The 117,902-nt window shown below is 38.6% G+C and overlaps 2 protein-coding genes and 1 pseudogene across 4 annotated transcripts; 1 reads left to right on the top strand and 2 right to left on the bottom strand.

Annotated features, from left to right (window-relative positions):
• Window positions 1–14,122: 14,122 nt before the first annotated feature.
• On the bottom strand, window positions 14,123–99,978 carry TAF1B (TATA-box binding protein associated factor, RNA polymerase I subunit B). 3 transcript variants are annotated; one of them, XM_063078444.1, is made up of 15 exons: window positions 99,905–99,978; window positions 98,487–98,585; window positions 94,741–94,828; window positions 91,807–91,904; window positions 89,824–89,919; window positions 85,270–85,423; window positions 79,772–79,928; window positions 67,211–67,310; window positions 40,734–40,881; window positions 32,482–32,659; window positions 31,838–31,884; window positions 28,029–28,119; window positions 22,744–22,814; window positions 22,026–22,248; window positions 14,123–14,489 (listed from the first exon to the last, which is right to left on the bottom strand). In XM_063078444.1, the coding sequence occupies exons 1-15, from the start codon at window positions 99,920–99,922 to the stop codon at window positions 14,285–14,287; spliced, it is 1,773 nt and encodes a 590-aa protein (XP_062934514.1). In that variant the 5' UTR covers window positions 99,923–99,978; the 3' UTR covers window positions 14,123–14,284. The 3 variants fall into 3 exon arrangements, with proteins under 3 accessions (XP_062934514.1, XP_062934513.1, XP_062934515.1); XM_063078443.1 differs by having other exon boundaries at window positions 99,873–99,972; XM_063078445.1 differs by lacking the exons at window positions 79,772–79,928; window positions 85,270–85,423; window positions 89,824–89,919; ... (2 more) ...; window positions 98,487–98,585; window positions 99,905–99,978 and adding an exon at window positions 74,510–74,733.
• LOC134363190 (translationally-controlled tumor protein-like) lies at window positions 50,997–51,525 on the bottom strand (annotated as a pseudogene).
• An 8,065-nt stretch (window positions 99,979–108,043) lies between the features above and the next one.
• LOC134363331 (ubiquitin-like protein 5) lies at window positions 108,044–108,425 on the top strand. The gene has a single exon (XM_063078930.1). It carries the CDS (start codon window positions 108,092–108,094, stop codon window positions 108,311–108,313), a length of 222 nt encoding a protein of 73 aa, XP_062935000.1. The 5' UTR covers window positions 108,044–108,091; the 3' UTR covers window positions 108,314–108,425.
• Window positions 108,426–117,902: the final 9,477 nt, after the last annotated feature.

Genomic DNA, 117,902 nt, shown 5'->3' with positions numbered 1-117,902 from the left:
TCAGTAAAAGGAAACAGTTGGACAGGTCATCTGGTTTCTTCCAGCTCCAATCTCCCATGGCTCTAAGAATGGCTGCTATGACCAGAACTCTCATAGCTACCTGCAGTTTACAGGCTGAAGTCCAAGCTCCTTAGACTGGCATTCAAGTTCCTTCTTGATCTGGCCCCAACATGCATTTCCAAATTGATGTTCCGGTTAAAAGCCCCCCGTGCCCTATGCCCCGTCACAGTGTTCCCTGAACACGTCCTGCACTTCAGGCCCCTGGCATTGGCTGAGCTGTTCCTCTCTCTGCCTCACCGCCCTAGTCTACATCTTCTTTAAAGGCCAGCCTCCAACCATCTCTCCCAGGAACCCTTCCCAAGCCCAGCTAGGAACCCTCTCCCAGAACCTCAGCTCTCCCTTTATTAAACCGCTCATCACAAGTTGCTCTGCCTTTTACTTAATTCAGTTCTGCTTGATCCTGAGAGAAGAACTTTAAGTCAAGCAGATCTGGATTCAAATTCCAGACATGCCTCTTCTTTTTACCTTAAGCAGTCTTCTTCACTGCCAGTCCTGGGTTCTCTCTCAGTCCTATGATTTCTTGAGGGAGCTAATACCAGGTATTGCGGAGCTAACTAAGATCATGTTCTTAAAGAGTTTCACACAGTGCCCGGCACGCAGACACTGACAGCGCTCATGTTCTTTAATGACTAGGAGGGCAGGAGCCCTGTCTATTTCCTCCCTGTGCCTGCCTGTTGGGCATGAGACCACATGACAGCCATCTGTAGGGCTCATCACATGCAGGAACTTCAGCCCCGATGAAGAGACATTTCAAGTGGTTGGAAGCCAATGGCAGGGCCTCCATGCCTTGACACCCAAGAGTGTGTCCTACCCAGTTCACCAGAGCTATGTGACTCATGCTTTTGCCTGCATGACATGAAAGTCCTTCCACTCTGGAGAAACGGGGTGTGGAAGGGAAGGAGTGTGGAATTTCCACCCTTACCTCCAGCTCTGTGACTTAGGAAAGTCACTTACCTTCTGAGCCTCACTTTCCTCAACTGGGGAATATGGGATTATAATTCCTATCAGTAAGAGTTTTGTTAGTTTGTTCATTTTTTGTGTGTTTGTTTTTTTTTTTTTGTTTGGCAGCTGGGCAGTACAGTGATTGAACCCTAGACCTCGGTGTTATCAGCACCACGCTCTGACCACTGAGATAACTGGCCAGCCCCCTGTTTGTTTTTAAGAAAAGTTTCTCAGACAATGCCAGGCACATAACAGGAACTCAATAAATATTAAACTTTCTACTTCCCCATTTTCCTCACTATATAATAAGCTGCTTAAGGGACAAAAAGTATATCTCATATAAAAAAATCCCTCATCTGGCATAGAGACAAGCATCTTATAGAGGATCAACAATTATTGTGGTTATTCAAGATAGTAATGACATGACTTCTTTTGGTAGTGTTCAGCACATGATCACATATGTTTGATTCTTAAAACAACCCTTCAAGGTCCACAGAGTTATGAGCATCTTGTAGGTGGAGAAATGAGGTCCAGAGAGATTAAATGATGTATTCGAAGTCTCGTAGTAAGTCTGAAACTTGAACCCAGGCATCTTGTTTCCAAATCCCACACTTTCTCTTCTGGTGTTGGTTGGTACTGCTGATAGATAGGTGAGTATTTCTGCATGAGATTCTGGGTTTGGCCTGTGGCCTCTATTATATAGCAGTCTGGACACATTAAATGTGACAGAGCCATGGCTGAGCTTCCTAGTGATAGTATCTGACTTGGGAGTTGGCATTTGATTGTTTTCTAAGTTGACTTTCAAACTGAGAGAACATGTTGACTTTAGGATTATCTCTCCATTTTTTGGTATCTGTATGCTGTTTTCAAATGTCTCTAGTGACATTGTTATGAACGTGCTTGCTTACAAAGGTTGTAGTCTCAGGTGAGTCTTGTCAAATACCTGGGACCTAATCCAGATTCGGTCACCAGGAAGCCAGCACCTCTTCCTGTTTCTGAATGGAGGCAGAAGCAGCTATGTAAAGCTGGTTGTCACCCACTCGCTGGCAACTGGAAGAACCTAGATATCTCACATTCTTTTCTTCTGGCCTCACTGTAGATCAGTCATTCCAGTGAAGGCTTGACAGTTGCAACACAGCTACCAGAAAGCCCTGGGCTTAGAAGCACTGGTCTTAACCTCCAGTGAACCCCTTCTTGCCTGTGATTAACACCAAGTGGGGCGTAGCTATCAGGCTTACTGCCATTTCAAGAAAACACCCCAGACAGGGGAGCTGAGAGGCCTTGGTGAGACTTGCTGGCTCATATTTGCATATTTTACTCTTTGAAAAAAGGGTTACTAGTGGCCAAACATCATTATTATAAGATAATGTCCATTTAAAATTGTTGGAGCATCTCACCGTCTTTTAGTACAATAGCAATATTATCCTTGCTTTATAGGTGGGAACAAGCAAAGAGGAATTAAGTCATTGCCCATAGTTGACATTTCATTAACTTGGTTTTTACAGAAATCCCTCACCAGCTCACCAGTTTCCTTTATTTTTATTTTTATTTTTTTTATTTTTTATTTTTTTCGTGACCGGCACTCAGCCAGTGAGTGTACCGGCCATTCCTATATAGGATCCGAACCTGCGGCCGCTGGGAGCGTCACCGCGCTCCCAGCGCAGCACCCTCCCGAGTGCGCCACAGGCTCGGCCCACCAGTTTCCTTTAAATTCAAGGATTTTTGGATTCATTTTTGTATGTCTTTTCTAAACCATGAGACTATCAATTCCAATATCTGGAGTTCTGAGTTACTGCTGTTGGTGGTGATTAGAAAAAAGAACTAGAGGTTGAAAAGAAGAAGGAAAAAATCAGGAAAATTTTGAGATAAGCATCAAGTGAGGAAGAAACAGTAGAAGCAGCTCTTGGAATTTCTGGATTGTTCTTCATGAGATGGAGGAACTGGTATGTGTTTGTTCTGAAATGATCATCGGCATAACTCTGGCTCCATTGCTTTGGAATTGGGGAGCTCATCGAGCATTACTTATTTAGAAATCCTTTAATCCTTTTAATAAACGTTCCTAAAGCATCATAAAACTCCAAGTTACTCTGCTCTGGGGCCACATCAGCAGATGGTAGGCACTAACTCTGAGACATGAAACCAGAGGGCTTTTAACATGTAGATGGAGGAGTAGACAAAGCACAAAAAACGGTTCCTAGTATGCGTATGACTCTCACTGAAGCTAAACCGATTTATATGCATCTCACTGAAAATGCACAGAAGAGGCTGGTGCAAAGTTTCTGACGAGCTACGGGCGGTAAGTGGAGATTAACAGTGTCAAACTCATTATTACAAATTAGATGTATAAAATGTCCTAGATATGCTTCTTTGGCACGTTGCCTATATTATCCTTGTGAACTCTATTTTTCACATAAGGTCTAAAGTCTCTTAACCTCAAAATCTGCCAAGCCCTCGGGGTTGGGGAGGGAGCCACTCTGCCAGCACTGGGCATATACACGAAGGTACTTCCAAAAATTCATGGGAAGATTCTTACTATCTTTTAATTCTACTTTTCTATGAACTTTTCAAAGTACCCTTGAGTATACACAGCCCAGCACCCAGGTTGCTCCCTCTGGAGACCTGGGCACGTTGGCACAAATGTTATACATGCCCTAATGGAGATGTGTGCTCTATGCCTGGGAACGACAGCACAGAGCCTGGAGGAGTTGAGGGGGGAAGGTTGATTGAGGAGATGGCATTTCGGCAGGGTCATAAAGGAAGAATAAGCGTTCTTTTGAAAAGAGGAAGGACATTTCTGATAGAGAAAACAGCATGGGCAAAGGCCCCGGGGTGTGAGGTGCCTTGGCTTGCCTGATATTGAGGGAGCACAGAAGGGCAGGGGACAGGAAAAGTGTAGGAGCCACAGTCGGATGGACCTCCCAGGCCAAGCCATCAGGCTGTGGGCAGCAAGGAGCCATCAAAGGATTTTGTGCCTCAGAGTGCTGTTAGATCTATTTTTGTGAAATAATTGGCAGAGAAATGATAAATGCTTGGAGAGGAGAGAGGTTTTGCAACCAACCAGGGGAGAGATGAGGGTCTGAGCTGGGCAGTGACTACGTCGATGGAGAGAGACTAGCCAGAGAGGCGCTTGACAGTGGACAGTCAGGTCTGAGTGACTGATGAGATGGTGGGGTGACAGGCAGGGAGGGGCTGGAGATTTATAGCCCGGTGATTAGGTGAATGTGCTGCAATTAAGACTGGGAATGAAGAGGAAGAACAGGTTTGGGGTGGAGGTTTGAAGGAGGGGGTTGGTGAGGATATACTCTAGTCATAAATGCTAGTGTTTTCTTCTTTGGAGCAGCGTTTGGGGTCCTTAGGTTCCAAACTGACATCACCTGGGGTTGGGGTTTTGAGAGGCAGAGCTGTGAGCTGGGGGAGCCCACAGACTCTGGAGCCAGGGGCCTGGGATCAGATCTAGGCTCCAACGCTTATGGTGTCACCCTAGGCAAGTAATTGAACTTTTCCATGTCTCAGTGTCCTCCTTTGCAAACTAATCCGGTACCACGTCATAGGCTGGAGAGGACTGGAAGAGCCCACGTCTGTGGAGTGGGTGAGACGGTGCCTGGCATGCCCTGAGCACCGCGTGGGTACTGGATATGGCCACGGGAATGGGCAAAAGTCATGCGCATTTTCTCCCCATCTGTCCTAAGAGTAATTCGATTTGACTCAAAACCAGCATTTGGAAGGCAGACACCGTCCGTGTCCATTCATTCAATAGTGAAAACGATCTTGCAGTAGCTGATAAGTAGGGAGCTTTTTTCCTTTTCGTCATCCTTACTGTCATCAAAGGCATTTATTGAGCATTTATTGGATACAGGTTCTCCACGGAGCCATGGCAAGTGGCGCCTCCGGACACCTACATAAACTGGCTGCGCTACGTGTCAAAAATAGGACGTGCTGCAGGGGCCCAGCAGTGAGAAAGGGGGCGCTGGCCAGGCCGCGGGGCGCTGCACGGGGTGCAGCCCGCCCGGGGCTGTGGGCGGGGGGCCGGCGCCGGGACAGCCCCGAGCAGCGCCCCCAGTGGTTCTGACGCGGGTCCCGGGGCTGCGCTTTGCCGGACACCGCGGATGGAGAGTCAGGAGCAGTGAAAACAAAGCGGCAACCAGAGACGAACCGGCTCTGGGGTGCAGAGGAGCCGGCGCCTGCACGCTGCCCTGCAGGGTGCACGGTGGCCCGGCGGGGAGCAGAGACCTGGGGACCCCTCCCCGGTCTGAGGCCCCCTCAGGGTGCTGCCAGGGAGCCAAGGGGCCTGCCCGGGGAGGCTTTTATTCTACTGTGAGTTTCCAAGTAGAGCAAGGTAAAAATAAGTAAGCACGTTTTCTAATTTTTCTTATCCTCTACCATGGCAAAGAACACATTTTCCCTCCTTTTAATTTTAGGAGTTTTTAAATTCAGAGACCACCTTTTTCATTTTAGGTAATGTTTAACTTAATCACTTAATTTAAGTTAGTGTGGACAACAGTAGTGACAAAAGGTAATTACATTTAAGTGGTATTCTTAAGTTAAATATTCTTTCCAGAGTATCTGTGAGTCACCCAGCTCAATGCAAATATCCATAAAACATGTACTAATTGTTCCAGAAGGAAATAATTGTTTCAGAAGGGCAAAAGGCCAAGTGAGCTGAAATACCAGGTTCTTAATTTATAAAGTTAATAAAAATACTCCTTTGTAAGCTCTTCTGAAGTCATAGCATATTATCAGGCAAGTCTGACATTAAAGTCACTTTATACTTAAATACTTCACAAGGGCACAAGACAAGGGAACATACACTAAGAGCTTCTTGAATACATTTTGTGAGAGACCTAATACTGTGTGAATTTACTCAGCTTTCAAGAACACAGAGGCATTTTAAGTTAAAAAAAAAAAAAAGTCACCAGCTACATACTCAAGATAAAAATATACACTATCAACTATTTGCAATGTGTAATAATTCACCGAACTCTTACAGCAGCCACACTTTAGAAATTCTATTTAAGGTCTACCTGAAGATTGGTGAAATAGTGCGCCTTCTCTCCTTTTAAGCAATATGTCTTTTTGTGTAAATATAGGATTGAAATTAATACTGCTTTTTTTCCTAGGTGGCTTTGTGCCAATGGAGGAAAAAAGATAACTAAGAATTATAGACATTCTACAGGTGAACTTGCAGCCTCTGCCGCGGGGTGCCAGAGCCAGCCCTGGGGTCTGCTTCCTGCTGAGGGCTTTAGAAGGCGCTTGGCTTTTGGGTGGCAATGACAGGCAGGCCTGCTTCGTGCTCAGAGAGAAATGCTACCCTGCAGGGAGATAAGGCACCCCTGTGGGCATCAACCTGTGACCGTCATTACAGTCCCAGAATAATGTGACCTGGTGCACGAGGAGCCAGTGCTGGCAGGTAGAGATGCTCATTTTTCTTTTAAGTCTAACACAGAAATGTTGCACTGCCTAAAGCAAATGCACATTTTTGGGAGGATTAAAAACAAACACACACACAACAAAACCATGTTCAAAATGTGTGAAATACCCCTGTAGATTAATGAAATATTTGGGCCAATGTGTAGTCTCATGGGAAAAGACTCTCACGGTACGTTCACTGGTTTTAACGTTAATTTTTTTTTTTTTTTTTAATTTAGAGGTTTTATTTGAATCTGCCGTGACCAGACCTTGAATTACTATAGTTGTAGATTTATCTATATTGTTAAATGAGCAAACGTAAAATGTTCCCTACAACACAGGTGCTTAATAAATGTGCTTCCCAGCTGTGCTTTTCCATGATGTTTTAATGATCCAAATGTGATACTAAGAGAAAAACACGAAATTTAACTCAATTTCGGTACATGTATGCTATATTTGTGTGGCTATAAGCTTAGACTGATCACAGAGAGACATAAAACAATTTCAACTTTTTTGCACAGCTATCTGCTGCATTCTATTTCCATTCCCTGGAAGTATCTGATTTCACCCTTAAAACAGTCACTGGATCTGAGACCATGTGAAATCTCACTTTGTTCTATTTCCCTTTAGGGTGGTCGCCTAAATCATAAAATTATGCTCACTGTAGCGGTAAGGAATCTAATTAGAAACAAACAGAATTTGTTCATAAAAGATATTTTACCCAAATCAATAGATATAAGTCACTTCAGTAGCAAAATAATTTATTTATTACATCCCCTGAAAAGAGATAAACTTTGGTTCCTGCTCCCGGTGGGGGTAGCCTGGGGACATGGACGCCTGGTTCCAGAGGCACCCTGGACCGTGCAGTGGTGTCTCTACCCTTCCTGCCCGCTCCAGTGAACTTGGTTTGTACATCCGTGTGGCACTGACTGAGCCTACGTCTGCCTCATGTCATAAGTGCGTACCTTTGTAGTTTGGAAACAGCTGAGGCAAATATTTAGGCAGAGACTGGAGAAGACCACCCACAGGTGACCCTGTGCCAGTCGGGGTGATGGCGGCCCAGCCTGCTGAGGCCACCCTGCGGGGACAGGGGTCTGCAGGTGGCTGCCTGCTCCTAGGGAGGGTGCAGAAGGTAGCGGTGGAGCTGGGCGCTGCCACCCCACAGAGGACAGAGGGCTTTGGGGACAAGTGGGAACTAAGAGGAGCTGTCAGCAGCAGGTTCACTGCAGTGGGGCTCCGCAGTGGGGCCCTGTTGCCCTTGGTGGGCCCCAGCAGTGGCACTGGGGACTGTACTACATGGGAGCCTGGCGAGGACCTGAGGACATAGGTGAGTGGATGCCCCTCCCTTCCCACCCGCTCACCCAGAAGGGAGAAGCAGCCCTAATAGGGATTCGAACTTTCCCTTTACTAAATATTCATACCAAAGCGCCTGTTTTTACCCTGAAGAGACTAAGATATCTCTAATTGGTAAGATTAGCCATTCCTGACGGTATCTCTCGGTCTTCAGTGCCTCCACCCCAGATGGAGGCTAGGAAAGAGTTATAGATTATAAAATCAAGTTGCATTGCTTTTGTTTGTCAAGTGCAGTGAAATACATTTTGACTGCTAATATTGTAAGTTCCTTGAGGGCAAGAACTGTTTAAGTCTTTAGGGAGACCGTATGGTACAGTGGTTTATTCTGTAGACTAGCGTGTGACTTTGGGCAAGTTACTCAACCCCTCTGTGTCTCAGTTTCCCTGTCCATAAAATGGGAATAATAATAGTACCTACATCATGTGATTATTGTGAGGATTAAATTAATAGCTCATTTATTAAGTTAACACAATTGTTTATACATGTGTGTATATATATGTGTGTATGTAGGAAGCATTTAGAAAAGTGGTTGGTACGTGAGAGACACGACGTAGGCACTTATTACTATCGGGTGGTTCCGCAGGACTGGAGCAGATCTCGATGCTCAGAGCTATAAAGTGTCTAACAGAATGCCCTGGTGGGAGATGACCAACAGATGTTAGGGGGCGTTTTACCTGTAACACCATAGCACCCTATTTTGCACATATGAGATGTTAAGACTTTGAACTTGAGAGCAAAGAGAACATATAGAGACATCATTAAACCTTTCCCTGCTAACAGTACCCTCGTTTCCCTCAAATATTATACAAAGATCCTTAATCCGAGGGAAGGCGAGAATGCACCGTGATAATCTGAACCGGGTGGTAATACTGTCCCCCTTTGCTGGTTATTGGCAGTGCCTGCGATGAATGCAAAGGACACTGTACCGGGGGCTCTTAGAAAAGCTTTCCTCATCGGACAGAGAGACTCTTGAGAAAGTCTGTGGTTACAGTGCTCTTGCTACCTCGAATGTGGTTGTGAGGCATTGCGGTATCCAGCCTGTGGCCATGCAGTAACGAGCTGAACAGAAGGCCGTCCCGCAGAGTGGCGGAGCAAGCCTGCAGCATGGGTCCTTGGCAATGCTGCTGAGCCACTGAGCCAAATCTGGAGCCACTTTCCTCCAGAAGCTCTGTTATGTAAGAAAGATAAATTCCTCTGTTTTAGTAGTTAGGGTTTCTGTTCAGCCTAAAAGCATTCCTTAATTCATACACGATGTCACTGATTTTTTGACCTTTATTCATATATGATAAATCAGTGGTTCTCACACTTTAGTGGGTATCGAAATCACCCGGAAGGCTTGTTAAACACACATTGCTGGGCCCCACACTGAGCTTCCAAATTGGTAGATCAGGGTTAGGGCCAGAGAATGTGCATTTCTAACAAGTTTCAAGGTAGTTCCGATGTTGCTGGTCCAGGAACCACAACTTTAGAACCACTGTGATAGACAATCAAGACATTTTTATTGAATCCCATTTACTAAAATATCCACAAACCTTCCGCCATCCCAAGGATGCAGATGAAAGGGAGACATACAGACTGCGAAAGCAATGGAAATCTACAGTTGATGATTTTTTCAAAATGCAGTTTGGAATCTGGAGGCTGAGACCTGGGCTCAAATCTCAGCTCAGCCTTGTGTTCTCTGTGCATCCTTGGCCAGACCCTTAGTTCCTCATCTGTTCCATGAGGATAACAGTATGGCCCACAGAGAGCAGCTAAGACTAAAATTGTTCATGTATTTATTTGATTTTTTATTAGTATATTCATTGTAACAAATCATACTTATTCTTTATGCCCCTTATCCAATCTCCTCTTCCCCCTTCGCCTCCCCCTTCTAATAACCATAGATTTGTTCTCTCCATCTGATAGATTAACTGTTCCTCTGTTGGTTTGTTGCCCAGATGATCTGTCCAGTACTGAGACAGGTGTGGTCACGTCCTCCCTTATTATCATAAGTCAAATGCTGCTTCTCTTACTCAGAGGACCTCTTCTTTTTTTGTTCTTTTGTTTGTTTGGTCTCTGCTGGTGCCTCTCCTTGTGCGATGCAGTTGAGAGTCTAGCACGTCATTTGCACGGTGGCTGTGATTGCCGCTATAGAGACTAGCTGCTTTTGTGGCAGTCCTGGCAATTGCGGCTGTGGTGGGCTACCCACGTGGAAATGGTGTTTCCGGTGTGCTCTTTACCTGGTTGCAGCTGGGCTTGGCTTCCCCCGGCTCCATATCTCAGGACCCTGGCAGGGCCCTGGGGCAGTGGTGGCAGCTTGCCTAGTTGTGGCTGGGTTTGGCTTCCCCTGGCTCCAGGCCTTAGGACCTTGGTGGGGCCCAGGGGCAAGAAGACTGAATTTGGTATGGTACCATATATATGGATACAGTAGGTGTTCAATATGTTGCTATTACTGTCATAATAATTCCCTCTTCCCTTTTTGGCAGTAGATAGATAAGCTTTTTCCTATACAGTCGAATGCTGTATTCAGATGTGAAAACACTGACTCCTAGGCTTAAGTGTTCATTAGGCTTAAATGTTAATTCTTAACATTTGAAATGCATGTGAAACCTTATTTTTCACTTCCTTCTCCTCCATCGTTGATCTCATTTCATGTTTGTAGGTGGCCCCAAGCTTTTCACAGCTTGAACTCTGTCTCCGTATTTGTAAGTATATGGAACTTGTTAGCAACTCTTTTTATTCAGCTGAAGTGCCGCAGCACTTCACACCATGCTGTTGATTCCATAACGGTCATATTGAAAAAAGATTTTTCAGTTTAAATCTTTAAAAAGCAATTCTTAAAGTGATAGAAGATTTGCTTTTTATGTTCTCCCCCGAATTCTACTCCTGAGCAGGGTACTGTTGCTTATTTCCATAGTCTGTTCCTCTCCATAGCTAATTAGCATTTCGTTGCATGGATACAGCACAATTTGTTTATCCAGTTACCTTCTGCTGGCCATATGGGTTGTTTTCCTTTTCCAGCTATCCCAAATAAAGTTGCTCTAAGTAGTTGTGTACAAGGCTTTGTGTGAAAACATGCCTTTGTTTTTCTTGGGTAGATACCAAGTAGTGGAATGGCTGGATCGTATGGTAGACATCATTTTCACTTTTAAGAAACTACCAGTTTTCTAAAATGAAACCACCAAACAGTTTTCTAAAATGGATGTACCTTTCTACATTATCACGAGCAGTGGGAGAGCAGCAGTTGCTCCAAGTCCTTGCCAACACTTACTATTTCAAAATTTTAGCCATTGTAGTGGGCAAATAGTGTTATCTCATTCTGGTTTAAATTTGCATTTTCTTAATAACTAATGACATTGAGCACTTTTCATGTGCTTATTTGTATATTTTTTTTGGTGAAGTGTCCGTTCAAATCTTTTGCCCATTTTTAATTGGGTGGTTTGCTTTCTTATTGAGTTGTGAGAATTCTTTATATAAAAGTCCTTTGTTGAATATATGTTTTGCAAATATTTTTTCCCAGCCTGTGTTTTGACTTCTAATTTTTATAACAGTGTCTTTTGAAGATAAAAGCTTCCTCAAGAAGAAATAGATAAATGGAATAGTCCCATAGGTATTAAAGAAATTGAATTTGTAGCTAAAAACCTTCCCACAAGAAAGCCTTCCCAATCCAGTCCCAGATAAGACTTTATTGCTAAACATTTAGGGAATAAATAATACCAACTCTACACAAATGTTTCTAAAAGATAAAAATAAAAGAGAAGGGAATGCTTCACACTGATTCTGTGATGACAGCATTGCCCTGATACCAAAACCGGATAAAGAAATCACAAGGCAGATACAGAACATTTCTTACGAACATAGACACAAAAACTGTTAATGAAATTTCAGCAAATCAAATTCAATAACATATAAAAAGGATACTAGATCACGACCAAGTAAGGTTTATCCAAGGGAAAAAAAGAAAAACCATATCATCATTTCATAGACGCAGGAAAAGCATTTGAAAAATGGGACAACATTGATTCCAGATTTTAAAAAACAAAACAAAAAACTCTCTGCAAACTAGAAGTATAAGGGAACTTCCTCCACCTGACGAACATCTGTGAAGGCCTCTTTTCGGTCTATACGAACTCCCCAGGAGACCCCATCTAGTCTCACAGTTTGATCACTTACATTCTGATGATCCCACATTCACATCTCTCCCCCACACCTCTGAACTATGGATTCCCCCCGCATCAGCCTCAGCTGTCTACTTTTACGTCTCTCCAACGTCTAATGGGCATCACAAACTCAACATTTCCAAACAGAACTGAGTTCCCAACCCCCCACTTTTCTGTGTTCCCCTGTGGTGTGAGGCCTGAAATTAAGGCCCAATATGATGTGCTGCCTTGACATCTAGGGAAATGGGGAGGGCTTGAGTGGCCTAACTGCAAGTTTCCATCCCCGCTCTGCTCCCTTGGATAAGGCCCCCTAAATGAACAAGTCTCCTTATTAAGAGTCAGGAGTAGTTCCTGCCGGCCTGTGGAATTGCTCAAACACGCTAATCACATCCTTCTGTGGGAACCAGGAGTCACCCCACCCTCTTGATACTACAAAGCTTGCCTCTCACAATCCCAGGTTGTTCACTCTATCCCAAGGGCAACCCCCACGTGTTCCTGTGCAGTGTACTGTGTCCTCCCCCAGGGTGTGAGTCCCCCAGGGTGTGAGCACATGATTAATAAACTGCTATTGATCTCATCTGTTCAGTGTTGGGTGCTGTGTGTTCAGCCATTTCCATAACCCTAGTTCAGGAATAACTTCCCTCACCAACAGGGTGAACAGGAGGCAATGAAAACAGCCCCATCTGAATAAATGGTACCTTAACTCAATGGCTGAGGAAATAAAGTTAGGAGTTTTCTCACACCATACAACCAACACATCACCAAGTCCTTATTTATTCCATACTTGAACCGTACCTGGGATCTATCACTTCTTACCACATCCACTGCAATCACTCTAGTGCAAACCACTATCTGTTGCCTCTATGAATACAAGTCTCTAAAGTGGTCCCTCTACCTCTGCCCATGTCTCCTCCCAGTCTATTTACCAGAGCAGTCAAAGTGGTGATACTTTTATGACACAGGTTGTCGGTCATTCTTTCGCTTAAGAATTTCCAATGGCTTCCCATGACACTCTTGGGATAAAAGCTGAAGTCCTTACCATGGCCTTGAAGTCAACCTTTTATCCCATTTCCTCCCACTCTCCCCTTCAACCACAACACTTTAGCCACCCTCAACAATTTGCTGTTCCTTGACTCTCTCAAGCATGCTCCTACCTCAGAGCCTTTACACTTGTTTGCTCTGCCTGGAATGATCTTCCCCTGGATAACTGCCTGGCTTTCTCCCTCTACTGTACTTCATGAAAGTTGGTCTCTGCTTAAATATCACCTCCCTAGAGGATCCTCCTTCAACCACCCTTTATAAAATGGTCCACGCTGTCACCCCTTACCTTGCTTTTTCTTCATTGTACCTCATTCCCCCAAATATTACATATTTGTTTACTGTCTGCTCCCATTCGGGATATAAGATCTACAGACAGGTATCTTGTTTAGTGCTGTATCCCCAGTGCCTAGAAGAACATGCCTGGAAGGTGGAAGTTGCTGTGTTTGTTGCATTAATAAATGAACTCTGAACAAGAATGCCTGGTTTCCCAATATCCTCACCACGTATTGATCTTTATAATCTTTGTCAGCCTAATAACGTGGGAAACAGTATCTCTTTATTTTAATTTGTATTTCTTGAGTATGAGTGAGGTTGAGTATCCTATCATGTATTTTGGCTTGGCCTTTGCATTTCTTTTTTCAGAAAACCATCTGTTCAGATTCCTTGCTCAGGTTGTCTTTTTCTTTATTGCTTTGCAAGAGCTATTAATACATTAAAGAAATTATTACTCTGTCCACTGTCCTAGTATGCTGCAAATATATTTTCCCAGTTTGTCATCTGTCTTTGACTTTGTAGTCATATTATCAATCTTTTCCTTTTGGCTTCTGGGTTTGAGGCATGCTTACAAAGTCCCCATTTCAAGATCAGTAAAACATTCATACTTGTTTTCTTCTAATACTTCTACATATGCATATATGAAAGATTATAATATTTAGATCTTTCATCCACCTGAGATTTACTTGTGGTATAAAGAGTAGGAAAGTGATCTAGTTTAAAACACAAATTTAGCTTTAAAATACAATGAATACAAATTTCTGGATACCATTTATATAATTTATTATTGTTTTAACTTTCTCAAAGAACATTCATAATGTAAAAAATAAATTCAAAGTTCACATGCTTTACAATATATATTTTATAAGCATATCTTATGCACATATATATATATGTGTGTGTGTATATATATATATATGCAATAAAATTATATTTTCCACAATTCTCTGGAATGTTTTATTATAATTTGACATTACTGTCACTACTAAAATATTTTTCCAGGAAAGATTTTTTTTTTTTTGGCTGCTGGCCAGTACATGGATTCCAAGAAAGTTTCTATTTCATTTTTCTCAACGTCTTCTCACTTTCTTGGACCTTGAAGATTTCTTTTTTGTTTTACTATATCTTTTTTTAAAAAGTTTCTTTTCAATTAAGCTCACTTCTTCATGGAGAAAGGAGGTCTTTATTCTTAGCAGGAAGGAGAAGAGATTTAGTATAAACTGATAACTGAGAGAAAAATTGGATTCTTCATAGGTTGTCACATGTTTACAATAGCTGGAAGGGGAAGAAAAAGGAAAAAGTTATCTTTATATAGAATTTAGAAATGTATGTATCTATCCCTTGAACAAGTACTCTGAGCTGGAAGGAAACTTACAACAATGTGGTAAAACTCTGTAAATGTACAAAGGAAAAAATTTTGTACTGTCCGTGGCCACCATGCAAGGGACACAGGTGGTACTAGGAGCCGGGTCTTACTACTCCTCTCCAGTTTCTTTCACTCCAGATGAGCTACCACCCACCTTCTTACCATGGTCAAGGCAAACAGAAGCACAAAGGAAGAGAATCTGAATATATTTTTAAAACAAACAAAAGAAAATAATCCCCAACCCCCACCCAAAATAAGACACTAGACTTTATAATGTAGCTTGTAATCCTGCATGTATTGTAAAAAGAAGAGTTTACCAATTTCACTAATTTTAAAATAGTAGAACCTGAATCTGATCAAACCTCTAATTACCACCAAATGTTTAATTAATGCTAATTACCAATCTCTAACTCTATCAATCTCTAACTACTTCAAAGTATGGGCAATCCAGATATCAGAGGGAACATGTTAAATAGTATCATACAGCTGTCATCAGCAAAATTCAGATTATGGGAAACTGTATATATAGGACACATGCCCTGAATTACTCAACAAGTACATTGTAAGAGGTGAAAAAAGAGAGATAAAGAGGGGGACCACATGAACTAGAATATGTTTGGGTCACAACCCCAAAAGACACAATCCTGAATGCCATAAACACGAGTGCTGAAATCCCGGAAGATCAAAATCCCTAAAGTCTAAAATCCTGAAAATCACAATCCTGAAAGATCAAAATCCCAAATATGTAAGTGTGAAAAAATAATTTAAAAATTATTTAATTGATACTTACTTACATTTTTAAAAGGGGATTTGAGAAACATATAAAACATGACAGAACATTTCATAGGCCATTCTACACAATAAAATAGGCCATAATTACATATTTTTGCAAGCATAAACACTCAGGTTTACTAATGACACTTGCATGGTGTAAGAGTTATGTGTAGATGAAGTGTTTTCATAAAGAAACAGGTCAAAAAGCGAAGTGTGTACATGAATAGCACTATGGTTGGTAATTGTGTGCACCCAGCTTTATAACTGAACTACCATGCCGGATGACCGAAGTTTTTTGACGAAATCGATCAAAAACTGTGATGGGTCACCACCGCATATGCAGTGGCCCAAAGAACCAGGATCTCAAGAAATTTTACCTTTCACAAATGCAGATGTACAAAAAGGACATCTCTTTATTTATTGAGGAAGTTTCAATGTTTTTACGTACCCTCAAAATGCTTACAAAGTCAACGTTGTGATAATGCACTTTTTTTGTGGAGTCAAATTTGCAAAACATGCATAAAACGAATTAGAACTCTCTAAAAGTTTACACTATCTGTACCGACAGTATTGAAAATGATGCAAAGATGAAATACATAGCATAGCAAATTGTAAAAGATAATGCTGACAATTTAAAATAGTGGGAGAGAAAAACAAAACAAAAAATTCAGGATTTTAATTTTGGGGGATTGTGATTTTAGAGATTTCAGGCTTAAGGGATTTTGATCGTTCAGGATTTCAACATTTGGGATTACCGTGTTTGGGACTGTGTCTTTCCGGATTAAGATCAGCACAAGTGTGTCACGAATAAACTTCAGACCACTGTAACTTGAGTTCTTTTGTCTGGGATTTTGATGCTGGCTCCTCTATTGTTTGTCAAAGGATGTCATTTATGTTTGCTGTCAAGATGTCTATCAGCAGGGCACCTCTCAGACTCCTTTGTTTTTTTTGTGATGATTAAGAGTTTGGAAACCAGAAAACTAAGCTGGACAGAAGCACAACTCAAGGCAAAGTCAGCAGTCTCTGAGCCAGGGGCTAAGGGCTCTCTGAGCAAAGCAAGTTAAGCCTTAGCCATGGTCTTTATGACAATTTTTTTTGGTTGTCTGAAGCCTCTTTGGCTTACTCTGTGGTTCTAGACTGTGATCTGACACAGGCAAGGTTGAAAGATAATTTTGGTACATAAAGTCATGGTATTACCGAAATTTCGTCTATACACTTACTGTTTAGCCTTATAGTTTCATGCAGAGAAAAAAATCTCAGCTGTTTCATCTCTGACTATACCAAGGTCTATTTATAACTCACTGTGTTACATATTATAGTATTAAATCTAAGAACAACATCCACAAATCCACCCATGTGCCCTGTGAAAAGCACGAAGGTCTAAGGTCACCCCACAAGCCACTTAGGATGACTGTGCAGCGGAGGAGGCAGTGTGCACCCGCACGCACTGCCTTGACATAGGGCCTCGTGCAAGGGCTCCTCACCGGCCAGGACGACAAAGGCTTTCTCTCCTCTCAATGAAATCTTAAAATCTGAAAAGCCATCGCACTGACCACTGCAAAGGAATGTTATCACCTCAGATGTGGAGCTGACCCCGGGCTGGGATTCTGGACTTTCACTGTTGATGCTGTTAGACAATGCTGCTCCTTAGTCATTATAGATGCATATAAACTTTTTTTTAAAGCTTTTAAAAAAAATTTTTAATATGGACAACTTCATTTTATCTCCTCTTAATTGTATTTTCTGCATTTCATTTATCTTTGATTGATACCAACTCAGGAAGGAAAACTAATAGAAAATTAGTTTTGTTTAAAATAATGGTAATGACCATAGTTATCTTTTATTGAGTACTTACTATGTGACAGAAACCAGATATCTCATTTAATTCCCATAAGAACCTGGGGCAGGTCTTACTTTCCATTCACCTGTTCAACAAATACTTGGTAAACACTCCGTCTCGCCACTGGGATTTTTCACGAAATAAAACAGACAGAATCCCTTCATTCAAGGCGCTTATATACTAGTACGGGGAGGCAGGCAAATAAGCAAAATACATGTATAATAATACGATCGATTCAAATGATAAAAGCTTGTAGGGAAAATATAGGAAAATGGTCAGGGCTCCCTCGGATGTTCGGAATCTTGCCGAGCATTTGATGTAAATATGTAACTGTGCACGTGCGCCCCGGTATTCCTTGGTTATTGTCTAATGTAATTGCACATGTGTGCCCAGGTGTTCTTTGGTTGTCTGACTTGCACCGAGGTGTCCTGGGTTATCCGACTTGAGTATAAAGGATGAATGGCTCTGATCCACAAGCGTACCCTGCCCCACCCTGGGATGCCTCAGGGGGGCCATGGGGAAGCCACTACTGCTGCTGGAGGCTGTTGCTGCCAGGACCCTTGGGACACCCCAGGAGGCTACTAGGGCAGCTGCTGCTAGCTACCTGAGCTTGCATCTGAATAAAGCCTATTAATTTTTACCCATGGCTCCCAGGATCTTTTTCCTATCACCTAGCTCGTGGACCTGCAGGTAAGGGGTTTGTGACCCAGTCTGTACCACTGGTTTGAAGGGTCTGTGGGCCCTAGTCCTAGCCAGACAATTGGCTCTGTAGGCAGGTTTCCAACAATAGCGCCATGAAGACAAAGCTATAAAGAAAAGTAAAATAGGCCAGGGGGACAGAGAGTTATGGGGGGAGGGGGTCGGTGCTATTTTAGGCAGGATGGTAAAGATAGGCCTCCCCGAGGAAGGGAAATTTGAGCAAAAACCTGAAAGAAGCAATCCCATGTGGATAGATGGGGGAAGAAGATTCCAAACAGAAGGCAAAGCATGCAGTGTTTGGCAAGGTCAAGGAGCAGCTGGGAGGCTGCTGAGAAAAGAGGTGGGGGGAGCAGGTGAGGTCAGAACAGCAGAGGGGCAGGCCAGGCAGGGTTTGTGGGCACCACAGCATCTTGGGATCTTACTCTGAATGAGATCGGAGCCACTGGAGGTTTTGAGAAGGTCAGTATGATCTCCATTTCTACAACTGGAGAATACAACACAGCTGTGGAGATGGTGAATAACCTGAGCACAACCAGCAAGTAGCACAGCTGGTGGAGGAATAGCCTGATTCAATAGCAAGTCCTCTTAGCTACCACGAAATTTCTTCATAGACAAAGTTCTATGTCAATATGGGGATGAGACTACTCTACAAATACAAGGTCACAATGAGAAAACTTTTATACTTTTATTTTTCACACATACATTACTGAGAAGTTTAGCAAGGGACAAACATTAGACTAGTCCTGTTTTAAATATGCAGAAACAAAGTGACAAAGTGACTTCAAAGTCATATAACTAGCTTATTCAATGGCTTTTTCACTATTAGTACATAAAACTAAAAAGCTAAAACAGGAAAGGTGTAAGGAATTTTATGATGTAGCATGACTCTCTTTAGTTTTTCTCAACATTTATTATGAAAAATTTCAAATATACAGCAAAGTTGAAAGAATTTTACAGTGAACACCAGTATACCTCACAATTATCTTTGTAGTTTTTAATCTGCACATTCCTCTCTACAGCTATTGTTAAGACACTACAGAAGGAAAATGGGGAAAACATAGTCTCAGAAAAACATACCTTCTCTTCAACTGGACTTAGAAAGAAAACTTCCTGATTTATCTTTCTCCCCACCTGGGATTTAGGACAGTAACATACTTTTTTCAAGTGCTCAAAAAATACTTTTTGAGTTGATTTTCAGTGCAATTAAAGAAAAAACAAATTTTGCACTTTGGGGAGTAATAAGCTCTTCACTACCCACTACCTGATGAAATTTTCTGAGTCATATGAAAACAAATAACCAAATAACTTATACTGTATTATTCCAACATCCACCTTTTATAGGGAATATAAAACTCTTCAGAAAAAATAAAGAGAAAATAAGGAGGCAGCTTACTGCTAAGTCAGAGGTCTGAGAATGCAGTGAAGCCAGTATGCCAAAGAGCTGATAATTAATTAAGCCTGATTTAAGTCAAAAGCTTGAGTGTTTCACTTTTTTGGACATGAAAAGGTTTTTGCTATGCCCTATATAGATTACTTTCCTCCAAGCACACAGAAAGGACATTGTTGGGGGGGAGGGAGGAGAGGGAGGAGGGAGGGAGGTTTTGGTAAGGGGCAACAATAATCAACCACAATGTATATCAACAAAAGAAAATTAAAATAAATAAATAAATAAATAACAAATAGATTACTTTCCTCAATACAGTTTACTATCTTTAATCCCACTTTCTCTAAACTCAATAACCACGGATGCACGCTTTATTTTCCAGACTTCACATACCCACAATTAACAGATGAGGAAAAATCTGAACATGAAATGCAGAGACTAGAGAAAAGAAAATCAAGGCAGAAACTAAGTAATTGGGCTAAAATAAAATATCAGTACTGAATTATACACACACACATACACACAATTATACTACATACTTCACTCATGCGATTGATTCTCGGATAATTTCTCTTTTCTTGTGGACTTTGCCAATTAAAAATGATTCCTCATCTTTTGTATCACTTCCTGGTGTAACCAGGGAAATTTTCATTCATGTTTGCCAATATGCCTTAGTTCCCAGATACAGGGTGGGTACTATGTTAGAACTGGGCCTTTGAAAAAATTTTCCATTATTCTCATTTATCTGATTGCATTTATATGTGGGGAGTCAACTGTACATATTTTTAGGATGACTATTAAAACTTATTTCAGTATTTACACAAGATATCTTTACCAAACTCAAATTAAAATTTCTATTTATTTTCCTAGTAATGAGGAAGAAAAGGTAAAAAACTAACATTTAATTAAGTGCCATACACAGTGCTTGATAAAGTACTATACTGCTTGCTTTCAAATATATTATCTCATGTAATTTTCACCAAAACTCTGTAAGATGGCATGAGTATATAGATTTTTCTGATAAGAACTTGAATGAAGCCTCAGTGAAGAGAAATAAATTTTCTAAGGCCACCCAGCCAGTAGGCATTAGAACTAGAATTTGAACCAAAGTCTCCTAACATTAAATCCAACTTGTTCTGCTATATTCTGCTGATTTGCTACATAATTTATAATGGTTCCAACTGTTCCCTTGGTGATCTAAAAGAGGTTTTTGTTCAGAAGTCATTTATTTCCTTTTTGTTGACATTTTTTGCTCATGTTACCATAATAATTTATGAAAGCTGTAAGTGTCCTGTAAATTTTTAATAGGAAATTAAAACTGAGAGTATGTTACTTGGAGAATGAGGTATGTGGCATCAGAAACATACAGTATTTGTTCTGATATGATTTTAAAACACAGTGTGAAAAGGAGTTAAGGCTTTTTGGAGAAATGGCTGATTCCAGGGTAAGACAGGGAGATATTGAGCGTGGGACATCTTCTTGTACCATAAAGGAACTGCTCAAAAATAAGTAATAATCAAGTAAATAAAAAAATAAATAAATAAACCTCTCACTTGCCAAATCTGGAACAATTTGAACATCAAAATTTAAAAAAAGTAATGAATTATAATTCATGAGTAAAAATGAAACTCATGAGTCCATACTAATAATAAATAATCAGTAAGTTAAAAAAAATGGGGAAGAAGGTAGGGCTCCCTCTTATAGTAAGATGCCAACTGACACATTTGGGATTGGAGAGGGGGGTTGGAGTTAGAAAATTACTGTCTACAACCATGATCGTCAAGATTGGTTAGCGTAAGAATCATTGATGGATGCTAAATCAAGGGGGCAAAGTTTAATGAGAAACGGTATTTGCCTGGTCAAGTGTCTCTTCACAGATTTCTTATTAGTTACAAGGGAAAAAATAGTAACTATACCATGGAAAACCCACACACCACACTGACCAAGTGATCTGTATGGACATGTGAGTGGCAAATGGACATCATGTCTCCAGATGCCACACCCTGAGAAGGGACACCCTGAGGAAGACACAGCACTTGCTCTGGTCAGGGTGCAGAACCTGAGTCTAAACAGGAGGAGACATCACACACACCAAGAAGCATTCTATAAAATAACTGACAGTTTCGAAGAATACAGGCCATTGTCATGAAAGACAAAGAAAGGGTGAGGAACAACCAGATTAAAGGAGACTACAGAGAGAAAATAAACACAATACCTATTCCTGAACTTGATCCTGCTACAAAAAGGACACTGTTGTGACTACTGACAAAACTGGAATATGGACTGTAGGTTAGATAAAGGTTTCAGATCAATATTAAATTTCCTGAATTTGCTACTTGTACTATGGTTACTGAGAGAATATCCTTATTTTTAGGAAATACTAAGGAAATTTTAAGGAAGTACTAAAAGGTAAAGGGCACGATACATGTTAACTTATTCAGAGAAAGAAATAACATGTACTAAACAACGCAGTGCACTCTCCTGATCAGCATTCACTGACACTGCTGTTATTTGGCTGCTTAACGGCAGGTTAATTTAGTTGGGGGGACAGTTTGTGCTAAATGTACTACATCATCTTTCTTGATTTTTAGCAGCTTTCCTAAAACTCCTATACAGGGCTCAATGTATAATTCTGATTTTCTTGACTATAAGCTCACCATCTTCTAATTTCAACAAATAACCTATCTGGCTTTTATTATAGTCAACTCCTTTAAATTACATGTGACTTTTTCTAAAAGCGTTACGTACCTTTTACAGAATTTCTGTGTACTAAGCCAATATAATGAATTCTTGGTGATCGGTGATTGGCCTTTCTTTTTCAGGACCCCCTGGAGGCTATGTCCATGGAAACAAGTTTGATCAGTGTCTTCTGCTATCCAGTTGAACTGAAAACTTGAAGGGCTTTTTTTCCCAACAGTTGGTATTGAATCGACCAGTGTGCTAAATTGCCTTTGCAGACTCACCACCATTTCTGGAAATAGCGGAATAAAACAAAAACTAATGTTAAATCACAAATAAAGCCTGGAATTTATTTGACAGGAATATCCGAATGTTGGTTTCTTAGTTTTGGCAAACGTACCATGGTAATGTGAGAGGATAACATTGGGGGAAGCTGAAACTGGATGAGACGCATTGGAGAACTACTTAAAAATGGTTAAAGTGGTAACTTTATGTTATGTACATTTTACCACACTAAGAAAAAAAAAAAAGTACAATCTAAAGGCAATTCTACAAAGAGTTCTAAAAGTCACAGAAATATAGGATTTTAGATTTTGGCAGGAACTTAAGCTGTTTTGAATAATGGCATGTTCCTGAAATAGGTTACTATTTCTTACAGAGGATGATGTATTGGAATATTTGTTAGAGAAATTAAAAAATTAATTATGCATTGACTTTCAAGTCCAGATATTTAGCTTTTCTACAACTGTGTTGCTACTTGGCATTAATAAGAGAAAATTTAACTCACCTCTTCTTTTATAAACTACTGATCTGTCAATGGATGAGTGGTAGAGTGGCTTTTCACTTTTCCATAGGTACCTGTATGTAGTATAAGATAAAAAAACAATTGGAGCAGAAAGGAGATGAAATAGATCTAAACACATTTCAGAGAATAATTTTTCTGAAGCAATTTCTGAAATTCCTGATATTCAGTGTAACAGCTCTGGCTTAGAATGGCCTACTGGCACATGTCTATACTGTCTGGAGAGCTTCCGTCCTAGAAGGAAGCACTAAATGACAGCAGGCCAATAGAGTGCTGTGCTCCTCCCAAAAGCCTCCCAGATGCTGTTAGTTCTTGAAGAAGCTATTAATTATACAAAATAAACAAAAACAGAAATGGTTCCCCTTACCATAAAATTCTCTTGCTGCTCATAAAGTGAAAGACACCTAAGAAAACAATTGTTCCTTCTCGCCTTTGCCCCAAATGCCCTTTTGCCGAGGATTAAATTAGTGGTACTTCTGATTCTGACAACTCATACAGAATGAACAGTAAGTGCCAGTCTCTCTGGCACTTAATGCCTAGAAATCTGTCCTATTCCTGATGGGAATGAGGAGGAAAGATCTGGACTCCAGCATGACACAGTCCTAATCCCTGCACTGACTCAACCTATTCTTGCCCAGGGAACGCCAGCGGCAGAGGTTCCAATGTAAAATGAGTATCCTGGGTTGATCTGGCCCTCAGGGCAAAGACTAAGAGCCATTTGGGGTTCCTACAGATTAGAGGTGACCAGTCCTAGACTCAGGTAAAAAAAAAAGTGACATGGTCTATTTCTGGTTCTAGTGGTCATTGCTAAACCTTGCCAAGCAGACACTGCTGCTCTGGAGCAAAGATAACAATGTTCATTTTTAGTCTCATTTTCTTTACTTCTAAGTTCCCTAAAGTAGAGGATTTTCATAACTTATAATACAAAATAAATCTACCTTCTTGATCCCAGGCCATTCTTATTTGGCAAGGCACTGTGGTATCAGGAAGGAGTACTGAATCAGATGATCTGGCTCTGCCACTTTCTAGAGGTATGACCCTGAGTGACAAATTATGGAAGTTCTCAAAGGCATATACTGTCTCAGTCTTCTTTATGCCCCTAGTGTTGGCAGGGAATAGTACACAGTAGGGGCTTACTTAAATATTTGTTGAAGAATGAATGGATGAGTAAATGAACAAACAAATTTAGCATCTCTAAACTTCTTTCCTATTTTCACAAGGTTGTTGGGAGGAATATTAAGATAATATACATACAGATTCTGTAAGTCCTAAGCAATTATTAGAAGTAATTGCTATCTAGCGCTTCACAAAGTGCCTGGTTAGTGAACACCCAAGAAGTATCTATGGACTTTCTAAAAAAGAGGATGATAAAAAATAGAAAGTCAGAAATAAAACTATTCTTATTTCTATAGTATTTTATAATTGGTAATTTTTCATGATGCTTTTTTAATGCTGGGAAAGAAAATGAATATAAAAATAGACATTTTAATAATATTATGATAGCAAGTGATCATTTTAACCAAATTAAGAACTGTGTTTTTTCTCAAGGATTTAAAAAATACTTGGTCAAGTCAATAAAATCACGACTATACAAAAAATAGAGATGCTCACTTTTTACTTTGAATTCCCATGGTGATTTAAAATGTAAAGAACAGAAATGAAATTTCTCTAATTATCAGGGAGCAGCAGAAATGTAATCAATGTTATATAGGAGATGGTCTTCTGAAAACTGTGTGTAAATTTAGCAAACCATACCATATTTAAAATATATCAGAAAGCTTGTCATTTAACCCTATGGTAAATGAGTCTGTGATTCTTTAAAATATATTTTTTGTCATTTATTTTCTTAAATAATAAAAGTAGCAAAATCTCAAACAATAAAGAAGTTCCCTAAATATTCTAATCCCAATCCCTAGGTATGACCACTGTTAAACATTCCTTGTGAATATCTAAACTAGATAGATGTTTCTTATACATTTATAAGAAACACCTATACAGGTGGCAATCAAGGAGGCATTATTACTTCCTTGGGGTCATATGCCCAAAGAGTGGGAAAGGCTGTTTAGTAAAATAACACTCCAATTGTTTAGCTACCCCTTCTGAAACTAAAGCTTCTTCCAAAATGTACTGTACTTTGCCTACCTCTTCCCATTACATAAAGCTACAAAGCAGACACAGCCCATGAATAGCTTGTTTTCTGGCTAGAAGTTGTCTGTATGCTTCCCTTTAGTCTCTACATGATTTGTTTCCCCGTTTTAAAGAAGTCAGGTACAATTTACACATAGTAACAGTCACTGTTTCCAGTGTAGTTCTGCCAGCGCTGACAAACACGTACAGTTGTATATTCACCACCACGATTACCATCACTCCAAAAACTCCCCCACACTCCTTGGCAGTCCACCCCTCTCTACACCCTTGATTTCAGGCAACCATGGTTTGTTTTTCTGTCCCTATAGTGTAGCCTTTTCTGGAATGTCATATAAATAAAATCATACCTTCTTAAAACCTTTTGAGTCTTTCATTTAGTGTAAGGCATTTAAGATTGATTTCATTTTGCTAGATATATCAGAAGTTTGTTTCTGTGTATTGCTGAATGGTGTTCCATTGCACAGATATACCAGTGTGTTTATCCACTCACCAGCTGAAGGACATTTGGGTTGTTACCAGTTTTTGGCAATTATGAATGAAGCCACTATAAACATTCCTACATAGACTTCTGTATGAACTTGTTTTCATTTCACTTGGGTAAATATCTAGAAGTGAAAAGTACTTGACAGCATAAAAAAAGTACGTTTAATGAGAAACTGCCAGACTTTGCAAAATAGATGTACCATTTTGCATTCCCAAACTTGGTATGGTAAATTTTTATTTCATTTCGAGCCATTCTAATTGATGTGTAATGCTATCTTACTGTGGTCTTAATTTGCATTTCCCTACTAATTAATGATGTCAAGCATCTTTTCATGTACCATCTATACATCATTTTTGGTGAAGTGTCTGTTTAAATCTCTTGGCCATTTAAAAATTTGAGTTTTTGCTTTCTTATTGTATGATAATACTTCATATATTTTAGGTACAAATCTTTTATCAGATATGTGATTTGGATATAATTTCTCCCAGTCTGTGGCTTCTTATTCTCTTAAGTATCTTTTGAGAAACAGATGTTCTTACTTCTGATGAAGTCTCATTTATCAATTTTTTTCCTTTAAGGATTATGCCTTTTGGTGTCACATCTAAGATACTTTTGCCTAACCCAAAATGTTGCAGAGATTTTCTGCACAGGCTTTTTAATTTTCCTCCCTGTTTTCTCAACATCTTCTAATGACAACTTGAAGTCAGCAAAGCAGCCTCTTAAGCTGTTTTTAGATTTTCAACTAGTTTGTTATTGTTTTTCATAATCTCATGCATAAGGACCCATTCTGAGCTATGGAACATGTCCTAATAATTTTCATCTCACAACATAAAAGATGATGTACTGAGGAACAGAGAGAAAAATGAAACATTAATGTCAAAATGGGGTGGGGTAGGATGAAACAAGCGATCAGCATGCACAGGGGCTTTGTGACCAAGCATTTGTTAGTAGTGATTCACATATCAGTTGGCAGTGATTTACAATACATACGTATATTACCTTGTAGCACACAGTGTATGAAGTGGGATCCTGGTAAGGGATTCCCCTAGACAACCTTCTCCCTGGTGCCTGGGGCCTTCCTGGAAAATGCCATTTTATAAATAGACATAACTTTTTTTGGTAACTAAATTCTCCCCTAAAGTAACTAAAAGTCAGTAAGTTTTAGATGTACAACTGCTTATAACTCTCTAATATGAACTCGATCTTCAACAGCTAGGTTTGAAGTGTAAGCTGGTGCCTGGTTTGGGCTAAGAAATGCCTTGTCACCACTGAGAGGCCTGGGTAGCATGGCCCCTGAACACCTGGCCCCCAGGATCCGTCAGGACTAACCCCAGCCAGCACCATGAAAAGGAAGGCTGATTCTCCAAGATGACCCCCGACAAGAGAACAAATTCTTACTCTTATGTCCCTGAGGCCCACTGACTAAAGGGCCATTGCTTCTCTGAGAAGGAAGAGGAAGGACACAGTTTGCTGGGAGTCTATGGGCTGTCATAATTAACTCACCTCTACCCCTTCTCTTTTATCCCTGTGTATCACACCTGACTAGTGAGAACTTATCTCCCCCCTTTGGCAAGAATCCACTTCTCAACAGCGCTTCATCCACCCCCGAGAGTCTGTTTCTCTATTTAAAAGCTCTCTGAAATTTAGAGAAAAGATAATCTAGTTCTACCTCTGCAACTTGAAAATTGGTTCTTCATTAGAGTATATAAGTAGGCATTACTATACATATCTTAATGATGAGGAAACTGGAGCTGAACAAATTACCATTTCAACTAATTTGAAGAATCCTGATTTTTCTCAAAGAATATAAAATTACTTGATCAAATTAGTATTATTGTAAATTTACATAAAATACAGAGATGTCAGCTTTTTCTTCAAAGTCTCACAGAGACTCAAAGTTCTAAGAATAGAAATGAAACTGTTCTAATAAGAATCAACAGAAATGTACTCTATATTATATAAGACATGGTGTCTAAAAATTTATGAGTAAACTAAATTTCAGTGCACTGAGGCTGAGGTTAAGTAACTCACCATGGTCGCACAGCTAGTCTGTAATGCAGTCAGGATTCAAACCCAGCACTGTCTATCTCTAAAGCTATGCTCTTTCCACTCTTCCACAATGAACCTACACCAGAATGGCAGTTCAAAGAAAGTCAAACAGTGAGTGACTGGATTACACATACTCGTCGTCTGCTTTCCTTCGTTTTGATTTTCACAGGGATCAACATTCCAATGATGTATGTCACAAGGTGACATTTGCAATCTTTGTAATTAATATTGGGAAGCATAGATGGGAAATGACCAACTTTGAGAAAGCAGAAGAGGGAGGAGTATTAGAAATACAGGTGAGATTCACGCAAATTATAAAAAATTAATTGCTAAGTATAATGTAGTACCCTGGATTAGAACCTGGAACAGAAAGAGGGTATTAATGGAAACCCTGGTGAAATCCAACTCGAATTAGAGTATAGTTAATAGCAATGTAAAATAGAAGAGAGCTAATTAGAATTTAGGACTAATATTTCCAGAAAATATGTCACAATGCTGATAAGTCTACACTGATGAAACTTCAGCTTTCAACATAAAGTAACAGACACAGAAATAGAGCAGGTGAATCTAAAACTAGAAAATAACACACTTTGCCCTTGCTTCTTCCCATTTTTGTTTTTTCTCATCAACAGTTTTCTTCATAACTTGGTACCACTTTCTGAAATCAAACCATGGCTTATCTGAAAGAAATGAAATCCATGATTATTAACCAAACAAACCACATTATTATAACATACACTGTTCATTTGAGTCTTCATTCATAGACACAGCTAAACATTTACATAATAGCTCCTGGAAATTATGGGTGGAGTCATTGTCTCCATACTCTAACATGAGTATGACTCTTTCGAGGAACCCATCACTTCCGTCCTCCAAGTTCCCACCTATACTGTGGTCTCAACTAGATAATAATGAAATCAGTTTTACATGTCTGTTTCTCCTAGACTTGACTATTACCTCACTGAGAACAGAACACATGTATTGTTTGTCACTACTCAATCAGGCCTCTTCCTCCCCCCGAACCCAACAACCAGTACAGTGCCTGGCACATGACAGTGCTCCAATATGTCTGGCAAATAAATAAATTAAGAAACAATGTGTGAAATGGTACTATAGTAGCTGAATTCAGACTTCCAGTTTTATCAGCTCCTACTCCTGTTCTTCCTAATCCTAATTCAAAGAATCTAGAGATAAGTGGATTGCACTGGACAGTTGGTGTGAGTGTGTGTTCAAGATGCAGAGGTTAGAAAGACAACAGAACTGAATGTAGTCTTGTGAAAATGTCCATACTTCTCAATCTACAGACTGAATGCAATCCCTATCAAAATACCAAAGACATTCTTCACAGAAACAGAAAAAACAATCCTAATATTCATATGGAGCAACCAAAGACCCCAAATAGCCAAAGCAATCCTGACCAAAATAAATAAATAAATAAATAAACAAAGCTAGAGAACACTAGGACAAATGGAACAGAACAGAGAATCCAGATCAATCCACATACTTACAGCCAACTGATATTTGACAAAGGCACCAAGAACATACACTGGGGAAAGGACTGCTTATTCAAGAAATGGTGCTGGAAAAGCTGGACATCCATAATGTAGAAGAATTGAACTAGACCTGTACCTCCTACCATATACCAAAATCAACTCAAAATGGATTAAAGGCTTGAATATAAGACCTGAAAGTATAAAACTCCTAAAAGAAAACAGAGGGGAAATACTTTAGGATGTAGGACTGGGCAAAGACTTTATGAATAAGACCCCAAAAACATGAGCAACAAAAGAAAAAAATAAATAAATGGGATTATATCAAACTAAAAAGCTTCTGCACAGCAAAGGAAACAATCAACACAGTGAAAAGACAACCTACAGAATGGGAGAAAATATGTGCAAACTATGCATCTGACAAGGAATTAATATCCAGAATATACAAGTAACTCTCAAACAACTTGACAGTAAAAAAAACAAGTAGCCATTTAAAAAAATGGATGAAGGAGCTGAATAGATTGAATAGACATACAAATGGCCAACAGACACATGAAAAAATGCTCAACATCACTAAGCATCAGGGAAATGCAAGTCAAAGTCACACTGAGATATCATCTCACACCAGTTAAGCTAGCCATTATCAAAGAGAATAACAAACACTGGTGAGGATGCGGAGAAAAGGAAACCCTCCTACACTGCTGGTGGGACTATAAATTAGTGATGCCATCATGGAAAACAGTATGGAGATTCCTGAAACAACTACAGATAGAACTGCCATCAGATAGAATTGCCATACGATCCAGCAATCCCACTGCTGGGTACATACCCAAAGGAATGGAAATCATTATGTCAAAGGGATACGTGCACTCCCATGTTTACCGCAGCTCTATTTACAACAGGCAAGAGTTGGAACCAACCTAAATGTTCACTAATGGACGACTGGATAAGGATAATGTGATATACATACACAATGGAATACTACTAAGCAATAAAAATTCTGCCATTCACAGCAACATGAATGTAGAGAAAATTATGTTAAGTGAAATAAGCCAAGCACAGAAAGAAAAATACTACATGTCTTCACTTATAATTGAGAGCTAAAAAATAAACAAACAGAAAGATACAACAATCACAGTAATATGTTTTTTTTTTTTTTTTTTTAAAGATGACCGGTAAGGGGATCTTAACCCTTGACTTGGTGTTGTCAGCACCACACTCTCCCAAGTGAGCCAACCAGCCATCGCTACATAGGATCTGAACCCGTGGCCTTGGTGCCATCAGCACCACACTCTCCCAAGTGAGCCACAGGCTGGCCCTATACATTGAACTTTGAAAGGGAGAGAACAGAAGTGAGGTTACCAGAGGCGCAAAGGGGGACAGGGAGGTTAGTGAGAAATTGGTAAAGGGTCAAAAAGAATGATTACATTGTGTAATGATGAATATATTAATTATCTTGATTTGATCACCATGTATTTTACACAGGTATGGATATTCAGCTCTGTAGCCATAAATATGTATAATCAATTATACTTTAATAAAGAAATTTTTAAAAAAGAATTGACTATAGTCAAGTATAAACATTCACTCCTGCTTTTTTATTCACTCTCTATGGCGATTATTCTCCATTATTCTCTAATGAAGACAGTCTCTTTCAATGTCTGATTAAAAATCTTTTCAACAGGCCAATATAATCATCAGTTAATTCAATATGGCCCTGTAGGCCATACATCCATAGAAGAAAGAAAACTACCAAAAGAATTATAAGGACAGAGGAAAACTATAATAATTAACAGAACTCAAGATTCTTTGACCTTGAGAAAGTCTCAAGTTTTCCAAACCTCAGTCTCCTCATAAATAATGTGGAGAAGCAGGGGATGGTACACAGCAGGGGGAGCAGAGAGAATGGGGACAGCAATCTTTGCCCTGCTGACAGCACAGACTTGTTTTGAGGCCTATAAGAGAGACACGTCAAAGTTCTGTTTACTCCACATGTCTACACAGTCTATAGCACTTTAGAATTAGAAGGGACAACATGAGCAATGTACAGAAGTATTTTATTTTGTACATATTCTGGAAAGAACACAAACTGACTACTACCATTAAACTCAAGCTCCTAAAACCAATGAACACAAATCCTAATGCAAACATTAAGAAAGTGGAATTGAATTTAAGAGTTCACATATTTGCCAAACTTCACTCAGTTGCTCTTAGGCCAGTTATTATGTTAGGGACTAAAGATACATTTAAAAAAATAAATAATAAGATACAGTCCTTCCCTCCAGAAGCTCACAATCTACCTATCTGTTTATCACTTATAAAGTACTTATTATATGCCAGATATTCTTCTAAGCACTTCACAAATATTGACCTAATAGAAATAGATAAAACTTAGGCCATTCATTATAATTCAATATGCTAAACATCTAGTAGAAGTTTTGACAGTAGTGATAAGTTCTGGTTTGGAAAGAGGTGAAACAGTATAAAGTGGGTGGTTGTGAAGAACAGGTAGAATAATGGTATTTATGCTGCATCTTGAAGAATGAAGAGGGATCTGCCAGGGACTGAGGGATGGGGAGCATTTCAAATAAAGAGACCAGCTTGAGCAAAGGCTAAAGACAGGAAGCTCACAAAGCTGCCTGTAGTTCTTGGTCTAGTATGGCTAGTAAGGAGAAGGTGGGAATAAAAAGCAGGCAAGTCTTCATACGCAGTAGGAAGTCACTGAAGTGACTAGAAATATAATTAGATAATCATATGAAAAAATAATCCTGGTACAAGATAGAACTTGTATACATGTGTATGTATGTATATATGTGCACGTATATTTTTAAAAGTTTTCCCCCTAGATTTATTGGATCTTTTAACCCATCATATACAATCACATTGAATTCGATAAAAAATTAAGTACCTTCTTTGTTCTTTTCATTATGTTTTTCAGCAAGATTAGACAAAGACCTGGAGATAACAATAAACAAGTCAATATATTCAGAAACCACGTATTTGGACAGTTCAATTTTGAATTCTTCTGAGAGAAAAGTATAAAACAGTTCTTGAAACTGATGGCAAATTTTAATACAGAAACAATCACTGAAACAGGGAAGACACTATGAATACTGTCACTCTTTGTTGGCATTTGGGATGGATAACATTTAAGATTCCTTTACTTTCTAATAATCTTTGAGAGACATATGGTGCCAGGAGCCTAAAGTTACATGGAATGCTAAATGATTCTTTAGGATTTATGATGATACTTTAAAACTCAGAAATCTGTGGAGCAATGAGAAACATTGCTACCTAAAGAATAACAGGAATAAAACATGATGAAACAACTGATGACTAGCTAAGTCAAAGTATTACATAAGAAGTAATTGTAAGTAGCAGTCAATGTTCTATAAGAACTGACAGTCTCCCTTTTCTGTTGAGACAAAATATGGATTCCTTTACTCCAAATTGTCAGGTAAAAGCAATACAATTTTTTCCTTAGCTTTTTTTAAAAACTAAGATCAGCACAATAAAGTGTTGTTATCCGTCATAAAATTGATATAGACTTACCATTCTAAATGGTCATCCAATAAAAAGAGCAGTTTCAATACTACTACAATGACAGCCACAGCTTGTACGTCATATTTAACAGTTTTTGCCATTTTAGCTATAGGATCAAATGTCAGAAAATCCACTTCTCCTATTCCAGTCATTTTTACCACTTGGCAGGTTAAACTGTGCATTTCATCTATTGAAGAATAAAACAGTAAAATGTGAATTAGATTATTTGGCTAACTACACACGCTAATGAGTATACCCACAAGATAACCTTTATCTTAAAACATGATACTATGTTAGAACTCGGAGAGAGACGTTTTGTGAATAAAGTAAGCCAAAAAATAATACCTGTATAGAAAAAATGGTAGAATCTTGGCAAGGCTTATCTTTTCCTATTTTCACTTCCTGAAACATCTGCTATTTGTAGGACACATCTTAGCACCTTGTAGACAGCCACACATCAGTGTCCTGTTGTTTCATATATATCTCGTCTGTTTCTACAGCAATGTATACTTACCTGAAACTAAGTCCCCTGAAAGCTTCTCTAAGAATGTACCCGCACTGGCTGGCACCCTGGCTAGCACAATGGAAGCCCTCAACATGTGTTTCACCAGATGTACTGTTTTCCTAAAGAAATATATGCTCAGCATAGCCTGCATCTATTATGGCCAAATAATGTGGGGCTTGGAACCAGAAAACCTAGGACCTATATTTAGGCTCTCCAAAAATTAACTTTATGACTCTGGATTAGAGTCACTTACCCCCAGTTTCTTCACTTATAAAATGAGTAGCTCCAGAGGCTAGATGGTCACATTTAAAGACACTGAGGAGGAGTATTTGTTGCTCCAGAATGCTTAAAACCACTGTTAGCTTTCTGGGAACCCTAAAACCTCTCTCTGTAAAAATACCACATACCCAGCCCTCTTCTTTTGATCAATAGCACCATACAACTGATGGCACTGTAGAGAGCTGTCTTTGTAAATTTTGAAAATGGCACATCCTAGAGATCCTCTTACAATCTTTTTTTTTTCTCCTTTAGAGACACAGTCTTGCTATGTTGCCCAGGCTGGAGGGCAGTGGCTATTCATAGGTGGGATCCCAATACTCATCAGCATGGGAGTTTTGACCTGCTCAGTTCATCTGGGCCGGTTCATCTGTCCTTAGGCAACCTGGTGGTCTCTCACTCCCGGAAGATCACCATATGCGTGCCAAACACCTGATTGGCACTGCAGCCCAGAACTTCTGGGCTCAAGCAAACCTGTTGCCTCAGCCTCCAGAATAGCTGGGACTACAGGCCAGCTCCCCCATGTCCGACATCTTACAATCTTATGTATGAGTGGTTTGCAAATCAATTTCAGACATTTTAGAACCAAAATCCTAAGTGCTATTACATCTTAATTTGTAACTCTATTTTGTTAAAAAAAAAAATAGTTTATTGCTTTCTCCCTGCTAGTAAGTAATACGAACTCAACATAGGACATTTATAAGATATAGGATATTTATAAGATACATAAGGTAGAAAAAAGTAAAAAATAACATGCATTACCATAATTTATAAACAGCCACTTTAACATTTTGGTATATGTACTTCTAATATTTTTATGAATATTTTCATTTTTAGTAGCTGTGATAGTGTAATATATAGTTTTGTAATTTGGCTTAATTTTATTTATTATAACAAACATTTTCCATGCTTTTATGAACTCTTCATAAACATTATTTTAAAAGCTACATAATGTTCCACTGAATATACCCACCACTGTTTACATAACAATTACTTTTCTGTTGGATATTTGTTTGATTTTTCAGTATTATAAATAAAGAGACCAATAACATTTATGCATAAACTTATTTTTATATTTAAAATTACTTCTATTGAACAGATTATGAGAAGTGAAATTTCTCTACTCTGGTTCTTTATAATACTGCCTCCAAAAAGTCACTTAACAAATATCAAATGGCAATAATATCTCTCTGCATATTATAATGGATTTAATTCTACTCATTACTCTCAGAAAGGTTTAGACAAAAAATACTGTTAAATTATACATGTCAGCCAGTTACACATGTATCAGTTTCTCCCTAACCTCCCTTCCCCTCCCCCTTTCCCACCTCTGGTAGCCTCAGTTCTGGTTTCTGCTTTGGAAAGTTCAAGGAATTATTATGATTGCTGTTTCTTTCTATTTTTTTTTCTTTTTTTCTTTTCCAGCTCCCACTTATGAGTGAGGACATGCAGTACTTCTCTCTGTACTTGGCTTATTCCACTTAACATGATTTTCTCTAAGTTCATCCATGTTGGTGCAAATGGCAGAGTAGTATTCCATTGTGTATATATACCACATTTTATCCAGTCATCCATCGAAGGACATTTAAGTTGATTCCAACTCTTGGCTACTGTAAATAGAGCTGCAATAAACATGGGAGTGGAGGTATCTCTTCAACATGATGATTTCCATTCCTTTGGGTATACACCCAGTAGTGGGATTACTGAATCATATGGTGGTTCTATCTGATAGCAGTTCTATCTGTAGTTGTTTCAGGAATCTCCACACTGTTTTCTTATGGTCCCACCAACAGTGTAGGAGGGTTCAACTTTCTCCACATCCTCGCCAGCAATTGTTATTCTCTGTCTTTTTCAAATGGCCAGTCTAACCAGTGTGAAATGATATCTCAGTGTGGTTTTTTTAAATTTGCATTTCCCTGATGCTTAGTGATGTTGATATTTTTCATGTGTCTGTTGACCATTTGTATATCTTCCTTTGAGAAATGCCTATTCAGCTCCTTTGCCCAATTTTTAATTGGGTTCCTGGTTTCTTTTTACTGTCAAGTTGTTTAAGAGTTACTTGTATATTCTGGATATTAATCTCTTGTCAGATGCACGGTTTGCAAATATTTTTTCCCATTCTGTAGGCTGTCCTTTTGCTGTTAACTGCTTCTTTTGTTGTGTAGAAGAAACTTTTTAGTTTGATATAACCCTTTGTTTATTTTTTTCTTTTGTCGCCTGTGCTTTTGGGGTCTTATTCACAAAGTCATTGCCCATTTTTACATCCTGAAGTGTTTCTCCTATTTTTTTTTTATGAGTTTTATAGTTTTATGTCTTATATTTAAGTCTTTAATCCATTTTGAGTTGATTTTGGTATATGGCGAGAGGTACAGGTCTAGTTTAATTCTTCTACATATGGATGTCCAGTTTTCCCAGCACCACTCATTGAAGAGGCAGTCCTTTCCTCACTGAATGCTCCTGTTCCCTTTGTCGAATATCAGTTGGCTGTATGTATCTGGATTGATTTCTGGGTTCTCTATTCCGTCCCATTGGCCTGAGTGTCTGTTTTTATGCCAGTACCATGCTGTTTTGGTTACTATAGGTTCGTAATATGATTTGATGTCAGGTAGTGTAATGCTTCAGGCTTTATTTTTTTTGGTCAGGACTGCTTTGGTTATTTGGGGTCTTTTGTTGTTCCATGTGAATGTTAGGATTGTTTTTTCTATTTCTCTGAAGAATGTCCCTGGTAATTTGATGGGCTTTGCACTGAATCTGTAGATTGCTTTGGGTAGTATGGACATTTTCACAATGTTAATTCTTCCAATACAAGAGCATGAAATATCTTTCCCTCTTTGTGGGTCCTCTTTAATTTCTTTCAGCAGTAATTTGTAGTTCTCACTGTAGTGATCTTTAACTCCTTAGTTAAACTGACTCCTAGATATCTTATTTATTTGGTAACTACTGTAAATGGGCTTGCTTTCTTATTTCTATTTTCTGGTAGTTTGTTACTGGAGTATAAAAACACTACTGATTTTTGCATATGGATTTTGTATCCCTCAAGTTTACTGAAATTGTTTATCAGCTCTTTGAGTTTTTTGGTAGAGTCTTTAGGTTTTTCTATATATAGGATCATGTCATCTGCAAACAGGGACAGTTTGACTTCATCTTTTCCAATCTGGATACCTGTTATTTCTTCCTTTTGTCTGATTGCTCTGTCTAGTACTTTCAATACTACATTGAATAGGAGTGGTGACAGTGGGCACTCTTGTCCCTGTTCATTCAAGATAATATTGGCAGTGGTTTGTCATATATGGCTTTTATCATGTTGGGATACTTTCCTTCTATACCTAATTTGCTGAGAGTTTTTATCATGAAGGGATGTTGAATTTTGACAAATGTTTTCTGTATCTATTTAGATAATCATACGGTTTTTATCCTTGATTTTGTTGATGTGGTGTATCACATTTTTGATGTGTTAACGTATTCTGATTGCTATGACTTTGTTGAGGATTTTTGCACCTATGTTTATCAGAGATATTTGCCTGTAGTTTTCTTTTTTTGTAGTACATTGTCTGGTTTTGGTATCAGGGTGATGCTGGCCACATAGAATGAGTTTGGGAGAATGGGCTTCTGTTTCATTTTTTTTGGAATAGTTTGAAGAGAATTGGTATTAATTCCTCTTTAAGGTTCTGTAGAATTCAGCAGTAAAGCAATCTAATCCTGGATTTTTCTTTGTTAGGAGACTGCTGATTACTCCTTCAATCTCATTGATTGTTATTAGTCTGTTCAGGTTTTGTATTCTTCTTGGTTCAGTCTTGGTAGTTTGTATGTATCCAAAAATTTATCTATTTCCTCTAGGTTTTCAAATTAGTTGCCACAGACTTGTTTACAACAAGTCTCTAATGATTCTTTGCATTTCTGTTATATTGGTTGTAATGTCTCCTTTTTTATTTGTGATTTTTGTTATCTGGGTCTTCTCTCTTTTTTTAGTTAGCCTAGCTAATGGCCTATTTTATGTTCTCAAAAAACCAACTTTTTGTTTCATTGATCTTTTGTATTGTTTTTTGGGTCTCTATTTCATTTAGTTCTGCTCTGATCTTAATTATTTCTGTCTATTAATTTTGAGACTGGATTTTTCTTGTTCTTCTAATTCTTTGAGGTGTAGCATTAGGTTGTTTATGTGAAATCTTTCTATTCTTTTGATGTAAGCATTCATTGCAGTACACTTCTCTCTTAATACTGCTTTTGCCATATCCCACAGGCTTTGGTATGCTGTGTCTTTATTTTCATTAGTTTCATGAAATTTTTTGATTTCCTGTTTAATTTCTTCTTGGACCCATAGGTCATTCAGGAGCATGTTGTTTAATTTCCATTTATTTATATAGTTTCCAGAGTTTTGCTTGTTATTGATTTCTAGTTTTAATCTGTTGTAGAATGAAAAGACACTTCAAATAATTTCAATTTTTTAACATTTGCTGAGACTTCATTTGTGACCTAACATGTAGTCTAGCCTGGAGAATGTTCCATTTGCTGAAAAGAAGAATATATATTCTGTAATTGTTGGATGAAATGTTCTGTAGATCTCCGCCATGTCCAATTGGTCTAAAAAACGGTTTAAATCCTCTATTTCTCTGTTGATTTGTTTCCTAGATAATCTGTCCAGTGCTGAGAGAGGGGTGTGCAGATCATCTACTATTATCGTGTTGGGGTGTGTCTCTTTCTCTAGGCCTAACAGTGTTTGCTTTATTTATGTGGGTGCTCCGATGTTGGGTTCTATATACTTATGACTGTTATGTCTTCTTGCTGGATAGATTCCTTCATCATTATATAGTGGCCTTCTTTATCTCTTTATGGTTTTTGGTTTAAAGTCTATTTTATTCAATATAAGAATAACTACTCCTGCTCATTTTTGCTTTCCATTCATACAGTATATGTTTTTCTATCTCTTCACTATTAGTCTGTAGCTGAGGTGGGTCTCTTGAAAACAGTACATGGTTGGGTCCAGTTTTTTAATCCAATCAGTTTGTATATTTTGAGTGGGGAGTTCAATCCTTTTACATTTAGGGTTGCTACTGAAAGGTACTGTCTTACTCCTGGCATTTTACTGATTTTCATTCGGATGTTTTAAATATTTTTTGTTCTTTTTTTTTTTTTTTTTGTCTTTGTTGCTTTCTGTTTTTTTGCTGTAGTTAAGATTTAGTTTCTTTTTCTCATTTGCATTTTTGTTCTACAAGTGGGTTTTGTTCTTTCTTGTGTATTCAAGATAGTGGTTATTGTTTTTCAGCTTGCAGATGCAAGACTCCCTTGAGGATTTTTTGCAGGGCCGGTAGTGTGGTGGTGAATTCTTGCAGTTTTAGTTTTCTAGAAAATACACTATTTTTTTCTCATTTCTGAAGGACAGTCTTGCTGGATATAGTATTCTTGGCTGTCTGTTTTTTTCTTTAGTATTTTGAATATATCATCCCATTTTCTTCTGGCCTGTAGACTTTCTGTTGAGAAATCTGCTGTTAGTCTGATGGGGCTCCCTTATAGGTGACTTGACACTTTTCAGTTGCTGCTTTTAGGATTCTCTCTCTGTCTTTGAGCTTTGCTGGTTTGACTATACTGTGTCTTGGAGAGGATCTTTTTTGGACTGAATCTGTATAGGGATCTTTGAGTGTCCTGGATCTGAAGGTCTATGTCTTTCCCAATACCTGGAAGTTTTCCATTATTATTTTATTGAATGGGTTTTCAATGCTTTTTCTTTTCTTTCTCCTTCTCTTTTGGTACACCCGTGATTTGCATGTTTGTGTGCTTAAGGTTGTCTACTAGTTCACTTAGGTTTTCTTCAATTTTTAAATTCTCTTTTCCTTTTTTGTTCTGCCTGGGTTATTTTGAAAGGACTATCTTTGGGATTAGAATTTCTTTCTTCTGCTTGTTCTAGCCTGCTGCTTAAGCTCTCAGTTTTTTAATTTGTTTAATAATTGAACAAACTTTTCAGTTCCATGAGTTGTTCTACATTCTTTGTTAAAGTATTAATCTCTTTGTAAATTTCCTGCTTCATATCCTGGATACTTTTTCTTGTTTCATTATGTTGCCTGAGTCTTCTTGCATCTCACTGAGTTTCCTTAAGATTGTTGTTCAGAATTCATTCAGCCGTTTCAAGGTTTTCCTGCTTTATAAGGTCTGGTACTTGAGAATTACTGTATTCCTTTGATGGTGTCATCTTTTCTTGGTTTTTCCTATTTCTAGTATCTCTATGTTGATGTCTGTTCACCTGGTAGAGCAGTTACTTCTTCTGGAGTTAGCTTTGAGGAGAGAGACTTTCTCTTCTTTTTCTGGTCTCTGCTGGTGACTCTCCTTGTGTCAGGGCAGTCGAGTGGGTGGTGGGCCACTTGTATAGTGGCTACGGCTGCTACTGTGTCGGCGAGCTACCCTTGCAGTGGCAGTGGCTGTGGTGGATCACCCACGTGGAAGTGGTGTTTTCAGTGTGCTCCTTCCTTCTGCTGGGCAGTGGAGGCTGCCCATAGCTCCTGCCTAGGACCCTCGGTGTGCTCTTGCCTTCTGCTGGTGGTGGGGGTTGCCCATGTCTCCTGTCAAGTTTAAGTTATTTTATTCCTGTTTTTAAAAATATTTTTAAATTACAGACTTAATCTACACAAATGATATGTTGCTACCACATATTTATACACTTTTTTATAGTTAATAGGCTCACAATTTTGTATGTTGCTTTTTTCACATATATATTTATTTCCCTTTCTTATTAAAAATACATTCAATCACAGTTTTGATATTGCTTAAGCAATGATATAGACACACCATGTTTGTATTTTCTCTCAACTGGATAAAAATCTGGAATTTCTCATATTTCTGGTCTAGCAAGAAATTCAGGACTGGATTCCATTAGCAGATTCCATCAGGGTTACCTATGTCTTGGTATACTGTGAACGAGGTACAGTGAGGATCTTTGCACATTCTGTTTCATTGCCTTAGAAAATTCACTATGCTGACTAGACTTTTATCTCCATTTGTTTTAGGAATTGGAAATAGCATATGTTACCAAAAACCCCCCCCCCAAAACAAACAAACAAACAAACAAACAAAAAACCAGAGATCAGCTTATGGAATTTTAAAAATTAGAATCTATTATGTAATAATAATGCTTCATGCAAATAGAGAAGTGCTGCTCTTTTGGGGGGTGGGGCAGAGGAGGTCATTAATAAAACACATTGAAACATGTTACTTTACTTGCACTTAGCAAACTTACTATTAAAAACCAAATATATTCTCCCAAGCATAAATCCCTCTACCAAAAAAAGAACTCTATTTCTAAACAGTGTCCCTTTAACCATTTTAAATGGTCTGAATTATTTTAAGAAAGGATTTTAAAATTAAACTTCATGTCACTTTACACCCTTTTAGGTGGCTCAAATAGTCTGTGATCTGAAAGGATCCTATATTCTGTTTATTATAATTCTAGTAGTTGAAGCTTCCTCCCCATATATATACACCACACACTTACCAGGAAGATTGACTTCCATTAAGTACTTCATACACAAGATGTTGGGATGAAAGTAGCACTCTTTAGTTATGTCTGGAAAACGAGGCAAGTCTAAAAATGTGGCAACTTCAATCACTTTGTTATAGATATCCTCGTAGTCAGGCCACGACTGAAATAAAAGAGTCAAGTTAGCAAAGCTATTTAAAAAATAATTATGCTTTTATGCAAAAGTAGCATAAGGTATTAAAATTTTTAAAATTATTTTAAAAGTAATATGTATTCATCATTGAATAAAATTTGGAATGTGGAGAAAGTATAAAGGGGGAAAATACCCATAAATCCTTAAGATTCTAACTGAGCAATTTTCAACAATAATAAAACTAAATTAAAAAGCCACCAAAATTCTATTTGGCTCATAACACTCTTACTGGCCTTAACCATGATGATGAATATCATTACTTCTTGCCTTAGAAGAATCTGGCAGAAAGGATAAAGCCTTGACCCAACTAGAGTTACAATGTCATCATAACTGCTCTAATACACAACTTCCCTCTCACTCTTCTTCACCTGCACTCTCCCATTAATCTTCAAATTCACAGCTAACCAATGCAGCTCACTCTTACATAATATTCATATGCATCTACGTGGGAGATAACACCAAGTTTTGAGTCTAGTAGTTAAAAATCTACAATCCAACTTCACACTAAACTCTCCTACATAGAAGTATACAGATACTCTTATAAAATTCAGGCAAATCTATGAGCAAATATTAATATACACCTATTTTATTTTATTTTTGTTTAGCGGCTGGCCGGTAGCAGGGATTGAATCCTGGACCTTGGTGTTATCAACACCATGCTCTCTAGCCTACTGAACTAACTGGCCAGCTCAAAGTAAATATTAATAAATTAATTCTGTCCATCATTTTAAGATCACCTTTGCAGTTTTTTTTGTATGCTATTATATTTTTGTAATTTATGAATATTCCTAATATTAATACTACACATAATTTTTTCCTCATTCACTCATCCATTCATATAAAAACAGTAAGTTTAGAGCCTATTCTATGCAAGGTACTCTGCAAGGTACTTTGGGAAGTATAGAGATGAATAACGATCCCTCAAGGAGTTCACAATCTAGAAAGGAAGATAAGCTGTACATAAATAACTACAGTACGAAATAGAAAGTTATCTATTTTATTTATCTATTATATATTCAGGTACCACAGGTAAGATACAAGCAAAAGGCTAATGGGATTTCAGAAAAACTAATATTTCTGATATGGTAGGACCCTGTTAAAATTCAGCCTGAATACAAACATTTTGCAAATCCATTTGGTAGTGTCTATTAAAGTTGAGCACGTGCACATTCTATGACAAAGCAATTCTACTCCTAGCAACACATACCCAACAGAGATGCATATGCATGTCCACGAAAGACATGTACAAAAATGTTCATGATAACAACATTTGTAAAAGTCCCAAGCTACCCAAATGTCCATCAATAACAGGATAAGTAAATTCTGATCTACAAAAATTCATGGAAAAATTCATATTACCTTTTAATTCTATTTTTCCCTGAAAATAGAGGGTACTTTCTGAAGTACCTTTGTATCCTCATAATGAAAATTATTCAGCGACGAAATAAGTGTTCTACAATTCATTCAATAATATGAACAAAACATTCAAAACATAATGTTCAAAAAAAGCAAGCAGATGCAAAAGAGAATGATTCCATTTTTATAGAGTACAAAACTCAGCAATTCAATTCCAAACTTCTACGTCGTTAGAAGTCAGGATTGTGATTACTCTTGGGGTGAGGCAGGTCAGGACTGGAAGGGAGCGCATGGTAGAGCTTCTGGGGCGCTAGAAATGCTTCTCCACCAGGGGCTGGATACATCACTGTGTTCATCACACTGTACACATTTATGATACATGCACTTTTCCTATTTTACCTCAACTTAAAAAGGGTGGGGGGTGGAGGGCAAGAACGGAAAGATAATACCAGTTAAGCAGACTATTCTGTATAAGACAGCTGCTTCATACATCACATTTGTGGAAGAAATAATCTAAATGGCAATTACAGAGTTGGAAAAAACCTGAAGAAGTTTATGTTCCAACCCTACAAAATCCCTAGCAGAAGGATGTCTGGCTCTTTTTGTAAACCTCCAGTGATGGAAACCCAATACCTTCCCCAAGGCAGTCCATTTTTAATGTATCTAAATCATAAAAAGTTATTCTTTAGTCTTAGCAAATATCTGTCTCCCAATTTGAGTTTACAGTCAATTAAATCCCCTGAGCTGTTTTAGAAAATATTGCTCTTAAGTCATGTCTTGCCCATCTTCTAAATGTGAGACAACTGAAGGAATGAATATTTCTCTGTAAAATTTTACTCTGTTAAATTCAGCACATGTGCAATTATAAAGTATAAGGAAATGCTTTATAATGATACAGGGGTAGGTTTACAGAAAACTGTTAACTTCTAGAATTTATAACTATGCTTAATTTTACTTTGCCTGAAGCTACAATCTTTTTTGTATTATACTTATTTTGATACTAGTTCAATATCTAATCTCTTGAGTTTTATTAGGAAAAAAAGGCCATCAGTTTATGTTATATTATCAACATATGATTCTGTAGCTGAAGAATAAAAAGTAAGTTTCTGTCAATCCAAAGTAGCAATGTGGCTTTTTAACTCTTTTTTTTAATGTTGAGATAGAATAACTCTACTTATACCCTAAAATAATCTGAGACTTTAAAAGAGAAAAAAGGAAAACATAAATTCTCAATGACCTTTGGAAAGAAGATGCCTTCCTTTTTCTTTATGAGATTAACTCATGAACCTCTGCTTCATTCTGCACAGAATTTAAAGCATTTTTCCAGTTAAGATAGTTTAACATTACTGACAAGATTTATGACAACCCTAATACTTTCAAATAATGCACATAGGAGATGCAATAAATACTTTTTATCTGCAAACAAAGCACTAGAGCACTGAGTGTTCCTCTTTGAAAAATAACCATCTTAAAAAAAACGATTTAACGGGTGATAAATTCATGACAAATAAGTACAATTTGGTAGGCTAATGAGATTTAGTATATTTTCAAAAATTCCACACTAAAAGCAGGTACATCAAACTAAACATCTGGCCACCATTCTTTCATATATGAATTGAGGTGAACATTATTATTAATAATGCAAATTACATAATTATGCTATAGTTTAGAGATTCTAAATTCTTAGTCTCAATTCAGTATTGTAAATTTCACTTTCTAAAATTCCATTTACTTTTAAACAGAGCTAACTTTTCCTTTTTGAATAACACTCAAAATATTTTTTTAAAAGGAGGTTAAAGAGTTTTCAATATCATTCTATTTACTTTTTGTTAACCAGTCTTCTATAATTGTTATATATTTAGGTTGTTTCCAATTTTTATACTAGTAAAATAATGCCACAATGAACATGTTTTAGCAACATTTAAATATGATTTTAAAAATAATACATGATTATTATAGAAATTTATGAGATATAAAATACTATACTGAAGACAATAGAAATCACTCACAACTTAGAGAAAACCACTGCTAGAATCTTGGTGGACTTTTCTCTTAGCTCTTTTGGACACATCCATATTTATAACATTTGGATTTAAATTCAACAGCCTATATGACATCTCTGCTGGGATACTTCCTCAGCATGTCAAACTTATATATTCTGAACTGAATTTTTCATCTTCCACACCCCCAGATTTTATCCAACAGTGTTCCTTACCCAGTCACAAAACCCAAACATTAGGAACATCCTTGACAGGTCCCTTTCCTCACACACCACATCCATTCCATTCCACAAACTTGTTTACTCCACCTCAAATTTGGTCTTGAATGCTACTATTTCTTATTGCCTCCACGACTACTACACCTTACCCTAAGACTCCATCATCCCAGACCTGGACTACCAACCTCCTACCTGATAGCACTGTATCTGCTGCTGCCACTGACCCTTTGCAACTGGTAGTCAAAGTGTTATTTAAAAATGCATATCTGATATGTCACTCCTCTACTAAAATCCCTTACATTGTTCTTATGCTAAGCTCCTGTCTGAGTGCTTTTGTATAAACTGAATTAGGGATATGGTTTCACCTCCTGCATTTTCACCTCACATTATATTTTGTGAGAATTTTCTAATATCATGAGACAGTCTGTGAAAACCTCACTTTGAGTGACTAGAAAATATCCCTCTCAATGAATCCATCATTTCCTTATTATTAGGAATCTATGTTAGATGTAAGTTACATTATATTAAGCAGCTATCTAAAAGTGATTTTCATAGGCTGTTCCATGACTTAGGAAAATACTTATAGTACAATATTGAGTTTTTAAAAAGCAAGAGACAAATTTGCAGACAATCAAAACTACCAAATGTTAACAGCATCCATGAGAAATTGGATTGTGGATGATTTTTATCTCCTTCTTTATATTCCTCATTATTTTCCACAATCCTTTGTTTGGGGGGGGCAGCTGGCCGGTACGGGGATCCAAACCCTTGATCTTGTTGTTCTTACTGCTCCCACATTCCTGTCAATCATTCTGAATATATTACTTTTTTAATAAGAAAAAAATTAACATTCAAAAACATACTATGGTGGTTCAAAAAATTAAACATAGACTTACCATAAGATCTAGAAACTGCATTTCTGGATACATACTCAAAACAATTGAAAACAAGCACACAAACAGATATTTATATACCAATGTTCACAAGAGCATTGTTTACAGTAGGCAAAAGGTGGAAACAACCTAAATGTCCACCAATGAATGGATGAACAAAATGTGGTATATACATGCACCGGAATATTATTCAGCCTCAAAAAGAAATGAAATTCTGACATACACTACAACATGGACGATCCTTAAAGACATTATGCTAAGTGAAATAAGCCAGAAACAGAAAGACAAATATTCTATGATTCCACTTACATGAGACACCTATAGTAGTCAAACTCACAGAGACAGAAAGTAGAATAGTGGTTATCAGGGGCTAGAACAAGTGGAAAACAGGAAGTTAGTGTTTATTGGGTATGGCGTTTCAGTTTGGAAAGGTGAAAAAAGTCTGGAGATGAACGGTAATGGTTGCACAAAAATATAAATATACTTAATGCCACTGAGCTGCACACTTATAAATGGTATAAAAGTAATGACTGTCTAAAGAAAAAAAATCTCATAACACATTAGAGGCCATAATTAGAAGTTTAATAAAGGTGAAGAATTTAAAAATTCAACATATATAAAATCTACAAACATTAAAAATCTATACTACTTGCTAATATCTACCCTCATCTTATATAAAATCTCTTAGCAATGGAAATATACTTTTAGGGAGAAAAAGATGGAATTATTAAACTGCTGCTATTAAATATGTAACACAAAGATATTGGTCTGCATTTTCCAGAAGACAAAATATACTTAACAAAAGGAAAGTATAATATCTACAGAATCTCTTGCTCAGGGCCTCCCCAGAAATTATGCTTGATTACTATTTAATGATTCTAGTATAAGACTAAAAGTCTTATATGCCTCAAATGAGGTAAAAGAGTTATAACCGGGTGTCATCACTGCATACCATTTCTGTCCTAGGGGTCATCACTGAAAGCATCAGAATGTTACCTCCTGCCACCAACGCCACATCACAATCTGCTCCCGGTCCAACTGAACCAGGCAAGTTTGGAGTTCTACACTGCTAGCTCAGCAAAACATCTAACGCTTGGCAGAAGGCTGAGAGCACTGTTACTTAGCAGGGTTTTACAGAAGAGCAGGATAATGAAACATTTTTGTCTCTGTCCCATTACCCTTAGCCCAGAGAGGGGAGTCAGTCTCTAATTTTGACAAAATTCTAAAATCTGGGTAACTATCTTACAATAATTATAGTAAATATTCAGTGACTGTGCTGGGAATAGCCTTTTGACTTCTAGAAAATGCCTTCATTTATAGAACACACCCAAGGGAAAGTTCTCTTACAAGCTGCTAGGTATTTGTACCATATTTTCAGTAGGTGTGTGGAATCTCTGATGCATTAAGTAGAATAAGAGGCCTACGGAATCCTGTTTAAAACTCTGCATGTTTAGTAAGGTATAGTAGCATTTTGTTTTATACTGACTTTAGTTATCTGCTAATTAGTCTAATTCTACCTCATATCTTTTGTGGAACAAGGTGGAATAACAAAAGAAAAGAGGAAGAGAGAGAAGACTCTGCACTGCTCAACGCACCATTTCTAACAGAATCCCTTGAAAGATACTTAGAAAAAGCACATCTTCTTAGGTTCCACACCAGACTTACTGAATCAATTTGACACTGGGTCTAAGAATTTGCAGTTTAAACAAGCTGTCCAGAATATTCTTATGCATATTATGAGAGAAGCTGTAGAGATTTATGAAATTGCTGTGGATCCCTAAAAACAGAATATGCCAGTTACAGGAAACAAAAAATTAAAAATAAAATGCAGTGGCTTCCCATCCTCATTCTTTTTGCAGACTGGAGGAGACGCTCAGATGGTTTTACTCCACAAGCCTGAAAAGAGAAGTGCACACACACATTCCAGTGATGCTTAAGATGTTGGGGGAAGCCAGGAACAAAAGACAACATCAGCTGGTTTCTCCTCATGCTCTCTGGCAGGAGTGATTCTGGAAGGGAGGTGTAGGAATGAGGGAAACCGAGAACACCTGTTATAATTACACTCATCTTAATTTCCCTCAGGTAGATTTTAAACCTGTCTGATTATTATTCTAACAAAGATTGCACAAACAATCCCAAAGGCTGCATGTGGCCTACAGAGTAAGATGAACAAATCTAGAGTAAAGTTTGAAGACCAAGAGTGTATTAAAACTTGATCCAATAAGGCCTTCAATTGAAGGTGCTTAAGAAGTGACTGACAGTTCTGGAGGAGACTTTTTCTTCCTTCAACCAAAAGGGACCCAGTTTCACAAAGGGTGTAAGATTGCTCCAAGGCAAATGAATCATCATGGCAAAGTGCCACTCAGTGGGTTTGGCTGAACCAGCATTACATCTTTTCTTTTTACTCATTCAGAGAGAAGATCAGAATGTGGTCGATCAACATTCAGAATACTGGAGATGTACTTGAGAATGAATTTACAGTTTCCTCTTTATCCCTTTTTGCTGAGTCTATTGAGTTATGACGAAATGACTAATTCTTGAAAGGATTTAGAAACATTTCCAAGGACCATGGTAGAATAATATGTACGTTACATATTATTTGTTAAGAAATCAGTCTGTGGGCTTAAATTCGTAAGAATTTTAAAAATCATGGCTGAGAAGTAGCCCCACTGTCTGTAAGTCAGTGGCAGAATAAATATTATCTCACGAGACAAGTGTGTGTCTAGGCCCAATACTTTGGTTTAATCAGTAATTTGATTATGTGGTATGCTATGAAGAGATGGTACCCCTGAAAGATTTTCAATTAATTCTACCACGTGAACTGAAAGATTTTTGCTAGGAATAAATGTTACTTCAAGTCAACACCATACTCCAGAAACCTGATTCTAAAATAAAGCAGCAGAAGAGGCAGAGGCAGAAAGAGGAGGAGGAGATCATCTTCAAATTAAATAAGTAAATGAAGTGAAAAGGCTATCTACCTGCGGTTGGGAATCACAACTCAGAAAAAGGAGGTGACTGGAAATACTAAAACTTAATTTTGCACACCTGTCTCCTCTCCTGAGTTTCGCTCATAAGCCAGTGTAATAGCAGGAAGACTCAAACTCTCATGGCCTGCTTGGAAAAAGAAAACAAACCATATCATTATTCTCTGTATGCTGTATTCCATTCCCTATGTTTTAAGTCAGTTTTGTCAGATTTGTTGTTACTGGGGCAGAAGAGCCCTCTTAAATACTAACAGAACAACTTAATGGAAAGAAATAGCTCACCTAGGATAAAGGTTTGAGAAGGGTTTTTAAAGCCTTTTTTTGTGTGTGTGGTTTGTTTTTAAGGTGTGCTCAACTTTCTGGAATAACAAAAATAAAACAAAACCAAACAGAAGAAAACAGTCCTCAGCAGCCCGCACACACAAAACTCCACTGGCATTATCTTCACTGCCACCTCCTAGACAATCGCACCTTTTGTCATTTCTGGTGGAGGTACAGCTGCTGAAGAAGCCAAGACTTAGTAGAGAAAGCTAAGACTTGGAATGGGGGAAGAAAATGCTTCCTTTGTTAGTGAAAAGCCGTTTCCATTTAAAAGTTTCAACATACTATAGAATAGTGAATGCACTTTTGTGAGCAAGGGCAAAGCACACAATGAGGAAAAGCTGCCTGTCAATTAAACAAACAGTCATTTGAAGGCATCCCAAACCTTCCCCTTTTTCTTGAAAAAAGGGGGAGAGAGTGGGAGAGTGTGGACTATTACTACACTTGGCTGGAGATGTGTCTAAAAGGTATAATAAATATGACACATAGGACTTCTAGAGTGACACAGATCCATTTAATTACAATAGTAAGAAATCACAAGTTTAATATGTTTTTTTAAAAGACCACAAAGCTATAATAAATTGTTCCAGCATGCATTAAAAACAGAGTGCTTGGGAAAGCATTTTATTGAATTTCACAAATATTCCAGTGATTTTATTCTCCTTCATGAAGCAATGCTTTAAGACAGGTAAGGACAAGCTAGAGTTTCTGTTACACAACAACAGGCTCCTGTGATAAACTCGATTACAATACCCTGTCAGAGGCGAACTTCCTGCTCAGCTATTTAAAAAAAAAAGAGAGAGAGCAGTGCCTCACCCTTACTTATTCTTGTTTTGAAGCAAAGATTCAGCATAGAAAAAGCTAATGCTACATGCACCTGTTCATCCAAACTTATAATAAGACTCTATGGCCAAGGAAAATTAATAAGGAATAAAGCTATCAGAAGTAATAACAAAGCACTGTAATATTTATTTACGAAGAAAGGATAAAATGAATTCCACATGTATTATGATTTATAAAACAGTTTACCTTGCATTGTTAGACTGCTAGAATTATCTTAATGGTTGTAAATCTACCATGTAGTAAGAAAAATACTTTTTATGTTCAAAGGCTAGTTCTGGAAGTATGTGATGAACACATTACTCCATGTGAAATATAGTCTTGGTCCTGAGGATGAGATCTGTTTAGAAACATGCCATCGACTTGCACAGACAAATACAAACTTTATGAACAAATACAAAATTATGAGCTGGTGACCAATGAGGACTTGCCAACTGAACGGGAGACAGGAATTTGTTTTGGCCCCAGGATAAGAGCTGGGAAAAACCTACTGGAGTCCTCCTCCTTGAAATTTCTCTGTTCTTTAAATACTCTACTGATTGTTGCATAGCTATGTTCCAATTTCACATATCTAAAGGAGATTAAAGGATGGTATCCAGAAGGATAGATAATCCCCAAATAACTTCTATTTGATTTTGGAAGGGTTATGTGATTATCTTAGTGGCAGGTTTACCTTTGTCATCATTCGGTTTTGTTTAGGCTAGTGTAAAACCAAGTTCTCATTCTCTTTTCTTGGGAAGTAGAAGTGAGGGAAGCCCTGGACTGAGTGTGCTGGGTACTGAGGTTTACTGGCCCAGGATCAAACTAAATCACAGGGAATCCACATAAAATCACCAGTTTCACTTAGCAAATATGAGGTATGATTTTCTTAAAAGAAATATATATGTAGCCACATAGATACATTTTCTAACCTGAGTAATTAACTATTGGTTTCGGTATATTGATGAAGAATAAAAATTAACTGATAATTTACTTCACACACTGATTTTCATATGAGTGATACTGACACACCCCTAACTCTTATTTTTAGATGTCCTTGCTTATAAGTTATATCACTTATACATTTATCATTAAAATTGAATAGAATTCTTTTTAAATTTTTGTTAACCAAATGCCACTTTTAATAGCCTTCTAATACATTATGCAATAAATAAATCAGAAGCAGTCTGGACATTTCCTGCTTATGAAGGCACTTCAAAAAGTTCATGAAAAGATTCGTATTATCTTTGAATTCTATTTTTCCACAAATTTTTTTCTTTTTCCAGTTTAAATGCACTTTACTTTTAGACAGCCTAAGTGACCTGTTTTTTTTCTTAAAAACAATGCTTCCACTCCAAATAAATCACGGTCAAAATAAATGAAGAGCTCAAGATGACATCAATCCTATTTGTCCTAAGTCCTGGTGTTGTGTGGATGTCAAGCAGCAGCCAGTAGTGATGACAGGTGATAGATCCAAAGTAATTGCCAAATTTGTTACTGTTTTTCCATTTCCAAACCACCTTTAAAGAAAATCATCTATGCAGTCACACCATACTCACAGTAGTCCAGCAGAACAACCATGCCATCGGGATTCATTTTTTCACTAATAAATAACTGGTAGTTTTTGAAATTAGCAAGGATGTGCTTGATTTGTTCTGCAGCCCCTGTCATAAAAGGTTTAACTCTTTCTGGTCTGTTTTTTGAGTTTGCCTTTGATTGATTTCATGTAATCTTTGATGTACTTCTTGTAGGCTTCTTTTGTGAAGCTGGTTTCCTGCAAGCGATGGTTCATGACAATATCAATAAATGATTACTGTGCTTTCGGTACCTTCGCCCTTGGGGCCTTCCAAAGGAGGCATTTCTACCAATGAGCGAGTCATCAATGTTGCCCTCTGTCCTACTGACCATCTTCCCTTCCACCCCCGGGCACACTCCATCCGCGATTTCCCGGATCTTGTAAATGTCGGAGAACATCTCATCATGGCTGATGAGGTCCCAGTAGATAATCATGATGGCGGCTGGAGGGAGATGACAGCAGTGCTAACTTAGCAGAAGCCTGAAGCCTGAAGCCTGGAGCCTGGAGCCCAGAGCCTGGAGCAAGCATGGAGTAGTCGAAGTAGAGGGTAGAGGGGAGCAGGTAGAAAAGGTCCTCCACAAACTTTTTGAAGTAACCTCATATGTGAAAAAATTCCCCAACAGACCAGTTCGACATCTCCTGAAAATAAAGTGTTTAAGCCTGTTCTGTTTTATATCTGTTTCAAATCATTTAATCAATAAACACAGACTGAGTCCTTACCATGTATATATAAAGTCTTATGAATAATAAAATAGAAGCATTAAATATGGTCTACTCTCTAAGAGTTTACACCTTTTAATTGGGGATGGAAGACATATACAAACAAACCAATGCATGAGATGCTGTCTTTTGCTCCTCTCTTTTAGAAATTCTACTTAGACAATATCTTCTAGCTGCCTCTAAATTTTTGAAAATAGAAAAGGATATATGCAACATATTTGCAAGCTACGAAGCACGCTAATAAAATGAACATCTGTGAATCCACTATTCGAATCAAGAACCGGAATATTACAAATAGTGTTGCATGTACCAGTGTACTCCTTCCCTATCCCATCCCTCTGTCTCCCCCTCCAAAGGTACTAGATATCTAAATTTTGCTCTTGCTTTCTAAAAAAATGATATACTGTATGTAGTTTTTTGAGTCTTGCATTTTACACTCAACATAATGTTTCTTAGATTCATTCATATTGCTTGTAGCTGTGATTCATTCATTTCTATAGTTGTTTAATATGCCATTATATGAATATATCATATTTTATCCATCTTCCTGTTGACAGACATTTAGATTGTTTCTTGTTTTATTTTTTTCATTACCTAGCTGCCTTCTTTAGTCTTTTCTTCTCAAACACAAAATCCTGTCACTAGAGAACTAATTGAATAATTGTAGCACATCTATATCATGTAGCTCTGAAAAGAATAAAAAATTAACAGCAAAATTTCAGTTATGTAAGAGAATATCCCTATTTTTAGGAAATACATCCTAAAGTATTTAGGGGTCATATCCAAAGGAATTAAAATCAGTATGTTGAATTCAATCAATATATGGAATGCATTCCCATGTATATTGCATCATTATTTGCAATATCCAAGATATGGAATTGACCTAAGTGTCCACCAATGGATGAATGAATTAAAAAAAATGTGGTACATATACACAATGGAATACTATTCAACCTTTAAAAAAAAAAAAAGGAAATCCTCTCATTTGCAACAACGTGAATGAACCTGGAGGACATTATGAGGGGTCTTCAAAAAGTTCATGGAAAATGGGTGTTATGAAAGAACTATGCATGGATTACAAAATTTTGTGCCAAAATAAACTCATACTAACTTGCTATAACATGTCTGAACAGAATCTAGATTGAGGCACTGAGAAAGATAAGACATCAATTTGAAAACAGCCCCTATCAAAGCAACATGAATTTGCTAAAGTTAAAGCAAGAACAAACATCAAATTTATGGAGAAGCTTGAATTAATACAATTTGAAAAAATATGATTAAAAAAAAAGAAAATGTGGTATAAGTACACAATGGAATACAACTCAGCCTTAAAAAAGAAGGAAATTCTGTCATTTGCAACAAGATGGATTAACCTGAAGGACATTATGCTAAGTGAAATAAGTCAGGTGCAGAAAAACAAATGCCATATGATCTCACTTATACGTAGAATCTAAAAAAGTTGGACTCATAGAAGTAGAGAGCAGAATGATGGTTACCAGAGGCTGGGTAGAGGGGGGAGGAAGGGAATGGGAAATTGTTGGTCAAAGGGCACAAAATTTCAGAAAGATACAAGGAAAAAATTTTGAGATCTATTGCATAGCAGGGTGACTATAGTCAATAATAATGTAGTGTGTATTTCAAAATAATTGAGAGTAAATTTCAAATGTCTCACTTTAAAAATAATAGGTAAGCAAGGTGATGGACATGCTAATTAGCTTGATTCAATCATTCCACATGGTATACATATATCAAGACATCACACTGTATCCCATAAATGGATATAATCATGATTTGTCAATTAAAAATAATATTAATTTTGGGCCGGCCCTGTGGCTCACTTGGGAGAGTGCAGTGCCGGTAACGCTGAGGCCGCGGGTTCGGATCCTATATAGGGATGGCCGGTGAGCTCACTGGCTGAGCATGGTGCGGGCAACACCAAGCCAAGGGTTACTATGATCCCCTTACTGGTCAAAAAATAATAATAATAATAAAAATAATATTAATTTTAAAAATGAAAACAGTCAACAAAAGGAATTATTACCAGGGTAAGTATTTTGTGCATATAAAACTACTGGCCCTCCAAAAACATGGTCCATCTGGGGTAAAAAATTTAAGTAACAATATTCACAAATAAAGACTACAATTTAAAAAAAAATCTGAGAATGAACAAGCAATGAGATGCTTTTAGGCATTTGAGAAAGAATTGTTTAGGTAACACTGACCTAAAAAAGCATCTGAAAATACTGACTCTATTCTAAATCTCTAAAAATTTAGTACTTGGAACACTTCTGTTTCTGCCCATGAAGGATTAACTACTATGGGAATTGACCTCTCACCATAAACAACAGAGAACTGGAGAACTAGAAAAAAAATAAAGAACAGTTTCAGGCACTGAATGACAGGCAGCACAGAATTATAATCCTTAAGAGAAAAGAAAGAGATGGCCCCAGCTTACCACCTGGAAGCAGTAAGCTGCAGTGTGGGGAGCAGGAAGTAAAACAGACCCTGGTGGTCTCGCTGAGCTGAGGAGACAAAGACTGGTGTTCCTGAAAGGTGGTGGCTATCATTTGCAGCCAGAGTATCAGAAAGAATGGAGTTGCATAGACAGTGCTCCAGAGATCTGCAAAGCAGTCCTCTCAAGGCTTTGGCTGAGTACAGATATGTGCATGTATGAGAAAAAACCTGAGGCCCAGGGGAAAATATGGTCGGAGAGCAGTAGACCAAACAATTTCCAGAGCTCACAGAAGACAAAAGCCAGAGTGTTGAGACTTCATAATATCAGGGACACTGGGTAGAGCCTTTAGAAGGGATATTTCTTAGTAGTGTGGCTAAATTAGTCCCAGAATAAAGACCCCGAACCAGCTACAACAAAGCTTAAAAACAAGCTTTTAAAGCATCAAACTGGTCTTCAAGTTAATTATACACCAGAACAAAAATCTAGCACCCAACAACATAAAAGTCACAATGTCTCCACCAAACCGAAAATTACCAGGCATGCAAAGAAGCAAGAAAACATGACACATAACCAGAAGAAAAACCAATCAATAGAAACAGACCCAGAAATAAGAGACAATGGAATTGGTAGACAAGAGCCTTAAAATATCTATTATGAAACCGTCAATATGCTCAAGCATATAAAAGAAAACATAATGAGAAATGAAAGAAATAAGGGCCGGCCCGTGGCTCACTCGGGAGAGTGCGGTGCTGATAACACCAAGGCCACGGGTTCACATCCTATATAGGGATGGCTGGTTGGCTCACTGGCTGAGTGCGGTGCTGACAACACCAAGCCACGGGTTAAGATCCCCTTACCGGTCATCTTTTAAAAAAGAAAAAAGAAAAAAGAAAAAAAGAAATGAAAGAAATTGACTAAAATGGAAGTTCTAGAAATAAAAAATGAAGTATACGAAATTAAAAATACATGGGTGGGTTTAACAACAGATTAGATACTTAAGAAGTAAAGATCAGTGAATTTGAAGAGATGACAATAGAAATTAACAAAACAAACCAAGCAAGTTGACTAAAAAAACAAACAAAAAAAAGAGCAGAAGCCTTAGTGAGCTGTGGTTGTAGGACAATATCCAGTGGTCTAATATGTAATCGATGTCCCAGAAAAAATCAAGGGAAAACAGAAAAATATTTGAAGAAATAATAGATGGAAAATTTCCAAATCTGATGATAACTATATACTCAGATCTAAAGTCAATGAATCCCAAACAGAAGAAACATAAAGAAAACAATGAAAAGGCACATAACAATCCAATTGATGAAAACCAGTGATAAATGGAAAATCTTAAAAAGCAACTAGAGGGAAAAAAAGCCATATCAGACAGAGAATAGCACAAACAAGAATGACAGCAGATTGATTTCTCATAAGAAATCAGGCAGTCCTGAAGACAATGGAATGACATGTTTAAAGTACTGAAAGAAAAGTATGAGTCCAGAATTCTATATCTAGTGAAAGTCTTTCAAAAATTAAGTCAAAATAAAAACATTTTTGGACCAAAACAAGCCAAAAGAATTCACTGCTAGCAGATCTGTACCATAAGAAATACTGAAGGACATTTTTTAGACTGATGGAAATATGGATCTAAATGGAAAGAGTGCCAGAAATGGTAAATGCAGATGCTCCTTGACCTACAATGGGTTTATCTGGACATAACCCCATTGTAAGTTCAGAAGCATACTAAGTCTGTACTGCTTTCACACCATCATAAAATTGAAAGTGTTAAGCCAAACCTTCATAAGTCAGGGACCATCTATATATAGTTAAATATAAAATGATTTTTCTCATTTTTTACCTCTTGAAAAGATGAATGTCTGTTTAAAGCAAAAATCCAGTGCATTATGGAATTCATAACAAGGTAAAATGAAATGATTAACACTAAGGAAGGGAAGAGGAAAGTGGAAGAATCTTGCTGTAAGGGTATTCCGCTCTGCGAGGGTATTTCAAACAGTTTATCGAAAAATGGAATTAAAAGATAATGCAAATGCTTCCATGAACTTTTTGAAGTACCTCATACGTGTAGTGGGTATATTATTAGTTGAGATATACTGTGATAAATTAAAGATGAACACTGTAAACTCTACAACAACCACTAAAAGAAAGAAAACAAACAGGTATAGTTAATAAATCAATAGTGGAAATAAAATAAAATGATATAAAAAAATTCTCAATCCATAAGAAGGCAGGAAAAGAGGAACTAAGAATACATGGGACAAATATAGCAAGATGGTAGATTTAAGCCCAACAAATATTCAAACCATAGCATTCTGCCCCTGGCCACCCAAAGCACATGTCCTTCTCACATACAAATACATTTGTTCCATCCCTGTAACTCCAAAGTTATAACCTGTTCCAGCACCAAATCAAAAGTCCAAAGTCTCATCTATGAGTCTATGAAATCCAAACAAGTTATCTACTTCCAAAATACAATGGTGGAACAAGCATAGGGTACACATTCCCATTCCAAAAGAGAGCAACAGAAAAAAAAGGAATAACTGGCCAAAAACAAGTCTGAAACTACGTAGGACGGAATTTAATATTAAAGCTGGATATTAATTTCCCTTGACTCCAGGTCAGGCATTCTCTGCACATTGAGACGGGAGTTAGGCCCCAAAGCTTGGGCAGCCCCACTCCTATGGCTTTGCTGGGCCCAGTCCACCCAGCTCTCCAGGCTGGCATTGCACACTGGTAGTTCTAGAGCTCTGAGATCTCAGTGGGGATCCAGCTCCCACAGCTCTATGAGGCATGGTCCCATGGGGGCTCTCTGCTGTAACTCTGGCCTCACATTTCCACTCAGCATTGCTCTAACAGAGGTTCTCTGTGTGGCTCCACCCCTACAACAAGTCTCTGCCTGGGCCCACCGGCTTTTCCACACATCCTTTGAATTCTGGGTGGAGGCATCATGCCTCCAGTTCTTGCAATTCTGTGAGCCTTCAGACTTAACACCACATGGACACTGCTTGTATCCTCCAAAGTGGTAAGTCTCGATGAACCTGGGTCATTTTAGCCACAGGTGAGAGCACTGTGCTGGAATTCAGGGAGCAGAGTCCTGAGGCAGCCCTGGGCAGCAAGCCTGTGGAGGGTGCCTTGGGCCCTTGTTCAGAAACCCTTCTGCCTTCCTAGGCGTAGGCCTCTAGGCCTATGATGGGAGGGGCAGCCTAGGAGATCTCTGAGATGCCTTCAGGGTCTTTCTTCCCATTGTCCCGATGCACAAACACCTGGCTTCCCTTATCAGCGCTAATCTCTTTAGCAACTTGTCTGTCAGCAGCAACCTGGCATTCTCCCAAACATGTCTTTCACTCCTTACATGGGCAGGCTGCGAATTTTCTAAATTTCTATGCTCTGCTTCCCTTTTAATTATAAATTCTACCTTTAAGTTATCTCTTTGGTCTCTAATTTCACTGTAAGCAGTTCAAAGTAGCCATAAAGCAGCCTGAATGCTCTGCAGTTTATTTATTTCTTCCACCAAGTATTCTAATTCATTGCTCTTAAAGTCTGCATTCCATAAAGCCCTTGGGCATGAACATAATCCAGCCAAATTCTTTGCCATTTTATAACAAGGGTGACTTTTATTCCAATTTCCAATAAGCTCCTCCTCATTTTCATCTGAAACCTCCTCAGAATGGCCTTAACTGTCCATATTTCTATCAGCATTCTGGTCACCAACACTTAACCAATCTCTAAGAAGGTCTAAACTTTCTCTGGTCTCTTTGTCTTCCAAGCCCTCACCAGAATCTAGGCTTTTCCTAGCCTGCTCCTCCAAATTCTTCTAGCCTCTGCCTGTTACCCAGTTCCAAAGCTGCTTTCACATTTTCAGGTATTTGTTATCAACAACGCCTCACTTCTTGAGGTACCACTTGGTACCAATTTTCTGTATTAGTTAGTTTTATGTCACTTATAATAGAATACCAGAAACTGGATAATTTAAAAAGAAACAGAGTTTATTTCTTAGTTTTGGAGGCTAGGAAGTCCAGGGCTGAGGGGGTGCATGTGGTAAGGGTCTTCTTCTCAGTGGGGACTCTGTAGGATCCCAAAGTGGTTCAGAGCATCACATGGCTAGTGGGCAAGACTGTGCCCACATCCTCACTCAGGTCCCTTTCTCTTATAAAGCCACTAATGCCACTCCCATGATAACACATTAATCCATTAACCTATAAATGGATTAATCCATTCATGAGGGCACAGCCCTCATAATCCAATTACCTCTTAAAGGTCCCCACCTTTCAAATACCAGATTGGGGATTAAACTTCAGCATGAGCTTTGGAAGGCACAAACATTCAAACCACAGCACTGGCAATATTAATAATTACATCAAATGTAAATGGCTCAAACATGCTAATTAAAAGTCAGAGATGATCAGACTAAATGAAAAATCAAGACTCAACTACATAGTATCTGCCAGAAACCTACTTAAATATAAAGGCAGGTTAAAAATAAAACACTAGAAAAAATATACCATGCAAACATTAACTTTTTAAAAAAGGGTTGACTGGTTAGCTCAGTTGGTTAGAGCCTGGTGCTGATAACACCAAGGTCAAGGGTTTGGATCCCCATGCCAGCCACCTGGACAGCTGCACCCCTTCTCCCATAAAAGTTGGAGTGGCCACAGTAACAGAGCTCCAAAATACTTGAAGCGAAACCAGATACAATGTGAAAGAAAAAGTTGCAATCAGGTGGTGATTTCAACACTACTCTCTCAGTAATAGGATGAGTAAAAATCATTATTTAAAGGTATCAGAGCAAAATAAACAAGAGCAAGTAAAGACAGCTTATTTCACCTCCTAATTTACAAAACTTAAGTCTCAAATTGTTAAAATTTAGGAGGGGCAGAGGAGTCTAGATGTGATGCAATACTAAGAACATAATATTTCAGGCTGAAACACTGAATCATCACCAGAAATAAATGTGACTATAATAGCTGCAGACACTTTTTACCACACTGTCCACTGAAGGGTGGTACAAATTGTAACTAAAGACTTAAGCTAGGCTTCAGGGAAATGTGAGCCACAATGGCTGTTACAGAAATAGTCTTGATTCTGTATATTATATGTCACTCCTGTAGTCATTTAAACATTCGGTAATAATGGAATCTATTACTATTTGGAAGAACACAGAGACTAAGCTTTTAAAAATAATTACTTTTACAGAGTGAAATGTGAGTGTCTATTGAGTATACATAGAGCAAAACTAAATTTCTTAACTAAAAAGGAAATTACTGGTTAGATATCAATCCCAAGTGTATTAGTCCATTTTTGTCTTGCTATAACAGATTACTTGAGACTAGTCAATTTATAAAGAAAAGAGGTTTACTTGGCTCACAATTCTGGGATAGGTGCATCTGGCGCAGGCCGCACCCTGCTTCTACTCATGGTGGAAAACAACAGGGCAGCCAGTGGGTGCCAGATCACATGGCAAGAGGAAGCAAGAGAGAGGGGAGGTGCCAGGGTCCTTTGAACAACCAGCTCTTGTGGGAATTAATTAGGGCAAAGATTCACTCACCAACCCTCCTCCCACACAGGGAAGGCATTAATCTATTCATGAAGGATCTGCCGCCATGATCCAAACACCTCCCAATATTGACACACTGGGGATCAGATTTCAACATGGGCTTTGGGGAGACAACACATCCAAACTATAACATTCTGCCCATGGTCCCCCAAAACTCATGTTCCTCTCACATACAAAATATAATTGTTCCATCCCAATAGTCCCAAAAGTCTTAGCTTGCTCCAGCACCAAAAAAGTCGAAAGTCCGAAGTCTCATCTGAGACTGAAGGCAAAACTCCTTCCAGTTGTGAACCTGTAATAATTAGAAACAAACTTATCCACTTCCAAGATGAAATGGTGGAACAGACATTGGGTGTACATTCCCATTCCAAAAGGGAGGAATAGATCAGAAGAAAGGAGAAACAGGCTCTAAACAAGTCCAAAACCCAGCAACACAGACATTAAATCTTAAAACTGCATGATAATCTGTTTTGACTCCAAGTCCTGCATCCTGGGCACAGTGGGGGATTTGAGCCCCCAAAGCATCAGGCAGCCTGTTCTCATGGGTCTGCTGGGAGTAGCCCACTGGGATTCACTGCTGCCTGTAGCTTTCTCAGGTGGGTGCTGCACATTACCTAAGCCCCTCCAGTTCTGGGCTCCTGGTGGTGGCCCTGCTCTCTTGGCTCTACTAGACATTGCCCTGGTGTGGGATCTCTGTTGGGGCTCTGACTGCACATTTCTGCTCAGCATTACTTTAGTAGATGCCCTCCGCAGTGGCTCCACCCCTGTGGGAGGTCTCTGCTGAGACCCCAGGCCTTTCCACACATCCTTTGAAATCTGAGTGGAGGCTGCCACACCTCTACCACTCTTACATTCTGCTGGCCTGCAGATTTAACAGTATGTGGACACTGCCAAGGCTTCCAGCTTGTGTTCTCCAGGGCTGAGGCACAAACCACAGTCGGGGCTGCTTGCGGCAAGGCTGCTTCAGCCAGAGAGGCTGAGATGCAGGGAACAGAGTCCTGAGGCTGTGCAGGGCAGTGGGGCTTTGGGTCTGTCCCCCAGAACAATTCAGTCCTCCCAGGCCTCAGGGCCTGTGATGGAAGGAGTGCCACTGGAGACTTGTGAAATGCCTTCAGCGACTTTCTCCCATTGTCTTGGCTATTAGCACCAGCTAACTCATAGCCATGGTAATGTCTTTAGCAACTAGTCCTTCCCCAGGGCCCTTGGATTCTTCTCCTGAAAATGCTCTCTGCTTCTCTATGACATGGCCAGCCTTCAAATTTTCCAAATCTTTATACTCTGCTTCCCTTTTAATTATAAATTCTGGCTTTATGTCATGCCTTTACTGCCACAGCTGAGCACAGACTGTTACAAGTAGCCATGCAACTATCTGAATGCTTTGCTGTTTAGAAATTTCTTCTGCCAAATATTCTGGTTCAAAACCCTTAAGTCCTAACTTCCACAAAGTTCTAGGGCATAGACACAATGCAGCCAAGTTCCTTGCTATGGTGTAGCAAGGGTGATTTTTGTCCAATTCCCAATAAGTTCCTCATTTCTATCGGAGACCTCATCAGCATGGCCTTTACTGTCCACATTTCTATCAGAATTTTGGTCACAATCATTTAACTGTAAGATGTTCTAAACCTTCCCTTGTCTTTTTTCTTCTGAATCTTCCAAACTTCTCTAACCTTCCACTCAATTCCAAAGCTGCTTCCACATTTTCAGGTATCTGTATAGCAACACCCCACTCCTGGTACCAATTTTCTGTATTAGTCCATTTTTGTGTTACTATATCAGAATACCTGAGACTAGTTAATTCATAAAGAAAAGAGATTTATTTGGCTCATGATTCTGTGACAGCTGCAGCTGGCATGGGCCTCAGGCTGCTTCTAATCATGGCAGCCAGTGGGTGCAGGGAAATCACAGTGCGAGAGGGAAAGAGTGAGAGCATGAGGATGAGAAAGAGTGAGAAGTGAGAAAGCAAGAGAGCGAGAGAGAGCTAGAGAGAGAGAGCAAGAGGGAGAGTGAGTAACAAAGAGTGAGTGAGTTAGAGCAAGAGAGCAAGACAGAGAGAGCAACAGTGAGAGAGTGAGGAGAGTGAGAAGAGAGAGAGCGAGAGAGTGAGCAAGAGCTAGAGAAAGCAAAAGCAATGGAGAGAGTGAGAAAGAGAGAGGAGGTGCCAGGGTCCTTTAAACAACCAGCTCTCACGGGAACTGATAAGAGCAAGAATTCACTTACTAACAACCCTTGACCCAGGCATTAATCTGTTCATGAGGGATCCACTCCCATGACCCAAACACCTCCCATTACTGCCACACTGGGGATCAGATTTCAACATGGGCTTTGTGGGGACAACATATACAAACTTTATCACCAAGCATGTAAACTCAGCTTAGGAAGCAATCAACATCCTTTGCAAGAACCTGAATATATAGTAACCAAAATTATAAAATACCACAATGAGAAGCAAGATACATTATCCCTTCTCATATACACGGACTTCCTGAAACCTACTTTGAGAAAACCTAAAAATCGACACATTCAAAGGTTAATAGAATTTTTAAATAAAAACTTTATTTTCCAGAAATGATACTTTTTTTTCTTCAAGCAGCTTGATTACTCTCTTAAACCCCACCTTAGGGGAAAAGTTTTTCCATCCTAGGGCCTGGAAGGGAGCCTATTACCATTTGAATACGTACTATATGCCTGTATTTTGAATATATTATCTCAAATAATTCTCATGAAAATCCTAATGAAGGACAGGTTTATTTATTCTCAAATCATATTTCTTTTTAGGCCTATTTCCATATTGGAAAAATAAGTGGACTAAAAATAAGTGGACTAAATTCCCCTCTAGCTTTAAATTCCATGTTTATATATAAAAGATTCTGGTATCTATTCCTGAGAAGCTTACAATTTGGTTAGGGAGTTAAAGACAGCAAAATAATTATTTCAGGCACTAAGCAAAATGTACAAATACCTTAACCAAGCAAAAATTATCACCATAACTTGAGTGGTGAATGGTTCTGAGGAATCAGGTTAAAACCCAGTCAGTTAGGATGTAAGATACAGATTATGCTGGACATTAAGGGAGAGAAGGAGATAGAAAGGAGGGGGAGAGGGTGAGGGGAGGAGAAGGAGAGAGAAGGAAGAAAGAGAGACAATTTCTTATTAGCCAAGACCAAATTGCTAATTAATGCAAAAATGATAACTTAGTTCCATTTGTTCCTCTAGGAAAACTGAACAAATTGAAAGACAAAGACACACACCCAGGATTCGGGAACCAAATGTCTTTTTCTTTTAGCAGAACATATAAAGGAGGTTCACATGACTAGATTAACAGTTTTTCAGCTGCTAAATATAAAATTACTAAGTGAAACAAGTCAGGCACAGAAAGAGAAATACCACATGTTCTCACTTATTAGTGGGAGCTAAAAATTAATATATAAATTCACACACACACACACACACACACACACACACACACACACACAAAACCGGGGGGGGGGAGAAGATATAACAACCACAATTACTTGAAGTTGATACGACAAGCAAACAGAAAGGACATTGTTGGGGGGGAGGGGGGGAGGGAGAAGGGAGGGAGGTTTTGGTGATGGGGAGCAGTAATCAGCCACAATGTATATCGACAAAATAAAATTTAAAAAAATAAAAATAAAAAAATAAATATAAAATTACTAATTAATGAATTATACAAATTTTCTACTCAATTATTTTTTTTTAAAACCCTTCCTACTATGTCACAGTTTCAGGTTACCTTTAGTATTGTCCAAGGCATGACGAGAAGTCTAGACTTTGCTTAGTGAGCATAGGATGCCATTAAAAAAGATGAAAAACCAACCAACCAACCTTGAGTCTGGGCTAGTTCTGAAACTAAGAATTTGTATTATTCTTTTCCCAGATGCAAATAAGGCTCCTGAGATGGTGAGGGTACCTTATCCTTCATTATTTTCTTCCCTGATTTTACCCAAGTTCAGCTATTCTACCACATCTCTAATAAATTAGCTGAGGTCTGGAGCACTGGCTGGAAGAACAGGAGGTGTCCTCTTTATCCCAAGTCTTTTACATCAATGATCTCAACCCTGCCCAAGGTGAGAAACAGACTAACTTGCTTTTTCGTAAAGAACCACACTTCAGAAAGGCCTAGCCGTACGGTGGAAACATGAAACAGTTCACCAGTCTTCACTACCAGTCTGGTCTGCCCTCCAGTTTGCTCTTCTATCCCCTGCCTTTTGGTTCTGGCTTCCATCTCTGCTTCATGGCCACCTCTTAGTTTAAGTAACCAGTTTGGAGTCCATTTTTAGCCTCAAGAGCCTACCCCCTACTTCCTGCCCAGCCCCTCACTCAGTTCTCATGGCTTGGTATGATCCCCCTTTTCTGTCTTTCCCAAAGAAGATCCCTCATTTTTGTCTTTTCCAAGCTATGGCCTGACTTGGCCATGCTGGACTACATTCAGAGTCAGAGTACAAGGCGAGTTTTCTAACCTCTTGTTGTGTCAGTTTCCTCATCTGTAAAACAGGGATAATAATAACAATATATACATAAATAACTGCATAGCACTGGCATGAGTAATAAATGAGTTTAAAGTATTCATAACTGGGCCTGGAGCATAATAGGCACTATCACTATTATTATTTCTCTGTTGCTTGTTCCAGGTCAAGAGGTGGCTGCAGCTACACTCTACATATCATTTCTCCTGGGTATGAAGCAAAATGGTGACTAAGGACAGCAGCATTGAGAAACCACCTCCAAAAGCTTGCTTTCTGCTCTCCAGATCTATTGGAAATGCTCTCACAAAAGTTCTGAGGGTGGAGCCACTTCTGGTTTAAAAATCTAGCGTTCTCTACAAATCACTCATCATGACCCACATTCTAAGTCAAAGCAAAATGCTGCTAATATTTAATAACCTGAGACATAAAATGTTACAGTATGTTACACATTTATCTGTATTTCCAACCATCCATTTCCTTCTGGCTCAAAGCTTCAAAATTAGTACTTTATAGAAGTATGGTGTTACAAATTCTTATATCTTTATTGAACCTATTCAAGGGTTTTGAAGAACTAGGATAATGAGAAGGGCAGAGTAGCAGGCAAACAGACCAAAAGATGATACAGTGAGTAAAAGGCCTAAAATACTGTAGTTCCAAGTCTGAGAATTCCAACTGTATAACCTTGGCAAATCATTCTATTTTTCCTAGGTGTTTACTCTTATGTAAAATCGAGATGATAGCTGAACTATATTTATCATGCAGGAATTTGGCAAGGATCACAGGAGACTGGCAAGGATCACAGGAGATCATAGATGTGAACGAACTTTGCAAATGTACACAGCACAAACAGGAGGTGGCATTGGTACAGAAAGAAAAACTGATTCTCGCATGAAAAACTATAAAGGATGTTGTATAAGCCTAAGTATAGAGCCACTAACGTTCCTCAATAAATAAGAGTTTGCATACTAGATGAAATCCTCGGGAAGGAATCACTGTAAGCCTGGCATCTCAAACCAGAACACTTACTGTGGGAAACATATGCCCAAAACTTAATTTTAAAAAGTTAAGTGATACAAGGAGATATAATGCTAAGAACGGTTGTAAAGATACTATTTTAAGTAGTAATATAATTGCTATAATTCATGGCTTATTTTGAATAGCAATGTGGTACGTTTTATTAGAAAGTGATTTAAACATGTAATTTAAAAGTAGTACTCTAATTCTTGATTACACTTTTCACCACAGTTTGAGGTCTCCAATTTCATAATGAATGTCAGTGGGACACTTAATCAAATCTTTACAGTCAGCTTTTCAGTAAAGCACCTGTTCACTAAAATCAAGACAACATATTTGAATACTCTATTCTCTTCATGTGCAAAAGTACATTTCATAAACAAAATTTATTTTATTAGCAACAAAGACATAGTCTGTCAGGACACATTCAAGCCAAATAATAATTTTAAATTCTTGAAATATAAAAAGAGTGGCTCAAACTTCAAAAATGGAAATAATTTAGTGAAGGATCTATGATGTCACCTTAACAGTTATGGCTGTCTCCATTTCTAGGGTCTCCCTATTACATTTCTGCCTGTCCACCAGCAGTACCACAATCTCAGACTAAGAGGGCTGTCCTATGGAAGTTTCTGTTTTTCCTGATAACATCCCCAGGCATGTGTTGTTTGCCTTCTCCTACAAATCAGGTCAGACCCTCCAGCAGTGAAGCTAAGGGGCTGTATTGCCACCCTGCCTGGCAGCACCATCCACTGACTGGGAGTAAAGAGGGGAAGGGATGAAAGCAGCCTTAGGTAAGAATGCCACAGACTCCCACTGTTCCTATCCAAAGCTCAGCAGTGTTTTATCCATAAATGCTTCTCAATTTGTTGTTTATCTTTGGTCAATTTCCAGAGACCTGAATTTTGGGGGTTTTTGGAGGGGGACATTTTTGACCAATTTTATATTTGTTTTGGGAGAGAAGGTTTATAGCCTCTTTATTCGGCCATCTCTGGAAGCTCCGCTCCCTCCTGATTGTAGTTTTTATCAGAGAATGAAAAGACACTGTGATGTAGAAGACAAAGCATGACTTTTACTTGGGGCCAAATCGAGGTTTCACAATTTGCAATTATATGACTGTAGGCAAGTTATTTAACCTTTCTGAGCTTCAATTTCACCATCTTATAAATTTTAGCTACCCTTATTAAGTTGTTACAAACACAACTCCATGTTAGGAACACCTAGCAGGCACTCAACAAATGACTCTTAAACTGCGATGTCAAGGTTGTGAAGGTCATGAAGGTCTATGAAAATGATTCCTCAAGTGGGCAAATGGATGAAAATATTTAATATTACTATTTAGCATACCGAAAACCTTTTGATGAAGAACAAAGGGGAAATAACCTTCAAGTACTATAAACAGTGATAAAAACTCATAATTAAAGGACAGAAGCCCTTCCATTAGAGACATCTGAAAACCGATCAAGAATAAAGTAACACAAGCGAAGGACTTAAAATAGTGCCTCTTGAAACAAAGTAATAACTTTCTTCTCTTTCCTCCAAAGAAACAGTGTATAAATAACAAGCAAAAACACATCTTTAAAAAAAAAGTGAAATTACCCAAAGGTCTCTATATAAAGCTTCTAAAATATAGTCTTAACAATATACTTATCTGCAAGGCACACACATCATGCTATAGTTACATTTTGAGGATAACCTAAATAATTAGAAGAAGCCACAAAAGGAAAATAAAAATAATAATTCTACTCACTAATTATGTTTCATATTTAGCTAGAATGAAAACTATATGACATTTTTAAAAATTACAACACCAAATAGTAAGTCAGGGAAGAAATATAAATCACTACACTACTCTTGTGTCTCATCAGTGACTATAAAGTAAAAAAGAAAATAACTTACCTCTATAGCAAAGATTCCTTTGTCACGCCCATATAATTTCATCTCTTCTGGAAAATGCTGAAAAGCATTTATGTAAGGAATATGGCCCTCTTCGACAAATCTATATTTTTAAAAAGAAAAAGTTTCAGGGCTATCTACTGACTTAGCAGAGTAAACTTTTCCTGAAAATCTCTTATTTCAAAGACAAGGTAAGAATCAGTTAAGCATAGTTTATCTTCCACATATTTTTAAAGAAGATAAATCTGATCATATTTACTGTTCTCTGTACCCATGTGTAGAACTATTTAGCCAATTATCTAATGATTCTCTTAAGGTTCTTTTTTTCTTTCAAATTGTTTTTCATTTGTGGGGAGGGGGTGGCTGGCCGGTACGGGAATCCGACTATGACGCTAGAATTATAAAGCTGTGTTCTAACCAACTGAGCCAACCGGCCAGCCCTCTCTGAAGTTTCTGACTAAATAGATTAAATATGTCTAAGAAGTATGTACCTTATCTCTCAGTTCACCTTCAGGCTTTCCAACATGGCATTCCTTCTATCCCTGGCTCCCCTACTGGGATTAGGTCACTTCTTCTGGGAGCCCATCCTTGATCTATCTGTCTTCTGTGATAGCATACCTCCCTTGTCTACCCTTCTGTCCCCAGTACCTATCACAGTGCCTGGTAGATGTTATTGCTGGAAGAACTATTAAGTGGAGGGGCCTTGCCTGTTTGCCCACCACTCCATGCCAATGTCCAATAGGAGATCAAATATTTTGAGTCAATTATTGAGTTCGAAGAAAACAGTACACAGTTCACATAAACAGACAAATATATTTATTTACAATTCATTCATTCACTGAACAGAAATCTGAGTACTATATACCCAGCACTACTCTAGGCTGCAGGGATACAGTAGTAAACAAAAGAGGAAAACATTCTTATTCTCCTGGAGTTTACATTCTAGTAAGAAGAGAAACACAATAAACAAAACAAATAAGTAAGATCTATAGTATGCTAGGTAGGGAAAAATGTTAAGAAGAAAAAGAAAGTAGAAAAGGAGAATAGAGAATGAGGAGAGGGGTTTCTGTAAACACCTCATATATGTACATACATAAAGATTCTTTTAAATAAGAAACTGTCAAGGAAAATAATATAAAGATAGGAATAAGTTAGCATAAAAATGCATCACTAAAGTCTTCGCTGTTGCTAGAGCTATGCCAACATTTGGCTTTTGGCTTTCTAGCAGTTGAAGGACAAAACTGACTCAACTTTAATTTCAAATTTAAAATGTGATTTCTTTAACTTTTAGTCTATTGAAAGGTGAAAATTAGATATTTTATGTAAAAATGGTTAAAGCCTCCCCTAGCTAGGTTTTCATTAGTTTCTTTGGTTTATATGAAAGTATTTGTGCATTGTAATCAGTATTCATATTATTTTGGAACTACATTTTTGGTTTAATATTATTTTATATACAGGATATAATATATGCCTGTCACTTTGAAAACTATCTAGTATTCCTTTACATTAATGTACTCAGAATTTATTTAGTCTTTACCCTCATGGGATAATATATGCCAGTACAATGTGGAGTGTTAGGAGTTCAGAGATGAATAAGAGATGAAGAGCTCCTCCCACCCCCACTCTAGCACATCAGACAGAGACTGCAGAGGACCCAATACAGGTGCCGCCACAAGTGCTGCCACAGAAACTCACTCGCTCAGTACTGCAGGAGCAGAGGAAGAAAAAAGACTGGCCCAGGGGAAGCAGAGATGTCTGCACAGAGCAGATCTTGGAGATCAATTTTTTTAAATTTAATTTATTTTTTTTTATTTCGAATACTCATGAGATACAAAGCTGACTGTCCCCCCTCCTAACCATGATGTGGGGGCCAGATTCATATTGGGGACATACCCATTACCAGAAATTGCTTTTGTGCCCTTTGTCCCCTTCCAATTATCCGCCAACCTCCCTCCCCCTCCCCCTCTCCCCTCAACTTCAATTTGTAGCCCTAGGAATGTTCCCTCGGTTGGATCATGGCACTACTGTGGTCTTTCTTTCCTGCCTTCCTTTCTCTATTAGCTCCCACATATGAGTGAGCACATGCAGTATTTATCCCTATGTGCTTTGCTTGTTTCACTCAACATAAGTTTCTCCAGGTTCATCCGTGTTGTTGCAAATGGGAGTATTTCATTCTTTTTCATGGCAGAGTAGTATTTCATAGTGTATATATACCACAGTTTCCTTATCCAATCATCTATTAATGGACATTTAGGTTGGTTCCATACCTTGGCTATTGTAAACAGAGCTGCAATAAACATGGGAGTGCATGTATCTCTTCGACATGATGATTTCCATTCCGCTGGATATATACCCAGAAGAGGGATTGCTGGATCATATGAAAGATCTATCTGCAGTTGTTTGAGAAACCTCCAAATTGTTTTCCAAAGTGGTTGTACTAATTTATATTCCCACCAACAGTGCAGTAGTGTTCCCTTCTCCCCACACCCTTGCCAGCATGTGTTATTCACTGTCTTTTTGATCATAGCCAGTCTAACTGGAGTGAGGCGCTATCTCAATGTGGTTTTAACTTGCATTTCCCTGATGACTAGTGATGTTGAGCATTTTTTCATGTATCTGTTGGACATTTTGTATGTCTTCCTTTGAAAAACGTCTATTCAGCTCCTTTGTCCATTTTTTAATTGGGTAACTTATTTTTTTTTTACTGTAAAATTGCTTGAGTTCTATGTATATTCTGGATATTAGTCCCTTATCGGATACATAGTTGGCTGATTGTTTCTTTTGCTGTGCGGAAACTTTTTAGTTTGATATAGTTCCATTTGTTTATTTTTTCTTTTGCTGCTTGTGCTTTTGGGCTCATGTTCATAAAGCCTGTGCCCTGACCTAACTGCTGAAGTGTTTCACCTATATTTTCCCTTAGTAATTTTACAGTTTCGGGTCTTATACCTATGTCTTCAATCCATTTTGAGTTGATTTTAGTGTATGGTGAGAGATGCATATCTAGTTTGATTCTTCTGCATATGGATATCCAGTTTTCCCAGCACCACTTGTTGAAGAGACAGTCTTTTCCCCAATGTAGATTTTTGTTGCCTTTGTCTAACATCAGATAGCTATAAGCTTGCAGAGTGATTTCTGAGTTCTCTATTCTACTCCACTGGTCTGAATGTCTATTTTTATACCAGTAACTTGCTGTTTTGGTTACAACAGCTTTGTAGTATAATTTGAAGTCAGGCAGAGTTATGCCGCTGGCTTTGTGTTTTTTTTTTTTTTTTTTTGCTCAGGATTGCTTTGGCTATTCGGGGTCTTTTGTTTTTCCATATAAAAGGTAATATTGTTTTTCCATTTCTGTGAAGAATGTCATTGGTATTTTGATGGGGATTGAATTGAATCTGTAGATTGCTTTGGGGCAGTATAATAGATATTTTCACAATGTTAATTCTTCCAATCCAAGAGCATGGAATATCTTTCCATCTTTTTGCGTCTTCTTTAATTTCTTTCAGAAGTGGTTTGTCATTCTCATTGTAGAGGTCTTTAACCTCCTTGGTTAAATTGATCCCTAGGTATCATATTTTTTTTGGTGACAATTGTAAATGGGCTTACTTTCTTTATTTCTCTTTCTGTTAATTCATTGAGTACATAAATGCTACTGATTTCTGGGCATTTATTTTGTATCCTGCAACATTACTGAAGTTATTAACTAGCTCTAGGAGTTTTTTGATAGAGTCTTTAGGTTTTTCTATATATAGTATCATGTCATCTGCAAATAGGGAAAGTTTGACTTTGTCTTCTCCAATCTGGATTCCCTTTATTTCTTTCTCTTGCCTGACTGCTCTAGCTAGTATCTCCAGTACTATGTTGAATAGAAGTGGTGAGAGTGGACATCCTTGTCTTGTCCCTGTCCTTAAGGGGAAGGCCTTCAATTTTTCCCCATTCAGAGTAATGGTGGTGGTGGGCTTGTCATAAATGGCTTTTATTGTGTTAAGATATTTTCCTTCTATACCTAATTTGTTGCAAGTCTTTATCATGAAGGAATGTTGAATTTTGTCAAATGCTTTTTCAGCATCTATTGAGAGAATCATATGTTCTTTGTCCTTGAGCTTGTTGATGTGATGTATCACATTTATTGACTTTTGTATGTTGAACCATCCTTGCATCTCTGGGATGAATCCCACTTGATCATAGTGTATAATTTTTTAAATATGTTGCTGTGCTCTAATTTCTAATATTTTGTTGAGGATTTTAACATCTAGGTTCATCAAGGATATCGGCCTGTAATTTTCTTTTTTTGTTGTGTCTTTATCTGGTTTTAGTATCAGAGTTATGTTGGCCTCATAAAATGAGTTTGGGAGAGTAGAGTCTCTTTCAATTGTTTGGAACAGTTTCATGAGAATTGGTATTAACTCCTCTTTAAAAGTTTGATAGAATTCAGCTGTAAAGCCATCTAGACTTGGGCTTTTTTTTGTTGGAAGATTGCTAATTACCGCTTCAATCTCCTTGCTTGTTATTGGTCTGTTCAGGTTTTCTATCTCTTCTTGGTTCAGTCTTGGTAATTTATATGTGTCTAGGAACTTATCCATATCTTCCAGATTTTCAAATTTGTAGTCATACAGTTATTTATAATAGTCTCTAATGATTCTTTGTATTTCTGTGGTGTCAGTTGTAATGTCACCCTTTTCATTTCTGATTTTTGTTATTTGGGTCTTCTTTTTTTTTTTTTTTTTTGTTAATCTAGCTAATGGTGTGTCTATTTTTTTTTATCTTCTCAAACAACCAACTTTTAGTTTTGTTAATCTTTTCTATTGTTTTTTGGGTCTCTATTTCATTTAGTTCTGCTCTGATCTTAATTATTTCTTTATGTCTACTGCCTTTAGGTTTGGATTGTTGTTGTTTTTCAAGTTCTTTGAGGTGTAGTGTTAGGTCGTTTATTTGGAGTCTCTCCATTTTTTTGATATAAGCATTTACTGCAATAAATTTCCCTCTTAGTACTGCTTTTGCAGTATCCCACAAGTTTTGGTATGATGTATCTTTATTTTCATTAGTTTCTAGAAATTTTTTGATTTCCTGTTTAATTTCTTCTTGGACTCATAGGTCATTCAGGAGCCTATTATTTATTTTCCATGTATATGTATATCTTCCAGTGATTTGCTTATTGTTTATCTCCAGCTTTAGTCCACTGTGGTCTGAAAAGATGGTTGGAATGACCTCAATTTTTTAAAATTTGCTGAGACTAGATCTGTGACCTAATATGTGGTCTATCCTGGAGAATGTACCATGAGCTGATGAGAAGAAGTGTATGCTTTAGCTGTTGGGTGAAATGTTCTGTATATATCTGCCAAGTCCAGTTGGTCTAGGGTGTAGATTAAATCCCGTGTCTCTTTGTTGATTTGTTGCCTGGAAGTTCTGTCCCATACTGAGAGAGGGGTGTTCAGATCACCCACTATTAATGTATTAGGATCTATCTCCTTCTTTAGGTCTAAGAGTGTTTGCTTGATATATCTGGGTGCTCCGGTATTGGGTGCATACATGCTTGACTGTTATGTCCTCTATCTGGATAGTTCCCTTTATCATTATATAATGGCCTTCTTTGCCTTTTTTAATGTTCTTTGGTTTAAAGTCTATTTTGTCCACTATAAGAATAGCTACTCCTGCTTGTTTTTAGTTTCCATTTGCATGGTATATCTTTTTCCATCCCTTCACTTTTAGTCTATGAGTGTCTTTACAGATGAGGTGGGTCTCTTGAAGACAGCATACACTTGGGTCTAGCTTTTTAATCCAGTCAGTTAGTCTGTGTCTTTTGAATGGGGAGTTTAGTCCATTCACATTTAGAGTAGGTATTGAGAAGTGTTGTTTAATTCCTGTCATTTAATTGCTATTTAGGTGTTTTAAATATCTTTTGATCATTATTTCCCCTTTTATTTCTCTTCTTCAATGTGAGTTGGGGATTTAAGGCAGAATGTTTTAGCTTCTTTCTCTTTCTTGCTGGCATTTTTGTTTTAACTGTGGGGTTTGCTCTTTCTTGTGTAATCATGGTGATGGTCACCATTATTCAGAATCCAGATGAATGACTCCCTTGAGACTTCCTTGCAGGGCTGGTCATGTGGTGGTGAACTCCCACAACTTTTGTTTGTCTGGGAAATACACTATTTCTCCCTCATTTCTGAAGGACAGCCTTGTTGAGTAAAGAATTCTTGGGTGGCAGTTTTTTTCTTTTAGTATTTTGAAAGTTCCACTTTCTTCTGGCCTGTAGGTCTCGGTTGAGAAGTCTCCTGTTAGTTTGGTGGGGGTTCCCCTATAAGTGATCTGACGCTTTTCTCTTGCTGCTTGTAGAATTCTCTTTGTCTTTGAGCTTTGCAAATTTAACTATAATATGTCTTGGGGAGGATCTTTTTGGGTTGAATCTGTTTGGAGACCTTGAGCTTCCTGGATCTGAAGGTCTGTACCTCATCCTACACTGGGGAAGTTTTCTGTTACTATTTCCTTGAGTAGGTTTTTGATACCTTTTCCTTTCTCCTGCCCTTCAGGAATACCCACAATTTGGATGTTAGCACTTGAGACTGCTATCTCTCTTAGGTTTTCCTCATTATTTTAAATTCTTTTTTCCTTTTTTTTGTCTGCCTGAGTTATTTCAAAAAGACCATCTTCAAGCTCTGAAATTCTTTCTTCTGCTTGCTCTACCCTGCTGATCAAGCTCTCAGTTGTGTTTTTTATTTCATTGAGTGAGTCATTTCTAGAAGTTCTGCTACACTTTTTTATGGTATTAATCTTTGTAGATTTCCTGCTTCATATTCTGGATGTTTTTTCCTGTTTCATTGTGTTCTCTAATTGAGTCTTACTTTATTTCTTCAAGTTTTCTTAGGATCATTACTCAAAATTCTTTTTCAGACATTTCAAGGATTCCCTGTTCCATGGAGTCTGACTTTGGGGCATTACTGTATCCTTTCGGTGGTGTCATTTCTTCTTTACTGTTTTTACTTCAAGTGTTTTTTCGCTGATGCTTGGTCATTTGGTAGGGGGTTTGCTTCTTCTATTACACCAAGGTTGGCTGTGGAGTGGCCTTGGTTGCTACTGTGGGGGGTGAACTGTCTTACTTGACAGCAGGTGTGGTGGTGGTTATGTTAAACCAACTTGGTTCCCGTTCTAGACTCTGTGGTGGTAGAATGAGCCCCTAATGTGTGGAGTTCTGCTGGGCCAAACTTGGTGGGTTGGATCTGTAGGCTGGTGCTCCCCCCGGGGTCTGAGGCGGGTGAGGGGGCTGCGTGGAGCCATGCAGTTCTGCTGGCTGGCTGGCGCCAGTGGGCTCACCTGAGTGGTGCTGGTTTGGGGCGACCGAGCAGGGACTGGAGCTCCCCCCGGCCTGGGTCCAAGGCGGCGGGGTGGGGGAGCCACATGGAGTCACGTGGTTCTGCTGGCTGGCTGGGACTGGCGGTCTCACCTGCGTGGTGCTGGTCAGCATCAGAGTTTTAACAATTTTTCAACATTTATAAATAGTGCTCTTTCCAAAGTTGCTTTTTTTTTCTTTTTGAATTTGAATTTCCTTTTGGAAAAATACAAATTATTTATATAAAATACATATTATTTTTCCAAAATGATAGCTACTGAATTAAAGTTCTGAACAATCTATTTCCTTTGTTAGGTATTATTACTGGTTCTCTAGATCAATCCAGGAAGTTGACAGAGGAAATGGCAAAGACTAAAAAGCATCCCATATGCCTCTCCTGACCAAGAGACCACCCCTGGAAACACTGTCTCTACTTATAATTTTATCATATTTTTCAAAAGTTTCATGTCTACCTGCCAAACAGATCCTGAACCCATTTACTTCCTTCTATTTGCATTACCACCACCCTAATCCAAGCCACCACATTTTGCCTGAAGTACTCATATAGCCAAAGAAAACCTGGTCTCCCTGCTTCCACCCTTCCCTTCCTAGAATCCATTTTCCACACAACTACCTGAATGATCTTTTAAAAACATAAATCAGATCACATCTCTTCTGCTGCAACCTTCCAGTGGCTTCCTATCACACTTAAAACCCAAAGTCCTAATAAGTATTAGGAGTGATGCCACTGATGGAGTGACAGATATATCGTGAAAATAGAAGTGATGGTTGCACAACTTTGTGAATACACTAAAAAACATTGAATTGCACATTTTAAAAGGGTGAATTTTATTATATATGAAGTACACCTCAATTTTAAAAGATATATATTCCTAACTTGGCTTACGAAGACACAGATCTGCTGCTGCTTATTATCCCTCTGCCCTCACTCTTCTGCTCCTCCTTCCAATTCTCTCACTCCACTCACGCTAGCCTTCTGCTCCTTAAGCACACTGAGCTTGCTCTTGCTTTAGGGCTTGGCACTAGCAACCTCCCTGTATCTGGAATGCTAGTACAGTAGTCCCCCTTATCGGCAGCCGTTTTGCTTTCCACTGTTACTCACAGTCAACTGTGGTTCAAAAATATTAAATGCAAAGTTCCAGAAACAATTAATAAATTTTAACTTGTGTGTTGTCCTGAGTAGCCTGAAAAACCTAATGTCATTCTGTCAAGGATGTAAATCATCTCTTCATTCAGTGCATCCACGCTGTATACCCTAGCCTCCTGTTAGTCACTAAGTAGCCTTCTCAGTTATCAGACTGACTGCTGAGGAAGGTATCACAGTGCGTGTGTTAAGTAACTCTTATTTTACTTCATAATGGCCGCAAAGTGCAAGGGTAGTGATGCTGGAATATTGTTAAAAGTTCTATTTTATTATTAGTTATTGTTGTTAAGCTCTGACTGTGCCTAATTTATAAATTAGACTTATCATAGATATATTTGTAAAGGCAAAAATATGACAGATACAGGGTTCAATCTAATCCACAGTTTCAGGCATCCACTGGGGGTCTTGGCATGTATACCGTCAGATAAGGGAGGACTACTATACTACTGATATTCACATGTTGGCTCTATTTTTAATTAAAGTGAAGCTTAAACTCCACCTTCTCAGCAAGGCCTTCCCCAATAACCAATCTAAAGTAGGCCTCTAGTCATTCTCTATCACATCATCCTATTTCAATCTTCTGAACAGTACTTCCCTGTCTGACCAATTTCTTATTTATTTGTGTACTACTATTTGCTCATCTGTTTCCTCCTCTAGTTTTGAACTTCACAAGAGCAGGGACTTGACCCAAATGGTTCACAACTGCACTTAAAAGGGTCTAGACTCGGGCCGACCCCGTGGCGCACTCGGGAGAGTGCGGCGCTGGGAGCACAGCGGTGCTCCTGCCGCAGGTTCGGATCCTATATGGGGATGGCCGGTGCGCTCACTGGCTGAGTGCAGTAAGGCCGGTCACAAAAAGACAAAAAAAAAAAAAAAAAGGGTCTAGACTCTAGAACAACACCTGCATATAGTAGATAATCAATAAATATTTGTGGAATGACTAAATGTTGGCTATTTATTTATCATTTCTTTCTCTTTGTCAGCTGGCCAGTACAAGGATCCAAACCCTTGACCTTGGTGTTACGACACCGCACTCTAACCAACTGAGCTAACCTAGGTAGGCAGGGTTCTTTATAGGCTATTTGAAAGAGTTATGAATTTACCCTAAGGACTGTAGATGTGGCTAGAAGATTAAACAGGGGAGCGACATGCACAATCAGTGTAAGATATATGGGTATTCTGGCAAGACTAATGACGTACTCCCTTCAAACTGTCGGAATGGGCAGGACTGAAGTCATTTTGGGACCTAAAACCGCATGGGCTATAGGCAAATTTTTAAAAAACAGGTTTTTTCTTGGCATGCATTTCTCTGAGTTCCCTCTTTTCCCATGGTTATTTGATATTTTGAGAACCTTGGTTATGGGGCAAGACATTATTTACATGAATTTAAAGTTGTTTTCCAGTCAGCCTGAAGCGGCAAACTTGCATGTACTACCCAGACCCTGAGATAAGGACGGGAGCAGAAACCAGATCAAGTCTTGGTGAGACCTTGCACCTGAGAGCTTACATGAAGTCCTTGCTGCTCACATGCGCCCCTCCCTCCTGTTTTTCATTTTCACACATTCCATTCCCTCAAACCTCTCTTCAAAAACCCCTCAGTAAACCTGAGTCTTTGATATGGCTTTAGTCTGGCCATTCTCTCTCAGGTTTTCCATGGGATATGGCTTTCACCTGGCCATTCTCTCTCAGGTTTACCAGAGAGAAGGGTTAGCCTAGCATCTCTCCTCAGGTCACTGTATTCCTGAATAAAAGCTGGCTTCCATTATCACCAACATTTGGCTTTTGTTTGTTTTTTGTCTGGGGGCAGGCAGCCAGACCTGTGAGTTTGGTATCAATTTTGGGGAGCCTCAGACAGGAGCTGAGCATGCCCTGTAACAAAATCAATGTTCTTTAAATATTTTTTCAAAGTTTGGCGGCAGTTCTCAAACTTTAGCATCCATAAGAATCCCTGGAAAGGCTTATTAAAATAGATTACCAGAACTTACTCCAGAGTTTCTGATTTAGAAACTTTAGAATAAGTCCATGAATTTGCATTTTTAACAAGTTCCCAGGTGATGGATGCTGAAGTTCTTGGTCAGGAGGCCACACTTTGAGAACCTGTGACTTAGAGCTCTTTGTAGGGGAAAAGCAGAGAAAGAAAATCAATGGTGACAGCTTCTCCTCCTACTGCCCTAAGCAACTAAGCTCTATTCCCAAACTTGTATGCCCCACAGAGCAAAATAAAAGCCCTCCAGCTAATTAGATCCAATCTTCTTGTAGGCATTTTAGAATTCCCCTTTGAGGGGAGGAGGGAAGAGGAAAGGAAAGAGGGAGGGGCAGGGGGCTATGATCTTACCCCACTCTTCCAACCACATATAATATTCTTCTTGAGAATAATTTCGGGTAGATATTATGTTCTCCATCTGTTAGATTTATAGGAGAGTTTTGTTAACCCCTTACAGATTGCCCTGGGAAAGATGGCTAACCTTTTTATCCAGCTCTAATGACAATACTATATTTATGTTTCTGTAAGATCCCTATGTTCATCAGGAGGAAAATTCATAGGAATGATACAAGATTGTGGACACAGAGCTCAGTTGGGAGACAGTTAAGTAATCCAGGTGAGATAGAGAGGATAGAGAGAGAGAATAAAGAGAAAAATGGTTTTGAGAGTTATTTTGGAAGTATAATTGATAAGACATAAAGACTAACAGTATATGCAGAGAGAGGAAAGAATCAAGGATGATTCCTGGGTTTCTAGATAGGACACAATAGAGTTCATGGATTTACTAAGAAAGAAAGCACTGGAGAAAGAGATGAATTAAGGAGAGAGATGATAAACCCCGTTTTAGTCATGTTGATTTTGAGATACCATAAAGACATCCAAGTAGTTGTGTCCAGCAGGAAATTATATATATGAATACATAGGTCCGGCCCTCAGTCGACAAGTCTGGACTGGAGATATAAATTTGGGAGTCATCAGCATACAGATGGTAATTAAAGCCTTGGGAGAGGATGAGATCACCCAATAAAGGCACACAAAGCAAGATCAGGTTTTTAACTGAAGAGTAAAATTCACTGAATCATGGGCTATCTTCATGCAGAGTTAATCACACCTGAGAAAAGCCTTGTTATTTGGTTGATGTGGCCAAATTCAAAGGCACTATCATCATTTACTGAAGGCATTTTATTTAATCAAAGGGCCTAGTGTCAATAATAATGATGATGATGAAAACAAAAACAATAATGATTAGCACTGAGTTCTTATTATGTGCCAGACACTGTTCTAAATGCTTTCCATGTAGTACTAATTATCGAAAGTAGTTACAACCCTATGAGGTAGTTATTATTATTAGTCCCACTTTACCAATGAGGAAACAGAAGCAAAGAAAAATTAAATACAGGGTCATATAATAAGAGGCAAATCAGGATTTCAACCCAGAAAACTGGTTCCAAATTTGTGCTCTCGAAAGCACTCTACCCATTGATTAAACCCAAATGTTTTATTCAGAACACATATAAAGCAAGAGGAAAAAATTAACACATTAATGATTCTGGCACATCTTCTATTAAATGAGAAATTTTTACACACAATGCTGTAATTTACTCATTAACTATAAAACCCTGTAGATTATCTTGAAAACCGTAAACGCTTACTATCTGCATAACACATTCTTCCAACAAATTTGTTTTGAACTTTTCCTTACAAACACAGACAAACTATATTTCAGCTCTTAACACCACCAATCTATGCTTTTATATAACTACTAATAACCAGTATGCTAATGTAAAGATCATCTGTTCATTTTTTCTTAGAAATGAAAAATAATAATACTCAGGTAGTTAAATGTCACTTTTTAAAATATTTTATTTACATTAAATAATTAATTTTCCAATATCTCATGTGAGGTAAATGCTATTATTTCCACTACATAAAGATGAACTACTAGCCCAGGGGGTATCACTTTGCAGAATTGGAACCCAGGCTACCCAACCTTTTCAGTCCCTTCCTCAATTTAAGCCTTCTTGTAAAATTCAAAATATCCAAAGTTCACACAGATAATCAGCAAAAACACTATCATATACGACAGGTCCGGCTTACCTCAAAAGATCTGAAAGAGTTATTGCTTCTCTCTGCCAAAGTAACGACAGATAGCAGAAAGCAAGTGTCCGGGGCACAGTCATCTTCACAATCCCCTTCTCTTTTCGTTGTGAGTATTCAACTCCATCAAGAGATCCAGAACAGATGGATGCCGTTTCTTAGGAGATAAGTGGAGATTTTTTACAAATGCAAGTAACAACAACAAAAAAATGCAAGTAACTATTTTGGACAACAAAAGAAAAACAACGGAAAATCCAAACAGGCATTTTAAATATCTTAAAATTAGGTTACAATTGATAATAGCCTTTACAAAGAGCAATTTGGTAATAAAGAGCAACAAAGGTTTAGAAAGGAATCAACCAAAAAGGTAATTGTGGATTATCTATGAGAACGGGAGAGTTCTAAACAGGGATTTGAACTGTTTGAATTTTTTAATAGTAAACACAAACAATGTTTAAAATAAATAAGAGGATAAATAATTACAAATAAAAGCAAAAAATGTATAACTCCTTTGACTCAGGCCTCAACTCACCTTTCCCCTTCTCAGAGAGGCTCTCCACAACTCTTTAGCTAAAGCAGCACCTTCTCCCATCCCCACCCTCCAGGCATCTTCTACCATATGACATTATTGTATCCTTATTCATTCATTCATTCACTCATTCAATTAATACTTATTCATCTCATTCTTTGTGTCACTCTTCTATGTCTCAAGAAATGACAGTGAACAATGTCTCATCTCTTGGAACTTACATTCTAGTAACGGCAGACAGACCAATAAACAAGCAAACAAAAAAATACAATTGACAAACGGTGGTACTACACAGAAAAATTGCAATGTAGGGGTATACAAACAGATGGCAAGGGAGGAGAGGTGATATTTTATATGGGTGGTCAGAGAAATCTCTTTGAGAAGGTGACATTTGAGCAGAGACCTGAATGAATTCAAAGAATAAGTCTCAAGGATCTTGGGCAGAATACCAAATGCACCAGCAGGAGAACCTGCAGGAACAGCAAGGAGGCCAGTGTGATAAGACATCATGGGTGACAAAAACTGGTAGGAGACGATATTAGAGACAGTAAGAAAGTATATTATGTAGGACTTTGCAGGTCATGATTTCTATATTGGATTTTATTCTAAGTATAAGACGTTTCTGGAGAGTTTTAAACATGGGAGCAACATGATTTCATTTATATATTTAAAAAGGTCACTCTGGTTGTTGTATGAAGAATGAAGTTATAGGAGGGCAGGAGTGGAAACAGAGACCACTCTTCCAGGACAGTGATGACAGGGACTTGGAGCAGAGTGGTAGCACTGTGGGTGGTGAGAAGTGGTTGGATTCCATATAGATTTATTTATTTTTTAAAAAATTTTTTCTAGATACATTTTGAAGGTAGAGTCAAAAGGACTTACAGATAGACTGGATATAAAGTATGAGAGATAAAGAGAAGCCAAGTATGATTGATTCTAAGGTTTTTGGACTGAGCAACCAGAAGAATGAAGATGCCATTTACTGAGACAACGAAGATGGCAAAAAAGCAGATTTGACAAGAGACATCAAGATGTTAGAATTGAACATATTAAGTGTGAGATGTTATTAACTATACCAATGGAAACATTAAGTAGGCAGTTGAATATAAAAATGTATAGTTTAGAAGAGGTGGAACTAAAGATAGGAATTTTAGAGTTGTCAGGATATAACTGGTGGCTGGTTAAAGCCATGGTATTAGGTGAAGTCATCTAAGGAGTGAGGACGGATAGAGAAGCAGGTCAAGGAATAACATGGAGAAACCCCAAGTTTTCATGGACATAAACCCTTGAAATCATTCCAGAAATTCCCTTTTTCCAAATCCTGTAAATCCTTTCTTCGTAGCATTTATCAGTAACTGAAATTTTCTTTTTTATCTGTGCATTTATTGTCTATCTCCTTCCAGTACAATATAAACATCTTGAAAGCAGATGGTCTTGTTCACCACTGTGCCCCTAGTGCCTAGCAAAGTCCCTAGCACAGAGTAGGAACCCCGTAAATACTTGGTGACAAACTGGTTCAACAGTTCTACTTCTAAGATTTCACCCTAGTGAGATGATTTTTAAAATATGCAGAGGTTTAAAGTCAAGGAATGTTGTGTCAGCACTGTTATTATACGAGAAGAAATCAGAATAACTTAAGTGCCAGCAATAGAAATCTAATTAAATTAACTCCACGCAATGGTATACAACCTAACAATTTCTATAATGCTTTCTATCAGTGGTTCTCAAAGCATAGTCCCTGGAACAGCAGTATTAGCATCACCTAAGAATTTAACAGAAATGCAAATTCTTATATCTTAACAAGCCCTCCAGGTAGTTCTGATGGATGCTAAAGTTTGAGGACTACTGTTTTAAAAGAATATAAGGACATGGCTATCCATAAAATATTGATTAAAATACATATATATGCACACTTTTTTATATAGTCCTTACAACATGTAAGGACTTCCAGTTAAGATGGCTGATTGAAAGCACACATTAGCCTCTGCTCCTCTCCCACTACAAAAATTATTATAAACAAAAAAAATTATAAAGCTGCGCTCTAACCAACTGAGCTAACTGGCCAGCCTGGAATTTTTAAAACATATAAACATCAAAAAAGAGTAACATGGAAAAGGAAACAACAGCAATAAAATTTTAGTAGTTGGAAAGCACGTGGACAGGTGATTACTGCCTTAGCAGTCCTGAAAAAGCTGAATCCAAAGCCAGCATTGGGGAAAGATAAAAAGCAATCTAATTTTTCACTGGGGATCCCTAAAGGCGGCTCAGGAATTGGTTAAACCAGGTACCCCTATAAACTGGATGAAGGCAGAGATAATATCAGGAGGACTGCTGGAAGTCTGATTAAGGAGCAGTGAGACATCCAGATTCTTACCCCAACTCCACGCAGCAAAGTGATTGCCCTCACCAATCCTGGAAGCAAATTCAAAGTTTCTTCTCTAGAGATAGTAAAACAAAGGTCTCTAGAATAAGGCACATCAGTCACATGCACAGTTGAGAACTGAAAACAGGATGATTAAGTGAAAATTTACATACTTACAACCCCTCACTCCTCTCCTGGCTTTCTTCTTCCCACCCAGTTCCCAGAATATTGACAGCTAGGATTACACACCCACCAAATAGGAGAGATTTCTCTGGGGAATCTGATCAGCTCAGGAGGTAAGATTTAAAGACAATAATGCTGAGGGTTCACTAAGAAGATAACCCAGGTAGATCACCCTTACGTGCAGAGCAGAGCTGACAAGAGTCACCATGGGTACAAAGCTTTCAATCGACATTTTGTCTGCATTTTAAAATAAGAATAGCTATCTTAGGCTCACCAAACATTTGAAGAAAGCCCCTAATATAAGGCAGAAGCCAAAACAAATTGGGGGGGGCGAGAGGGGCGAGAATATCAACACCCTCTGCAAAATAAGAAAAGATGCTCCACAAAAATGAGAGAGCAAACCAGGAAATATGATGAAATGGGATCCAGGAAATAAGAAATCCAACAAAAGAGCAGTGATGGAATCTCAGGATGGTGGTAAAAAGAGATCCCCAAATCAGCAGGGCTATGGGTTTAGAGACATCATTCTAGGTGGGAACAGGTCAGAAACTCCAGAGACACTTCTTCCAGAAGATGAAGGTGATAGAATACCTAAGGTATTGAGAGGAGATTTAAAGAACTGGGAGATACATTACTAATAAATTGTAGATTAGCAATAAATAGAGAGAAAACTAAATAAATAACAATGATCAACTCTGGGAAAACCAAAGGATGTATAGAAAAAGTAATCACAGTAAGCTACATAGCTCAGTTCTAAATAGCATTTATATATTTATAATAATTAAGGCACAAAACATTGATCGAGTAAAAAATTGTAATTATATTGGGAAGACAGAGAATGAGAAATTCAGTCATGCACTGGTGACTACATGGGTAGGTGGGGCAGTGAGGGATGTATGAAAGAGCCAAGACTTCATCTTCCACAGTGGGAATTCAATAGCTAATGTCCCAAACCAGAAAGCAAGATATAATGCTAGAATCATGTGATATAGAGATGTGAAAGTTACAAAAGAGTTAAAAATGAATGTCTCTTGTAAACAGGACATTTGGGAGGACAGTGGACCACAACTTTTATTTTTGCAATTTTTCATGACAAGACTTGTACAGTTATTTGAATTACATGCATGTAGAATTCTGATTAAATAGTTCACATTTTTACAAAAACAAAATAAAACTTGCCCTTTCTCTATACAGTACATACATGAAGAAAAAACTCTCTGGAATGATCTACTCTAGTAAAAGTGGTTATTTCTGGGTAGTACAAAAGCTGACAATTTTATTTTCTTTGTGTATATCTGCATTTTATAGTTTTGTATTAAGAGTTGTATTAATAATCACTTTTAATGTAAAAGCTAAAAGAAAGCTCTAGGGATCATCATTTACTAAAAAACAAACAAGCAAAAACCCTCAACACAGGTAAACAAAACAATCATACTTTAAAAGGAATTAATATCTTTTTAAAAAAACTTGGATGGCTTTACAGTCACAGTCCTCTGGGTCTGTTTTGAGTCTTGACTGAAAACATGGAGACGAAAACTCCAGAGATTTGTTTTTGCCCAATTATTCTATGATTCTAACATTTTACTTCTTTGGACAGAAAAAGTAACTTATCTGGTATCTGTGGCACTGTGCAACCCAAGAAATGTGGATATGCTGATAAAAGAGATTTTTAATCTTCGGAGGGCAAGGAGCTTGCAAAGAAACAGTCCATACAAAAAATTTTATATAACTACACTTAACCCAGATTTCAATAAATAATCCCTAACAACAGAGGGTTTGGAAGCTATTTCCCAAAGAAATCAGCACACATCAAGATTCCTGTAATCTATGATAAAAGCCCAGTCTGTTCGCTGAGGTCTATCTTCCATCACAATTTTTTTAAAAAATGTAGTGAGGGAACAACTAAAATGAATAAATGCTTTAGGGAGAAAGTCTATATCTATAACCTTAAGTATACTCCTTATCTATTTTAAGTTATGGAATTAAATCAGAAAGTAACACACACATAATATGGTAAGTTTTACTCAGCTTACTTTAGTCTATGCTTAGAAATTAGGTATATCATTTTTGACTTGTCTATCTTACGATATGGCTAAGTTCTAATATTTTTATGCTACAACTTTTCTTTAAAAATAAGGAGCCCACACATATATGATCTTTTTTGAGCTAGCCTCTTTTCTGAATCCATTTACTCTTTATCTCCTTTTAAAATCATACAAAAATGCTCACGTGGAGACAAATGTGCCTTTTTAAAAACTGCACTAAGAATTCATTTAATTTACCTTTCTCTTAGCCATATTCAGCAAGTCATTCTTCCTTGTTAGGCCAAGTTCCCTTCCTTGGAATATCAAGAGATTGCACTAAATTATTTTTAAGATGCAATACCAGCTTTAAAATTCTAAATGATTCAGTTCTCATTTTTACCTGACTGTGATGCTTTGGTGATGGGAAAAGGCTTTTCACTGTGGACGCCAGACTGAGACTCCCCTCCACTTTCAACAAAAAGAGGACAGTTGACATCACTCAGCAGCTCAGGCTCACTAGCCCAGTCTGAATGATTTAGATTATCTTCTAATACCTGTTTGCAAAATAATATAAATGAATTATTGCGTAGAAGTTTAAAAGTTAATTTCTGTGAACTTAAACAATTTCTGACCATCTCAAATACCATAAAAGAATCCACTCTAAAGAATTGCAACTGTCCACTAAGTCCCTAAGTTTGAAAGACGGTTACTTCCGAAATGTGCCCCAACAGCTCCCAGCAATACTTCTCAAGAAAGCGCTATAGACAGGGGTGAGCAAAGAAACAGGCTGCCAGCACACGAGTCAGGTCTCCTTCTTCCATGAACATCTCTCTTGCAGCGCTAATATCTTCACCAATGAAAACATCAAGCATCCATAATGACTCCATGAATACTGGCTGGCTTCCTTTTACCTAACCTACCCGGGAAATTTTGCTTTATATTGCTAACTGCATTTCTCCTGCCTGAACTGTCCTTTCTTCTTCCTCTTTCCAACTCATTACTCTATCATGCCATCTTTCCCTCACTCTTCTTCAGTGATTTTTCATTTCCTTGAACTCCTGTAGCACTTACTATTTATGACATGTAATTGACAGGGATATACTCTCATACCACTGTTTGATTGTTCACACATATATTGCTGAAATGGTGAGTCAGTGTCCCTAAAAAAGTCAGCTGGCTGGATACCTAAAGACCTCATAGCTGACATTACCTTAGGGATCTGATCACAGGCAAAAAGCCATGATCTCAGCCCTGCAGGCCAAGAAATTTGATCTTATTACAAGGAGATAAGACTCATGTTAAAGAAGCTCACAAAGGAATGAAGCAAAAAAATCAGGGAATGGGGTAAGATGCTTGTGTTCGCTGTCAAGCACATCCCCTCCCCATAGGCAAGCCCCATGAGAGGCAAGGTACACCATACAGTTGGCTGATGAGCATGGAATCATTAAGAAAACTGAAACAATCAGAAGAAAACTTCCACAAGCTCCCTGGCAGCAACTCTTCCACATACTCTGCCCTCTGCCTGATTCTTCTTGACTATCCAACCTCCCATCTAAAGCCAGTTTCTCCATCTGTGCACTCGATCCCACCCTGCCTGTCTACTGAAAGCTATCGTTCACTTCTACTTTCTCTCCATTGTGAATTTTTCTTCTCTCCTGTATCATTCCTATCAGCATACAAATGCTATCATTTACCCCACTTTAAAAAAACTTTCCCTTGACCCCAGCTACCACACAATTTCTTTGTACTTTGCAGCGAAATGCCTCAAAAAAGTCCAGATTTGCTGTCTCCAATTTCTTTATTCCCCATTCCAATCAAGCTTTTGATCCCACTGCTGCACTGGTCAACATGTAGCCCTCTTCCTTCTTGACCAAGCAGCAGCATTTATCCCAGTTGATCACTGCCCTCTTCTTGAAATACTTGGTTCCTGTGGTTTCCAGATTGCCCCCCTTACTCTCTCAACTGTTCTCTTACTTTACCAGTTGTTCCTCAGACTTCTTTGCCAGTTCCTCTTTTATACAAAACATCTTAACGCTAGAGTGGCCCAGAGCTCAGTTCTTGGTCATCTTCTCTGTTTTCACTACTTGGTGATGTCATCTGATCTTGCAGTTTTAAATACTAGCTACTATATTTTAATCCTAAAATGTACTTTTTATCCCCATATTTTAACATCCCTGAAATCAGGATGTGTTTTACAATTAGTGGCATGTCATAATTTAATTTGCAGCATTCTTTTCTCTCTTGGGAGTACTTAAAATAATCGTGCACCTGGCAAATAATGGCATTTTAGATTTAATGATTACAGTGTAAACTGACAGCTTCCAAATTTATATCTCTAGCTTAGACTTCTCTCCTGACCTGCAGACTTGTATATCTAACCACATACTTGACATTTCCTCTTGGATGTTTAACAGCTGTTTCAAACTTAACAAGTCCAAAACTGAACTCCTGATTTTCCTGTTCCACCTGCCATTTCTGATGGCAATTCCTTCCCTCCAGCTGCTCAGGCCAAAAACCTTACTCATCCTTGACTCCTCTCTTCCTCTCACACCTCATCCAATCCATCAAGAAATTCTGTTGGCTCTACAAAGTTTATCTAGAATCCTACCACTTATCATCTCCATTGCTACCATCATTAGCAGCCTCCATCATTTCTCATCTACAGCGGTACTTTTCAAACTTTAGTGTATATAAGATGTACCCAGGAAGCTGTTAAAATGCAGATTTGGATTCAGCATTTCTTCCCTAGACATCCCCATGGTTTACTCTCTTATTTCCTTAAGATCCTTCATCAGGAAGACCTTCCCTGACCACTCTCTATTAAACAGCACCCTTCCCTGCTGCCCCACTCTCTATCCCCCTTACCCTTATTTAAAAGTTTGCTTGTTTGTTTGCTTTTTCCGGAAGTTTTCAGTAATTTATCTCAGCCAAGATCACAAAGCTCAAAAGTAGGGGAACCAAGATTCAAATGGAGGCCTCTTCCTGTTCTTGGAACAGTTACATCCAAAGCACTAAGAAAATATTTATAGTGGATATTGGAGAAGACTATGCTTCTACATTAAAAGTAATTGTTCCTATATGAAAAATTATTGTGTCGATTAAAAAAAAAGTAATTCTTCTTTTTTCCTTTTGAAAGAGTATAGCTGTACTCTTGCAATAGAGACATTATATGACCAATTTATACATCAGCTTTAAATTTTACTTATTGCTTATTTATTTACCAAGATTTTAGTGTGATGATAATATTGCTTTATACAGGTGTTTACTCAAGTCAACAAAACTTTTTTTAAAAAAATCTTAAAAGTTAACCTAAAAATATTACAACGTTAGTATCCCAGGGTCTAATTCACTGTTTCATAGTTTCTATGTGCTAGGCAAAGTCCCAATGCATAAATACAATTAACAAATACCTTAGCTACAAAATTTTAAAGATCAAGTTCTTAGTAGTTTGAAAAAGTTCTTTCTTTTCTTTTTCAAAGTGTAAACTTAGAATCATATAACATCTCTTGCTTTTCTTCAGAAGTACCTGTGTCCTATATCAAGATAGGATAATGTTTCATAACTCTGTAATTATAAAATGTTGCATTTTCCAGTAAATTCAAGTTATTTCTCTTCAGTTTATTTAATATCATCGTCTCATTTTCTAAAAGGACAATTCCCAAACTAATTCCTTACATTATTCCCCTTTTAATCATTGTATCTTACATGACTTGACTTCTCCTTCTCATTCTTAGGACCAACAGCACCCCTTCAGTAGCTCATCACCCCTTCACTCATCTCTATAACATATTCCTTCCACTCAGACCTGGGTTTCTCAGTACTGGGTCACTAAACTCTGCATGTGGAACCTACGAGAACTCAACTGAACAAGGAAACACTAGGCCAAGTTACCAGGCTCTTAACAAATGTGTGTCACGCAGATTCAGAATCTCTTCTTCTCAGTCCTGAAGCCACACATCAGACACATCAACAATGCTCAAAACTGTCTCTTTCAACAGTGGAACCATCCCCTACCCCAAATAAAATGTTCCATGGCACATTTATAAAGCAGTTAAAAAGAAACTGCTAAAAATATAACTGCTCTGGTGGATGTGGGGGGATAGGGCACCCAGTTTTATTTTTCTTCATATAAAGGCTTCTGAGAAGAGATGATTACTGAGCTGAATCTTAAAATACCAGGTAAAGTAAGTAGGTAGCCCAAGCAAAAGAAATACCATATGCAAAAAGCAAATTCTTTTGATAGTACAATCACAGAAATTCCTTAGGCTTTGTGGGGAAAATAGGATACTTTAGTCAGGCTCCCTGAGCTCAGGGGGTTGTGTAATACATTTCTTTGTAAACAAGTTGTGTGTGGGTGGAGTTAGTGCACATGTGTACCCATGTATCTTTTTAGTTAATTGCTATTGTGTGTTCTTCAGTTTGTGAAGCAGAAACTGGCCAGCAGAGCTTGAGTCTAAAAATAGAGCATGTTTACTCTGCTGGCAGCTGCTCAGTTTTTCTTTGGACTTTGCCAGTAGCAGTTGAGTTTCTGAGTTTCTCTTTGTACTGCCTAGGTATTAGTGTTGTGTGTGCTGAATAAAGACTATTCCTTCTTCAACCAAGGCTCCAAGGACCTCTTTACCGGTTACCTAGCTCATAGACCTGTGTGTGAAGGATTTGTGAACGTGCTCCAGGGTTCTGTGAGCTCCAGACCCTAGCTCTAGCACTACAGGCTTCTATGTAGAAAATTAACCACAAACTGCTTTATGTTCCAACTAGTCTAATAAAAAATTAAAATGAATTCCGATATCTAGATCAGTGACCCTGTCCTTCTGGACTGTAACGGCAGCTTCTTCACTGAAAAGCCTCTGACAAGCATCATAATCCCAGATACTCAAACTTATCTTGGCCCCATCTTCATCCTACACTTCACTAGACATGCCTTTTAGTCCCACTTTTCAGACTTGTGACTTACCATAGCTTTCCTTCTTAGGGTATACACTGGGTTTTTACAATACGCCTGCTTGCTCTTCTGAAGGTAGCGCTTCCAAAAATTATGTAAAACTTCATTCTAAGGTGGAAGGGAAATTCATGGTAATTCAGGTCATGGCAACAAATATACAGGCACATCTATACTACAGAATCTCTTGTACTTTATATAGTCTCCCATCTAAATGTATTTTTACCTGCTTTTCCTAAAAAATCATTATCATCACAATATCAGGTATATGGGAAACACTGAATAAATCCTTCTTAATCTCAGATTTAGAGAAGAAAGGAACACTAGAGACTTCACCCAGTTGAATCCCTTCCTTTTGCATATAAAGTAATTAAGGATCAGAGAAAGAAAGCAATTGATATGACTACACTTCTATTAGGGGCAAAGCTGCTCTACCAACCAAGTGAAAGTAAACCTAAACAAAAAAACTTTTCTATTTATCTATTACTTACTAGGTACTAGGCATCCATTATACCAAACACAATACTGCAAGATAGCTATCATCTCCATTTTACCACTGAAGAAACTGAGTATCTTGGCCAAGATTACTCAGCCAATATGTAGAAAAGCCATAAACAGGATTTGGAAGTCAGTTATGATTCCAAAGCCTGTGTTTTTAGCATAAGGCCATTCAACTGGTCAGGTCTAAACTGTTCTGCTATCAGCTAATATCAGAAAAACTGTTTTCCGAATTAATACCTAATGAAGTGGGTAGAAAACTACATAGGAATAAAACCTGCTACAATTATATAGTATAACTATATAAAACTATTTATAAACATTTATAGGTAGGATGACTATGCAGGGAGAAACCAGATCACAAACCCCCACCATCAGCAATCTCACCTAATGCAATGACTAACATAAATAAGCTTGGTATTTCATGTTTTTGAATTTTTAATTCCTATAATACTTTTCAGGTAGGCCCAGAGTCCCTTTAGGTCATGCATTGGTATAGAGGTCATTCTCTTTTGGCTTGCCCCAAACACTAGTCTGAATAGCAAAGGCTCCTCTACAAATCTTTCCTTGGTGACTTCAGCCCACACTGATCTTTCTCTTTTTTCTTTTTTGCCCTTATTATTACTTACGAGCATATCGTTATATAATTTCATGTTTATTCATTTAACATATGCATATATGTTATTCATCCTCTCCTCAACTTTGCTGTCTCTCTTAGTGCTTGGTTTCCAACAGTGAGCACGAAGCAAGTGTACAATAACAACTTGTTGCTAAATAACTAGCTTTTTAAAGAATTCCTAAAATAGCTTCAACTAAATGAGGAAATATGAAATTCAAATAACTGCAAGCATACTATGTTACTCTAGAGGCAGCAAAATAAAAGTGTCCCTGGACCCTGGCATGAGTGTCACTTTGGAACTTCTTAGAAATGCAAATTCTTGGGCTCTACCCCAGACCTAGTGACTCAGAAACTCTAGGAATGGGGTCCAGCAGTCTGTTTTTTAACAAGTCCTCCAGGTGATTCTACTGCACACTCAAGTTTGAGAACCACTGGTTTAATGTATATCTTCCTAATGTGCATTCTGTGGAACTCAAGTCCTGACAGACACTCATACACACACCAAAAGATTTTATTCTTAAATTGCAAATACCCCATAAGACATCCCCTGGAAATTAAATAAGCGCATTAACACTCAAGAGGCACCAATAAGTCTGCAAATTTATTTGTTTTACTTTGTTTAACCCACTAAATATGTTTCTAAATATATGAAGACTAAAACCTTTTAAAATTTTCTCTTGGATATATTGCTTATTTACATCCTGTAGAACACACTTTGAGAACTGCCGGTCTAGTAAAAGGGATTAAAGCAAAAATATCAGAAAAATGATTCTTCCAGTAGCCCTAGGGTCATTACTGATTTCTCCTCAGTTTCACTCTAAATCTTACTGTTCTTCAAACAATAAAATACAAAGCTAACATCTAGTCATAAATGGACTTACCTTTAACTCTGGGCCTACTCCAAGGGTCTTCAAGGCTTCTGCTTGTTGATAAAGTATGTACTGAAAACCTTCACAAACATACCAATCCCAGCCTTTTTCTAAATGACAAATAGCATGTTTTAGACATTTGCATCTCTAATATACTGTGATGCTACTACAAATGCTAATTTGTATTTTACTCACTGCAACTTGGAATTTTGTTGTAACCTTGAATAGGGTTTATTTTCTTACATTCTCTTGTTTCTGACTTCGCAAATTTGCACACAAATGCTAAAACTAAACATTTTGTGTAATTTATCAGATTTTAAATGGTTTCAATTGTCTATAATTTTTCTAAAATAACCTAAAAAAAATGAATAGTCACCATGGTTAAAAAAGTGAAAGAAGTCTTAAAAGAGTGAATTTTACTGAACAATGCCCAGCATAATCTTAAGTGAAAAATACTCAGTCACTGCTTACATCACTTTTCTGTTATAACTCAGAAGGGAACAATAAATATTTGGTGAGTGAATGAACAAATGTCAAGATCTGATGGTCCAGGGGTGCAGGAAAGGGCAATAAGAACATTCAAAGAAAAAACTGTTCAATGGCATTCTGCTTTTCTGGAATCGGTTCTAGGTTCAAGGGAGAAACTGAAAGCAAGGGAACTAATACTTATTAATCTCTGCCTATGTACTAGGTGTGTGTGAGGTATTTTAAGTAGGTTATTTTCTTGAACCCTCAAAACAACCTGCTATGGTTTAAATGCATCCCCTAAACTTTCATGTGTTGTAAACTTAATCCCCAATGCAACAGTGCTGGGAGGTGGGGTCTAGTAAGAGATGACTGGGTCATGAGGGCAAAGCCTTCATGAATAGATTGTTATTACTGTGGCCTGTTGTTATAAAGCAAATCTGGCCCCTCTGGTGCCTCTCTCTCACATACTCGCTTCTGCCTTCTGCCCTTCCGCCATGGGATGACCCTCACCAGATGCAAGCCCCATGCTCTTGGACTTCCCAGCCTCCAGAACTGTGGGAAATAAATTTCTTTATAAATTACCCAGTCTGTGGTATTCTGTTATAGTAGAAGAAAACCGACTAAGACACAAACCTAAGAGATGGTGTAGAAATCTGCCACTACATAGAGCTACATGATTAACTATAACTACCAGTTAAAGAAAATGTTAAAATCTGTGAAGACCCTTATATTTTACCCTCCACTGCTGGAAAAAGGCTGTAACTCTTTGAAAACTATGTTATCAGAACTTTTGCAATTTGTTCCTCATTCCACCACCCCTTCTTCCCTGCAGAATGTCAGAGGACTCCAACTCTCACTTACCTGAATGTCACAACATCCCCCCATCCCTGCTGACTAACCCAATTCCTTCCTGGAACGGGTTTTAGGTTGTATGAGTAAAATGGAAAGCATGTCGTATTGATGCATCCCGAAGTTGAGAGAGTTTAAACTCTTCAAGGTGTATACATGTGCTCTCTTCTTCCTGTACACTATTCTTAGAAACTGATAAAGCTGTATTTTAAATTCTGAGTCTGGGGCCAGCCCATGGCTCACTTGGGAGAGTGTGGTGCTGACAACACCAAGTCAAGGGTTAAGATCCCCTTACCAGTCATCTTTAAAAAAATAAATTAAATAAATAAATAAATAAATTCTGAGTCTGTGGTCTTATTTTACATAACAAATGGTATCACTATTCTTATTTTACAGATGAGGAAACTAAGGACAATGAGATTGACTAGAAGACACTAGTATAGAACACCTAAACTTCCTTAAACAATTTAAGTTTAAACTACACATTTTAATTATTTAAATAAGACCAAATTAATCAAGTTTAACTGTGATAACATTTAATAAAAATTAATCAGGTTTTAGCTTAATAAAAATAGCCACTATTCTGGGAGCGCGGCAACGCTCCCGCCGTGGGTTCGGATCCTATATAGGAATGACAGGTGCACTCACTGGCTGAGTGCCGGTCACGGAAAAAAAAAAAAAAAAAAATAGCCACTATTAAAGGCAAACAGAAATACTAGTTAGCATTTAGGCATTCTCTCTGTTATTCATCTAAGAATCTCAATGTATTTTATATACATATTTAATAAACAAATATATACATGTATATATTTCTTGTGTTTGCATCCTGAAAACTACCTAATGTAAAAGAGTCTACCATTATCATTAGCCTGGTTCTGGTTGCAAACTTGAGAATCTGGTCTTAGGTCATTAGTGACAAAAATAAAAAGCATCAGTTAGACTTTATCCCAGATCCTTCTCAATAATGGTTCATTATATGTATTCATTGGATTAATGAAACAGATTCTCTTTCAAAGCACATCCACGCTGAGGCTATTTTAAGAGAGAATAATTTTCCCTATTTTAGCTTCTTTTTTTGGTGGCTGGCTGGTATGGGGATCTGAACCCTTAACCTTGGTATTACAAGGCTACGTTCTAACCAACTGAGCTAACTAGCCAGCCCCATTCCCTATTTTAAAATGGTGTGTTCAAAATTCAATGTGAGAAACGGATTTCTGAAAGTTGAATATCCTGTTTAACTCACCTAACCTGACAATTTCAGTTGAACCATTTCAGAAAACATTTTTCTTTAAAAGCACAAAAAATCATATTCATAACTGAAATGTAGAAGAACATATGCTGGTAGAGAAAAAGAACATATGCTCCCTTTGCTATCAGTTTTTGCATAATAATTGATCCACTGGAAAAGCAACTCATTAACAATAAGCAGGATAAAAAAAGGATATGCTTCAAGACATTTGCTTTCAATTTTACCATTAATGGTTACCCACTTTAATCCCATTTTGGATTACCTGCTTTAAAATAAGGCATTTTATCTAGAATCTACTTAAAATTCCATTCCATGTCCCTAAATCACGAAGGTAAAGGAGGTGAATTAAGAATGTTAAGTACATATGAAAATGAGTTTACCAAGCTTTCTTTTTCTTTTAAGCCCCCGGTTGATGGCTTGTATCTTGGTATTAGGAATAGCCTCAGTGTTTAGAACTTCCTTAGATTTCTGCAAGAAACAGAAACAGACCATTAAAAAGATAGTGTTATGTCCCCCTAAGCCTATTTCCAAGTATGCTCTGGGAAGTTTAATGCACCAAATTGTGAGTACCAAGACCAATGATGGTAAGTTCTCAGTACCTAAAACAGTGCCCAAAACACAGTAACCACTGTCTGTTAAATGAATAAACTTTTATTTTAAAGAACTTCTAACTTTTTCAAATCAAACCAAACGTCAAATTTACTCACTTTTTTCTCCATGCAAAACACACTTCGGTATTAAACTAATTTCTGTATTTATTGTAACCTACACACAAATTAGTTTCATCCTACTTTCCATGTGTTTGAACGATACTCTAAAACTGCTTTCATTTCTGAAATTGTAAAAGTATTACTTTTTATTTTTAATCAAACTTACAGAATTTTACAATGACTAAATTCATACCAAAGTCTTCAATTCCAAGTGCTCTCAAAGGCAGGTATCTAAGAATCTGTCTCTCTCACAACCAAAAATAAAGGGTTTGAGTCTTAATGCTGAAAGAAAAGTGAAGACTTTTAACTAGCAGGGGACATTAATATATTTTTCTAAATTTAGAGATTTGAAATTAAATTGATCTCTAATTCTCATGAAGAATAAAAGAAAAAACATGGGGCTGGCCAGTTAGCTCAGCTGGTTGGAGCGCAGCCTTATAATACCAATGTCACGGTTCAGATCCCCATACCAGCCAGCCTCTCTCTCACCCCCATACCCCCCGCCCTCCCCACCCAAAAAGTAAAAGAAAAGACATGACTCTAACAATAGGATTTTGGGAATGCAGTCTCTCTAGTCATAGAAACCATACTCAAAGCAATTGTGGTATACTGAGTTGGCCACACTGAGAAGATAAGACATTTTGGAATAAATATCAAAGCAGTTATCCAGCAAAGACAGGCAAAATTTATAAAGGGTAACCAGGAAAAAAAGGCTTAAAATCTGAACTAGACAAAATGTGAAGTAGCAAAAAACTAGAAAAAGCTAAACATCCAAAACTAGAGCTATAATTAATTAAATTAATGAATGGCTATGTTATAGAATACCTACACAGTCAATAAAGTATATGCAAATGTTTAGCCCACCACAGGAAAATACTTAAATTATTAAGACAGAAGACTCAATGGTACTCACACATATCCCCTTTCCCCTCCAATATGTAGGGGGAAAAAAAGAAAAAAAGATACTAAATGGAAACTATTGAAATGTGTGTTGAAATTATTGGTGATTTTTAGCTTTCATCTTCACAATTTCCAAATTTTCTACAATAAACATGCAGTGCACTTATAATCACAAAAATCTATTAAACTCATACAAGTCTATACTAAACCTTTATTAAAAATGCTCATGAAATACTTGCAAAAATATCTATTGTCTAAACTGGCCTGGGTGGTCACTTAGCTCAACTGGTTAGAATGTGGTGTTATAACACCAAGGTCAAGGGTTCAGATCCCTGTACAGGCCAGCTGCCAAATAAAATAAAATAAAATAAAATGGCCAGATTTAGACCTTACGTTTTTTTCCTGGATAAAATAAACCAGGATAACATTCTGGTTCCTTTACCAATTCAGAAGGCCTTTTCCCAGATTGCAGGGATCTAGAGCTTGAAGAATGATATACAAAACTGGAGGGCAATGAAATGGACAGAAAAATAGGGCAAGTTGTACCACGACTTCTGTTCTTAAAAGGTGTAACTACTGTCTCACGAGCCATTCCCTGCCCACTGGATTTCAACATCATCACACTATACAACTCCAGGAAGCACCAACCACATGGTATTCTATGTGAAGAACACGCCTGGATTGCCATAAAGCCAAGAATAACTACTAAGTTATGCAACACACAGCTTTGCCTATTGTATAAAAAGAAGGCACTGGGCTAGGTTCTTGGCCTTTATAATAATGTTGCCCACCTTCAACAATTCTACATTCTTGACAAGTTACTCCAGGCAAGTTGACAGTTTCTCAAATGTAGAGCTACATGGTGGTATGGATCTTTCAAACTAAAAAAATACTACAGCAGATTTGATTGGACAGAACCAAATAGAAACATTATCAAACACAGAAATAAAACAATTAGTTAATGTAGTTCAATCTCAACAGAAATAGTATGCTGACTTCATCTGCTATATAAATAACCCATTAGACACAATCTTCCTGCACTGTGTTTACATTTGCACCGCGCTCAAAAGCAATGGTGAGTAAAACTACTAGTGCCCTAACACATATGGAGGCAGAGGAAAAAACAGCACATATTTCAAGTGTACAATTGGATATGTGTGTTTGTGTGTTTGTGTGTGTATGTATATTTCTATGAAACCATCACCATAATCAAGATGATAAACATCTCCATTGCCCCAACAATTTCATCCAGTGACTACATATCTTTTTAATATTCTCTGGGACTAACTGAAAAGTAGACATAAGCATTCCAGCTGCAGACTGAAGAATGATGATCGTCTCAAGGAAAAGCACCTGTGATTGAGTTGCAAGCTAAATTAACCACTTTTCTCAAAAGAAAAAAAAATGTTTTTACTTGTTTCATATATTTTTTCTAGGTTTTTAATTAAGGTAGGAAGGTAAATCAGTAACACACAGTTACTTTTACCTGTCCCAAGTTTGCCTTTCTTAAGCCTATATGGTGAAGGTAGTATTTGTCTTTTCCTGGCTCTGCAGACTTTGAGCAAATCCTTTACCAGAGAGAAGAATCCTGGCATACTTAGTTAGACTCTCCAGTAGCAGACTGTCTATACCCTTGATTATTTTGGTTATACTGGCCTGAAGGTGTGGTCACCAGAACAGGACATAGCACTCCCTGTGTGAAGGTAGCCTCATTTACCAAGGTTACACAGGACAGTATGGCAATCTCTATTTTAAGAGGCAGGTGTGATGGTGTAAACTGAACACTGGAGTCTGAAGACTCAGGTTCAAGTCCTGACTCCTCACTTTATACTCGTGACTTTGGCAAACTCACACAACTGTGAGCCCTACTTGCCCCATCTATAAATAGGCATAACAATGTATCTCACAGGTTAAGAGGAGGAAATGAGATAAATAAGAAAACACTTTGTAATCCGTCAGACACTTTACAGAGATAAAATGATAATGAAGCATATTTCCAACACTCCCAATAGTCCTCAATCTTTCCATCTTCCAAACCTCTAAGCTACGTACAACATATTAAAAATTCTTCAATAAATATTAATTAATAAAAAGAAATGTGTCACTTTTTAAGTACAATTTTAATTATTTCCCCTTAAACCATACAGCAGGAAATCATTTACAAATGTGGCTCAGCATAATCTCAAAAACTCATCCTCAAACTCCATCTAATTTACAAATTCCTTAACCCATGTGTAAGTACGTGATGACTACTTACGTTCTTGAAATTTGGGCACTGCATGAGTGATAAAAATACATCAATTCTGGGCTGCCTGGTTAACTCAGTTGTTTAGAGCACAGCCTTATAATACCAAGGTCACAGGTTGGGATCCCTATACTGGCCGGCCGCCATAATTAATTAATTAATTAATTAAATAGCAAAAATACATCAATTGTTTGGAAACTAGGCTACATATCAGGCTGAAACAGCCATTTTTAAAACATATGCAAATTCATAAATGATATCTGTTACTTACTTCTGTAACATTGTGGCAAGAAGTGCAATAATATTTGCCTTCATCAGTAAGACCCCAAGAGACAGCAGCACACTGAGTACAGCGTTCTTTAAATTCTATCTGTAGGAGAACAGTATAGAAAAGGTGTTACCATCAAACCACATCCAAAACATTCTACCTAAACCCTGAAGTTTTACTTAGTTCTTACTTATAGAATTCCTGGCAATTTTACCATGTAAATAAAAACATCATAGAAAACAGAAAACATATCAGGGAGATTACGTGCAAACAGAGAAGAGCAGTGCTGTCCCTTGAGCAGTATGAAACCGAATCAAACTGTCAGAGAAAATTTATTAAAATATGCAGTGGGGGGGGGGGAGAAAAAAGGTTGTAGAGGTAAATTGGAAACAAAGATGAGTAAATAAAACTCCTTGAAAATGCTGTGAGAAAAAAAGATGGCAACATTTAGGTATTGAAAAGATTTTAACATAGAAAGACCATTTGGAACTTCCTCAGGACACTAAAAACAGACACTAACCACAAAGGAACCAGATTTTTATTTGGGTTGTTTCAAGTCTTGGTTTATTCATTCAGCAATATAACAAGTATTAACTATGTGTGTACTAGGTATTTTACTAGATGCTGGGAGTTCAATGGTGAGCAAAACAGACCTGGCCCCTACTCATAGCATATACTGGCTAACGGTGAGTTATAATGATTAATTTCATCCGCCCAGCATCTAGAGAAGTTAAGCATCCATCATTCAATAAACACTTATTGAGCATCTACTATAAGGCCTTCTATCACCATCCTCCTTCTGTACATACACAGACCTAATTCTCTGATTCCTAACTCTTTGGTATTTTACTTGTACGAGATTATCGTTGATCTAGTTACTCAATACTCATTTGATACCATCAAAGAGTAACACATTTTATGCAGTATGTAAAAAAATGCACGCCGAATTTATTTCGATAACTTGGTTAAGTGTTCAGTGACTCCGTACTGACAACTATAAAGGTAGCCGGACACCTTGGGGTGTCCCCAGCCCCGAGTTTGGAGTCCATGCCCCAGACCATGGATTCCCAGCCGCTGCCCCTCCCTCACCCACCTCAGCACCAAAGGAGACCTGCGGGTGGCCCGGCCGAGAAAGGGTGAGCCGTGTGGGTGGCCGCCCCACAAAACCTCCTTCAACACACCCACAACGACAAACACGCCACCCTCCCCTCTCCCGCAGAACCTCACCAAGCCAGCAACTCTGGCCTTTTTCCCAAAACCGCGCGCACGTGCGGCCCGCCAGCCCCATCCCTCGCCCCGCCCCGCAGCCCTGCGCCCCGCCCTCCTCCCGCCAGTGGCCGCCCGCGGCCCGTCCGCGTCCTCCCGCCGCTCGTCCTCAGCCTCACTCGCCTCCGGCCCCGCCGAGCGCACCGTCTCCTTACCGCCTCCACTAGGTCCATCACGGCGCCTCATGAGCCGCCGCCGCAGCCGCCGCCGCCGCGGCCCGTTACCCGGGCAGCAAACGCAGCTTCCGGGACCGGTGAGACGAGCCTTCCGGCCGGAAACCCGAGCCCCTGACTTTGGATTCCGGGGGCCTGCAGCCGCGGGGTACCATCCGCGCGTTCCGGGGGCGAAGCCCCGCGAGGCCGATGTCCCGTTCCCAGATGGCGTTCTTTTCCTAGTCGTGGTTACTGAAACCAACCAGTGATCAATGGGGTGGTGCCCAGTTCTGAGTGATTGGGTCGGGCTGTTCTGACGGTCGTCCTTCCCAAAAGCCGCTTGTGCATTCAGGCTGCGGGGAAGGCAGTGAAGGGCCACGTTCCCAAGCCTGGACTCTGATCTTTCCGTTTTCTCCACCTGTGACGGGCTCTTTAGATCAAAGGAGGGTCATCGGGGTTTGGAGAAAAGGACGCAGGTTGTCGAGTTAGACCTAGGTTTCTGATCACGGCTTTCCTGCTTACTTGTATCTCAGTTTCCCTCTCTGTAAGAAATATTCCCTGTGAGTCCCTTGTAATGGAGCCTCTGATAGTAAATGCTCAATAAATTTAACTCTTATTTTGTTCCTTCGTTGAACACGTGCATTCCTTGTTTTATTCATTAAACAGGAACTGTTTTAGGTCCTAGGGATTCCGCAGGGAGCAAAATCAACAAAAGTGCCAGCCTTCGTGGAGATTATATTCTGGTGGGGAGAGACAAAAATAAATGAGGAAAATATGTGGTATGTTAAACGGTGATGAATGCCAAGGAGAAAAATAAAACAGGAAAGGTGAACGGGAGCGATAAGGTGGTTTCAATTGAAAACGGGGTGATCAAAAAAATAAAATAAAATAGGATGGGGGTGGTCAAGAAAGGTCTCACTGAGAAGAGGATCTTTGATTTAGGCATACATCTCAAGAAGTTAGCAAAAGAAGGGTAAACTGAAAAATAATGGCAGGAAGAATTAAAAAAGATAAGATAAATTAATAAAAGAGAAAGCAAGCATTCAACAGAGAGGCTCCACAAACTAATATTAGCTCCTTGAAAAGACAAGTAAATTCAATAAACCCTGGAAAGACTGATCAAGAAAAAAAGCAAAATTAACCAATATCAGAACAATAAAATGGCATGACTACAAATACCGTAGACATTAAAAGATCATAAGAGGATATTACGAACAACTCTAGGCCAATAAATTTGAAAATTTAGAAGAAATGAACAAATTCCTGGAAAAACACAAGTTAACTAAAGGTACACAAGAAGAAACAGAAAATCTGAACAATCCTATATCTGTTTAAGAAATTGACGCATAAGTAAAAAACCTTCTCACAAAGAAAACCTAAATCTCAAATAGCATGATTGGGCTGGCAGGTTAGCTCAGCTGGTTAGAGCACAGCCTTAAAACACCAAGGTCATTGTTTGGATCCCTGTAAGGCCAGCCGCAAAAAAAAAAGTTTCAAATGGTATAGTTGGGGCCGGCCCGTGGCTCACTCGGGAGAGTGTGGTGCTGATAACACCAAGGCCCCGGGTTCGGATCCCATATACGGATGGCCGGTTCGCTCACTGGCTGAGCGTGGTGCTGACAACACCAAGTCAAGGGTTAAGATCCCCTTACCGGTCATCTTTAAAAAAAAAAAAAAAATGGTATAGTTGGTAAACTCTATCAAACTTAAAAAAAAAACAACACCCATCTTACACAGACTTTTTCAAATAATGGAAAGAGAGAGCACTTACTAACATACCTTATGAGGCAAGCATAACCTGTACATCAAAACCTAACAAGGATATTTCAAGAAAAGTCAAAATTAAAGACCAATGTCTTTTAGAAACATAGGTGCAAAGGTTCCAAACAAAATATCAGCAAGTCAAATGTACTTTGTTGTATTCAGCAATATGTAAATGGAATAATAAATCACAAGTTGGGTTTATTCTAGGATCACGGAAAAAGGATAGTTTTTCAATAAATGGCTCTGGATCAATTGGATATCCATATGGAAAAATTATTGAACCCTTTCTCACACAAAAATTAGTTCACGTGGATTATAGACATAGATGTGATAGGTAAAATCATAAAACTTCTAGAATAAAAAAACCAAAAACCAAAACATACATAAATATTTTCATGATTTGTGGTGAAATAGATTTTGTAAAAAGGTCATAAAAAGTACTACCCATGAAAGAAAAGATGGTTAAATTGGACATCATTAAAATTAAGAACTTTAGTTCATTAAAAGACATCATTAAGGCAAACTAAAGACTGACAGAAGATATTCACAGTACATATATTTAACAAAAAGCTTATAACAAATATTTCCTAAAAATCAATAAAAAAAAATAAACAATCCAATTAAAAATAGGCAGAAGACTTAAACAGGCATTTCACAAGAGGGGACAGCTAAATGGTTAATAAATACATGAAAAGGTGCTGAACATCATTAATCATCAGAAATAAGCAAATTAAAATCACAATGAGATACCACTAGACACCTACCAGGATGGCAAAAATTAAAAAGACTGACAGTAGTGGACTGAATTATGTCCCCCCAAAACTCCCTGAAGCTTGAATTGTGTCCCCCAAGTCTTACTGTTAGAAACTTGGTCCCCACTGTGACTGTTAAGAGGGTGGGAAATCCTATTATGGTAATTGAGAGGCGGGACCTTGAAGAGGTGGTTGGACTGTAGGACCCTGCAGTAGTGAATGGATTAAAAATAGTGGTTGGGTCATGGTTCTGAGGGCTTTAAAAGAAGAGAGAGGAAAGTCTGTCTCTCTCTTTGCTCTCTCTGCTTCCACCATCTTGCAATGTGAGACCCCTGGGTCACTGTTGCCAACACCAAGACCATCACCAGATGTGTTCCCTGGACTCTGGGCTTCCTAGCCTCCGAAACTGTAAGCAATAAATTTCACTTTTCTTTATAAAATACCCAGTTCCAGGTATTTTGTTATAAGCAACAGAAACGGACTAAAATGCTGACAATATCAAGTTCTGGCAAGAATATGGATAAACTGGATAGTGCCCACATTTCTGATGGGAGTATAAATTGGTAGAAGCATTTTGGAAAACTGTTCCGAAGTAAAGCTAAATATATGCTAATTATGACCAGCAATTTCACTCCTAGATATATACCCTAGAGAAATTAGTGCATATGTTCACCAAAAGACATGTACAGGTATTTTCATAAAGCTCTCTTTATAACAGCAAAAAATTACAAACAACCAAACATCCATCAACAGGAGAGTGGATAAACACATTGTAATATAGTCATGCAATGAAATACAGTAACTAAAAAGAATGAATAACTGCCACATATAACAACATGGATGAATCTCACAAACATAATGATGTGCAAAAGAAGCCTCTGGTGGATTAAATATGGCCTCAAATTTCTTGCAACTCCTCCCGGTGATGTACAACTTCCAAAGCAATGTCTTTGCAGCTTCTGCTTTTGATCTTCCTAGAATGCTGGCTTTCAGGAAGGAAAAAGCTCTACCTCTTGAAGCTGACAATCTAGCTGGGGGAGACACGTCATAAACACATAAGTAAATAATTATAAAATATGTTGAGCAGGGAAAAAACTGCCATGAAGAAAAATAAAGCAGGATATGAAGATAAAAAGCAGATGGGGTGGAAATTTGAGGCGTAGAAGTTGCTATTTTAGAGAGTGGTCTGGGAAGGCCTCTCTGATAAAAGTGACATTTGAGAGGAGATTTAAAAGAAGTGGGGAACCCTGCCATGCAAGAAATGGAGGATCAGCACTCCAGGTGCACAGGCCTTGAGACAGTAATGTGGCTCTTAGTAAGCAGGGAGGAGCGTGGTGGAGGGCATGAGGTCAGAGGGGTGGTCGGGCCAGATCCTGAATAAGGCCTTGTGAACTACGGTGAGGACATCGGGTTTTATTCTCAGTGAAGGGGAAGCAGAGGCGTGACAGCATCTGCCTCATACTTTAGAAGGTGTCTCTGAGTGTGCGGAGAATAGGTTGTAAGGGAGCAAGGGGGGAGCAGGGAGTTCCTGTAGGAGGGTCCTGAAATAATCCAGCTGTGTAGTGATGGTGTGTGACAGTGATGATGCTGCTGAGAAGCGGTCAATTTCTGGGTGTATTTGAAAGGTGTAAGTAAAAAGTCATTCTGTGGATTGTTGTGGGGAGTGAGAGAATGACAAGAGTTAAGGGTGATGCAAACTTGGGGTCTGACCCGCTGTAAGAATGCAGTTGGCATTTAATGCGACAGCAAGTGTGGGTATATGATAGAGTTTGCAGGAAGAAAACAGGAGTTCAGTCTGGGATATGTTTAGGTAGTGATGTCTATCCAATGTCCAAGCAGAGATGCTGAGTACCATGTTGAATAAGTGAGTTTGATGTTCAGAGAAAATGTCACAACTGGAGGTGTAAATTTGGGAGTCAAGAGACTGACACATCAAGGGCATAAGTGTAGATAGAGAAAAAGTTCTGAGGACTGAGGCCTGGATCCTCCAATGTGTAGAAGTAGAGACCCAGGAGGAGGATCTAGTAAAAGAGGCTGACAATGAATGCCAAGGAGGCAGAAGGAAAACCAGTAGTGTGTAGTGTCCTGGAAGCCAAGAGAAGAAAGTGTGTCCAAAAGGAAGAAGCCATCAAGCACATCAGACGCTCCTGAGAACTGACTAAGAGGACAATGGGCCCTGGCCACCAGATCTAGACGTGGGGGTCCTCAGTGACTTTGACAAGACTGGTTTCAGTGGAGCACAGGGGTGAAAGCCTCGTAGAATGTGCTCCATAGAGAACGGGGGAAGGAAGAGTGTAGACCCCTTCGTGAGTCTCATTGCAAGCGGGAATTTGTGCTGGAAGGTGACATAAAGTCAAAAGAGACTTTTGTTTGCCTGTTTTTATTTCTTGGCTTGCTTGGTAAGATGTTTGCAAGCTGTTGGAGATGAACTCTCAAAGGAGGAAAAATGAGGAAGCAGAAGAGTGAGGGAACGATTTCTGGGGACTGTCATCAGACTTGTGAGACAGGCGGAGGGGTCGTCCTTAGCATGCACGGTTCATCTGTATCAGGACCAGGGCAGAAGGGAGAGCAAGCGAGACAGATGCAATCACAGGGAGCTTGGGGAAGGTCTCTTCTGATTGCTTCTAGTGAATGGGAAGCAAGCCATCAGCTGAGAGTGACGGTGGGCAGTGTTGTGGGAGGTTTGAGGAGAGTTCAGAAGTGGAATATCTCCTGGAAGTGGGACAGTTGAATCAAAAATCTAGTAAATTGCTGGCAGCATTAGGGGCCCACGTGATGTCTGTGATCATAAATATAAAGACAAGGCCAGTCAACACACCCAGCCATTCTGCTGCTCGTATTGTTGAAACATCCCCTTTATCCCAAAGGGACAAGTTAAGCGTGTTCACAATTTCAAAAATCTCTGCCAGTCTTACACTACTGACAACCACTGTTGTCACAGGAATACTTACCTTCTTGTTTAAAAAGAAAGAGGGTAACTAACTCATCTGCAGGTCTGACAGGTCTTTGAAGAATTTTGCCACGGATTTCCGACTTCTGGGTACTCACTGCTCATTCCAGATGAGGGTCGTGGTCCTACTGCACCTGCGTGGTCTTGTGTTTATAAATTTACGGCACCAGGACATTCTGCAGCAGGGTGTACACTCTGTCCTCACCTTTTGCTGCCTCTTCCTGCTGGTGGCACTGGTGGCACCTCATCTCCCAGTTCTTCCCTTATTCTTGTCAAAGTAACTGCTCCTTCAGTGCTCACATGGACCCAGTTTCACCACGTAATATTGTCTTACAAAAGAAATGACTTACTCCCTAGAATGCGGGCTCCCCATGCACGTCCCCATCAGCAGCCCCACAAGTAGTTCTTTCTGCTCTCGTTACCAAAACAGGACACAGCAATGATCATGAGCAGAGACGTGTTAGAAACAGCCAGCTTGGATCCAACAGCATAGCAAAGCTTCATGTGACAGACCTATGTGATTTGTTCCAAGGCTTGTTTCTTCTAATTTTCAGCAATGTTTTCTTCATCTTCCAACAGTATTTGCAACAATATTTGTCATTTGGTCTTTTGGTCATTTATCATGGCAGGATGATAGAAAACAGATAAGTATAAAGTATAACTTTAGGGAATGATAAATGCTGTGAAAATATATACACATACACACACACAGAGCAGAGTACATATATATAGGGTGACTGAGGTAGGGGAAAGTGAAAGGAATTTTTGTAGGGTCATCAAGGAGGCCTCTCTGAAGAAGGGCCAGTTAAGCAGAGATGGGAATGGAGTGAGAGCCCCACGAATATGGGGGAATACTGTTGACACTTTGGAGGTGAAAGGGCCCTGAGTCAGGACCTGGCCTGAGGTGTGTCTGTGGAACAGAAGGAAGCCAGTGTGGCTGGAAGGTAACAGGTAAGAGGCAAGGCCTCCAGGTCAGAGGGTTAGGCCAGGCTCATTGACAAAGTTCTCCTGGGCCCACAGGACTGACATTCAGCCAGTACACCCATCCTGACTGTACTATACATACATCAAATATACCCTGAAGGTCCCACCTCCTGGCACCATCATTAGCTCCCATCAGGGAAGAGAGGAGGGACTCCTGGTGAATCAGCTGGTGGGTGTGTGGGGACTACAGCTTTCACAGCACTGGGCTTAGAGACAGCCAGGGAGAGGCTGGGAAGCAGACCTTCCCAGGGGGGGCCCCAGCCAGGCCCCAGGCAGGCATTTGGGGCTCCATTGAGTAGTGGTTACTCCTGTGACAGGAGGGAGGCTGTGGAGGAAGGAAGGGACCAAGGAGGTGATTTGGGGCCTGCGGACACCAGAGTGCATGTGGCTCCCTCTCCTCACCGTGCTTGTTGAATTTCACCTCCATTGAAGGGGACAAGTTTATTAAACCCATCATATGCCTTTAAGCCAAGGGCATTAACAACATTAATTTTATTAATAAAGTGAGAGCTAATGCATATCTAACATTGTTTGAGCCAAGCACCATTCTAAATGTATTAACTCATTTGAATATTATAATCATCAGCATCACCCCATTTTACAGATGAAAAAACTGAACAAAGAGAGGCCATTTAAAATTTATGTAAGCGGCTGAACCAATGGTCAAAACCAAGTAGCCTGATGGGAAATGCGTGCACAGTTTTGGCCTCCATGCTATGACCCTCTCAGGAAAGATTGGGCTCTACCTAACTAAGCACGGCATTCCAGAAAAGACTTCTGTGGCTCAGCCAATAAGAAGGTGCTGAATATGTAACAACCTCAGAAAAAAATTTAATATAATTGCTCTTAGGTCACCAGAAGCTCAGGGATGATTCATTGCCATAAACAATATTGTTGCTATTAAGAAAAATTCTCTATTTTGAGACTACAAGTTACCAAGTGGCTATTGATTTAATGGGGAAGTTACTGGAAGAGTTTGATACATTTCCCTATACCAAATCATAGCTCCAATAGGGTCATCATTCAATTGGTGAGAATATATCAAATAAAGATCATACCAATAATTTCTGAAAACCAATAAATGACTTAGAATATTAGACCGATTTGTTGAATGCTGTATTATGACATATATTTTGTAAGCAGTTTTATTATACAGATAAATAGATATAGTTTGGTTCATTTAGAAAATAAAAGGAAATGTACTTAAAATTTTTGATTTATATAGAAACATTTATAGGTATGTATTCCTCTAACAGTTATTAATCTGGGTATTTTGAATATATTTATTCTGAGGCCATGTTTAGGTATTTTGATCTAATTCTGTGTGTTAAGAAGTCATTGAAGGATTTTGGACAGAGGAGTGATGTCGTCTAACTTACGCTTTGAAGTTGGATTTGGGCCAACCGTAGAGGATAAGGGTGGTATGAAAATGTCTAATTTGGAGGCTGTTACAGGAATCCTACCAGAGTTGGTGGTACTTGGTACTTGGAGTAGGGCACTGAGAAATAGCTGTATTTTGAAGGTGGTACCAACAACGGGCTGGGTGTAGACGTGAGAGAAATAGAGGAATCAAAGGTGACACATGGAGGTGAGTGGTGGAGCCCATTACTGAGATGGTAGGAGCAGGTGTGGGGGGGATCGAGATTTGGAACATGTTAAGTTGACACGACTATTAGAAAAGCAAGGGAGGTTGGAGGTTGTGGCGTCGGAAGACTTGAGGCTATTCGAGCTCCAACCAGGATGATCGAGGTTGTTTGCAACGACCGCCTGGGGAAGAAAGTCCGCGTTAAATGCAACACCGATGACACCATCGGGGACCTTAAGAAGCTCATCGCAGCCCAAACTGGCACCTGTTGGAACAAGATTGTCCTTAAGAAGTGGTACACGATTTTTAAGGACCACGTGTCTCTGGGGGACTATGAAATCCACGATGGGATGAACTTGGAACTTTATTACCAATAGAGCAGAATTCCTTCCCCCTGCCCTACCCTCCTCTCCCAGCCTCACCCTCCCACACTGGTAATGGATGCTTGTTTTTAAAAATTCATGTTAATAAAAACTTAGATGCTAAAAAAAAAAAAAAAAAAAGAAAAAAAAAAGAAAAGCAAGGGAGATGCTGAGTAGGAAGTCGGGCCCATGAGTCTGGAATTCCGAGGAGGTGCACTGGCTGACGGTGAAAATTCGGGAGTTGACAGTGTCTAGGATGATTTCAAGCCATGGGACGAAGTGAGGACACCCGGGGCATGACAGGAGACGGTAGATGCGAGAGGACAACTCAGGGCTGAGTCACGGGACACGGTAGCATTAGAAGTCAGGGAGGGCAGAACCATCTAGCAAAGATGATGGAGAAGGAGGGAGAGGCGGGGCCGTGTGGTGAGCAGAAGCCCCGTGAGGAACGAGGAACGTTTGGAGCAAGAAGAAACATCAAAGGCTCTTAAGAGTTTGGGGGAGCTCAGCATAGGACTGGGAGTGACTTCGATGGAGTGATTGGGATGAAGTGGAGCTGGGGTGGGTTGAAGGGGGTACAGGAGGAGGAAGAGAGTGGACAGTGACAACAGCACCCCAAAAGGAGGAGCAGAGACCGGGGCCATTGCTGGAGGGACATGTGGATGGAGGGGCCACAAGTGCAAACTAGCGCAGCATTTTGTATGCAACTGGAAATGAAACACTGGTTATGTGGGAGAGGGAGGCAAGAACAGCGGGAGCAAGTCCTTGAGTGGGTGAGAGGGACAGATGTGGCCCTGATGAGGCCACCCTGAGGGGTTGCATTATTCTCATGTGACCAGCTCATGGGAATTCAAGGAATGCGGCCACCATGCAGCCAGGCTGGGGCCTGTCTGCGGGGTGTGGGCCACCTTAGAGCGGGCCCCACTGCCTCCTTTTCGACCCTGATGCTGCCAGCATCCCAGGGCGTGGAGCCCAGGCCAACTCAGCTAAAATTTAGGTTCTACTGAGTGTGGAAATGGCTAAATACTATCTCAAGAAGGCAACAGGACAGAGACTTTGGAATCAAGACAGCAGATCTGAATCCTGGCCCTGCTACTTGCCTGCTAGCTATGTGACCTAGACAAGTTTCTGAGTCTCGATTTTCCCATCTGCAATATGCAAGTGATAACTTTATCAAACCACCTTATGAGGTTGTAAGGTACGAATGGGGTAATGAATATGCCAGAGCTTTGTCAAAACTTTTCAAGCTGAAAAGTGAGATACAAATGCACAAGTTGTCATCGGGCTTAGTTTACTGTATCATCCCCCCAATCATCCCATAAAACAGCTTTGCAGAAGAGGCATTTCTAAGGACAAATTCCTCTGCCACTCCTCTCTGTGTCTTAATTTTCCTAACTAGACTTCAAGTTTTTTTAAGATAAGGAGCAAGTTTGGCTCCCTGTAGGAGCCTCCCAATTTCACGACTGACATGAGTATATCACTTCAAGATCATCAGTTGAAAGGGAGGGGTAGATGATATTATCTACAAAGCTTTCTGGGAGACCATTAAGTGCTCATCACAAAGCACTGAAAGCAACCTCCATCCTTGACACTTGCCATGCATACGAGCCTCCTTCCTCCCTGGCTAACCCTCGATGTTCCTGCTGGAAAGAAGAAATTGTCAAGCGTATCCCCTATGAATGGACCCTCTGAGTGCTCCAAGGCCTGTGTGTGGCCTTGTCTGTCCATAAATGAAGCTGAAATCTCCTGTGGTTTGCATAGTCCTGGGGAAGGATAAAGAATGAATATTTGCTAGGCACACACACTGTGTCAGGCCCTGTACCAGGCCCATTACCCAAGTTCTCTCATAACTGAGCTGGGAGGTAATCATTCTCTAGTCATTAAACAGTAAAGGAAACTGCGGTGCCAAAGGTCAAATCAAGTCATAGAACCAGCAAGAAGCTGAGAGGGAACCTTGACTCAGTTCTGCCTGTTCCCTACGGCCTGCTCTTTCTGCTAACAGAGGAGAGCTTTGTAGAGGTTTCTCTAGTGAATGAATGAATGAGCGAATAAAATACTCTGGATGCAAAACCACATTGTCAAAGGACATCAGCAGCTGGAAGGTACAGCCCTAATTAAACAGAAGCAAAACAACCTTCTAAGATTCGTGTGAGCTTAAATAACTCAGGAGTTTCTCAGACTCTTGAGCGATAAGATCTCAGGCAAGTTGCAGAACTTGTTGAGGGCCGGTTTATCCATTTACAGTCTTGGGGCAAACATGGTCTTGCTCCTCTCTCCTTTCCAGGAAGGAGGGTTAACTGAAGTTGTGGCTCTGGCCATGAGTGTTAACGTCTTTGAAAGATGACTCTGGCTTGTGACTACCCTGTGGCCAGCACTGGCTGCCTAATTTGTGGGATGTAGTACAAAATTAAAATGAGGGGTCTCTTTTTCAAAAATAAGTTAGAATTTCAAGATGATGACGGCAGAAGGTTGAACCAAGCACAGGGTCCTTCTGAGTCCTAGGACTAGGGCTGGACACTTGTGGAGACAGTCCTACCTGTGGAAATTCATTTTGGAGAAGGGTGGAAAAGATAACAAAAGAAAGAGATTGGAGGGACATTTTGGGAGCACCAAAAATATGACAAATAACTAAAATAGACCTGGAGATCAGGTTCTGGTTTCTTGAAATACACAACGTCAGAACAGAAAGAGTATTTAAAATTTGCCCAGTACTATTCTTCCATTTTACAGGTGGGGAAGTTGAGACCCAGACTGAGGCAGTGTCTGGAGTTGTGGGGAACCCTGGAGAAGGCAAACGTTCTCCGATCCCATGCAGGCTCCTTATCACTGAGACAGGGAAGGTCAGATCAAATAGATGCATTCTTTTTTTTTTCTGCCCACCCCCAACTAAAATAACAGTAAAATAAAAAGGAATAAGTCCACAAGGACCAAGGAAATGGGAGAGGAGGCAATGCTGATTGAAGGGGAGTTTGAGAGTGCAGCAGAGGGGAGCATAGGTCTCAAAACAGGGTAACTGGTGAAAATCGGAATACTGCAGCTTATCTCCCTTTCTAGAATGCCAGCACCTGCCGCAAGTCTTATACCCCCCTCCCCCAGGCAGATTAGTCTTCTCTGGAGTAGAACACAGACACTGCCATTTGGGATTCTTTACAATGGTGACAAGCCCATCTGAAGCTTCATTCTACTAGGCTGAAGCCCACTAAGGCCCAAGTCTGACTATGGGCAAAGAGCTTGCAGGCTGTAGGCATAAGAGCCATTGGCCAGCCACCTCCAGATGCTGGGGGAAAGCTTCTAACTTGAAAGACAGAAACAAAACAAATCAAATACACACACACACTCATAAATAAATGGAAAAAATAATTTGGAGAGACGAGAGACAACTTAAAACTAACGATTTCCCCCAAAACGGTAGAGATGACATTGTATCCATGAAACAAGAACCAGAAAACTTTAAAAACAATCCTGAAAACAAGGAAAATCTCTCTAAAGTTAAGGATATGAGAGCCAAAACAAAACTCTAATACAAAAAAATAAATTTAGAGAAATTTCCAAAAGATAGAACAAAAAGATCAAAAGATAGAAAATTGCGGAGAAGAGATAACACAAAGCAAGAGGATGAGTCTGAGGAGTTCAAAGTCCCCTACTAGAAACGCCAGAAAGAGGGAAAAGGGGATAAAATTATCAAGGAAATAATAGAAGAAAATTTCCCAGAAGTAAAGCATGAGTTTTCAAATCAAAAGGGAATGAAAAGGAGCCAGGGTCAGATACACCACTGTGAAATTTTAGGATATTTGGGATACAGGGGAGATACTATAAACTTACAAGGAGAAAAGAGAATCAGAAGTCAACAGACCTCTCAACAAAACCACTAGAATCTAGTAGATGAGGGACAAGGGCCTTCGATATTCTAATTTCAATTTTTGCAATGATGAATTTGCTAAGTAGCCTGACTTGATTACTACACATTGAATACATGTATTGAAGTATAACTCTGTACTCCATAAATATGTACAATCAATACATTTCAGTTAAAAAAAAAAAAAGCAAGTTCAATAGGGGTTCCCAGATACAGATTGAAAAAAGATATATTTGATGTGATTTTTGAAAGATGCATTGTGGGCTGCTGTATTGCAATTAAATAAACTGTTCTCTAAACTGAGGGAAAAAAATCTAATTTACATCCTACACTTCTATATTCAGCCAACTCATCGATCAAATGAGGGGAGAATAAGTTATTTTCAGACAGACAAGAATGAAAGTAATTTACTTCTCTTGTACCCATCCTTAGTGAGCTACTGGGGTAATGACCCAGCAAAATAAGGGAGTAACCAAAGGAAAACATGGTACCGGGAAGGAAACCTACGAGGCAACCAAAATCCCCAGGATGTGGTGAGCAGATTCTGGGATGACACCCGCCCAGCAACCACACAGCTCTGAGAAGGAGGTTGGAACTTGCTATTTTTTTTTTTTAACTGAAATGTATTGATTGTACATATTTATGGAGTACAGAGTTACATTTCAATACATGTATACAATGTGTAGTAATCAAGTCAGGCTACTTAGCAAATTCATCATTGCAAAAATTGAAATCAGAATATCGAAGGCCCTTGTCCCTTGTCTACTAGATTCTAGTGGTTTTATTGAGAGGTCTGTTGACTTCTGATTCTCTTTTCTCCTTGTAAGTTTATAGTATCTCCTCTGTATCCCAAATATTCTAAAATTTCTCATTCCAGAAATGAAAGGAACGCAACATGTTTGAGATTATGGGAAACGTTACTGTTACAGTTGAGGCAGACTTAGTGGGGCATTAGGAAAAGTTAATGTAGAAAATAAGACAAATGGGAACAAAGAAGTAAATGAAGAACTCCAGTAAAAGTGAAGGACTGAACAAGCAAGGTGTTACAATGTTAATGGTTCTCTGGTAAATGACATTTGCATACTCATAATAAAGTATATCCTGTCTATTGGTATAACTAAAATTGTTTTATAACCATGTTGGTGGGGATAGGAAGTGGGGGAGTATGGGAGATCTGAGTCCTCATTTGTTATTTTGGGAACTCATTAATAGTGTCTCAAATGCAAATTAATATATTAAGAAACAGGTATAGCTCTAGTCCTGTGGTTTTAACTATCATCTGTTAGACTTGCAAGTTTAAGATGGTGAGGGATGTTCCCACTACTTTTTTCTCTCAAAAATCATCCTAAAATAACAAAAAGAAAACAAGAAACACACACTCTATCCTTGACACTAGCAGAAATTGAGATTCGGAAGCAGTAATTTTTCTAGCATTGAGGCTAGAAAAATTACAAAAAAGAGGAAAAAGATGAAATCAAATGCCAGTATGAGTATAATTAATTTACAATAATTTACCAATTTTAGGGGTGCAATGATGAGTTTTGACATATACATATAGTAGTGCAACCACTACCAAAACGTGATGTAGAACATTGCAGTCAATCCCATTCCCAGTCTTCGAACTCCTAGCCACCAGTGATCTGCTAACAGTCACCAAAGGTTTGCCTTTTCTAGAACTTCATCTAAATGGATGCATACAGTATGTTGTATTCTATATCTCTTTTTATTTTCATTTAGTAATCCTTTTGCAATTCATCCTTGTTGCTGTATGTGTCAGTAGTTCATGCCTATTAATTGCTGAGTAGTATTCCATGTAGGCATAGATTTTTCTTTATCCATTTATCGATGGATGGACATTTGGGTTGCTTCCAGTTTTTGGCTACTCTGACCAAAGCTGCTATGAATATCCATGTATGAAACTTTGTGTCGACATATATTTTCACTACACTTGAGAAAATATCCACAAGTGGAATTTCTGAGTCTTATGGTAAGTGAACAGTTACCTTTATAAATAGATGCTGAATTGTTTTCCAAAGTGATTGTACAGTTTTGCATCCAGCAGTGTATGAGAGTTCCAGTTGCTCCACATTCTAGACATCTTTTGGCATTGTTGATTTTTTGTAGTGGTGTCCCTCTTTGGTTTAAATTTACATGTCCCCAATTACTAATTAAGTTTAACATATTTTCATGTGATTATTTGGCATCTGTATTTTTTTTTTTTATAAAATGCCTTCTTGACTCTTTTGCCCAATTTTAACTGTCATTATTATTGAGTTGTGAAAATTCTTTATATATTCTGGATACATGTCCTTTGTTGGATATTGTTTTGCAAACATAGTCTCCCAGTCTGTGGCTCGACTTTTCATATTCCTAATGGTGCTTTCAAAGAGCAGACATTTTTAATTTTGATGAAGTCTAAGTTGTTGATTGTGTTCTTTTGTAGTGTTTGCTTTTTGTATCATATTTTAAAAATCTTTGCATAGCCCAAGATCATTAAGATTTTCTCCTGGTTTTTTTTAGAAGGTTTATAGTTTTAGTTCTTACATTTATGTCCATGATCTACTTCAAGTTAATTTTTTAATATGGTGTGAGATAAAGGTTAAGATTCCTTTTCATATAACCAACCAATTATTTCAGCACCTTTTATTGAGAAGATTATCCTTTCCTCCATTATTGTCTTGGCATCTTTGCTGAAAATCAATATATGTGTGGCTTTATTTCTGGACTTTTTATTCTGTTCCATTGATCTACATGTCAATCTTTAGTTGAATACCAAGTATTCAACTTAATACTTGCTTAATATTAGCTTTATAGTCTTGAAACCAGATAGTGTAAGTCCTTCAACTTTGTTTCCCTTCAAAATTGCTTTGGCTATTCTATGTATAACTTTTTAATGCACTTATTAACTTCTTTTTTAAAAGCCCTGCTAAGATTTTGAATATCATTGTGTTGAATCTACAGATCAATCTGGGGGGAGAATTGGCATTTTAACAATACTGAGTTTTCCAATCCATGAGTATGGTATAGCTCACCATTTATAGTCATCTTCTTTAATTTCTCTTAGTAATGTTTCATATTAAGGTATTTGTTAAATTTATACCTATTTCATAAATGTGTGTGTGTGTGTGTGTGTGTGTGTGTGTGTGTGTAAGAGATAGAGTTTCCTTTATGTTCCCAAAGTTGAGCAAAAGAAAATTGGTTAATCAAGGATTGTGGTTAGTTGAATTTCAGTTAAGTAAGATTTTACTGTATTTGGCACTCACACTAATAGCTCTGATTATGTCATACCCCATGTTCAAAAACCTTCATTGGGAAATAATTATGGGATGTACTCAAAGAACATAGTATCAATTTACAAAGGGAAAAATTGGAAACAACTGAACAGGCTGGTTCAATAAATGATGCCATATTCTTACAGTGCAGCCATAAAAATGACATTATGCAACAGTGGTTTTCAGAATGGAGTCAGGATGTCTTACAGGGTCAGGCAGGCGTCAGGGCCCCTGCTCATGTTCTGTTCACAGGAGCTCTATTTTTATCCATTTTGTCTTTTGAGGTTCTTGGCAGGAACAGAGTTCCAGAGTTTCAGTACAGAAAATGTTTAAAAACCATCTTTGAAAAGAATTTTTAATGATTAAGAACAATGCTAGTGAAATTATAAGCAAATTAGAAAAGAGTATGTGTGTGTGTGTGTTTTTTTAAAGAATGCATGTTTTATGTCCCTGTTTGGGGAAGAAAGAAGAATATATGTATAGAATAAAAGCAGAAGGCTATCCATGTATTAGAATGTTAATAGCAATTATTTCCAAGCAGTTGGATTATAAATTATTTCTAAATGTTTGTTTTCATTTGTATTTTTAAAAATATGTACAATGTAACACGTATTATTATTCTCTAATGAGAATAGAATAAACTAGAATTTCTTAGCATGTTATTCAAGGCTCTGACATAAAATGTCTTTCTAGACTCCTTGCTAAACCTCAATTCATCACAGAGTCACAAGTTCTAGCCTCAAAGAATTACTCACTGCTTCCTGCATACGCCCTGTGTTTCCTCGTCTCCACACCTTTTCATGGGCTATGTCCTTAGTCCAGAATTCCCTAATCATGTACCACCACTTCCTACTGGAATTCAACCATTCAAAATATATATGGTAATATTTAAGTTAAAGCAAAAAACAGAATTCAAAACTATATAAAGAGTATGGTTTCAAACAGTTTTTTAAAAATCGGAAGGAACAATGTAAATTATTTATTTTTTGGTGAATGGCCTTTACTTAGGGGGATTCAAACCCTTGACCTTGGTGTTACCAAGGCTGCATACTAACCAGCTGAGCTAACCAGCCGGCCCTTTGTCAACAATAGTGGTAGCACCTGTATACTGGGATTATAAGGATCTTGTTTACTTGTTCATTTTTTACATTTTATTATACTTTCCAAGTCTTCTACCATGACCTCTTAAAATAGTAAAAAAAAAAAAATTTATAGCCATTTTAAGACCTACGTCAAATGCTAACACCTCCAAAAAAGACTTTCATAAAAAAATCATAATTTTTAAAACTTTTCTAGCTTATGCCTCATAACAATTTAATTATATATTGCATCATATTGTACAAAGAGCCCTGAATCTGGAGTTAGAAGACCAGGGGTAAATCCTGACCTCTCCTCTTGCTTGCCTGTAACTGGGCAAATCATTTTACCTCTCTGAATTTCAGATTCCTCACAAGGCTGTAGCAAGGATTAACTGAGACAATGTGAACATGCTCTGTAAAGTGTAAAGAGCCATTCGATTGTATGCGACACTCAACAAATAAATAACTGTTGATTTAAATCTTTTAGCAGTTCTGAAAGTAGAGCAAAAATCTCCTTATACCCTGAAATATTACCAATAGCCCTGGGATTTAATAAAGGCCTGTGCTTCAGAGAGTCTACGATTTTCATCAAGGTTTGGTTTTCCTTTGCTGTTCCCAGAACTTGTGGCCTTAATAAGCCGTCTAGCCACCAGCTCAGTAATCAGTGGGCTCCGGCACAGCCTGGGGATGCTCTTCAGTCTTATTAAAAACAGAAAATTATAGGCCAGAGGAACTCTTACACTGATGGTGGCTCTGGAGCCCTGGGCAGGGCCCATTCATTCCCCACCTCTAAACAAGATGACGCCCAGAACAGAACCAGCTGGCGAGTCTGCCCGGCCATGGCCTTTATCAGCTGAATAGACTCCAGGATAGACAAAGGGGGCAGCCGGCCACCCCTCTCATTCCTCAGAGGGGATGCTGAAGCCCCAGGAGGGGAAGTGACTTGCCAAAGGCACGTGCTAGTTAGTGACAAATGGTTAGCACTAAAGCCAGAGCTTCCCCGAGTGTTGTTCAGTGCAGCTGAGATTGCCTTGAGGAGGCAGGAATTCCTGCTCTGCTCCATACACCTCAGCACCAAGCACAGCCTGGCCACAGCCAGTCCTCTTCAGTGTTTGCCAAACACAACTGTGCATGGAGAGACATCAGCTATGTCACTTTCCTTGAAACCCAACTACTGCCCCAGAAGAGATTATTTTCAGACTAAGAAAGACCCCACCGCTTGTCCAGGAGCAGGGCTATAAAGTGATTTACAAACATTGGCCACCGTGGTTCTACTACAAGTGTAAGAAATGGTGAAAATCACCACGATGAGAACCAAGCAAAGTGCCCAGACCAAGTGACCGAAGACACACTCAACAGAGGGAAGGAAAGACTGGGGTGGACTCCAGTGCCACCAG

The sequence above is a fragment of the Cynocephalus volans genome, chromosome 14, assembly GCF_027409185.1.
Source record: "Cynocephalus volans isolate mCynVol1 chromosome 14, mCynVol1.pri, whole genome shotgun sequence".
Lineage (NCBI taxonomy): Eukaryota > Metazoa > Chordata > Mammalia > Dermoptera > Cynocephalidae > Cynocephalus > Cynocephalus volans.
The sequence above is the reverse complement of the archived record's forward strand: the minus strand, read 5'-3'. Positions and strand labels throughout refer to the sequence as shown.

Excerpts from the sequence above, each read along its gene's own strand:
- TAF1B (XM_063078443.1), bottom strand. The coding sequence starts at position 99,935 with ATGAGGCGCCGTGATGGACCTAGTGGAGGCGGTAAGGAGACGGTGCGC. Across the intron at positions 91,905-94,740 it reads TAAAAGAAAAAGAAAGCTTG|AAAAAGGCTGGGATTGGTAT; the intron begins GTAAACTCATTT and ends TTTGTCATTTAG. Across the intron at positions 14,490-22,025 it reads ACACAGAAATTCTGTAAAAG|CTATTGTAAACATGTGACAA; the intron begins GTACGTAACGCT and ends TTCCCCTTCCAG.
- LOC134363331 (XM_063078930.1), top strand. The coding sequence starts at position 108,092 with ATGATCGAGGTTGTTTGCAACGACCGCCTGGGGAAGAAAGTCCGCGTT.